This window comes from Cervus elaphus, chromosome 18 (assembly GCF_910594005.1).
Source record: "Cervus elaphus chromosome 18, mCerEla1.1, whole genome shotgun sequence".
Lineage (NCBI taxonomy): Eukaryota > Metazoa > Chordata > Mammalia > Artiodactyla > Cervidae > Cervus > Cervus elaphus.
Window position 1 is genome coordinate 18121311 of NC_057832.1, and position 126796 is coordinate 18248106.

Sequence of the window (126796 nt, forward strand, 5' to 3'; positions counted from 1 at the left end):
TCAATGTTTGGTACAATTCACTACTAAATCTGTCTGGACTTTCTTTTGCTTTTTAAGGTACAGTCTGGCCAATTTTTTAAACTGTTTCTTGGACTCAAGTTAAGCCCATTGAGGGGTTCAGAGCCTCATTCTCCTCCACCATCACGTCCGCTCTAATTCCTGACATTTATTTCCACCTTCTCTCTGTGCTGCCTCACTGTTGTTTTTGTTCTGCATTTTCTCCTTGAAGCTCTTCTCTGGTCTTTTCACTTTTCCACTAATCTCTGCTTTGCTTTCCATGGGCCCATTTCAGACAGTTCTCAAGGCTGTGTATAAATGGAAAGTTAATCAGCTGACAGTTAAGAATCATGGCTTTTTACAGGGACGCTGGTTTTCCTTTGTGAGTCTGGGGCTCCCTTCATGGGTAAGCCGACCACCAAACTGAGCACTGGATTTCTGAAAGCTGAAAGAATGATTGAGTACTGTGTCAGATGTTGTGTTAGGAACCTCGCTGAACCTTATTTTGGTTAATCCTCACAACAGCCTTTGGATAGAAGTATCTCCTTTTGATAAAGAAGGAAACGGAGGCTCAGAGCTAAGCTCTGAGAGCAGTCTGTGCTGAGCTGAGGCTGCCAGTGCTTGTCACAAAAGCATCGGGACCCTGGGAGGGTGTGTGCGCCCATGCCTACATGCACATGTGTGTAAAAGAAGTATTTCATTAAACACATTATTTTTTTTGCTGGTTTAAGCTGACAATTTTTATTTAGAATGATTTTGCTATATTTTCTATCTTTTGGCAAAAGCCCTTTGCTTCAAAATAACTGGATGGAATGTGCAAAACTTCTGTCTTCATAGTCTGTTGTTTATTACCAAGCAAAAAGTTAACTGCAGGGTTGTTTTTTACCAGTAACAGACACCAGAGGCCCTGCATGGAACCGAGGTCTGGTCACAGGTCCCTGCCCCAAAGTCTGTCCTCTCCCTAAACGACAGGTTTCTGTACTCTAATACCCTCAAAAGAGAATTAAACAGTCATAAGCTACTGTATGGGGCTTCCCTGCTGGCTCAGACGGTAAAGAATCCGCCTGCTATGCAGGATACCTGGGTTCAATCCCTGGATCAGGAAGATCCCCTGGAGAAGGGAATGGCAACCCACTCCAGTATTCCTGCCTGGAGAATCCCCATGGAGCCTGGTCGGCAACAGTCCATGGGGTCACAAAGAGCTGGACACGACTGAGCAACTAACACTAACTAAGCTACTGTATCTGGTCCTGGTGGTTTTTTCTTGAGGAGGGAAGGGTGAGGATGCGGTAGGTTTTAAAGAGAAAGGAAAGGGTGACAAAGGAAAGTTGGCAGCTTCCCCTAAAGCTAACTCTCTCTGTTCAGTGCACACACCACTCACCATCTCCCTGTGGCTGATTCAAGGGTACAGATCCACGTGCTCAACTCAGTATCTTTAAATGAAGAATTAACTGAAAACTTCAACTTGAGGTGAGCAAGTTCATGATAAGTTTATTCTGGGAAAGAAGCTAAAATACCTCTGACTTTACTTGGCTGTCTGAAAATCCTCCAGCATAAAATTATTTTATTAATGAATTAAATGCACAAAATATAAAACTACATTTTATGCTAATTACTTACATATAAATGGCAATGAAATTTATAAAATGAGAGAACTGTCTCTGTATTAAAACATTTTTGTTAAGACTACTAAATTAAGTATTTAAACATTTTTACTTAATGCAAAACAATAAATGTTCGCTATTATGAATTTCGGTTTATGCAAAAAATCTTGTCAAATATCTAAAACTAGAAAATGCTGCAATGTTTTTATATTAAATGTTTAAAACTTCAAGGTATAACAAATCAATCTTTTTCTTAATATAAACTGTATCACAATATTCTGGAATTAAATGCTGTTTTGTTTTTTTTTTTTTTAAATGCTGTTTTGTAACAGAAAAATTATTTCTACAAAAATTTCAGGACCAAAACAGTAAAAAAACTTTGGGTGAGTTTTTTCCAGTTAAGCATCTAAACCGCCGATTTCAGTAGAAGTGGGGCCCACAGAGGCTCACAGAGCAGGAGGTGACGTGATATCTGCTGCGGATGCGGAGGAAGCGGCCCTGACATCCCAGGCCAGCAAGGCGCAGCAGGGCAAAGGCCACTCGCCCGCCATCCCAGAGAGACGCAAGAAACAAAACCCAACTCCAGCACCCCCAGGCAGCAGGGAGTTCACATCTGTTCTAAGACGATCACTCTGTAAGAATCTATTAATAAGCTATAACAGGGGACTTGTGACTGTAGCCATAACATAGATCCAGGATGCCCTTCATATCCGCGTTTATTTGAGCTCCACGGGCGTTGAGTCGGGTGGAGGTGGTGCCGAACCTGCAATGTAAAACAAGGAGTTGATGAGTAAAGATAGCAAGATGGCCTGTTTCACAAATTTAAACATCTAACCTATTAATTGTATTTTTTTTCTGCAAGGTAATTTTTTTTTTAATGTGTATCTTTTTTTTTTTTTTTTGGATAGGTAACAAGTGGGTTTATTTAGAGAGAAACAGGCTCCCCAGACAGAGTGTGGGCCATCTCAGAAGGTTGAGAGGCCCATGTGTACCATTTTTAAAAGTCTTTACTAAATTTGTTACAATATTGTTTCTGTTTTATGTTTTGGTTTTTTTGGCCAGGAGGCAGGTGGCATCTTAGCTCCCTGATCAGAGATCAAACTTGCAACCCCTGCATTGGAAGGGGAAGTTGACCACTGGACTGGCAGGGAAGTCCCTAACCTATTATTTTAAATAAAAGAAATGTCTCTGTACTGATTTACTAAAGTAGTAATCCTATTTACCAGATTATAACTGTAGTCTACATAAAATTCTAGTGTACTGTCCTACCCTCAAGGCACTAATCACATCAGAAACGTCGGCTTCCAACTCGCAGGCAGCTGGTGGTCCCCCAGTCAGTCCTGCACGTGCTGAGAAGACTGCTGACCAAAAAATGCTGAGCGCATTGAGGGGTGGGGCTGGGCAGGGGGCGGCTCAGCGCTATCCGGTTGCCCCGCCCCAGCGGAGGCTGGGGGCCCACACCCCCGGCGCTGCGCCCTGCCCACCATTCCAGGGGCGACATGGTGCCACTCAGCTCAAGGCAATGGTCTGGCAATGTCAGAAACACCTGGCGGGGCTGCAAAAATTGCAGTGAGAAACAATAGTTCTGTGTCTAGTTGAAGGAAAACCCATTCAAGAAGACGTGATAAGGTCTAGGCTTGCAGCGGCTGGCTGCAGTGGAGGGCAGCTGGTGCTTTCCAATGAAAGAAAAGGAATGCTCTGGGTGGGCGATTGCTGTTTATCAAGTGAAAAGCCGGGATGGGCAGGAGGAGAACCAGGAGACCGTGGGCAGAGTGTGGCCGAGGTCAGCCGCAGCACCCGGCAGATCAGAAGTCTTGGTGAGGGAGGGTCGGCAGGCAGGGACACTCAGCGACCCAGAAAATGCGCAGAGGCCGGCTGGCTCAACTGCATGGTGCTTCTGCCAAGTTACAGGGCCTTCCTGCCTACTCGGTCTGCTACTAACTTTGAACTGTGAAAAATTTCCTCTGAGGTTCAGAGGGTCTTGCTGCAAATTCAAACACATGCATATTATATAACACGTGCAATGGTTTATTTCCCAGTAGAAAGTATATAACCTTAGACTAATGTCCAGTAACAGTTCTTTAATCAGATAAGATATTTTGGTGGTGGTGAAGTAAATTCTATCTTCTTAAGACCATGCAGAAAAACAATGCTAAACCCCTGGGAGACCCTCCGTAGGTTGACCTCGGTGCCTGCCCATCTGTATTTAAATTGGGGTCCTCGCGTGGGCTTTCACTTGTGCTCTGTTGCTAAGTCGCATCTGACTCTTTTGCGACCCCATGGACTGTAGCCTGCCAGGCTCCCCTCTCCATGGGATTCTCCAGACAAGAATACCGGAGTGGGTTGCCATTCCCTTCTCCAGGGGATCTTCCTGACCCAGAGGTTGAATCTGTGTCCCGAGTGGCAGGCGGATTCTTCACGCTGAGTCATCTTGGAAGCCCCTTTCACTTCTTTACCATTATTTAAACCCATAGCTCTCACACAGTGCCTAATAAAACGTACGTCTCTAAAGTGAACTGAAATATGCTCTATCTTGTGTGGTCTGCATAAAAGACTCATCTTATTGTAGTAATGTAAGTGGTCCTTCTTTTGCTGTCCCCAGGCTGTGTCACTAGAACGCGACTTTTTAGAGGGGTAGATGGCACCAGCTTTTCTAGTCAGGACACCAGCAGTTTGGAGAGGGATCTCACAGGCTTCTGAGATACGTCAGCTCCAGGTTCAAGAACCACGTCCATGGACTGTTCTGTGTGTCTGAGACACGTTTTATATTTGGACGAAGGTCAGTTTCTCTAAAAATACTCACTCGGAGGAGGAGACTCTGGAATAAAGAACAAGTAGATCAGTTTTTCAATTCAATAAAACAGGATAATTTTAAAAGAATTACTTTTACTAATTACTTAAAGCTTAGTAAAAGGTTGTATGACTTAAGATGTTATCACGGTGGCAGTGGAGGGAGGGTGTCATTCAGACAGTGGCTGGGGCAGCGAGGTGCCCGCTGGACGGGAAGGTGCACAGAGATCACACTTATAAAACATCACATAAAACACCTGAGATGCTTGAGCAGCACAGTTCCTTCCTCCTTAATCAGAGAACTGAAGCCTCAGGGTGAACCTAAGTTTCCTAAAGGTAAATGGTCAATAATTCCTAGAGCTACATAGTCTGGGAGATAGTGAAGGCCAGGCAAGCCTCGCCTACTGCAGTCCATGGAGTCGCAGAGTCGGACATGACTTGGCGACTGAACAACAACAGAAACTAAACATAGTACATAGACTTGAAGATGGACGCGGCCAAAAATAAGACCAACTGTCCCTGTGACTGCGATTGTTACAGAGTTTCTGGATAGCAAGTTTCAGGGAGAGGACTAAACTGTTAACATCTAAAGCGTAATGACGAAGTGTAGAAAGCGCTGACAATGGCCCAACTTGAACTGCTAGTGCTTTTCACAACCGTGGCTTTTTCCGAAGCTGCCTCAGAGAAGACCAATCATTGCGTGCGTCAGAACCTTTTGGATCCAGGAGACTAAAATCAATGTTATGTGTGTGGTACAACACAAGAAACATCGGAATTTTCAACTAAAAGAAAATGTAAAGCTACAGAAATAATGACTTTTGCTATTCATCTGAATAGAGGAAGAAAACAAAATACATATTATCCTCATGTGTGCCTGTAACCTCAATACTTCCCGTAGGTTTTTTATGTGGCTTTCAGATCTCTCATTATGATACAGCTAATGAGACAAGGGGTCTCGGTGGCCATGCTCCTCACCTGGGGCTTCCTTGGTGCCTCCGGGAGCCTCTGGGTCTGGGGGCGGCTCAGCGTCCAGTGGGGATGGAGATGAGACAGAGGATGGAGGAGTCTGCGGGGTCCTCTTGTCTGAGTCCACTTGCTGCTGTAACCACTCATCCTTATAACCATTGCTGATCAGTTTGGAAAAGTTTGTAGGTGAACTGGGTCTTTGACCAGGTCTCAAAAAGAGAAAAATTAAGTACTTAAGTACAAAGGTGAATGAAAATGCAGAAGCAAACATATTCATGTTAAGTTACATATGTTATTGTTCCTAAAGACATCATAGAGATGGTTCTCTTCTCTCCCTGCCTCTCTCCACCTCTTTCTCAATCTCTCTCCACTTTTAAGCATAAAGAAGTGACCACCAAGCATCTCCTGGACACTTATACTTAGTTCGGCTCACACTTAGCTCAGCTTCCAAAAGCCTTTCTTCAGAACAGCCAATGAGAAGAAGCTGAATTCCAGCATTCTCCAGAGAGCTTTCTCCTGAAAGCACTCTCCCCTCTGGGGAGGGATAAGTGACTCAGACTCTGCCACTTTGCAACAAATTATTATTATTTCCTTAATGAGTTCTGCCCAGTTCACATTACAGAGTATCTTCTGCTTCTTTGCACAGCTTTGCCTTCTATTTACCTCTGTGGCTGTATCTTTCACAAACCTTATTGCAACCTACGTTCAGAGAGGCAAGGAGATCAACACGGCCAAAGCAGCACGTACTCAGGTGTCAAACAGGGCATGTACATCACCTGTTCCCTCTGAGCCTTGGGTTTCTGACTTGTGAATCACCCTGTTGTTATTAGGGGTCTTCCTAATGGCTCTGAATGGCTCTCCTTGTTTGTATAGATAGAGAGATAGACATGGAAATATAGATATAGATGTATCTATATATCTATAGATATATAAATAGAAATATCTATATAGATATAGATGTATCTATATATCTATAGATATATAAATAGAAATATCTATATAGATATAGATAGATGGGGGTATGGATGGGTAGACAGGACAGAGAGATGGATGACAGATAGATAGGGGGATAGACAGAAGGATGAATGGATAGAGAGATGGACAGTTAGGCAGATGATAGAATTTTTTTGCCCTCATAGTGTGAGTGTGGTGCTCTCATGACATTTGTCACACATAATGTGACTGATTGATCGCTCCCCTTCCCCTCCGCCCACTAGGGGAGAAGCCATTTGAAGAATTAGTCGGACAATTAACGGCATTAGTTCTGGCACTAAAATGGGATTCTGGGAAAGTGAAGAGAAACAGCAGGCATCAGGGGCCCTCTCTCCAGCTGGGCAACTACCCTAACGTCACGGCACCTGATGGATGCTCCAGCGGGATGCAGAGTCGGGGGCTCACTTGGCCTGGACCCCGGGGGTCAGGCCCCAGGGACAGAAGGTGGCAGGACTGAGCAGCGCACATGTATTAGAATGAGTGGTCCCAGGTTGGTAGGGTGAGCCTGGGTGAGGGGGTTTCCGAGAAGGGGAAGGCAGGACTCGGGCTGATGGAGGACAGAACTCAGCCCGGCACTCACAGGCACATGAGACGAGAAGGGGAGAGAGGGGGCCACGGGGCCCGGGAGCGTCAGGAGGGAAGGGAAGATGGGAGAAGAGGCCAGCAGACAGGCCGGGCCACGGGAGGCTGTGCAACTGCAGAGACACCCCCGAAGCCTGCTGCTGGGAGGTGAACAGCCTTAGGCGGCATCCACCTCGGGTGTGGAGTGTGGCTGTCACCCGACCAAAGACCAGATCCACACCGAATCCAGACTGCGCTGCCCAGCCCGTGCACTTACATGGGTGGAAAGGACAGTCTGCTTCCTGCAGGATCTCTGTGGCCAAGAGGGGTCCCCACTTTGCTTGGATACTTAGACTTGATGGCTGGCAGCCTCACCTGCAGAAAAGGGAATGGCAAACCACTTCAGTGTTCTTGCCTTGAGAACCCCATGAACAGTATGAAAAGGCAAAAAGATAGGACGCTGAAAGATGAACGCCCCTGGTGGATAGGTGCCCAATATGCTATGGGGTAAGAGTGGAGAAATAACTCCTGAAAGAATGAAGAGATGGAGCCAAAGCAAAAGCAACACCCAGCTGAGGATGTGACTGGTGAATTAGAAGGTGGTTAAACAAGAGATGGCAAGAGTGAACATTGACATTTTAGCAATCAGTGAATTAAAATTGTCTGGAATGGGTGAATTTAACTCAGACGACCATTATATCTACTACTGTGGGCAAGAATCCCTTAGAAGAAGTGGAGTAGCCATCATAGTCAGAAAAGAGTCCAAAATGCAGTACTTGGGCGCATTCTCAAAAATGACAGAATGGTCTCTGTTTCTAAGGTAAACCAATATCACAGTAATCCAAGTCTATGCCCCAACCAGTAATGCTAAAGAAGCTGAAGTTGAACGGTTCTAAGAAGACCTTATAAGACATTCTAGAACTAACACCCCAAAAAAATGTCCTTTTCATCATAAGGGGACTGGAATGCAAAAGTAAGAAGTCAAAAGATACCTGGAGTAACAGGCAAATTTGGCCTTGGAGTACAGCATGAAGCAGGGCAAAGCTAACAGAGTTTTTCCAAGAGAATGCACTGGTCATAGCAAACACCCTCTTCCAACAACACAAGACATGACTCTACACATGGACGTTCACCAGATGGTCAATACCAAAATCAAATTGATTATATTCTTTGCAGCTGAAGATATACAAGCTCTATACAGTGTACAAAAACAAGACTGGGAGCTGACTGTGGCTCAGATCATGAACTCCTTATTGCCAAATTCAGACTTAAATTGAAGAAAGTAGGGAAAACCACTAGACCACTCAGGTATGACCTAAATCAAATCTTTTATGATTATACAGTGGAAGTGACAAATAGACTCAAGGGATTAGATTTGATAGGCAGACTGCCTGAAGAACTATGGACAGAGGTTTGTGACATTGTACAGGAGGCAAGAATCAAGACCATCCCCAAGAAAGAGAAATGCAAAAAGGCAAAATGGCTGTCTGAGGAGGCCTTACAAATAGCTGAGAGAAGAGAAGCTAAAGGCAAAGGAGAAAAGGAAAGATATACCCATTTGAATGCAGAGTTCCAAAGAATAGCAAGGAGAGATAAGAAAGCCTTCCTCAGTGATTCATACACACACACACACACACACAAAAAGAATAAAACAATAGAATGGGAAAGACTAGAGGATCTTTTCCAGAAAATTAGATATACCAAGGGAATATGTCATGCAAAGATGGGCACAATAAAGGACAGGAATGGTATGGACCTAACAGAAGCAGAAGATATTAAGAAGAGGTGGCAAGAGTACACAGAACTGTACAAAAAAGATCTTCACAACCCAGATAATCACGATGGTATGATCACTCATCTAGAGCCACACATCCTGGAATGTGAAGTCAAGTGGGCCTTAGGAAGCTTCACTATGAACAAAGCTAGTGGAGGTGATGGAATTCCAGCTGAGCTCTTTCAAATCCTAAAAGATGACACTGTGAAAGTGTCGCACTCGATATGCCAGCAAATTTGGACAACTCAGCAGTGGCCACAGGACTGGAAAAGGCCAGTTTTCATTCCAGTCCCAAAGAAAGACCGTGCCAAAGAATGCTCAACTACCACACAATTGCACTCATCTCACATGCCAGCAGAGTAATGCTCAAAATTCTCCAAGCCAGGCTTCAACAATATGTGAACAGTGAACTTCCAGATGTTCAAGCTGGATTTAGAAAAGGCAGAGGAACCAGAGATCAAATCGCCAACATCTGTTGGATCAAAGAAAAAGCAAAAGAGTTCCAGAAAAATATCGACTTCTGATTTATTAATTACACCAAAGCCTTTGTGTAGATCACAATAAACTGAAAAATTCTGAAAGAGATGGGAATACCAGACCACGTGATCTGCCTCTTGAAAAACCTGTATGCAGATCAAAAAGCAAGTTAGAACCAGACATGGAACAACAGCCCCGTTCCAAATTGGGAAAGGAGTACACCAAGGCTGTATATTGTCACCCTGCTTATTTACCTTATATGCAGAGTACATCAAGTGAAATGCTGGGCTGGATGAAGCACAAGCTGGAATCAATTTTGCAGGGAGAAATATCAATAACCTCAGATACACAGATGACACCACCCTTATGGCAAAAAATGAAGAGGAATGAAAGAGCCTCTTGATGAAAGTGAAAGAGGAGTGAAAACGCTGACTTAAAACTCAACATTCAGAAAACTAAGATCATGGGATCCAGTGCCATCACTCCATGGCAAATAGATGGGGAAACAGTGGAAACAGTGTCAGACTTTATTTTCTTGGGCTCCAAAATCACTGCAGATGGTGACTGCAGCCATGATGCTTGCTCCTTGGAAGGAAAGTTACGACCAACCTACACAGTATATTAAAAAGCAGAGACATTACTTTGCCAACAAAGGTCCGTCCAGTCAAAGCCACTGTTTTTCAAGTAGTCATGTATGGATGTGAGAGTTGGACTATAAAGAAAGCTGAGTGCTGAAGAATTGATGCTTTTGAACTGTGGTGTTGGAGAAGACTCGAGTCCCTTGGACTGCAAGGAGATCAAACCCGTCAGTCCTAAAGGAAATAAGTCCTGAATATTCATTTGAAGGACTGATGCTGAAGCTGAAACTCCAATACTTTGGCCACCTGATGTGAAGATGACTCATTGGAAAAGACCATGATGCTGGGAAAGATTGAAGGCAGGAGGAGAAGGGGACGACAGAAGATGAGATGGATGGATGACATCATTGATGGACATGAGTTTGAGTAAGCTCCAGGGGTTGCTGACGGACAGGGAAGCCTGGGGTGCTGCAGTCCATGGGGTCGCAAAGAGTCGGATATGACTGAGCAACTGAACTGAACTGAGCCTCACCTGTGCAGAGAGACACAGGATAGAACGGGCTTGCTCCCTACACTTTCTCAGCCCCTGCATGACTCTGTCCATGGTTTGGGGGCAATGCAGCGTTTCAGCCTTTAACAGGGCATGTGCACCGACTCTGTTTACCATCTGAAGGCTCTGGGTATTCCTGGGAGGTGTTGCCAGGAACATGTGTGTTCCTGAGAGCAGCTCATTCAGTGATTGTGCAAACGCCAAGACCCAGGTTCAGGGCTGGGATGGGGTGTCCTGAGGGCAAACAGCCAGCTAAATACAGGCAGCTGACCCTGCACATGGGGCTCAATTTTCCGAGCCCTGAAATAAACTTCCAAGGTTTCTCCTTCAACTAGACACTGGGAAGTGGGCCTCAAGGCTACTCCCTGGCGAGGCAGGGTTGGTGGGTGTGTGTGTGGATATGTGTGTGCATGTGTGTGTGTGTGAGGGTGTCAAGGCTTGCTCACCGCCGGGACACCGCTGCTAGTTTTAACACGAACATCACCAGCTCACTCACAGATCCCCACATCCCAGGAGCCACGCCAGCCATGACCAATGGCCTCTGAACTGAGACACCACCATAAAGCCACCGACCAGACACGGCCTCCATGGCTCCCCTGAAACAGAAATGCCCTGGAAGTGTGTCACCCTGGAGCCAGCACCCCTTCAAGGTCAAATACACCTGCGGGGTTTGTGCAGCAGCGAAGAACTGTCTCCTCTTCCCTTCCTGTCCACACAGAGTGTTCTGGGGAGTTTTAACTTAAACCCTCAAACAGAATGGGCTCGCTCAGAAACTGGCTAATGTCCTTCCTATCTGGGCAGATGAGAAGTGGTGGCCAACTTTCCCCGTGTCAGCTCCTTAAACAAAAGGCAGTCTCACCTCACAGGGTTGATATTCATAAGAAAAGGAAGCTCATTTATTTTGGCCTCTGGCCTTTGTATTTTCCAATACTTTGGCCATCTGATGCGAAGAGCCAACTCATTGGAAAAGACTGATGCTGGGAAAGCTTGAAGGCAGGAGGAGAAGGGGGCGACAGAGGATGAGATGGTTGGATGGCATCACTGACTCAATGGACAGGAGTTTGAGCACTCTGGGAGACGGTGAAGGACAGGGAATACTGGCGTGCTGCAGTCCATGGGGTCGCAAAGAGTGGGACATGACTGAGCGACTGAACAACAACTGGCCTTTGAAAAAATCAAACTTAAAAGGCAGATTCCGGGGCCAGTAGACACGCGCAGCTGACAAGCAACGCCATGCTGTCTATCTGGTGCTCCTGTCACCTTTTTTTTCTCCTTTTCAAGTTCCTCAGCCTCTCTTTGCCAAACCGTCTTCATGTCAAAGTCGAAGGGGCCCATTCTGGACTCGAAGTTGCCAGTGGCCTGATCGGGGTTAAACTCTTCATAAACCATGTAATCGGGTATGGACACAGCAGGGACCCTGCAGAAAAAGAGGGGAGGGCCCGCCAGCCGCTTAGGGCCACTTCCGGTCCCCCCCCCACTGACCTTCTCCAGGCCCCGCCCACCCCCAGCCCCGCCCACCCCACCCCTCATTTTCTTGGCTCCTCATTGAGCCTGGATAAAGCTCCAACTCTTAGCTGCAGGAAAGGAGGAAGGGGAGGGCCTGAGTTGAGCAGGGGAGGGAAGGGAGGGAAGAAGGGAGTGAAAAGAGTGCAGGGGAGTGGGGAAGCCTCCCGCAGGCGGGGCCCAGGAGAAGCTGGGCAGTCGGCAGAGTGCCAGGCATGGTGGGAGAGAAAAGGGCTGCAGGGGCTGCAAGGAGGCTGCGGGTGGGGCGGCCGGGAGCGAAATCTGAGGCTGGGGGTGCCGGGCTGGGCGGTGGCTGCAACGCGGGGGTCAGGATACTCACTGTCTCTGGTCTGCCGTCGGCGGCTTGCTGTGGTGGATGTACCAGTCTGGCAAGGAGTAGGCCACCGGGGAGCCCTTCGTGGTCCCGGGGGCAAAGTGCTTCAACAGATCTCAAGGCAAAAAAACGCAGCGGTGAGCATCACCGCCCCCATCCGAGCCTGAGCATTACCAGCCAGCAGGTCGCTGCTGACACGGGAACTGGGCTTCCTCCGCGGCTCTTTGACTGGGCTCGTAGGAGGGGGTTGGGGGGGACGTCGGGGTGTCCCTGGTTCTCACCTGCCAGTGCCCGTGCTGCCTGGTGCTGAGAACACCCCCACCCCTCTGCCTCCCACCTCCTCCTCCCATCCAAGCATCCTGGAGGTGGTGAGGGGGTGTCGTTGCTCCAGGACAACGACTGTGGAGACAAAACTCATCGGGCTGGGGGCCGGGGGGCAGCTTGCTGTCTCCTCTCTCAGCCCAGGAGGGTCTATTCTCTGTCCCCACTCCTTCACACCCGAGGCATTTCTAGGGTAAGCCTCCAGGTTTCTGGTGGGAAGCGGGCACCGGCCCCTCTAAATCATGGAGTAGGGGTCCTGTTAACCGGTGTCTCCTTCAGAGCCAAGTCGAGAAGCACGGAGACTCACTCCAGCTCCCGACCCACGCTCTAGCTGCCGGGTCTTCATCCCCCTCCCCCAGGCTGGAGGCTTTTCACAGTGGGGCTCGGGGAGGGGGCGGGGGTCGACAGGCCGGAGCTGGGAGTGACTGGTTTTGCCTGCTAAGCCGGGCAGTGGCCAATACTATTAGTAGACATTTTAAACTTTTCTACTTTTCGAACTTTTCATTTTTTAAATATTTCAAAAGTTCCCTCAAATGGTATGAACTCCGCTATACCCTCCACCCAGATTCCCCAAACACCATGCTTCCTTTCCCATTTGCTCCTCCCTCCCTCCCATTAGTATTGTCACTGTCTGTTGCTCTTTGGGGGAACCACGTGGGGTTTTTCCAGTGACAGTTACGACATGATCACAGCGCAGTGATCAAAATCAGGAAGTCTGTGTGATGCGATCCTTTTATCCAATTACAGATCTTATTCAGGTTTTGCCAGCTGTCCCACTGATGTTCTTTTAGCCCGTGGCTTGGAGTGAGGAGGGGACCCCGCTTCTGTGCTTTACATGCAAGGAGTCACACAGTCTGTTCTGGGCTTTGTAGAAATCACAGCCCAGATGCCACCATCTGCCATGTAGCCCAGCTTCTCCGTGATAACCTTCACGGAAGGAAGGGCGGCCAGAGAGAGAAAGGTCAGCGTTTCTCAGGGTCGCTCTCCGCAAAGGCCCGGCAGAAGGTGTTCTAGACTGAGCAGTCCTAAGCTGAGCAGCAACTGAGTTAGCACAACTGAACGAGACTTTCTCAGTGAAATCACGGATAAAGTTCAGATGTTTGTCAGCATCACCACTGACGCTCATCCCAGCGTCTGTCATGCAGAAGATACTAATATACACCTGAGGGATGAGGAGACTGAGCAACAGGAAACAAAGATGCTTCACGGGCAGGTGCAGAAGGGCTGACCCCTTCTTACCCCCCAAGAAGGGTAAGTGCAATGCAGACAGCGACTCTGCAGTTAGACAGCCAGGCTGGCGTGGGAGTCACCCCAGGGTGTTGCTCAGGAGAAATCCAAAGAAAATCCCAATCTGGTGAATGCACAGTCTAGTTGGTCTTTCCCATAAATGGCAGCACGTCCCTGAAGAGTCTGCACCCTGGGCTGTATCAGGCGACCTGGACATCCTATGACTTTGGGCAAAATTCCTACACTTGACAGTAACACGTGTCCAGATCCCAGATGGCATCTGGACATCCAGATGACAAGGTCACACCCCCCAACACACATACACACAAAAGCACTGCTCACCAGGGCGGCCACCTTGCTTGGCCAGCTTCACGTACTCCGAGTCTGTCTCCTTCACCCAGTACCTCCGCACCCCGAGCGTGTGCCCGCTGGGGGCTTCCCTCAGGTCGCTGAGGCCGGGAATCTGCGATGCTGGTGGGGCGTCCATGGCCTTCTCTGACTGCTTCACAGGAAGGTGGTAATACCAGTCTAGGCAAGAGGAGGCCCAGGGTCAGGATGTTACTCACGGAGCCCAGGCTGGCTTGGTCCCCTGCCCAGGAGACATCAAAGAGGGCGTCTCACCCTCCCCAGGACACCAGCAAAGCAGAAACTGCCCTCTTCTGAACACCTGCTACCTGACGCATCTCCCTGCCGGTCATGTAGTCAGCAGATCCTAAAGGCCGCCAGCAGCAGCCACAGTGCCCAGCAGGAGAACACCCTCGAGGAGGCCGACTGGCCTCCGCACCCAGCTGCCCCACTGTCCCAAAGCAGTGAGACCAGAGCCCTTTCCTGGGGGTCTTAGCCTCCCAGTGAGGTTTCCAAATTCCCTACATGTGTATCTCTCTTCTCCTTCAATCTTCCCTGAATTGGGACTTGACTACATTTCTGGACATGTCGGGGAGTATACATTCCTGATGGAGCAAGAAATGGCAACCCACTCCAGTATTCTCACCTGTAAATCCCATGGACCAGAGGAGTCTGGTGGGCTATACAGTCTATGGAGTCGCAAAGAGTCAGACATGACTGAGCATGCATCATGCACCCACACATTCCTAAAGGATCCAAAATCACTTAAAACATGGGCAAGTCTCTGGACTATGTGGCCAAAAGTTGCCCAAGATTTGATCAATTTAGACTTTCAAAACACTGAGATTTCATGATAAAAACTCCCACCAAAGTGGGCATAGAGGGACCTATTTCAACATAATAAAAAGCTACTATGACAAACCCACAGCCAGCATAATACTCAATGGTAAAAAGCTGAAAGCCTCCCCACTAAACTCTGGAACAAGACAGTGATGCCCATTCTTACCACCTCTATTCAACATAGTACTGGAATCCTAGGCAAAGCAGTCAAAAAATAAAAATAAATAAAAAGTATTCAAATTGGTCGGAAAGAGGTAAAAATGTTATTATACACAGGTGACATGATACTATATATAGAAAACCCTAAAGACTCCACCCAAAAACTACTAAAAATGATAAATGAATTTAACCACATAGCAGGATACAAGATTAACATACAGAAATCTGTTGCATTTCTTTGTACTAATAATGAAATATCACAAAGGTAAAGTAAAAATAAATCCCTTTTAAAATAACATCAAAAATAAATACATAAAATAAAATACCTAGGAATAAACCCATCAAGGAGGCAAAAGACACATATGCTGCTAACTGTAAGGAAAATTGAAGATGATTTAAAGAAATGGAAAGATATCCCATGCTCCTAGGTTGGAAGAATTAATACTGTTAAAAAGACCATCCTACCCAAAGCAATTTACAGCTGTAACATGATGCCTATCAAATTACCCAGGACCTTTTTCACAGAACTAGAACAAATAATCCTAAAATTTATATGAAATATTAAAAGATCCAGAATTTTCAACCAATCTTGAGGAAAAAGAAAAAGCTGGAGACATAATTCTCCCAGACTTCAGACAATACTACAAACCTCCAGTAATCAAAACAGTGTGGTACTGGCACAAAAAACAGACAAACCAATCAATGGGCTAGAATAAAGAGCCCTGAAATAAACCCACACACCTGTGGTCAACTAACTTTTGATAAAGGAGGCAAGACTATACAATGGGGAAAAGACAGCCTCTTCAGCAAGTGGTATTGGGAAAGCTGGACAGTCACATTTAAATCAATGAAGCTAGAACAGACTTTCTTACCATACACAAAAATAAACTCAGAATGGCTGAGAGAAAAATACGACATGACCCCATAAAGCTCCTAGAAGACAGCACAGGCAAAACATTCTCTGACATAAATCATAACAATGTTTTCTTAGGCCAGTTTCCAAAGGCAATAGAAATAAAAACAATAAGAAACAAAGGGGACTAATCAAACTTACAAGCTTTTGCACAGCAAAGGAAACCTAAGCAAAATGAAAAAACAAACTATGAACTGGGAGAAAATATTTGCAAACTATGTGATGGACAAAGGTTTATGTCCAAAATACACAAACAGCTCATATAATGCAATAACAACAACAAAAACCCCCCAAACAACCCAATCAAAAAATGGTCAGAAAAGCCAGATAAACATTTCTCCAAAGGAGACATACAGATGGCGAACAGGCACATGAAAATATGCTCAACATCACTAATTATTATTGTTGTTATTGTTCAGTCGCTAAGCCATGTCCGACTCTTTGCGACCCCTTGGACTGCAGCACGCCACACTCCCCAGTCCTTCACTGTCTCCCAGAGTTTGCTCAAGTTCATGTTCATTGAGTTGGTGATGCCATCCAACCACCTCATCCTCTGTCACCCCCTTCTCCTCCTGCCTTCAGTCTTTCCCAGCATCAGCGTCTTTTCCAATGAGTCAGCTCTTTGAATCAAGTAGCCAAAGTATTGAAGCTTCAGCTTCAGCATCAGTCTTTCCAATGAATATTCAGGGTTGATTTCCTTTAGGACTGACTGGTTTGACCTCCTTGCAGTCCAAGGGACTCTCAAGAGTCTCCTCCAGCACCACAGTTTGAAAACATCAATTCTTTGGTGCTCAGCCTTCTTTATGGTCCAACTCTCACATCTGTATCTGACTCCTGGAAACACCATAGCTTTGACTATTTTGGCCTTTGTCAGCAAAGTAATGTCTCTGCTTTTGAATATGCTGTCTAGGTCGGTCATAGCTTTCTTTCCAAGGACCAAGCATCTTTGAATTTCATGACTGCAGTCACCGTCCACAGTGATTTTGGAGCCCAAGAAAATAAAACCTGGCACTACTTCCACTTTTTCTCCTTCTATTTGCCATAAAGTGTTGGGACTGGATCCCATGATTTTAGTTTTTTGAATGCTGAGTTTTAAGCCATCTTTTTCACCTTCATCAAGAGGCTCTTTAGTTCCTCTTCACTTTCTGCCATGACAGTGGTGTTATCTGAGGTTACTGATATTTCTCCCGGCAATCTTGGTTCCAGTTTGAGCTTCATCCAGCCTGGCAATTTGCAACATGTACTCTGCATATAAATGAAATAAGCAGAGTGACAATATACAGCCTGACGTACTCCCTTCTCAACTTTGAACCAGTCTGCTATTCCATGTCCAGTTCTAACTGTTGCTTCTGGACCTATATACAGGTTTCTCGGGAGGCAGGTCAGGTGGTCTGGTATTCCCATCTCCATTTTCCAGTTTGTTATGATCCACACAGTCAAAAGCATTAGCGTAGTCAATGAAGCAGAAGTAGATTTTTTTTTAATTCTCTTGCTTTTTCTATGATCCAACAAATGATTTGATCTCTGGATCTTTTGCCTTTTTTAAATCCAGCTTGTACATCTGGAAATTCTCAGTTCATGTATTGCTGAAGCCTAGCTTGAAGGATTTTCAGCATAACCTTTCTAGCAGGTAAGATGAGCACAACTGTACCGCAGTTTGAACATTCTTTGGCATTGCCTTTCTTTGGGAATAGAATGAAAACTGACCTTTTTCAGTTTTGTGGCCACTGCTAAGTTTTCCAAATTTGCTGACATACTGACTGCAGCAGATAGATGCACATCAAAACTACAATGAGGTCATTGTAGTTTTGTAGAATGGTCATCATCGAAAAGTCTACAAACAAAAAATGCTGTGGGTGGGGAGGAAAGGGAACCCTCCTACACTCCTGGTGGGAACATAAACTGGCGCAGCCATTATGGAGAACACTATGGTGCTTTCTTATGAAACTAAAACAGAACTACCATACAATCCTACAATCCACTCTTGGGAATACATCTAGAAAAGAAGAAAACTCTAATTCAAAAAGTTACATGCACCCCAGTGTTCATAGCAGCACTATTTACAATAGTCAGGACGTGAAGACAACCTAAATGTCCATCAACAGATGAATTTATAAAGATGTGGTGCATATAATGGAATACTATGTAGCCATAAAAAAGCATGAACTAATGCCATTGCAGCAACATGGATGGGCCTAGAGATTATCATACTAGGTGAAGTAATCAGATGTAGAAAGACAAATACCATGTATCACTCATAAATGGAATCTTAAAAAATGATACAAATAAACTTAATTACAAAACAGAAACAGACTCACAGACATAGAACACAGACTTAATGAAGACCAAAGGGGAAAGATGAGGGGAGGCATAAATTAGAAGGTTGTGATTCACATGTACACACCGCTATATATGAAATAGAAAATCAATAAGGACCCACTGTATAGCACATGGAATTATACTCAGTATCTTGTAATAACCTATAATGGAAAGAATTTGGAAAAGAATGTGTATATATATGTGTAACTGAATAACTTTGCTGTACATCTGAAACTAACACAAACCACATTGCAAATCACCTATATACTTCAATTAAAACAAACATGCTGAGACAGAAGTAACAGCTTTGGTGAACAGGTTTGCTAATTTGACAGGAGCAGGACCGAGTGCCACCTCAGGAAGGCTGGATGGTGAACAACCTGACCTGACGCCCACCCCTGGGGGGCATCCTGGCAGGCCCTCCTGCCAGACGCTGGCCACACCCGCTCCACACATGCCCCTCAGCTTTCCTTTGGCTCGAGGCAGGAAGCAGGACATCCCTAGAGGTCAGACGGGAAAGGGGAGAAGCACCCTGAAGGGCTGCTGAACAGAGAGGCAGGGGCTTTGCCCTGGGCAACGTCGCGCTGTGGGAACCCTCTCAGGCTGCAGATTGGTTGGGGGCTGAATGTGGCTCCCGTGGAAACATCCAGTTGGGTCCCACAGAACTGAAGTGTGGTGAGTACAGATAAAGGGTGTGTCCAGTGGTTAAAAATCCGTCTGCCAATGCAGGGGTCTGGAAAGATCCCTCGTGCAATCTTGGAGCAACTAAGAGCGTGCACCACACTCCTGAGGCCACCAGCTGCGACTCCTGAAGCCTGTGTGCCCTAGAGCCTGCTCTCTGCCCGCAAGAGAAGCCACTGCAGTGAGACGCCTGCACGCCACAGCAAGGATAGCCCCGGCTCACCACAACCGGGGAAGGTCCGTGCAAGCGGCCAAGACACAATGCAGCCAAAATAAACAAACACATTTTAAACAGTGTATGAGATTTCTAGCAGATGAGAGCTGATAAACAGGAGGGTGGGGGGGCAAAGGGGGATAAGTGAAGGCCAGCTTACTCTCTCACCTCCCTCCCCACTGATCTGCTGGGCCCTACCTCCCCCAGAGAGTGGTCACGGGTGGTGAGCAGAACGGGCCTTGGCAGAGCCCTGAGGCCCCTCAATGGGCACCCAGGACAGAACCCTGCAGGTGGCTTGGCTGACCACCTGTGAGGGTCCCTGCCAGGAGCAAGAGGTGTCGGCAGAAGCCCGGGGACCTGCAGTTATCAGGCCCACTCATAATCCCACAGAGAGAAGACACTCCGGGCTGGTGGTGTTCCGGTGACACTCTGCATCTGAAACTGATGAACCCACATGTCCAAATATAAGAACAGACATCACAGCTGACTGAGAACTAGGGGACAAAACCTAGGAGGGATGTGAAATAAAAAAGACGTCACTACTGGGGCACAAGTGTTTCCAGAATTTAAGAGCTCACTGGAACCAGCTGTCTAAAACGCGTGGCAGTCAGGGTCTAACACAGGACCAGCTCCTGGCAGGTGCAATGGGTGATTTCCAGAGTCCACTTGGCTAGGCCACAGTTCCCAGACTGAGGTCTCCTGAGAAGGAAGGAATTCTGCCCCCAGATGGTCTTCCAACCCAGGGCTGTAGCATCAGCTCCTTCTTGGCCTGCTCCACAACTGTTTGAGCCAGTTCCTTAAAATAGATGTATGTCTCGGTCAATCTCTCTTTCTCTTTCTACGCACACACACACATACACACAAACACACACACAGAGGCACAGATGTTGTTGGGCTCTGGAGAATTCCGAGTGGTACAGCAGGATTACAGGAATACTGTGCTGAATAGATGGCTTAACACAAGCACACGCAGATCCCAGGGACAAGAAGTCACCTTCCTCCACAGCTAAAAGTTAGCCATGCAATCTCTACTTAGAACTACAGCTGAGTTTACTGTGTAAGAAATGAATGTTCATGGAAAAATCTTTAAAATATCTAAACAACAGTAATGAGATGAACACTATAATGAAAACATAATAGAGGGAAAAGGAGAAAAGAGAAAGAGGAAGGAAAAAAAACCCAATGGGAAAGCTTTAAAGAAGTTTGCCTGAGCTCACAGAGTTAGTTTTAGAACCAGGAGGAAGGGCTTAGGAGCATCGTATCTGATCATATTCAGCTCAAATATTTTCTTTCAGAGGGAAGGCATTCGATTCTTGCTTTATTTTTCCTCTCAGTGTTTTGATTACTAATTAATCCACAGAGAACAGAGTAGTTTCTACATCTCATTACTGGAAGCTTCGGGCAGGAACTGAGCTCTAATTTGGTTGGCCATTTATGATGGCGTGCCCTGCTCAGAGTCAGCACATGAGTCACTGTGAACCAACTGTCTCTCTCTCTCTCACACACACACACATACACGGTTGAAGGAGTGAGAATTATCTTGTCCTCAACCATGATTAGTACTTGTCTGGCACCAGATCACACACACGACCGTGTAGATTTCTTTACCGGCTCCCGTCTCCTCCTGGCTTGCTTTATCTACGAGCCCGGCTCAGAGCTGACTGTAGGTTGACTCAAGTCCTGCAGTTCTCTGGTCTTTGAGCCATGAGAGGTAACCCAAAGGCGGGATCCTGGCAACCAGCCTCAGCCTTGGAGAACAAGGCAGCTTTCTGAAACTCTAAGCCTCAGCGTTCTCATCTGCAAACCAGGCTAACAAGCCCTCAGTAGGTTGTCCTGAAGTTCAGTGTTAGCGTGACAGCGTTTAGCACACAGGGGAGGCTACGCAGTAGGGCACTGAGAGCGCAGAAAACCAGGCTGAGAGCCCACAGTGGAGACTGGGACCCAGGCCTCCTGTGCCCCCTGCCCCCCATTCCAGCACAGCCACAGCCTCATCAACAGCGGTCACAGCAGAGCTCTGGGCCAGAAGCACCGGGAGCCTGTGAAGGCCACACTCGGCTCACTGCCGGCAGTCCACGTGCCAACCCCTATCCTGCCCCTTCCAACAGAGCTTCAGGACCCTCTTCTTCTCCATCCTCTTACTCCAGCCCTTCACGAGATGGGGAAGAATAAAGCCAAAGTCAAAATCAGACCACAGCAGCTAGGTCTTCTTCTTTCCCTTCTTCCAACTTCACAATGAGAAGCCCACTGAAGTGCCAGCCTCCACCGGAGGCTTACTTCCTGTGTTCAGCTGCCTAAAGCAGGAGACACAGTTACCCTGGTTGGAGTCTAAATTAGGAGCAAGAGATAGGTGATCAAGGAAACACACAAGGATGCAGCTGAAAATGAAAGTGTCCAAGTCAACATAGGGTTCCTGTTACAGAGAAATTTTCAGAGATGCTATTGCTCCAAGAACTGAGTAGCTCTAACAGCAGTGGGTAGCCTGGCTTTCTTTTGTTGAAAATAGGGAAACAAACGAAAAAACCCCAGAAGCCAAGTTCCCCTCTACCCCTAGATCCCCACCTTACTTTTAAGCCTTACTTCCACCCTGGGCACAGGGGCAGTGTGTAGCTTTCTTTGATGGTACCCCCGTGTTAGTCCTGTCCCCTCCCCACCGCCTTCTCCACACACGCATGCAGGACACAGGTGAGCCTGTCCAGTAGCAGAGCAAAGGCAGATTTCCTCTCCTCTGGTCACTCACCGCAGGGCGCGTAGCGGCTCGCGGCCCCATGCAGCTCCTTGCTGGTATTCCTCATGCCCTGAGACACGCTGGGCCGGGGGTTCACGGGCGAGCCAGGAACCGTCGCCGGGGCTGAGCTGCAGAGGCTGGGCCCGCACCCTACTCGGTCCGTCCTCCTCCACCTGACGGGTATGCAGGAGTCTCACCATTCAGGTAGTGCGTGCACGCCCAGGCAAGGCATCAGCAGGGGCGCGTCCCGGCAAGGTATATGCATCAGGGGCACGCACGCAAAGTAGCCAGCAGAAGACAGCAGGTTCTGAAGTCCCGCCCCGGCCCGGTGCTCCTCCATTTCAGGAGACAGGGGTCCCTCCCGGTCCCGGCCCCACAGGCCGTCTGACCCCGCTCACCTGCCGACCTAGGGTCTGGGTGGGTGCCACCGGCAGCGTCCGAGACCAGTTTGTTCCGGCTGGCGGCGGAGACCAATCCCAAATCCCAGAGAGGCGCGGCACTACAGCAACCCGCGTCGCCAGGGCAACGACCTGGGCCAACCGGCGGCCGCGGAAGGAGCACAGGCAGCCAATCGGAGCAGTGTGAGGGCGGGCCAATCGGGTCAGGGGCGTGGCTTGGGCGCTTACAGTCAACTGCCCGGGGCTTGGGCGCGGTCTAGGTGGTGGCGCCGGCGAGGCAGAGCGGCTCCTGGGGCGTGCCAGCCTCGGAGTTGAGACCTCCGCCCTCCTGACGACCTGGAAGACTCAACAGCGGTTTGTGCATCTCCGGTTTATTTAATACATTGTTAAAAAGAGGACGAGTAAGTACCTGGAAAACTCAAAAGACAGCCATTTCTGCCAGTTGTGTATTAGTAGTAAAATTACTGTGCACACGTCTTTCCTCATACGTTATTTTTTCAGTATTTCTGGTTTGGAAACTTGGTTTGTAGTCCTCTTGTGATTCCACCAGCCCAGGCAGCCGTTGGAACTAAGGTTGTCTTATGCTAAAAAAGAAAAATCACGATGTCTTAACGGTGGTTATTTGGCAACTTTAAACAAGGCGCTGCTTTTGCTACTACACAAGTTAAGCTTTAGAAATCTAGCAGAAGAGAGGTGATGTAACCATTTGGTAGGGAGAAGAGAATTCTTGTGATGGGAATTTACTCTCACTGTGGGTTATCCAGCTCGCATATAATATTTTCAGGATCCTCAGCTGACCCAGTTTTGAAAGTAAGCAAGACGTCACTTTTCAATGACAAATGTTTGTCCCATTGCAGGTAGACATGTAGACACCCCCGAAGTGTAACAGGGTTTCCTGTTGCATAAGTCAAGGCATTGTTTGCCCAGGGGACTGCGGCCAAGAGAAGGTAATTTTTTCAAATAGTGTATCCTACTGATTGGCCCAATCCTGACTAAAGAATATCTTTCTCTATTTCTGAGCTTGGTTAACAAAAGAGAAGGGAACTTACTCAAGCTGACAACCCTCTTTACTAGTTGAAATCATCATTTGAGCTATAATGAAGAGTGATCATTCCTCAGAATAAAGTTCTGACTTTTGGAATGTGACTGAAATCTCAGGTATTTGCAGATGCCAAATCAAATAAGAACGTAAGTGAGTTGCTATACAAATGAAAACATGACACAAGAAAAATCTATTATAAAGATTTCTCAGTGTTTATTTCCTATACTTTAACACATATGACCTTTCTTTCATATAACAGCTTGGAGTTTTTATTTTTTTATTTTTATTTTTTCATTTATTTTTATTAGTTGGAGGCTAATTACTTCACAACATTGCAGTGGGTTTTGTCATACATTGACATGAATCAGCCATGGAGTTACATGTATTCCCCATCCCGACCCCCCTCCCACCTCCCTCTCCACCTGATTCCTCTGGGTCTTCCCAGTGCACCAGGCCCGAGCACTTGTCTCATGCATCCCACCTGGGCTGGTGATCTGTTTCACCATAGATAATATACATGCTTTTCTCTCGAAACATCGCACCCTCACCTTCTCCCACAGAGTCCAAAAGTCTGTTCTGTACATCTGTGTCTCTTTTTCTGTTTTGCATATAGGGTTATCATTACCATCTTTCTAAATTCCATATATATGTGTTAGTATGCTGTAATGTTCTTTATCTTTCTGGCTTACTTCACTCTGTATAATGGGCTCCAGTTTCATCCATCTCATTAGAACTGATTCAACAGCCTGGAGTTTTTAGAAGATCCAGCCTTTCCTCATATACAATCTAACTTCATGTACAGATTTAGTTAGCAGTTTATGGAAAGAAAATGAATTATTCAATTATTTGTAGATGTTTGTTTAAAATATATCTGTATTTTATATGTGGATAAATTCTTAGAGGTTTATATCTTATGTAGATATTGTATATGATTATATCCTGTTTTTGGGTTTTGGGGGAAGAGGAAAACGTGTATTTGAGTATAAATTCCGATTTTTTAAAGCTCTCGTACTACTATCTCTTGGTTTGCTCATGTTGTTGACTGAAGCTAATATTGCTAAACTCCTGAGATACATCTTCAGGCTCAAGCCCATCCTTTCATCTTCCAACCCAGTGGATAAATTCCTTTCCCTAAACATCACTCCCAGGAGACTCAGTCCTCCATAGTATGCAGCATATTCCTTAGACTCGGGTTTCATAAAATGGGGGGGTTTCCACATTTGGTGTTTTGTGTTTGATGATAATCTGATCATTTCAAGACAAATGCTTCCTTTTCCACACATTTCTGTATTTCAGTATTATGTAGCAGTTTGGGTTTTCAGTTCAGTTGAAAAACAAGATTACCATCTGTGGAAACAAGATTATCATCTGTGGTTGGCACAGAATGAGACAGGATTTCTTTGTGTCCTTACCAGCATCTCTTAACATTATGTGTTAAAGTGATAATGATCTTTCTCTTTGGTAGAAAAACTTCACAGTTTACAATAAATTTAAACAGATTACCTTTCTTAAGATGTAACAGTAAAATGTTTTGTAAAAGTGACAGAGTAAAAACAAAATATATGCAAGTAACAGAACAGTTTATATCATTTTTATTAAATTCCTATAATGCAACAATTTATATATAATGCTAAAGTAATTGTGTTAGTTTTGAAGAAATACAAAATAAATACTTCATATTTGAAAAATAGTAAGACCATTTATCATGTATGATTTATTATTTATAAAGCTAAGTTGTTGCAGGCTATCAGAAACCAATGTCTTTTTAATTTGTTTGGCCATGCCACTTGACTTTCGGGAGGAACTCCCTGACCAGGGATCGAACCCACAGCCTCTGCAGTGCAGCCTTAATCACTGGACCGTTAGGGAAGTCCTGGACGCCTATCTCCGTGTGCTGCCAGCCCTGCTATATGAGACAACTCCCAGTTTTTTCTGCCAGTCACAGTGGGTTTGATCACTGGGGTGGGTGGGAACCTAAGATCACAAGTGAACCAACTGAGCCTGCATGCTGCAACTGCTGACCTGTAGACCTGCATGATGTAATGAAGGTCCTGCATGCTGTGACCAAGACCAGCCAAATAGGTAAATAAATAAATTTTTTAAAAAATAAATAATTGCAAATAGGTTGGAGTCTTCTGCCAGATATAAGCTTTGGGGTTGTGGTCTCAAGTACCTCCTATTTCCAAACTTATAATGGCAGTAGATGAAATGCAAATAGAAAATAATTTACAACTCCGGAAGTCATGGGATGCCAATAAACACGGAGGATCAGAGACAAACAAGAATGAAAACAGGAAACTCTTCACTGAAAATAAGTCTGCCATGTACCACCCTAAGTCACCATGGAAACAAGCCATGGAAAGATGGTGACTCATCAGATAGTGAGTAATCTCCAGACAGGTTTTATTTTTAATTCAGTTACTTGAAAAGGGTTTTAAAATAAGTACATACTTAATGAAGTAAGTATGCACTTAAAGATATGAATGAGGGTTTCCCTGGTGGTTCAGTGGTTGGGAGACCCTACCAACGCAGGGGACACGGGTTTGACCCCTGGTCTGTGAGCATCCCATATGCAGTGAAGCAGCTAAGCTTGTGCGCCATGACTGCTGGGGTCCGTAGGCCTTGGAGCCCATCTCTGCAGCAGGAGAAGCCACTACAATGAGAGGCCCGCACGCTGCAGCTGGAGAGTGGCCACCCCCACCCCGACTCCTGGCAATGAGAGAAAGCCCACGCACAGCAACCAAGACCAGCACAGCCAAAAATAAATAAAAATTTAAAAAATAAAGACCTAAATGAAAGAATGATAAAATTTATTTTAAAAATAAATTTCCAAGCAAAAGAAACAAAGCAAAAACAGGTAAACAAGAAAAGCAGAACCCAGGAGAATGTGGGTCTTAACCACGTGGGGACAAAAGCTCAAACTCACTCATCAGAATGCAAAAAGAAACTCTCCTGAGGTACCGTTTTTAAAAAGCTATTCAATTGGCGATGATTAAAAGGTTGATAATACACCATGTTGGTGAATAGGAGGAAAATATCATAAATTCCAGTGGAAACTTAGCTGGTAGAGTCTCTGGAGAGGGCAAAGGCAACATTTATCAAAATGACAGACACAAAGAGACGTGGACCCAGCAGTTCTTCCTCTGGCTGTGCATTCTCACAGATATACTCACACACTTGGAAAACCTCAGCCTGTGGTCATTATTGCACACTGTTTTCAATATAAAAACACTCATCAGGGTAAATGGATTGGTGCACATTCATACACTGAAACCCTAGGCAGCCATGAAAAAAAGAGAAAGATCAACTCAAAGTGAGTCACAAAAACTTCCAAGGAACTTCTTTGGGGGCCCAGTGGCCAGGGCTCCATACGTCCAATGCAGGGGCCCAGGTTTGATCCTTGGTCAGAGAACTAGATTCCGCTTGCTAAAGCTAAAGATCTGTGTCTGTGCTGCAACAAAGACCTGGTACAGCCTAACAAAGCAAAACAAAACCCAAGATATATTTTTTCCTAGTATGAATTAATTTATTATGCTTGGCAGATTTTACAATATATTTTTAAAAGATTAAAAACTGTTTGAAACTTTCATAAAACATTTACTGAGAGAGAAAAGTTACTACCGTAAAATCAAAGCTATTTGATCAGCTATTTGATAGCTTTGATTATCAAATTATTTAAAATTTCTTTTTTTCATCACCACCACCACCATCTTGGTCACCAAGATATATTTTTACCTGAAAAAAGCAAGATGTGGAACATGGTTTCTAGCAAGTTACCTTTCGCTTTCAACAAAGTGAAGAGATGGATATATAAAGATAGATAGATGCACACATATATTTGTACATAAGTATATGTACATAAGTTTATGTACACAAGTACATAAATATATATATATATGTATTTGTACATATGTATCCATTTAGTCAAAGCTGTGGTTTTTTCTAGTAGTCATGTGTGGATGTGAGAGTTGGACCATAAAGAAGGCTGAGCACTGAAGAATTGATTCTTTTGAATTATGGAGCTGAAGAAGACTCTTAAGAGTCCCTTGGACTGCAAGGAGATGAAACCAGTCAATCCTAAAGAACATCAACCCTGAATAGTCACTGGAAGAACTGATGCTGAAGCTGAAGCTCCAGTACTTTGGCCACCTGATGTGAAGAGCGGACTCATTGGAAAAGACCCTGATGTGGGGAAAGATTGAGAGCAAGAGGAGAAGGAGGTAACAGAGGATGAGATGGTTGGATGGCATCATCCACTTAATGAACTTCACTCTGAGCACACTCTGGGAGATAGTGAAGGACAGGGAAGCCTGCAGTCCAAAGAGTCAGACACAACTTAATAACTAAAAAACAAAAACAACAAATCATATCTTTGAAAGAAAATAAAAGAAAATGGTACCATGGATGCAAGGAGAGTGGAGAAGTGATAGCTACCAGGCAGAAGTGGGTAAGTACTTTGCTGTGTATCATTTTGCATCTTTTGAATTTTGGATCATTACGTAAAAAATCAGAAATCTCGGGAATTCTTGGGATAGGTCTAGACTTTGCCAAGTTAAAAAGAAAATTAGCATATTATAAAAATAGCTCCTAAAATTTACCCTGAAATCAGCATAAAAAAAAGAAAGGAAAACACCAAAAACAAATTAAAGGGGCAGTTTAGCACTGTCTTACAAATGTCAACAGGTGGGCCATCGTGAGAAAAGAATGACAGTGGTAGAGAAGCAGCATTTCAAGAACTGATGGCCAAAATAAAAATCCCAGAATTGAAGAAATACACGAGCATGAAATATCTTATGCTTTTTTCCTCCAAAAAGGAGAAAAGATTAAAAACCACGATCACAATGAGCTACATTGGTGAAACTAAAGAACATCAAAGATGAAAAAAAAAAAAGAACATCAAAGATGAACAGAAAACCTTGAAAATGACCAGAGGGAAAAGAAAAACCAAGTTGCCACTCAGTCTGTCACGCAAAAAAGGAATAAGGAGAGATGAAGATTAGGCAGGATTTTTATCCCTAACAGCCAAGTCCTAGACTATGGAATAGCATCTCCAAAGGACTCAGAGGAAAATAACTGTCAGCCTGCAATTTTATGCCCCAAATAAGCATGCTCATCATTCCCAGCAGTTGCATTCCAGAGGTTCACCCAGGGAAGCCCTTGTCGTGTGCATGAGACAAAGGCAGACATTGAACTTCCACTGTGTTGCTAAAAAACAAAAAGCAACTGAACCTTACACTCATACAACACTGGGAGAGTGAACTGTGATGTGTTGCCTGCCATTCCAGTAAAGAAGGAATGCTGCCCGACCATCAGGCCATCGGTCACTGCTGACAGGACTCACAGTGGAGAAAAGCAGGATGCTAGCCCTAGAGAAGGCAATGGCACCCCACTCCAGTACTCCTGCCTGGAAAATCCCATGTACGGAGGAGCCTGGTAGGCTGCAATCCATGGGGTCGCTAAGAGTTGGGCACGACTGAGCGACTTCACTTTGACTTTTCACTTTCATGCATTGGAGAAGGCAATGGCAACCCACTCCAGTGTTCTTGCCCGGAGAATCCCAGGGACAGAGGAGCCTAGTGGGCTGACGTCTGTGGGGTCGCACAGAGTCGGACACGACTGAAGCGACTTAGCAGCAGCAGCCCTAGAGAGTTAAGGTCTATATCAAAGTCATGATTGCAATGAGCCCAGACTCTTGCATCTTCCCATTAATGGAGAAGCATTAACCCATTAATTCAGGTGTGTCATTAGCAGTCATCTTTTGATGTTCTGCTGCATGTTGGTCTGTGTGATTTTCAGCAAAATCCGCTATATATCCTAGCTTCTCCCTTAACTCTTTGGGACAGTTCCTCAGAGCTCCCTGGGAAATTTTGTCTTGGTCTAGTCCTCAGGGCATTTGTGCTCTGCCGCTTCAGTCGTGTATGATTCTTTGCAACCCTATGACCTATAGTCTGCCAGCCTCCTCTGTCCATGAGATTCTCCAGGCAAGAATCCTGGAGCAGGTTGCCACGCCCTCCTCCAGGGGATCTCCCAGACCCAGAGATCAAACCTATTTCTCCTGTGTCTCCTGCATTGCAGGCTGATTCTTTACCACTGAGCCACTGCGAAAGCCCAGCCCTCAATAAGACCACCGAAAAAAACTTAACTTTCAGATTGTGCATTTGTCTGTCATCAACAGATGATGTAGTAAAATACCATACGGCAGTTAAAATGAGTAAGCTGAAGTTAGTATTTCTCAAGACGAGTAATCTAAGAAAGCTGAGAGTGGCTTATCATTTGAATTTGCAGTGTGAAAACGTTTATGGATACATATTTACGTGGTAAAATAAAAACGTGGGAATTTTGTATATCAATTTTCATTTTTCTGTGGGAAAGAAAGGAGGCGAGTAGTGTTCTGGGATCTTCCATTTTGTTCATGATATTTAATTTTTTGAAAAAGTACTGAAGCAAGCACAGTGAAACAGATTTCTTGCGGCAGAAGCGTGGGGCCTGGGGGACCCTGGCGTTTCGCGGTGTGTCTGGGAGCCTTGTGATACACGCTCGGGCTGGGTGCTGGCTGGTGGGGGGCCGAGTGCCCCCCTGCCTGGGCATCTGGCCATTGTGATGTGTCACAGAAGGTGATGCAACAGAAGAGCCGGGGGACCTCCTCCAGGGCTAGTTCACTCACGGATTCCCCCTCGAAGGAGAAACAGCCAAGAAGTAGGAAGGCAAAACCCCAAGCCAATCCCAGACCGTTGTATATCGCCTCATGGTTTCCATCAAGTAGCGAAGAGGCCGCCAGCTACTCGGCGGGGGGGGGATGAGTGGGAGACCCAAGTCGAGGGGGAGCACCAGGCTCTTCAGGGCTCCCTCTGAGGATGCCAGTAGCAGCTCTAGCGGGAGCGTGATGCTCCCACAGCAGGAAAACCCCGACGCCAGCGGGTACGTAACTGCAGGGTGACCCCCTTAAGGTTTGATAGCGTGCATGTCATTCATCGCCTGTGCTCTGTCACCCTGGAAAATAACCTTCCTTTACAGAAAGAACCTCTGAAGATTTCTCTGGACCTCAGTACTTTCTGACCTGTTGTCTCCTCTCTGTGGTAGCGGTTGAGGTTAATCACACAAGTGGGATGGGAAGATCCCCTGGGGGAGGGCGTGACAGCCCATTCTAGTATTCTCCTGGAGAATCCCATGGACAGAGGAGCCTGGCGGGCTACAGTCCACGGGGTCACAAAGAGTCGGACGCGACTGAGTGACTAAGCACAGCATACACAGCACGTGGGGGACAAGGGTGATGAAAGAGGAGACGTTCTTGTCTAAGGAATGAGTTTCATCAGTGGTGTGAAGTTACGATCGCAGCCTGCAGCCTCATGCATCGCTCATTTGTCAGTGGCCTCCTGCTCGGTCTCTGCCAGGTGCAAGGTCCAGCACCATGCTTTACAAGTCTGTACACAGAGGGTGCTTGTTACCTCCCTGGGTGAGAGCTGATTACACGGGCTGTTAGTGGGTGCACATCTTGAGCTAATAACTGTGTCTCCTCTAATTGGAAGAAGTGGGGAGACAGGAGGAAATCCTGGACCACTTGGATGGCCCAAAAACCCAAGCTTCATCAACTGTGCCCTTGGCACTGCCTGCTGGTCAAACAAAACAGAGAGTAATGAAAACCACCCATGGATAACAGCTAAGGTTTAATGAAAAAGCTTAGTTAACCTTTGGTTAATATTCATTTAAGCCAGTCCCTTGGGAGGGTCTTCTGACCTTTGAGTAGCCCTCTTGAGACAGTAGATCCCTCATGTGACCAATGAGATGTAAAGGATGGTGGTTTCAAGGTTTCATGTCCCTTCAGAGGAGACTTTTGGGAAGGCCTTCTTTTCTGTTGCTTTTAGCCCATGTCTACGACAAACCAAGACAGTGAATTAAAAAGCAGAGATATCACTTTACCAACGAAGTCCGTATAGTCAAAGCTATGTGTTCAAGCAGTCCGAGCTGGGATTGGAAAAGGATTTCCAGACAGAGAATTGCAGAAAGGAGAGTTTATTAACAAAAGACAGAGATAGAGTGGGCACTGCAAGCACAGCGGGCCAACCTCCTGACAGACCAGGGAGAGTAGGCAGTTTTTGTGGGTTAATAGCCAATTTTTATAGCCTCAAGGCAAGGAAAATTCCTGCAGGAAGGCTAACACTAGTTGATTGGTTGGGCATCTTTGCCTAATTGGGAATCAGGAAGCTTGTTAGTGATTATCAGGGGGCTTTTGGCAACGGTTACAAAGGGGCTCAGTAAGCTTGGAGGTGACCTTGATTCTGGACTCCACTTCTGTGGTCTTGGTGCAAAGCCTCCCACTATGGCCTGGGGTACAGGACTCAACACTATGGTTTTTCCACTAGTCATGTGAGAGTTGGACCATAAAGAAGGCCAAGTGCCGAAGAATTGGGGCTTTCAAACTGTGGTGCTGGAGAAGACTCTTGAGAACCCCTTGGACTGCAAGATCAAACTAGTGAATCCTAAAGGAAATCACCCCTGAATATTCATTGGAGGGACTGATGCTGAAGCTGAAGCTCCAATACTTTACCCACCTGATGCAGGGAAACATTGAAACCTCATTGGAAAAGACCCTGATGCTGGGAAACATTGAAGACAGGAGAAGGGGACGACAGATGATGAGATGGCATCACTGACTCAATGAACATGAATTTGAGCAAGCTCCAAGAGACGGAGAAGGACAGGAAATCCTGGCATGCTGCAGTTCATGGGGTCCCAAAGAGTCAGACATGACTTAGCGACTGAACAATAACGGTAACACCTTGGACAGGCAATGGGCACTATTGCTTTTTGTAAGTGGATGAGCTACTTAAAGATTCTGTATTGGGTGGAATTAGGTGGCTCCTGCTGCAGAGGAACAAAATTTGCCCCCCCCCCCCACCATGTATCTCTTTGGCCTGAGGGTTAATTTCGGCTGATATATTTTTTCTGGGTTTTGGCCACACCTCATGGCATGCAGGGGAGAAGGAAATGGCAACCCACTCCAATATTCTTGCCTGGAGAATCCTGTGGACAGAGGATCCTTGAGGGCTGCTGTCCATGGGGTCACACAGAGTCGGACATGACTGAATCGACTCAGCATGCATGCATGCATTGGAGAAGGAAATGGCAACCCACTCCAGTGTTCTTGCCTGGAGAATCCCAGGGACAGAGGAGCCTGGTGGGCTGCCGTCTATGGGGTCTCACAGAGTCGGACACGACTAAAGCGACTTAGCAGCAGCAGCATGACATGAGGGATCTTAGTTCTCAAGGAATAGAAAGCTAGCCCGCTGCAGTGGGAGTTCAGAGTCCTAATCACTGGGACCACCCAGGAAGCCCCTAGGCTGATTATTTTGAAGAAATGGAAGATCAGGAGGTCCTCTTTTTGTCTTGGCAACCCACTCCAGTACTCTTGCCTGGAAAATCCCACGAACGGAGGAGCCTGTGAGGCTGCAGTCCATGGGGTCGCAAAGAGTCGGACACGACTGAGCGACTTCACTTTCCTTTCACTTTAGCTGCCTAAAGAACTGGGATAAAGGGATTGTCTCTGGATCTGAGTGGGGTGGGGGAACCAGCAAGGCCCAGATATCAGAGTCCACTCTGTGTCCCTCTGTCTCTGCTTTTATTTACCACGCACTTGATTTCCATCCCCACGTGACTTGCCTTCCTCCCCTTTGAAGTCCCAACCCCTACACCCTCTTCTGTCTTTAGCCGAAGATACTTGAAGTGAAGGTTTCGGAGAGTGACTTGGTTTTCCTGGCCTCTCTCACCATACCTCATAATACTTGTGTTTGGTTAAGCTGTGTCCTGTCACTTTAATTCTTAGACCAGCCAGAGGAACCAAGAAGGAGAGAGGAAAACGTTTTCCACCCAATGGTCCTGAGTTGGTCTCTGCTCCCTAGGGTGTTGAGCCACTTCCCCAGCTGCGGGGTTACAAGCCAGTTGGACAGCACAGCTCAGGAGCAGGTCACTGCGGGAGTCATCTGTCCATTTGCTCAGCAAACTCAAACAAATCGATGGAGGAAATGGTTCCTGTCACATGCGCATAATGTTAAACAGCAAAATAGAAAGAAACACACATAGGTAAACATGACTGAAGCGGCTTCCAGACCTGAGGTCACTTCTTAGCCATTCTGCATGCACATAGAGCAGGGAATTCTGCCTTCCTGTTGATGGACACTAGTTCATAAACAACAGGTCAAAACTCCAAACAAACTGATCAAGTGACTTGCTGAAACTCAGTTGTTCAGTTGCTCAGTCATGTCTGACTCTTTGCAACTGCATGGACTGCAGCACCCCATGGACTGCAGGAAGCCAGACTTCCCTGTCCTTCATCGTCTCCCGGAGCTTGCTCAAACTCATGTCCATTGAATTGGTGATGCCATCCAACCATCTCGTCCTCTGTTGTCCCCTTCTCCTGCCTTCAATCTTTCCCAGCTTCAGGGTCTTTTCCAATGAGTCATTTCTTCGAATCAGGTGGCCGAAGTATTGGAGCTTCAGCTTGGCCCAGCTTTGTCATAGGCAAGCTCAAGGCCATTATCACAAGACTATGAGTGTGAGTCTCCAAAAGACTGACCCCTGTTTGTGTGGCCTTGTGGAGCCTGAGGGCTGGTTGCGTGTCGGGCATCTAGCTCCTTCAGTGATGACAGCTGGGCATGGTCTGGGTACCTGGCCCTAAGGGTATCACCAGCTGAGATCTGCCTCCTCAGCCTGTTCTGGGCACTGGCCAGCGGTCCCAGACTGGGTGCTGGATGATAGCTCCCGGGCAGGGTGACCAGCCTGCACAGGAACCCCATCCCCTTGTTAGCCAGGGCCTAGACCTCAGAGTACAAAAGTCAAGCCTTGGGACCTTAAATAAATAACATGAGGGGTGACATCGTTTTGCTTATAGATTTGTTAAAAGCCACAAGGAGGCTGGGAGACAATTTAATGCCTCCCCTTCCCTTTTTTGTCCATGACCTTTAAGAGTATTACACCTTTATATAAAAAGTTGCAGGACAGAGAATAACGTTTGTTTTGATGGAGGTTTAAAGGGACTTGTGACCTGACTATTCTGACCCTTGTGGAGAGCTGCACAAAGGACCCAACACCAAGAAGTTTGCAACAGCTCTCCATGCCCCTCCTCCCCTTCCCCATGAAGAGGCTTTGCTGAAAGCCTTAGAAAAGCTCAGTTTTTTAAAGGCGCGAGCCACCTGTCTCCTTGCATGACGCTGCAATAAAACTTTCTCTGCCCCAAACTCCACATTTCTGTATTGTCTGGCCTCACTGTGTGACCAGCACAGTCGGTGACAGCTTCACCCCCTTTTCTGAGCTGTGACCCAGTGCTTCTCCTGCTACATCAGGGTGCCTTCTGTAATTAATGAGTGATTCATTGTCACCTGGTTTTTGTATATTTTAAATAGAAATTTCAATTAGCCATCTTAGAGGACTTTGTCCCAAAGCTCCTAGCCTTCTGTTGCAGTGAGGTTAATCTATTTTAGCCATTTTCTTTTTTTTTTTTTTTTTCCTTCTTTTAAAAAAAATCTTTAAAGTTGGATGTGGAAAGGTCACTGAGATCACTTTGTAAAGTCTTTGGAAAGATCTGCTGAGACCGGATATGCACAAACCCAGCCATTTCTGTCTTGGTGAAACAGAGCAGGACCCCGTGGTACCTGTCCCAACACCCCTTGTCCTCCGCCTGCCTTTTGTCTGTGGGAAACTTTAGTCAAAGAATAAGTTTAATCAGGGAAATGAGAAATACGGAAACAAAGGAAAATGAAGGAGACCGAATAATAATAATGTAGTCATCAAGCATAGTCAAGGACCTTTCTGTTCCTTCTTTAGTTCCTAATATTCTGAGCCATATCCTGTGAGCTGTCTGATAGATAATGAAACCTCAGATAGAAGAAGTTAACTGCATAATGACCAGACTGACTTTCCAAGGTGAACCCACAACTTAAACTGCCCAAATTCTGAGAACTGACCTCAAAGACATGGGGGAAAATGGACCCTGAAACTGAAGATTAACTGTACCTAAAACAGCCAAGATGATGCTGGTCAGACCACCCATCACCAAGTGGAGACAGCTGTCGGAGCTGACTGCTCCTGTCTATAAACCACTTGTCCCGCTGGTTGCCAGTGGGAGGGTGGGGATGGCCTTTGGATCCACTGAGCTGTGCGATGATCTGTGCTTTTTTCTTTATGTGTGTTGTATTTCAATAAAAAGTGAGGGAAAGGGTTAGGATTGCTTTAGAGAATTTTATCAGATAGCTGTTCATTGTCATAGCTCTTTGGACTTCCCAGCTGGCTCAGCGGTAAAGAATCAGCCTGCCAAAGCAGGAGACGCCGGTTCGGTCCCTAGGTGGGGGAGATCTCCTGGAGTAGGAAATGGCAACCCATTTTAGTATTCTTGCCTGGAGAATTCCATAGACAGAGGAGCCTGGTGGGCTACAGTCCAGACTCTGATTTTTTCTTTTCTTCTGGGCTGATGATACTTTGCAGACCTCTAGGATAACCTCTTTTGCTTTCTTCTTCATAAACATTTATAGGCATAAAAACATGCAGCAACAGGGCAGTAATGTGTGTGAAAGAGGGGTGTGTATGGTGTATGTATGTGTGAATACGTATATACACCACTCTGAATGCTCTTTCCCCTCAGTTTCACGGATAGTGGATTAGGAATTAAATGAACTCACATGCTCAGCCTAGTCATGTCTGTCGACTTGGCTGTAGAGGTTAAAGTTCAAATTAAAGGTTAAGAGTGGTGTATTGCTAAATTCTTTTTGCTGTTACTTTTCTTCTTTTTAGGTTACCTCGATCATGGAAGACTGTCATGGGTATGGTGTTTATACTGACTTTACTTCTCCTGGGTGAGTCTTACTCAGTAGTGATCCTTGAAGCCATTTCACAGGGTATGTGTATGATGAGAGAGATGGCAGGGGAATGACTCGAATTTGCAATAAGTGGCCCAGAAACCTGGAAGTGACTGCATGCTCTTAACCATTCCTTTTTCCCCCCTCCCCGTCAGTATTTGTTTATTCATTTGTTAGGCTGCATCAGACCTTAGTTGCAGCACAAGGAGTCTTTGTGGCATCATGTAGGGTCTTCCCTTGTGGCTTGTGGGCTCAGTAGTTGCAGCACTCAGGTTCTCTTGTAAAAGTAATATGGGTTTCTTTGTTGAAAATTTAGTGAGAACTTAATTTCTCTTAGAGTTGTTACCAGGTCTAAGCTCGTTCTGTCTGACACAGGACAGGTCAATAAATCAGGAGGCAAGGTGTCGAGGCAAGAAATAGAGGCTTTATTCAGAAAGCTGGGCATCCGAGAAGATGGTGGATGAGAGTCCTGGAGTACTATATTATGGGGTCTGGATGCCAGTTTCTTTTACAGAACAGAGAGGGGGAGGAGGAAAGGAAGTAAAGTAAAAAGACCATGAAGCGAAAGCGTAAGTCACTCAGTCAGTCAGTCCTGTGATGCCGGAGTAGTAGTGTGGTAGTGGTGTTCGACTCTTAGAGACCCCATGGACTGTAGCCCACCAGGCTCCTCTGTCCATGGGATTCTCCAGGCAAGAGTACTGCAGTGGGCTGCCATTCCTTCTTTCTCCAGGGGATCTTCCCAACCCAGGTCTCCTGCATTGCACTCTACTCCAGCACTCTTGCCTGGAGAATCCCATGGACAGAGGAGCCTGGCGGGCCACAGTCCATGGGGTCTCAGTCCAACACAGCTGAGCGACCAACACTACCACTGCTCCTCCTCCTCCTGCATCGCAGGCAAAGGTCTGAGCCACCTGGGAAATCAAAAGACCACGAGTGTTGCAAAATATCTCCTGGTCTGGCCATCCTCAGGGAAGGGATGCATTCATTTCTTTTTCCTGCTGTCATTCACAAGTGGCAGGGTCAGAGTGTCTCCCAGTGAGCTGAACAAAGGCAGGTTAGTTTAACATTCTTGCAGAAGGGAAGGGTTCCCCAAGGCAAGCCATTATGTATAGATAGTATCTTTTTAACAGACAAAAGCCATGGGAAGCAATGATTAAAGTAAAAGAAACAGATCAAATATGGAGTCAGATTTTTTTCTTCCCTGTTACAGAATCACGGTTCAAAGTCAGAGAAGTTGCTTTGAAATTACGAATCCTTTATATTTGTATTGCAAACACATACAGTTGATCTTTTCTAAATCTGGGTGACTCATCTTGAAGGATTTTGACAATCAGAGACTGACCATCACGGGGTTCTTGAAGAAATGATAGAACACATGGTTTGCCATTTTCTGGCTGTAAATATCACGCACCATGAATCCTAGTACAATGGAAAATTGTTCTGTGGTATGTGGACACCTTGAATTTCAGGGTATCCAGGGAAGTCAGAGTTTCACCCAGTTATTGCCACAAAATGCCGTTTTACACAGCAACGGGGGCTGTTCAGTTGGGCTTGCGCGTGGATGCCTGGACTGAGGGCTCTCTGAAGCCTGTACCAGCCTTCCTTCAGCTGCACCTTAGGGCCCTGAGCACCATCCCATCTCTGCAGACCTCTAAACTTCATCTCGAAGATTCCGGTTCTACTGAGAGCTACACGCTGTCTGGCTCTGCTGCTTCCAGCTGTCTGGTCTTCACCTCTGCTGATCTCAGCTTGAGAGTTTCAGCAGCTCTCCCCCGACCCCTTGCTCCTGACTCATGAGCCCTGTGCCCTTGAGATTTCCCACAGCACTACCCCAACCCTGTGTCAGTGATCCGTGCCTGCTCTTCTGAGGCTCCACCTCCCTGCCCGTGTCAGGAACACGCCGTGTGAACAGAACTGTTTGTGCTCAGAATTTTCCTTGTTTTGGAAACGAATGCCCTATATTCCTTAGACATTTTTTAATGTTTTTTTTTAATGTGGACCATTTTTAAAATCTTTATTGAATTTGTTACAATATTGCTTCTGTTTTACTTTCTTTTTTCTTTTTTTTTTTTTGGTTGAGAGGCATTGGGATCTTATTTTCCAACCAGGGACTGAACCTGCAATCCCTTCGTTGGAAGGGGATGTTTTAACCACTGGACTGCCAGCGAAGTCTCTCCTTTGACATCTTTTAAGAACGAAATATATACATTTTCTTAGTGCGTGCAAACTGCTTCTTTGTCTTTCCCCACTGTAAGGTTACCCATTTGCCCACAAAAGTGCCAGATCCTTTTTAGCCACCACTGATGTGTTAATGATTTCAATGGAATTAAACTGAACTTGGATCCATTTTTATTTGCTAGGGTGAAATCCACATAATATAAAACTAACCGTGTTGCCGTGAACAACTCAGTGGCATTTAGTGCTTCGCAGTGTTGTGCAACTACTACTTCTATTTCCAAAATATTTTCACCAACCTCAAAAGAAACCCCACACCCCTCAGTCACTCCCCAGCCCCCCTCCCCTCACCTCCTGGCAACAACCGCCAATATGCTTTCCAAGGACACACATGTTCTGAAAGTGTCATGTAAATGGAATCATACAATGTATGGCCATTTTTGTCGGGCTTCTTTCACTAAGCTCATGTGTTTTTTTGTTTGTTTGTTTTTTAATTTAGAATTTTTATTTATCAAAAGGTAACATTAAGGAAAAATGCAAGCCACCGAATGTAAAACAGATATTTTCCATACTTCTATCAAACAAAAATTGATATTCTAAGTGTGCAAATAACTTCTATAAAATCAGTATAAAAAACCGTCACTCAGTCCTGTCCAACTTTTGCGATTTCATGGACTGTAGCCCACCAGACTCCTCTGCCAAGGGATTCTCCAGGCAAGAATATTGGAGTGGGTAGTCATTTCCTTCTTCAGGGGATCTTCCAGATCCAGGGATTGAACTTGAGCCACCAGGGAAGTCCATAAATCAATATGAACAACAACAATTCAATATATATATATATTTTAAAATATGGAACGCTTCACGAATTTGTGTGTCATCCTTCCTTGCACAGGGGCCATGCTAATCTTCTCTGTATCATTCCAATTTTAGTATATGTGCTGCCGAAGCGAGCACCAATTCAATATTTTAAATGGGCAAACCACCTGAACTGGCATTTCACAAAAGAAAGATAACATGAAAATATGCTTGTTATTTATCAAGAAAATGCAAATTAACACTAGTAGACCCATTGTAGTATGGTGGAAATTCTAAAAGTCTGAATATACTAAATGTTGAGAAGTAGGTGAAACAAATGTTACTTTCATAAGCTCGTGTTTTTGAGGCTCATCCCTGTTGTAGACGAATCACTCCTTTTTGCAGCTGAATAATATTGCAGCGTGTGGATAGACCGCAGTTTGTTTACCCATTCAGCTATGGATGAACATCCACCGTGTCCACCCTCTGGGTATTGTGGGTAGTGCTGCTATGAACATGTGTGTACACGTGTTTGTTTGAATACCTGTTTTCAATTCTATGGGTGATACACCTGCTGGTAAGTTGCTAGGGAGGAGCTGCCCCTGTTTTCCAGAGAAGCTGCCCCGCGTCACTTTCCCGCTAGTAGTGTGTGAGGGTCCCAGTTTTCCCACGTCCTCACCGACACTTGCTATTCTTTTACGACTGCAGCCATCCTGGTGACGTGAAGTGCTGGCTCACTGTGACTTTGATTTGTATTTCCCTAATGCCTGCTATCTAGAGAAGGACGTAGCAACCCACTCCAGTATTCTTGCCAGGGAAATTCTGTGGACAGAGGAGCCTGGCGGGCTACAGTCTGTGGGGTTGCAAGAGTCGGACGTGAGTTAGTGACTAACTCACCACCACCACCAGTGAATGATATCAACTAATATTGAGCAACTTTTTATGTACTTGTTTGCCATTTATACCTCTTCTTTTTTTTTTTTTTTAATACCTCTTCTTTGGAGAAAATTTCTTCTAGTTCTTTGCCCATTTAATTGGGTTTTTGTCTTTTTGTTGTTGACTTGTAAGAGTTTTTAAAAAAATATATTCTGGATACTAGACTCTTCTCAGATATATAATATTTTCTTTCATTCAATAGATTGTCCTTTCACATTTTAAGTAATGTCCTTTGATGCATAAGAGGTTTTAATTTTAGTGATGTCATGTCTAAGAATTCATTACTAAATTCTAGGTCATGACAGCTTACCTCTGTGTTTTTTCTGAGAACTTTATGATTTTCACTCTTATGTTTAGCTAATTGATCCATTTTGAGTTATTTTTTATATATAATATGAATTTTTCAATTTCATATTCATTTTTTAGCAAATGAGTTAAAAGTGAACCAGATTCATTTTCTAGCAAATGGATATCTTGTTGTCTCAGCATCATTTGTTGAAAAGATATTTTTCCCCATTGAATGGTCTTGTTACCCTTGTCAAAAAATGCAATCAACCGTAGATGTATAGGCCTAGCTCTGGATTTGCAATTCTCCTCTTTCTCATCACACTTGATAATCTCAATTGTTCTATTTTTGAGTTCACTTTTCCCGCTAAGATCTGCTGTTGAGCCCATTCAGTGAATTTTTTCATTTCAGCTATTATACTTTACATCTCCAGAATTTGTACTTGTTTCCTTTTATAATTTTTCAGTTGATATTCTCATTTCACTCATACTTCATTTCTTTGGTTTTCTTTAGTTCTTTGTCTATGGTTTCCTTTAGTTTTTGAGCCTATTTAAGACAGCTGATTTGTCAGGTTTTTCTCCAGTCAGTTCAGAGTTTGAACTTGCTCAGAGATGTCAGTCAATTTTTTTTCCCTTTAATGAGCTGTACTTTCCTGTTCCTTTGTATGCATTGTAATTTTGTGTTGCAAACCAGACATTTCAGTTTTATAACACAGTAACCCTGGGAACTGGCTTCTCCCCTTTTCCAAAGGTGGCTTTGTTGCTTGTTGAGGGCTGTAGTCGTTTGTTTCGTGATGGTCACTTTTCCGATATCACAATGGTCAACCAGTGACCTGACAGGTTTCCTAGAATCAAAAATAAGCAGGAGAGAGCAAGGATGTGAGAACTGCTGTCCCAGTGTGGGCTGTTTGACTCTAAGCTGGGACTCTATTTCAGGGCCAGCCTGGGCCACCCACAGCTCTGCCATAATCTTCACCTCCTGTTTGCATGCAGCCCACAGACCCACCCAAGGTGCAAGCCTGGGGTCTTCTGGGACCTTCCTTGAGCACGCGTCCAGTCCTGGACACTCACACTGCCCTCCCCTTTCCCTTCCAAGCCCTTGCTCCCACGTGAGCCTTCATCCTCTGCCTTCTGTCTCCCATGATGTTGGATCTGTCTGCCACTGTCTCCATTCACAGTCCCTTGCCCAGATGGCCATGACCAGTTTGTCTTTAATTCTTTGAACAGTCATTATACCCTCCCAGAAAATTTTTCCAGTGCATGGGAGTGGATAGAAGCAAAGATTGGCCTCTGCAGTAGACAGTCAGGGCAATACCAGGCAGATGAACGCGTAAAGTCAGAGTAGCTGAAGATCAAGGTCTGTGTTAGATCCCTGGCACAAGCAAGCTGAGCCAGCAATATTGGCTGGCACCACATAGCCACCGCCACCATTCTGGGAGATGGTATGCAAGTGAGTGATAATGCCACACTGCTCTCTTGCCAAAAATAACCTGCCCTTTCCTTTAGTCCTCTGGTTGATGCAAGCTTGTGATTAGATTTTGGAAGTCCAATAAAGTTGATCTTGTTAGTCTTTGCCAGCTGATGATTGTTTCAATGGAGGAACAATTTTTTGAGCACCTTTTGCTGCCATTGAAAATTATTGTCACTCAAGAACCTGATATAGGACTTCCCTGATGGTCCAGTGATAAACAATCTGCCTGCCAATGCAGGGGACGTGGGTTTGATCCCTAGGCCGGGAAGATCCCACATGCTGAGGAGCAACTAAGCCTGTGAGCCTCAGCTGCTGAAGCGCATGCACCGTGAGCCTGTGCCCTACAACAGCAGAATCCACTGCAGTGAGAAGCCCGATCGCTGCAGCTGGAGAGGAGCCCCTCAGTCTCACCTAGAGAAAACCCCACACAGCACTGAAGACCCCGCACAATGAGAAATTTGAAAAAAAAAAAAGTAACTTGCTATAGCTTCCCTGCTTAGAGGCATTTCTATTAATATATGTTGTCAACAAAAATTCAATTAATAATCACGAAGAAAAAAGAGGAATTTTATTCAAGCTAAACTGAGGATTATATCCCACGAGACAGACTCTCAGGAGCTCTGAGAACTGTTCCATGTGTTAGAAGTTGAAGGCACAGTCATATACATTTTTGAGACAAAGGCTCATGTCGAAATGACATACTGATATTTATATAAAGTTCATCCCCATCTTTGAGGAGCTCTGGTTAATGTGTAATATGCATGCACACCACACATCAAGGAGGGGGGAGGAGGCCCAAATGGACACAGAGAAAGAACTTTTTTCTTGTGCTGTCTAAAAATATAAATTGTTTCATCAATGTAAAATATAAGTATTTCCAGATAAACTCTTTAATCAAAGTTGATCTTTTCTTTAACAGGATTTATAAATCACATGAAGCTTAAAGAGAAAGAATTTCCTCAGAAATTCAGTCAAATTTATGCTCTAATTGCAGAATATGGTTCACGGCTTTACAATTACCAGGTGATGTTACCTTAAATCATTTTGTCTGTTACTCATTTAAAATCTAATGTGCTACAAAGAGAGTCCAACTAGACATGTGTTATATTGGTTTTGCATGTGAATATCTAATAGAACATCTAATAGGTATTCAAACTGGATTTAGAAAAGGCAGAGGAATGAGAGATCAAATTGCCAACGTCCACTGGATCATCAAAAAAGCAAGAGAGTTCCAGAAAAACATCTACTTCTGCTTTATTGACTATGCCAAAGCCTTTGGGTGGATCACAGCAAACTGGAAAATTCTTCAATTGATGGGAATACCAGACCACCTGACCTGCCTCCTGAGAAACCTGTATGCAGGTCAAAAAGCAACAGTTAGAAATGGACATGGAATTACAGACTGGTTCCAAATCAGGAAACAAGTACATCAAGGCTGTATATTGTCACCCTGCTTATTTAACTTATATGCAGAGTACATCGTGAGAAACGCTGGGCTGGATGAAGCACAAGCTGAAATCAAGATTGCCGGGAGAAATATCAATAACCTTAGATACTCAGATGACATCACCCTTATGGCAGAAAGCGAAGATGAACTAAAGAGCCTCCTGAGAAAGTGAAAGAGGAGAGTGAAAAGGTTGGCTTAAAGCTTAACATTCAGAAAACTAAGATCATGGCATCCAGTCCCATCACTTCATGGCAAATAGATGGGGAAACGATGGAAACAGTGAGAGACTATTTTGGGGGGCTCCAAAATCACTGCAGATGGTGACTGCAGCCATGAAATTAAAAGATGCTTGCTCCTTGGAAGAAAAGTTATGATCAACCTAGACAGCATATTAAAAAGCAGAGACATTGCTTTGCCAACAAAGTTCCATCTAGTCAATGCTATGGTTTTTCCCGTAGTCATGTATGGATGTGAGAGGTGGGCTATAAAGAAAGCTGAGCGCCGAAGAATTGATGCTTTTGAACTGTGGTGTTGGAGAAGACTCCTTAGAGTCCCTTGGACTGCAAGGAGATCCAACCAGTCCATCCTAAAGGAAATCAGTCCTGAATATTCATTGGAAGGACTGATACTGAAGCTGAAACTCCAATACTTTGGCCACCTGATGAGAAGAACTGACTCATTTGAAAAGACCCTGATGCTGGGAAAGATTGAAGGCAGTGTGAGAAGGGGACGACAGAGGATGAGATTGTTGGATGGTATCACCAACTTGATGGACATGAGTTTGAGCAAGCTCCGGGAGTTGGCGATGGACAGGGAGGCCTGGTGTGCTGCAGTTCATGGGGCTGCAAAGAGTCGGACATGACTGAGCGACTGAACTGACTGAGTTGTCAAAAATCCACCTGCCAATGCAGGAGGTATAAGAGATGCCGGTTTGATCCCTGGGTTGGGATGTCCCCTGGAGGAGGACATGGCAACCCACTCCAGTATTCTTGCTTGGAGAATCCCATGAACAGAGGAGCCTGGCGGGCTATAGTCCACAGGGTCTCAAGGAGCCAGACAGAACTGAAGTGACTTAGCACACATGGGTATGTATAACTGATTCACTTTGCTGTACTCCAGAAACTGACACAGCATTGTAAATCATCTGTACTCCAATAATTTTTTTAAAAAAAGAAATAATGTTGGGACCAGAGATCTATTAAGTGGTTTTATAACCAAGAGATCCTAAAATCTCTCCACAGTCTTCAATCCCTGCAGACTCTTGCCATGGACTGTATGTTTCTGATTCATCAAATTTTTCTGCTTCCCAGTTTCTCCCTTTTGCGATGGGAATGTCTATGGTATGCTGGTCCCACTACTGTATTTTGCAAGTACACAATTTGTTTGATTTCACAGCATCTTAGCTGGAGGGGAGGTTGTTTTGGATGGATGGTGCCTGGGGTCTCATCCGTATCTGACTTGGATGATATTTAGTTGAGGCATTGAACTTTAGACATAAGTTGATGCTGGAGTGAATGACGGCTTGGGGGTCTGTTGGGATAAAAGGATGTATTTTGCATGCAAGAACATTAATTTGGGGGACCAGAGTTAGAATGTCATAGACTGCTGTGTCCCGTCCAAAATTCATATGTTGAAACCTAATCACAAGTATTGGGGCTTCCTTTTGGGCTCAGTGGTAAAGAGTTCACCTGCCAGTGAGGGAGACTCATATTTGGTCTCTGGGTCAGGAAGGTCCCCTGAAAAGGAAGTGGCAACCCACTCTAGTCTCTTATTCTTGCCTGGCGAATTTCATGGACAGAGGAGCCTGGCGGGCTACAGTCCGTGGGGGTCTAAGAAGAGCTGGACATGACTTAGCAGCTAAACAACAACAACAAACCCCAGGTATTAGGAGGTGGGTCCTTCGGGAAGTGATTAGGTCATGAGGGTGGAGCCCCCTGGCTGGGATTAGTGCTATTAAGAAAGAGACCCAGGACTTCCCTGGTGGTCTGGTGGTTAAAAATCCACCTGCCAACGCAGGGGACAGGGGTTTGATCCCTGGTCTGGGAGGATTCCACACACCAAGGAACAGCTAAGCCCATGCCCCACAACTACTGAAGCCTGAGCCCAGAGCCTGTGCTCCGTAACAAGAGAAGCCGGCGCAGTAAGCCCACACACCACCATGCAGAGTAGCTCCCATTTGCTGCAACTAGGGAAGACTGTGCACAGTAATGAAGACCCAGTGCCATCAAAATTAATGAGTGAAAGAATAAATAAATAAAACTTAAAAGACAGACAGCAGCAAGCTTAATGATCTAACCACAGGTGCAATCTGCAGTCATTGTATTAGGTTAGCCAAAAAGTTCCTTTGAATTTTTAGGTAAGAATAAAAGACACATTTTTCATTTTCACCAAGAACTTTATTGAAATGTATTCATCGTTTTGTTGCACCATCTTTTGCCATTTTTCAGGCAGCTTCATAATTCCATCTTCCCAAAATGTTTTATCTTTTTGAGCAAAGAACTGTTCCATATACCTTTTACCATTTTACAGGGAATTGAAACTTTTTCCCTTAAGAGAATTTTATAAAGACTGAAATAAATGGAAATCCAAAGATGCAATGTTTGGTGAACAGAGCAGATGGATCAGAACTTCCCGGCCAAGCTGCAACAGTTTTTGCCTGGTTATCAAAGAAACATGCAGTCTTGCATTGTCATGATGGAAGATTATGCACTTTCTGTTGACTAATTCTGGACACTGTTTATTGAGTACTAACTTCAGCTGGTCTAATTGAGGGCAGTACATATTCATTTGGTGTGGCTGGTGGCGCTTCATTTCACTTGCCCCACAGTCTCTTCAGCTTTTCATTGCTCATCACAATTTGTTTTAAAAACAGACCATTTTCATTATGTTTCAGTAGAGAATCACAGGTGGAACTATGGTCAAGAAGGCTTTTTTTGCTTAAATTGTGTGGAACCCAAACATCAAAGAGATTAATGTAACCAAGCTGATGTAAATGATTTTCAACACTTGATTCTGATATTTTGAGTATGGTGGCTGTCTCCCATGTGGTATAACTTTGAGTGATCTCACTTCATGTCTCGATTTGATTCCTGTCAACTGGTCTACCCCGAATGTGGAGCATCGTTCAGCCAGAAATCTCCAGCACAAAATTTCACAAACCACTTTTGACATGTTCGATCACTCACAGCAGCTTCTGTGCAAATCTTTGTTTCTTTTTCAGTTGCATTTTTATCTTTAATGATATATTAAATATGCCAAAAATGGTATATGCATATAATGCCAAACATAATATGCCAGAAATGTTCCTTTTTTCTTCTGTCTTCAGTATTAAAATGGCTACACAAAAATTCACCAATTTGATAAGTTTTTTAAAAAATGCACACTGGTATGTCAGCAGTCACAATACAATCTAACAAAATTGTTTCAAATGAAGTTAAAGACAACTAAGCACTACTAGAGCCATTTTACAGGAAAAGAACTGAACAAACTTTTGGCCAATCCAAGAGCTTCCAGGATTCACCTGAAAGTTACAGGGTTTAAAATTAGATAACTTGCATGCATGCTAAGTTGTTCAGTCGTGTCTAACTCTGCGACGTAAGGACTGTAGCCTGCCAGGGTTCTCTGCCCATGGGATTCTCCCAGGAAGAATATTAGAGTGGGTTGCCATGTCCTCCTCCATGGGATCTTCCTGATCAAGGGATCCAATCTGCTTCTCTTCTGCCTTCTGCATCCGCAGGTGGATTCACTGGGTGGTGGATTCTTTACCACTAGCGCCACCTGGGAAGCCCTAACTTGTGACAGTTCAGTTCAGTTCAGTCGCTCAGTCGTGTCTGACTCTTTGCGACCCCATGAATCGCAGCATGCCAGGCCATCCTGTCCATCACCAACTCCCAGAGTTTACCCAAACCCATGCCCTTCGAGTCGGTGATGCCATCCAGCCATCTCATCCTCTGTTGCCCCCTTCTCCTGCTGCCCCCAATCCCTCCCAGCATCAGGGTCTTTTCCAATGAGTCAACTCTTCACATGAGGTGGCCAAAGTATTGGAGTTTCAGCTTCAGCATCAGTCCTTCCAGTGAACACCCAGGACTGATCTCCTTTAGGATGGACTGGTTGGATCTCCTTGCAGTCCAAGGGACTCTCAAGACTCTTCTCCAACACCACAGTTCAAAAGCATCAATTTTTCGGCGCTCAGCTTTCTTCACAGTCCAACTCTCACATCCATACATGACCATTGGAAAAACCATAGCCTTGACCAGACGGACCTTTGTTGGCAAAGCAATGTCTCTGCTTTTTAATATGCTGTCTAGTTTGGTCATAACTCTCCTTCCAAGGAGTAAGCGTCTTTTAATTTCATGACTGCAGTCACCATCTACAGTGATTTTGGAGCCCCCAAAAATAAAGTCTGACACTGTTTCCACTGTCTCCCCATCTATTTCCCATGAGGTGATGGGACTAGATGCCATGATCTTAGTTTTCTGAATGTTAAGCTTTAAGCCAACTTTTTCACTCTCTTCCTTCACTTTCATCAAGAGGCTTTTTAGTTCCTCTTCACTCTCTGCCATAAGGGTGGTGTCATCTGCATATCTGAGGTTATTGATACTTCTCCCGGCAATCTTGATTCCAGTTTGTGCTTCTTCCAGCCCAGCGTTTCTCATGATGTACTCTGCATACAAGTTAAATAAGCAGGGTGACAATATACAGCCTTGATGTACTCCTTTTCCTATTTGGAACCAGTCTGTTTTTCCATGTCCAGTTCTAACTGGTTGCTTCCTGACCTGCATACAGGTTTCACAAAAGGCAGGTCAGGTGGTCTGGTATGCCCATCTCTTTCAGAATTTTCCACAGTTTATTGTGATCCACACAGTCAAAGGCTTTGGTGTAGTCAATAAAGCAGAAATAGATGTTTTTCTGGAACTCCCTTGCTTTTTCGATGATCCAGCGGATATTGGCAATTTGATCTCTGGTTCTTCGGCCTTTTCTAAAACCAGCTTGAACATCTGGAAGTTCACAGTTCACGTATTGCTGAAGCCTGGCTTGGAGAATTTTGAGCATTACTTTACTAGCGTGTGAGATGAGTGCAATTGTGCAGTAGTTCGAGCATTCTTTGGCATTGCCTTTCTTAGGGATTGGAATGAAAACTGACCTTTTTCAGTCCTGTGGCCACTGCTGAGTTTTCTAAATTTGCTGGCATATTGAGTGCAGCACTTCAACAGCATCATCTTTCAGGATTTGAAATAGCTCAACTGGAATTCCATCACCTACACTAGCTTAGTTCGTAGTGATGCTTCCTAAGGCCCACTTGACTTCACATTCCAGGATGTCTGGCTCTAGTTGAGTGATCACACCATTGTGATTATCTGGGTCATGAAGATCTTTGTTGTACAGTTCTTCTGTGTATTCTTGCCACCTCTTCTTAATATCTTCTGCTTCTGTTAGGTCCATACCATTTCTATCCTTTATTGAACCCATCTTTGCATGAAATGTTCCCTTGATATCTCTAGTTTTCTTGAAGAGATCTCTAGTCTTTCCCATTCTGTTGTTTTCCTCTATTTCTTTGCATTGATCACTGAGGATGGCTTTCTTACATTTCTTTTCCATGGGGATGGTCTTGATGATCCCTGTCTCCTGTACAGTGTTATGAACCTCCGTCCATAGTTCATCAGGCTCTCTGTCTATCAGATCTAGTCCTTTGAATCTATTTCTCACTTCCACTGTATAGTCATAATGGATTCGATTTAGGTCATACCTGAATGGTCTAGTGGTTTTCCCTACCTTCTTCAGTTTAAGTCTGAATTTGGCAATAAGGAGTTCATGATCTGAGCCACAGTCAGCCCCTGGTCTTATTTTTGCTGACTGTATAGAGCTTCTCCATCTTTGGCTGCAAAGAATATAATCAATCTGATTTCGGTGTTGACCATCTGGTGATGTCCATGTGTAGAGTCTTCTCTTGTGTTGTTGGAAGAGGGTGTTTGCTATGACCAGTGCATTCTCTTGGCAAAACTCTATTAGCCTTTGTCCTGCTTCATTCCGTACTCCAAGGCCAACAGTTTTGTTTAAAAAAACGAAAGAAGAAAAGTACTGGCCACGTGAGACATTTGTGAACTCTTGCATCCAATCTGCCCCAGCTTGAAGTATCGGAGCCACATCCTAAGGCATAAAGCTTTGGATCTCAGTCATCCTTACCCGAAAAAACAGAAGAACGCTTACCTTGGCAGCACATATACAAAAACTGGAACAATGCAGAGATCAGCACAGCCCCCACACAAGGACGACTTGTGAAGGCTTCCATATTTGTTAAAATTTTTATTTTTAATTGATAAGTCTTCCATGTTTTTAAGGGTAAAACAATGAGGCAACAAGAAGCAGCAAGGCTGTGGCTCTGCCCACAGCTGTTTCTTTGCTTTCCCTCCTTCACCCTGCCATTTCTCAGGAGGCTGCCAATTCTATACCCATTCAACTGACTGCACATGCCGACTGGTCCTCCTTTAATGGGCATGTTTAAGGTTGGGCAGCAGGTGCTTTGTTGGAGTTGCTGCAAAGTCTTAATGAAGGCTTTGGACGGCTGTCCTAACCTTCCATGGGGCTCTGCCCACCTGCCAGGAAGGAAGCCCTGGGACCAGCACGTTCTTATCACAGGAGCCTCATGGAAGGGATGGATTACCAGCCACATGCAAAGCAGCCTCTGCCACCTCTGTGCGATTTTCTTTTTTTCCCTGTGGACTGCTGTCAATGGTTGTCTTCCCCATTCCATCCCACCCACACCCAATCCCGTTGTTACAGTGTCAGGAACAAATGTAGGGCCGCAGCTGAGAACTCCAGGAGTTGAAGTCACACCCATCTTTCACACGTTTTCGTCCTTCTCCAGTCCTTGTTTTCTGTTCACTTTCATTGCCTCACTTTTCTGTTCAGTGACTTTTTATACTATGTTTGTTCCTAAAGTGGAAGCCACCTGAAGTCCTTTTGGGAATGAGGCAAATGCTTTTAAAAATAAGGAAAACGAAAAAAAAAAAAATTAGGAAAACGTTAGCTTTCAAAGAACTCTCAAATTCATTTATCAGCAAATTAGTGAAGGCCTACTTTCTCTATGTTCTTTTAAGGGTAAAACAGAAAAAAGTAACAGAAATGCAAAACACTGCCCCTAGCGAGAGGAAACCTATTCAAACAGCAACAGAAACACTGGAAATAAGAATTTCTCCCTACCAAAAATAAGCTCCCAACTCCACATCTCTGTACAAAGAAAAATATTGAGGAGAGCCTGTGATAAATTAAATTGCTCACTAATGAGAACCTACTGTATAGAACAGAGAAGTTACTCAATTCTCTGTGGGGACTTAAATGGGAAGGAAATCTAAAAAGGAGATACTTGTATACAGGTAGCTGATTCACTTTGCTGTGTTAGCAGAAACTAACACAACATCATAAAGCAACGATACACCAATAAAAATGTTAAAAATGAAATTAAAATGCTCAGCAGAAAAAGAAAAGGGAGGTAATTGTTTTCTGCGTGGGGCACAGTGGCGCGGGTAAGATGTCCCTCGTGCTTTGAACCATTTTGGCAGCAAACTGATGGGAAGCCAGCGTCTTTGAAACATGAAAGCAGACTCGTCGGCTGAGAGGATGGACCTTATTTGTCAGATAACACATGGATGGTCCCTGCGGTGAAAGTGACCCCCAAGGAGCTATTTCACAGCCCAACCCCCAGAACCTGCCCACGGGACCTTTATTTGGAGAAAGAGTCTCTGCGGATGTCACTGGGGATCCTGAGATGAAGTCATCCCGCAATTCCCAGACAGGCTGTCACCACACTGACATGTGTCTTCACGAGAGACTCACGGAGGAGAAGCACACGGGAAGAAGGGCCTGTGGGGATGAGGCAGAGGCCTGGGTGACGTGGAGCTGGTGGGGGGACCTGGGGTGGGGCAGGGCGAGGCAGCCTGAGCGGACCCTCGGTCCGCTGTCCCTGTGTGGCCTCCTCCACCGAGGCCGTGCACATCCTCGGCATCAGTAGCATCGTCAGCCTGGCTGGGCACCACCTGTTCAAACACAAGGTGGTCCTTCTGAGACCCCCTATCGGCGTTAGAGAAGCGTCTGTGGTCCTCCTGATGTCATGGCTAATGGACTCCAGCAGTCAGCTTCCTCATGTAGAAAGGGGATGCTCCTCACTGTTTACAGGGACAAGCCTCAAGGCTGGATGCTTCTGCGTCTCCTTTAAATACAACTCTTTGCAGGAAAATGCAGCTGTCTTAGAGACTGTGGGTCCTACTGGCCAGGTGTGTCTATCAAGGGTAGTCGTGTGATTTCCTTCCCCTCTACAAATAGGAAAAATAACTCCACCTAAGTAGGCAGGATTTGGACTGATTTGGCTTTGCTTTGTCTTATTTTTCAGGCCAGGCTTCGAATGCCAAAAGAGCAACTGGAACTTTTAAAGTGAGTGAGATGTTCTCGTGTGTGTGACTTTTTAGTGTCTGTCCAAACACTGAAATGCTTTCGTAAAATTATAAAACTAATTTCTACTTCTGTGGATCCTTCTTGAAGGGAACATACACTGGGAGGTGCTTTCGGTATTATTATTTTTTTTAATGGGATAAAATTAGAAAAATAGACCAGGGTTTAAATACCTGGAATGGAGAATTATGAAGCCATTAAAATAATTTAAAAATATTAGTGGGACACAAAATTATTTTGTTATTTAGTACAACTTTTTTGCCTGGGATAAAAACTTTTAGAAAACCTATTAACAGTTTCTATTTCTTCAGCAGTTTTGCATTTTTCAAATTGTGAACATAGATTGATTCATAAGTTTTTGGGGTTTTTTTTGTATTTTTTAGTCACTAAGTCATGTCTGACTGTTTGCAACCCCATGGACTGTAGCCCACCAGGCTCCTCTGTCCATGGGATTTCCCAGGCAAAAATGCTAGAACGAGTTGTCTCTTCCTTCTCCCGGGGATCTTCCCGACCTAAGGATTGAACCTGCATCCCCTGCATTGCAGGCAGATTCTTTACCACTGAGCCATGAGGGAAGCCCATGTCATAAACAGGGGAAAGAAGTGGCTTCCCTGCTAAAGGGAAGGCCAGCGGTAAAGAATCTGCCTGCTAATGCAGGAGACACAGGTTCAATCCCTGGATGGAGAAGATCCCCTGGAGGAGGAAAGGACAACCCTGTAGCGTTCTTGCCTGGAAACTCGCATGGACAGAAGAGCCTGGCGGCTACAGTCCATGGTCACAAACAGTCAGACACAACTTAGTGACCACACACACACTCACTCACTAAATATTAATAGTGTTATGCCCGATGTCCGAATCCCCGAGCGGGAAGAGAGAAGGCTTCCAAAACAATGCAACTCGCAGGAAGGGAAGTTTATTACTGACTCAAGCCAGGACTCTCCGCCCGCAACCAACGCAGTGGTGCGACTCAGAGAGCCCCGAGCCCAAGCTGTTACACAAATCTATGGGGTGAGAAGCGGATTGGTTACACGTTTGCAAAGCAATTTCATTGGTCAATACTTTCGCGCGCGGGACTTTCCTGGGGGTTTCCGCCCCGTTCCTAATTTCCTAATTGGCAACCAGCGGTCAGTATTAAGTCAAAGCTAATTAGTCCTAATTGGCTAATTGGTTGTATCCAGGTGGCCTGATAATCTTACCAAGTAGGAAGACCTACTCCTAGTCTAAGCTGTGTTACTTCTGCTCGCCTCACAAATAGTACTTACATTTTTTCAACATAAAGAAACACCCATCGGTTTGACATTTTCTTATTCTCTCTACCAGTAACTTTCAGACTGTACAAGCAGCAGAGCCGATTCTTGGGAAGTAAAATCTTGCACCCTTGAGCTGGTGGAAGGCAGTTGCCCCACCCCCACCTCTCTCCCCTAAGCCCCCACCCCTGGCCCCCTGAATCTTTCAGTCACTCGTCTCTAAAGGCTGGTCCACAGAATTTCAGGGCTTGGTTGGGATCCCCCTGCTCCGTACCCAACTCAAAGTGCAAGGTGTCCTGACCGTGAGGCGGCGGGAGGGGGATTTAGGGCACTGTGAAGTTGCCCAGCCCAAGTCAGCGTGGCCTCGATCCCCGCAGGAGGACTGGGATGAGTGAAGTCCTCTGAGCCCGCTTCCCTGCACAGAGCGCAGCCCAAGCCTGTGATGCCCTCAGGAGTGCTTCCTGGAATGTCTTTGCTCCTCATACACAGCACAGTGCAGTTCTCTAGAAAAGGGGGTATCGCCTGGACACCCCTCACTCAGGGTTCTCTCTTCTGCAATGTAAAGCACCGCTTGGTTTTGCTGGCCCTGAAGCCCAGCATGGGGCTGGCGAGGCATCCACTGCTTCCTCCTTTCACTGTGAAGGTCTCCATTCACAGGAAGGAGAGCCAGACTTTGGAAAACAACTTCCGGGAAATTCTCTTTTTAATTGAACAAATAGATGTTCTGAAGGCATTGCTTAGAGACACACGCGATGGTCTGCACAATCACAGCTGGAATGCCAACGGAGACCCCGCTGAAGGCTGGAACCACACCGAGATCATCGACGAGGTAAGTGAGCCTGGGACGGAGGCAGGGGCTTGTCCACTTTCAGAAAGTGGACAACTTATGTGATGGGGAAACGTAATGATGACTGGGATGTGTGGTCTGTCTTCTTCTTGAAAATTCCTTTTCTACATTAGCTTGTAAAGGGAAGTGTTAGTTGTTCAGTCACGTTCAGACCCCTTGGACTGCAACCCGCCAGACTCCTCTGTCCTCAGAATTTTCCAGGCAAGAATACTGGAGTGGCTAGCCATTCCCTTCGACACAGGATCCTCCCGACCCAGGGATCGAACCTGGGTCTCCTACACTGCAGGCAAACTCTTTACCATCTGAGCCACCAGGGAAGCCCCTACTTCACTTTTACTAAAGCTCACCCCTTGGAAGCACATTTTCTTTTTTATTTTATTTTTTTATTAGTTGGAGGCTAATTACTTCACAACATTTCAGTGGGTTTTGTCATACATTGATATGAATCAGCCATGGAGTTACACGTATTCCCCATCCCGATCCCCCCTCCCACCTCCCTCTCCACCCGATTCCTCTGGGTCTTCCCAGTGCACCAGGCCCGAGCACTTGTCTCATGCATCCCACCTGGGCTGGTGATCTGTTTCCCTATAGATAATATACATGCTGTTCTTTCGAAACATCCCACCCTCACCTTCTCCCACAGAGTTCAAAAGTCTGTTCTGTACTTCTGTGTCTCTTTTTCTGTTTTGCATATAGGGTTATCATTACCATCTTTCTAAATTCCATATATATGTGTTAGTATGCTGTAATGTTCTTTATCTTTCTGGCTTACTTCACTCTGTATAACAGGCTCCAGTTTCATCCATCTCATTAGAACTGATTCAAATGAATTCTTTTTAATGGCTGAGTAATATTCCATGGTGTATATGTACCACAGCTTCCTTATCCATTCATCTGCTGATGGGCATCTAGGTTGCTTCCATGTCCTGGCTATTATAAACAGTGCTGCGATGAACATTTCGGGGAAGCACACTTTTTCATAATTGCTGTGTCACAGGGAAAATTTTGTATTGCAGTAAGACAGACTTCCATCCAAATAAGTAATTGACTCTATTTAAGTTTGCAGTAAAAAAAAAAAAAAAAAAAGACTGCTCATTCACAAATGGCAGTCTCTGAAAGTTTATACACAAATACTTAAATAGTAAAATATTTTTATTCAGGGACCTAACGCTAGTGTATCTGCCCTGATGAGCACCAGATCAGGCAACATGATGATGAAGACCAAGAGCCTGGTTTTACTTCTCCTTCTGTTAGCACTGGCTTCGTTTCTTTTTCCTGAGATTCTGTTTTTGGAAACACACATACTGCTGACTCTGACCACCACTGCCTCCAAGCCCCCATCCTCACAGCCCTGGGACAAAGCGCTTTGTCATTTAGAACTCAAACTGTTACATTCTCTCAGGATGCTTGCTTTCTTAGACTCAGAACATCCTTATAACCCAATATTGATTTAAAAGATGAATAATTTCCAATGCAAGCAATTGGGTGCTCTGTGTAAACTGCCTTGATTCCCAAACCCCTACAGAGCGTTCCAGTCTTTATTACTAAGCAGGACACTGAAAGGGGGCCCCCGCGGGTCGCGCACACAACCTCACTGGGCTGTTCCACTGTGTGAGCATTTCGGGGTGCTCGTCAAGGGCATGACATCCAGCTGTCCTCCACGGCCTTGGCGAATGGCCCAACATCTCTCAGCTCCCTGTGAAACACGATCCCACGGATCTGCGGAGGTGATAGGAAGAACCTGTGTGTGTTTGGCAGATTAGCAAACGTAGGTCCCAATCAATATAGTCAATTGTCAGGACTCAAGAAGTTGATGGAGATTGTTAACAGGAAACTCTTTTTACAATTTGTACAGGAAATGTCCAACTTGGTGAATTACATTCTGAAAAAGCTGAGAGAAGATCAAGTCCAGATGGCTGATTATGCCCTTAAGTCAGCAGGTGAGTAAAGAAATGTTAAGCTCGGTGTAAAAAGTCAGGACTTCAGAACAATCTCTGTTCACTAGTGTCTGTGAAGAGGAACACAGAGAAAGCCTGCCTGCCAGCAGGCTTGGGTATGCATCACAAACTTTGTTGCATTTTGTCTTCTACATACAAAAATGACTACTCATGACTAGTCTCAATGCACCATTAGTGATTAAGTGATAGTGTCTCAAGATTGTCTGTAATGTCCTTTAAAAAAATTTTTTTTTTTCTTTTATTTTGGTCTGCACTGGGTCTTTGGTCTGCACTGGGTCTTTGCTGCTGGGCCAACTTTTCTCTAGCTGCGGTGGGCGGGGACTGCTCTGTGCGTGCGTGGGCTTCTCCTTCCGTCGGTGTCTCTTGTCAAGGAGCACAGACTCCAGACTGCGGGCACTTCGGGAATTGCAGCACGTGGGCTCAAAAGCTGTGCACGGGCTTAGTTGCTCTGTGACTTGCGAACCTGGACCCCCGGCCTTAGGAGTGCAGAGTCTTAGCCTCTGGACTGCCAGGGAAGTCCCCGATGGGGTTGTAATACATGTAGATGTGACAACTCTTGAGGGAGGGTCAATGGGTGAGGTTAAAGTGACCTCTGTGGTTATAAAATTTTGAATTTTACACAAACTGGTAAGATATTAAGTGTAAATTGACTTTGAAAAGTTAGTTAGTTATGTGTATTAATATTGCCAGAGCAATCACTAAAAAGAACACAAAGTGTGTATAGAGGGAACTTACCTCAACATAATAAAGGCATATATGACAAGCCCACAGCTAACATCAGACCCAGTGTGAAAAGCTGAACGCTTTTCCTCTAAGATCGGGGTCTGGACAAGGATGCCCACTCTCACCACTTTTGTTCAGCGTCGTATTGGAAATCCCAGCCATAGCAGTCAGAGAGGAAAAGAAGTAAAAGGCATCCAAATGGGAGAAAAAGAAGTAAAACTATCACATTTGCAGATGACATGATACCATATGTAACCATAAAGACTCTGCCAAATAATTATTATTTATATAGAGATCTACATACAGATTTACATAGCAAATCATCAAAACTCTATTAGAACTAAAAAGTGAAATTAGTAAATTCAACTGTATATATTTCATTTTTAAATGCTCATGATCAGAAATTGGAAAAAGAAAATTTAAAAGCAGTCCTATTCACAATGACAGTGAAAGACATGAAATTCTTGGGTATAAATTTAATGAAATTTTCATTGGATCTATGTGCTAAAAACTGGACAGATGAACAAACAAAACCCACAAATGGAAGAAATAACAGAAGACCTAAATGCTGGACAGATCTTCCATGTTTGTGGATTAAAAGTTTCAATATTTTTAAGATGGAAATTCTAACTAGTTTGTTGATTTGATACAGTCCCAATCAAAATCCCAGCACAATTGTTTGTAGAAATCTATGAACTCTTTCTAAAACAGCTGAAGCAGTTTTGAAACAAGAACAAATTTGGAGGACTTACTGATGTTAAGCTACAATATTATAAAACTACAGTAATGAGAGTGTGAAATCAATGGAACGTAATAGAAAGCCTGGAAATAATGCCACACTAATTAACTTTTGACAGTGGGGAAAAAGCAAGTTGATGGTGCTCAAAGAGTTGGACATACAGTTCCAAAAGGAAAAGAATGGATAATTTGGGCTTCATCCAAATTTAAAGCTTCTGCTTGGCAAGAAGACATTGAAAAGAATGAAAAGACAAGTCATGGGCTGGGAGACAGTATTACAAACCACACAGTTGACAAAGGACTTTTATCCAGAATTTATAAACACTCTCAAACTTCACTATTGCAAATCCTGCCTTCTCAGAAAAAGCACTGGCGATTTGATATTCACTCATATTTATGTTTTTTTAATGCTGTATTTTGATACCCAGATGGAATTTAAGGAAGTGATTTGCATTTTATTTCTTATGTATAAAACACCTTTTACTTCTAAAATGAAGTAATTTGAAGAGATAATATTTAATGAGTATATTTTATATTTCTTTGATTAAAATTAAAGCTCAATGAATCTAAAGAAAGGCTATTATAAACACAACTTGTTAGTATATTTACAACACTGTTGGTTTTTCTGCTTTTGTTTTTGAATGAATCGGGCTTATTTATCACACAAGGTGTTAAAATGTGGGGATCCATATGTTTCTTTAGGTAATAAACACAATCCACCTAATAGTTCCATGTCTAAATCAATGGCTCCAGATTTCATTTTTTTTATCATAATGTCAGTTCCAGAAATTTTGTGAAACCACAGAAAAAACATGATTTTCTCAAAGTGACAAGATTTCAGTGGTAATGAAAGCTGAAAATCATACTTTTACCACCAATTTCCTGGTATGAGTTTTACCTCTTTGTAAGTTGCCCAGTAATAGTTTTCCAACAACATTAAAATCTAAATGGTGCTTTGAATTGTGTGATTTTTTTTAATTTAAAAAATTATTTTATCATATCAGGAGCCTCTGTTGTTGAAGCTGGGACCTCAGAAAGTTACAAAAATAATAAAGCAAAACTGTACTGGCATGGGATTGGCTTCTTAAATTATGAAATGCCTCCAGACATCATTCTCCAGGTAAAAGTTAGATTAAAAATAACCTGTTTATATTTTAGGATCTTGTTCCTATTATTTATCATGAAAATATTAATGTCTGAAAGAGATGCAGCTCTGAACTTGTCAGAGAACCTGAAGCCATCTCCTTGCATTTTTATAGTCATCAAAATACATTATTTCTTATTTTATGGGCAGAAAACTATGATTAGCTAATTGATTACTATTTTAAGATCCGTGAACTAGACTATGTACTTCTCAAATAGGACATACCTATTCCATATCTTCTCTTAAAGCTGATTCTGTAGTCTTCCTTTTCCACCAAGAACTTCAGTCACTTGGAAAATATTTGTTGAAGGTGCATGACCCCTGAGTGCAAGTACTGTGCTGTGTACTATTCAGGTCAACACATTTTTATAAAGTCCAATTTTAACAGTAGAAATTTCCAAGTAAGATTTTCATTAACATTTCAGTTCAGTTCAAAAGGCACTTGATTCCAACTGACAGTAGAGCTCTTAACTGTAATTACACACCTGGATTTATTCCTCATTTAGAAATACCTTTGGGGCGAACCTATAACTCTCAGTCCAGAGTACAGTCTAGATCTAGACAATGGTGGACATCATGTTTCTTCCTTAGCACCAGTGCCAGCATTGCTGTCACCACCATTATCATCTCTATCATCTCTATTATCATCATCACCACCATTACAACCACCATCACCACCATCGCCACCATCATCACCAACCACCACCATCATCATCACCTGTCACCACCACCATCACCACTACTATCACCACCACCATCACCAACCACCACCACCATCATCATCACCCATCACCACCACTGCCACTATCACCACCATCACCATCACTATCATCACCATCACCACTACTAATATCAGCACTATCACCTACCATCACCACCATCACCACCACCATCATCACCATCACCCATCGCCACCACCATCACCATCACTAGCACCACTATCACCTAAACATCACCACCACCATCACCATCACTATTACCATCACCACTACTATTATCACCACTGTCACCTACCATCACCATCAGTATCACCTACCATCACCACCATCACCAGCACTGGCACCACTATCACCACCATCACCATCACTATCGCCACCATCACCACTACTATTATCACCACTATCACTTACCATCACCACCAGCACCACCACCACCACCATCATCACCAACCACCATCATCATCATCACCCATCACCACCACCATCATCATCACCCATCACCACCACTGCCACTATCACCACCATCACCACCACCATCATCACAACCACCACCATCATCATCATCACCCATCGCCACCACCATCACCATCACTAGCACCACTATCACCTAAACATCACCACCACCATCACCATCACTATTACCATCACCACTACTATTATCACCACTATCACCTACCATCACCACTACCACCATCACCATCAGTATCACCTACCATCACCACCATCACCAGCACTGGCACCACTATCACCTAAACATCACCACCACCATCACTATTACCATCACCACTACTATTATCACCACTATCACTTACCATCACCACCAGCACCACCACCACCACCATCATCACCAACCACTATCATCATCATCACCCATCACCACCACCATCATCATCACCCATCACCACCACTGCCACTATCACCACCATCACCACCACCATCATCACAACCACCACCATCATCATCATCACCCATCACCACCACCACCACCATCACATTAACCATCATCACCATCACCTGCCATCATCGTCACCACAATAATTGCCACCACCCTCTTCATTACCACCACCAGCACTATCTTCACCAGTGCTATCACCATTCATAGCAACCAGCTGCATCTAGCAGCTTACAGTCTTAATTAGAGCAACAGAAGAAAACATCCGCATGAAATAAAGGTTCTGATTGACCTCAGCACACCTGTGGGAGTCTGGAAGCTTTCCGGTTTGGTACATCTCACACCGTGCCTTCATATTATAGGCATAAGCGAGATCTGTAGTCCGCAGTGACTAGCTGGCCAACCTTGTAGGAGTGGGTTTATATAAGCATGTCAGGGACTGACGCAGCGCTTCCTTTCCAGCCGGATGTCCACCCTGGGAAGTGCTGGGCCTTTCCAGGTTCCCAGGGTCATGCCCTGATCAAGCTCGCCAGGAAGATCATGCCAACTGCTGTTACCATGGAGCACATCTCAGAGAAGGTGTCCCCCTCAGGAAACACCTCCAGCGCACCCAAGGAGTTTTCTGTCTATGTGAGAAACTGTCTAAATCTTCCTTCAGAAGGGGTTACAGGAGGTGATCAGCTAGGAATTGGGAGCCAGGGTCTCATCTGAACTGTGCAGCTAAACATTTCTATCACTGTGTTTTACTTCCAGTATCTCAGCTTTGTCATCTACAAAGTGAGAGGGTTGGACCAGATGATTACTGCTACTTAATGCTATTTTTAAAAACTTTATCCAAGTTATACGTGTGCAATTCCCCTCGATGATAATGAAACATGATTTTCCCTTGTCCCACTTCTCCCACCAATCTTTACTCCCTGGAAGCTTTCACTCGCCAGAGTTTGAGCTGCTCATGTGGTTACTGCCTTCGTATTTGCTTTTACTGTCATTCCTTGATTTGTCAGTTTTGATTGTTACTATTGACTTCCTTGAATGGAAAATGGAGATTAGTTCTCTTCCATGCCTCTCTCAATTCTCCCAAAATGTTTATGTCTTAACTTAAAAAAAAAAAAAAGCAGGTTTACTGAGATATAATTCACACATCAGCAATTCAGTCAGGTAAAGTGTACACTTAGTAACTCTTGGTATATGCACAGAGTTGTATAACCATGGTCATGATCAATTTTAGAGTATTTTTACTGTTCTCCAGAGAAACCCTGCACCCCTTAGCTGTCGCTTCTCACCCCCACCTCACTGCCCCAGCCACTGACAACCACTTATCTATTTTGTGTCCATAGATTTGCCTCTTTCAGGTGCTGCTGTTGTCATTTAGTCACTAAGTCATGTCCGACCCTTTGGACGACAGCCTGCCAGGCTTCTCTGTCCATGGGATTCTCCAGGCAAGAATACTGCTCCAATACGGGTTGCCATTTCCTTCTCCAGGGGATCTTCCCAATCCAGGGATAGATCCCCTGTCTTCTGCTTAGCAGGCAGATTCTTTACCACTGAGCCACCTGGGAAGCCCTATTTTGGATAGTTCCTATAAAATGGAATCATATTATATGTGAATGGTTTTTGTGAATGGCTTGTTTCACTCAGCATAATGTTTTCAAAGTCTATGTGTGCTAGAATGTATCAATATTTCATTTTTAATTGCTGAATAATATTTTATTATATGGATAGACCCCTTTTTATTTATTCAATCAGCAGTTGCTGGACATCTGAGTGGATCCCACTCTTGACTGTTATGAATAATGAACAATGCTGCTGTGAGGCGCTGTGTACAAGGTTTTCTGGGGACCTTGGTTTTCATTTCTCTTGGGTTTGTGCCTCGGAGCAGTTTCTAGATCACGTGACAAATCTGTGTTTCATGTGTGAGACACTGCCAGATGGTATACCTCAGCTTCAATACACATCCAATGTGTTCATTGTGACTCTGAATGGTATTGTTCTTAGCTGAGTCATACAATGCCCTTGAATACATTTCTTTTTTAAAACCTTTTTATTCTGTATTGGGGTATAGCCTATTAATAATGTGATAGTTCCAAGTGAGCAGCCAAGGGACTCAGCCATACATATACACGTATCCATTCTCCCTAAACTCCCCTCCCAACCAGGCTGCCACATAACATTGAGCAGAGTCCTATGTGCTCTACAGTGGATCCTTGTTGGTTATCCACTTCAAATATATCAGTGTGTACGTATGCATCCCAAACTCCATAACTGTCCCTTCCCCACATCCTTCCCAGGGATCGAACCCATGTCCCCTGCATTGCAACGCAGACTCTTCACCACTAGACCACCAGGGACGTTCCTTTATTTTTTAGAGATATCCCTCGGGAGCACTCTGCTCACATTTCTTCGAAACTGGTGCCTGGTCAGGCTTGATGCACAATATTGTTATCAGGGGATTTCAGCTCCACTCTCTGAGGATTTGACTTGTTTTAAATCTATTGTTTTAAAAATGTTTTTAATCTTATGTTTCTTCTTTGATTTTCTGTTTTACCGTTTGGAATATCTAATCATAAACCTAATGCTGAATTTTTAAATTCTGCTGTCATGAATATTCTAAGATTTTTTTTTTTTTTGCAAATGTTCCCTTTTCTAGAATCTAAATATCTTCCTTCATGGTTGCAATACCTTCCCCCGAATGTCAGAAGATATGAGCAGATGTAGTTTTGTTCCATGCTTTCAGCCTCCTTCACATACCCCCAAGTACCTCCCTTGATGTTTATAATGTGGGCTTCATCTTCCTTGCTAAGTGCTTTTCTCGTGTGTTTGGTGATGCTTGTCTGTCTCACTTAAGAGCTGAACAGTCAAAAGCTGGCTTTTTCTGCACACATTACGGGCAAGTTGACAGCAAGCGTCACAGCTAGATGGTCTGGTTGGAGACCCCAGAGTGTGGTTTCTAGAAGGGTGACCCCAGGAATCCTAAAGCCTTGTGCCCAGAGGTTTTCAGCTCAGCCCACACCCTGGGTCATGATGGGCTCTGCCTTCCCCTTATTTCTGCAGGATGCTCTTGAGGCCAGTTGTCCTGGAGGTGGGAAGAAAAGGCAATTCTTTTCTGGACCAGGACAGGAGTGCTGGCTGGGCTCTAACTGCTCCTTAAAAGGACCCTCAGAGGAACGTCCTGGTAGTACAGCGGGTGGGAGTCTGCCTGCCAATGCAGGGGATGCGGGTTCAATCCCTGGTCTGGGAAGATTCCACTTGCCGAGGGCAGCTAGAGCCGGCGCACCACAGCTAATGACGCCTGTGTGCCTGGAGCCTGCGCCCTGCAGCAGGAGACGCCGCCGCCGTGAGAAGCCCGTGCGCAGAGACTGGAGGGTCGCTCCCGCTCACCGCAACTAGAGAAAGCTCGCACACAGCGGAGACCCGGTGCGATGAAAACTTAATCAATTTTAAAAAGATCGTCAGCCCACCCTCAGATGCGGGGACTCCCAGCTTCACGCTTGGCCTGCACACCGTGGTCCCACCTCTAGCCCTTTCTGGCCTTTCTGGCAGAGCCAGCTCCCGCACGCTGCTGGTTGCCCCTGCAGCCCGAGGAACCCGAGCTTCCTCCAGGCCAGTGCACCGACCACCATTCGGCCGCCTCCAGATGCTTTTCTCTTCGGGTCTGCTCCCGTGTTTTCCTCAGAGGTTTATGCCTCACTCCATCCGCTCGGGGTTCCGCTCTGAAGGGGGCTCAGAGTTAAACACGGTGCTTAGCCTGCTTCTCACTTTCACACATTGGAGAAGGAAATGGCAACCCGCTCCAGTGTTCTTCCCTGGAGAATCCCAGGGACGGGGGGGGGGGGGGGGGGGGGGGGGGAGCCTGGTGGGCTGCCCTCTATGGGGTCACACGGAGTCGGACACAACTGAAGCGACTTAGCAGCAGCAGCAGCAGCCTGCCTTGTGTGTCTTTTGAACACCTTTAGATGCTGTGGGTCTAGGGTTACAAACAGACTGCTGTCCTTTCAGCGTCTACAGACACTTGTAGTGGCATTATACTCGATTAGAGCAGATCCAACCCTGTCTCAGAAAAGTGCACACAATTGCTCATTAGAGAGGAATTATGAGTGAATCCTTCAGGCAAGAATCCTTTAAGAAATAGACCATATTTAAAAAGTGGAAAAAAAATCCTTTTAGTAAGACAAAATACTTCTCATTGTTTTTCTCAATATTAGCACATTTATGAACCAAGTGAAATTAAAACAGGATCATAAAGAAGGTTTGAAATAAAACTAGCATGCCTCTCTGAACAGGCTAAAGGAACTATATGAGATGATATATATATATATATATAAAATATGAAATATGTATGTTTATATATGTCAATATATAGATGAAAAGTATATGTAACAGGACATTATTTAATCATGATGTATCCAATTCTTTTATTTATTTATTTTTGGCTGCGCTGGGCCTTCCCTGCTGCGCGTGGGCTTTCTCTAGTTGCAATAAGCAGGAGCTACGCTCTGTTGCAGACAGTGGGCTCTGGGCTCACGGGCTTCAGTAGCTGTGCACATAGGCTTAGAGCTGCGGCTCGCAAGCTCTGGGGCGAGGGCTCAGTAGTTGTGGCCCACAGGCTTCGTTGCCCTGTGGCGTGTGGGGTCTTCTCAGATCAGGAATCAAGCCCACATCCCCTGCATTGGCAGGCAGATTCTTCACCACTGGATAACCAGGGAAGTCCCAATTCTTCTACAAAATGACTCATAGTTTAAATATGATGATTTTCATTACAAAATGACTGAACTCATGAAACTTTATTTTTTGTTGTGGTGCTATGATTCAAAGAATCTAACCATAAATTTTAGATTTACAAGATAAATTAATTTCCACCAGTGTGCCCTCTCTCCTCAAAAATCTTCAGTTTTAAAGTGGAGAAAAGGAAGGCCAAAAGCCCAAGGGAAATTGCATACACATATCAACAAAAGCTTACTTTTTGGATGGAGCTACTTGTGTGATCAAAGTTCAGCAAATTGGTGAAGTTTAATGCATTGCGGGTCGATGTGGGGGCTCCTTTTTTGGTTTATTTTACCCAAAGCACAGTAAATACAGTTCGGAGGTCAGAGTCAGTGCTGACACGTGCTGTTGTCTGTCTCTGCATCCTGTCTGTCTGTCTCTCTGCCTTAGTCCGTTCAGCCCTCTGGTTAGGCTGGTTCTTGCTGCACAGTCCTCCCCCCACACATACCCAGTACCAACATGCAGGGCAGCAGGGTGTCCCTGGTGGACACCCAGAGATGTCTGGGGAATTGTTTCTCAAACAGACAACTGACTCCGTTTATTTTAACCAAACACACGTTCATCACAATCTCCGTGTCTGTTGCTTTCTTTACAGGGCATCTTGAAACAATGTGAAGGAGAAGAAATTTTTCTGGGTCAGTTTGTATATAACAAAACAGGGACTACCGTCCAAACATTTGCACTCCAGGTAATGAGAACCTTGGGAGAAGGTGCGGTATCCGTGGCTCCATCCCCAGGAGGGATGTGTGGGGTTGCTTCATGTAAAGTGGTGTGTGAGAATAATTGTGACAAAAATGTGAGATAAGCAAGCCTTGTCTGAATTCTTGATCATAAGTTTTAATGAAAAAAAATAGGCAAATATAACACAAAAGTTGTTTCCAAGACAATTTTTTTATTATTTGCTATTACTTTTATATATATACACACACACACTCTTCCTCAGTCCTTATTTATCAGATTCCCTTGATAATATTTAATCTGACAGTCACTATCTTCCTCCTTGGGTAGAGGGAGTGGGGATGATGGTACAAAATGAGATGACTGGAGGCAGAGAGGAATTCAGAGAAAATAAATATTTCATACCAGATAACAACTTCTTAGCCTAACTCAAAGGGGAAAGAATACCAGTTGGTAACTTAAAAATCCCTAAAAGTCATTAGGCATAAGAAATGTATTTCATTAGTTCTCATTAGTCACAGGAACTAATGAAAAGATGTCGAAGGCATCTCAAGCCATGTAAACACAAGTGTGTTGCACTTCTTGGCCAGTGGTGAGAAAATCTAAGCTGAAAACAATTTATGAACTGTTTGCCCTTACCATTCAGAAATGAATGCCCTTACAGAGTTTCACATTCAACTGTATATCCACATCTCTCCCTGCCTCCTCCCTGGGGCAGCCAGTCAGGACCATCATGGAGGCAGGAGAAGACAGTCAGCGGTCCCTGGTGTCTAGACCACCATGCTATCTGCCTTCCCTGTGTCTGCCTTTTTATCAGCTCTTTCCTGATGGTAGACCAGGATGTCATCCATTGGTGCTTGAAAGTACTTGAGTTAAGAAGGAAAGAAAGTGTTCTAATTTTTTTTTATTATATGAGCATTACTTGAGATCCTTTGACATAGTTCATTTGATAAGACATTAATTTTAATCTTTTCTATTTTTTCAGCATGAAGTTCCTGAATTCTTATTATGTGTGAAACTTAAAATTCTCAGCAACTGGGGACACCCAAACTATACTTGTTTATATAGATTCAGAGTTCATGGCACCCCAAGAGATGACAGCTAGAAGAACTGGTGCAGAAGGCCATGATCACAAGTCCAAAATATTCAAGTACTCCAATTCCCTTTGATTGTATCACATCCATAGGAATAAAAAATCAGAAGTGGGAGAGAAACCTTAAAGTGGTTCTTACCTGCAGTAAAAAGTGAATGAATTTTACTATTAAAAATATGAAAATAAATTCAATCTCTGCATTAGTGTGGCTTCTGAGGATGAATCATACTGTTGAAGCACTGAAAAATGAGTTCACATTAAGAAGACAGTAATTCTCAGCACTCTTTCTCATAATAGCATATTTGCTTTCATTTATTAATTCATCCATACCAGGCATGGATATCTGCTGTTACCACTATTATTTAACACTGATCTGGACATACTCTGTAATTAGAGAGGCTAAATAAATTAGAGGTAAAATTTAGGAAGGCCAACCATAATTCATTTGCAGATGACTTGATGAACTCCTTCAAAAGCAATAAAATAAAAAATAAATAAATAAATAAAAGGAAAAAAAAGCAATAAAATCAATGAAAAAAATACATTATAAACAGATGGATACAAAATTATCATATATAAATCAAAATCATAAATATAAACCACAACCAGTAAGAGGATATAATTCACAAAAGCCTCAATGGAAATTTTTAAAAAATCAAATGAAAGAATTAAACTGTGTGAAGAGCCAATAAAACAGCAGTGGATAATGAAAAGACCTAAAAAAATGGAAAGACATAGCCTGTCTATGGATACAAAAACTTCACTGTCAAGAACTCGATTCTGTCTAAACTGATCCACAAATTCAGTTAAATTTTAATTACAACCCAGAAAAAAAAAATTATGGTATTTTGGCCACATGTGAGGGCTTGTAGACTGCCTCAAACAGTGGCAGGATTTCAGAGGCCTGTTTAATATCTTTATTAGGTGAGAAGCCACCTTTCTTTCCATGTTGCCCGGTGAACATGCCCCACGGAGAATGCATAGTGGGAGCCCATGTGTATATCAGCCAGGAGGTGGGCTCTTGTCACCGCAGTGATTTCTGCCTTCTGAGCTCCCTGGGGGCAGGGCTTTTGCTTTGATAATCCCTTTAAGTGTTACCACTGCATACCCAGGATCTTCCCTGGTAGCTCAGCTGGTGAAGAATACGCCTGCAATGCAGGAGATCACAGTTCGATTCCTGGGTTGGGAAGATCCCCTGGAGGAGGACGTGAGTTTGAATTAACACCCTAAAGCTTATACCCTATCTCTCATGTACATAGAGTTTGAGATGCTTTTTAAAGTCTGGGAGTGCAAAGCTGGGGCTGAGACTGACTTTAACGTTTTTATTGTTTCACAGACCGTTTGGCACTCTTTAGCCTGAAACAGGGGTTCAAGATCACATCCCTTCAGTGCCCCCATAGCGGTGCTGCACTATGAACCCATAGTTTGGAATCTAAATCCAACAGAACCCTGCCATTTCCAGAAACCCTCTCAGTTGTCTGTGGGTCTTAGGTGCTCCCAATTCTGCAATTGCTTGCTTCCTGTGAGGCCAAAGACCCTCCCTGTCCTTGAGAGACAGCAAAGCCTAGATACTTGCTCTTTGCATATCTGGGCCTTTTTCTGGGAGGCCTTATATCCACAACTAGCCAAATAGTTCAGGGTCCTGATGGTATTTGGTACACACTTGTCACTTGTAGGACTCCCTGTGAGCAAGTCAGACACATGTTGGAGTAAGAGTCCTTCATCCAATCTTAAATTTCTAAAGTCTCTAGCCAGCATCTCCCCAAACAAGTAGGGGAATTCTTAAATCCTGGAGGCAGGACTGTCCAACAATACTGTTGGACTACCTGTGTTTCTGGGTCCTGCTATTCAAAAGTAAAATAGATGGCTGTGATTTTTCTGTAATTGGAATGTAGAAGAAAGCATCTTTTAAGTCCAGGACTGAGAACCAGCCATATTCTCCTGGAATAGTTGTAAGCAGGATATATAGCTCGTTCGATAAAGAATCTATCTGCAATGCAGGAGATCTGGGTTCGATTCCTGGGTCGGGAAGACCCCCTGGAGAAGAAAATGGCAACCCACTCCAGTATTCTTGCCTGGAGAATCCCCTGGACAGAGGAGCCTAGCAGGCTACTGTCCATGGGGTCGCAAGAGTCAGACACGACCTAGTGACTCGACCACCATGGATTAGGTCCCACAGGGTATAAGACTTCATTAACAGCCCTCAAATCTTGGACAGACTGATACTCTGTTGAGTCTGGCTTCTTGACCAGGAGGATTAGGGTTGTTATATGCAGACCTGCAAGGTTTAATTAGCCCTATTTTCACAAACTTTTCCAGAGTTGGCTGTATTCCCTTTTGGGCTTCTTGTCTCAGAGGATATTGTCTTAGATTAGGTGTCCCAGCATCCCTTTTTAATGGGATTTGTATTGGTCTTGCTTTTTTGGCCTTCCCCAGAGTGCTATCAGTAGGTGAAGAATCTGCCTGCAGTGAAGGAGACAAAGGAGATGCAGGTTCAGTCTATGAGTTGGGAAGATCTCCTGGAGAAAAAAATGGCAACCCACTCCAGTATTCTTGCCTGAAAATCCCATGGAGAGAGGAGCCTGGCAGGCTATAGTCTAAAAGGGTCGCAAAGACTCAGAAATGACTGAGAGACTTAAGCACAGACAGAGTGCTATCAGCCCACACTTCTGGCCTTACCTTTTCATAGACCTCGGTGGGGAAGAACTCTGTCTCCTTCTCTGGGGTTTTCATGAGCATCATTTGTAGGCTCAGTACATGCTCCAGTGGGACCCTGGTGTCAAGCTGTTCTTGGTGGAAAAAGTTACTTGAGCATTTAATTTACAAAGGAGATCTTGTCCCCAAGGCAGGGCTAGAACGCTCTGACGTATAAGAAGTTGTGTTTCAGGCTGAGATCCTCTAATTGGCATTATAGAGGTTGTTAAAGTGAATGGTTTAGTACTTGTCCAGAACTCCATGACTGGGATACACTGGGATGTTTTCTGTGCCACCGTGGTGTTCACTGCAGGATATGTGGCACCGTATCTGTTAGAAAGTCCATCACTTTGTTCCCCACTGGCAAAGTCACCCAGGGCTCCTGTGGGGAAATTAGCATCAGTTGCATCAAGTCTAAGGGAGCGCCTGGGACTTTTCGTTCATTATCAGAGTATTCCCCTCTTTCTACCATGAGAGGCTCCTGCCCTCCTGATATACTTGAGTTTAGGGCAGTCATTTTTCCAATGCCCACCCTCCTTGCAGGAAGCACACTGCTCCTCCCCCAGTGGTGGTGGCGAGCCTCCTTTGAGGTTATTCGGCTTCTGGGAATCTAATACTGCTGCCAGAAGAGCTGCCTTCTGGTTTTCGTCTTTCTTGCTCCTGCTGTTGTTCCCTGTTGTTGAATACTTTAAAAGCAACATCTGCTAATTGAGAGGGGCTCATTCTAAATACATCATCTAATTTTTGTGATTTTCTTCTTATATCTGAGGCACTTTGCCCAATAAAGGTCATATTAACCATACTTACATTCTCAGGGGCCTCAGGGTCTGTATCCAAACCATGAACCTCTTGATATGATGCAATGAGAAGGTCAGATCATTGCTTTTGTGGTAGTTCCACTAAAAACATCGCTTGAGACTCATCTTGAACAAACGTGTAGCTTATCAGTTGTGCTTTTGTTTTTTGCTTCCTTCTCTACCTCTCCTGATCTTACACTTACACAGTAGTGCCTGTAAGTTTGATAAATCCTTTCTGGAAATTCTGATGGATCCTCATTTGGTTTTTGGTTTACCTCCTGGATTTTGTTTAAGCTCCTTTGTCCAGGTATCCCCCTTTGAAGACCCACTAAGATGCATCTCCTTGCCGTGTTCTAAAAGAGGCATGCCTCCATTATTAGGATCCCAGTAAGGTTCCGCAATAGGGACTGCCAGATTTTGCTTCTGGAGTTCCATTTGGATCCACTAGATGGTGCTGGTGCACTTTCTCTCCAGCCTTGTCATTGCCCATCCTTTCATTCCTGCTGCTGCTGCTGCTAAGTCACATTAGTCGTGTCCAACTCTGTGTGACCCCATAGACGGCAGCCCACCAGGCTCCCATCCCTGGGATTCTCCAGGCAAGAATACTGGAGTGGGCTGCCATTTCCTTCTCCACCTTTCATCCCTAGCAAGCATTATATTTGTAAAGGGGTCAATGTCTGCCCAAGTGGAATCAGTTCAGTTCAGTTCAGTCACTCAGTCGTGTCCGACTCTTTGAGACCCCATGGACCACAGCTCGCCAGCCTCCCTGTCCATCACCAACTCCCAGGGTTTACTCAAACTCATGCCCATTGAGTCAGTGATGCCATCCAACCATCTTATCCTCTGTCGTCCCTTTCTACTCCTGCCCTCAATCTTTCCCAGCATCAGGGTCTTTTCAAATGAGTCAGCTCTTCGCATCAGGTGGCCAAAGTATTGGAGTTTCAGCTTCAGCATCAGTCTTTCTAATGAATATTCAGGACTGATTTCCTTTAGGACTGACTGGTTTGATCTCCTTGCAGTCCAAGGGACTCTCAAGAGTCTTCTCCAACACCACAGTTCAAAAACATCATTTCTTCAATGCTCAGCTTTCTTTATAGTCCACTCTCACATCCATACATGACTACTGGAAAAACCATAGCCTTGACTAGATGGACATTGGTGGCAAAGTAACGTCTCTGCTTTTTAATATGCTGCCTAGGTTGGTTATAACTTTTCTTCCAAGGAATAAGCATCTTAATTTCATGGCTGCAGTCACCATCTGCAGTGATTTTGGAGCCCAAAATAATAAGTCTCTCACTGTTTCCACTATTTCCCCATTTGTTTGCCATGAAGTGGTGGGACTGGATGCCATGATCTTAGTTTTCTGAATGTTGAGCTTTAAGCCAACTTCTTCACTCTCCTCTTTCACTTCTTCAAGAGGCTCTTTAGTTCTTCTTCACTCTCTGCTATAAGGGTGGTGTCATCTGTGTATCTGAGGTTATTGATATTTCTTCTGGCAATCTTGATTCCAGCTTGCGCTTCATCCAGCCCAGCGTTTCTCATGATGTACTCTGCATATAAGTTAAATAAGCAGGGTGACAATATACAGCCTTGACATACTCCTTTTCCTATTTGGAACCAGTCTGTTGTTCCATGTCCAGTTCTAACCGTTGCTTCCTGACCTGCATACAGGTTTCTCAGGAGGCAGGTCAGGTGGTCTAGTGTTTCCAGGTGGGACGGTGGCTGGTACATACGCAGGTGAAGAGTCCAGTCGCACGGAGTGGGTCTCCTTGGCGAGCAGGGTCATGGTTCCCCTGGGTTTCCTTTCAGACGGTTGCACCACAAGGTGGCAGTCCTCTGATTTCCTCTTCCTCCTGATGGAAGCGCATAAATGCTTCTGCACACGAAATCTTATTTCTTTCCCCTGCTCTTTTGCAAAACACTTTGAGCTGCGAGACCGTATAATAACTGAATGAGCCATTCAGGGGCCATCACTCCTCTGATCCTAATATACTGTGTACGAATTCCTTTATAATAGTATACCTGTTTTTCTTAGTCATAGGCTCATGGATCTGTCTGGCTCATTTATCTAATATACACCCCAAAAGGCCCTCTTTCAGGACAGATGGATTATTTACTACTTTTATGTTTGATAGCACCAAGCAGATCCAACATGGAATCAGGTCTTCTATGTAACAGGAGGATCAATAAAAAAGATTGGCCACTAAATGATCACTGACTTTAGGTATTGGTTCTCAAGGTTTCAGTTAATACTATTCTGTCTGCATTTATATATTTTTAACATTTTCAATTTTAGAAAGATTTTAAAAGATTAAAACACATATACATAGAAAGCCAAAGGGATGTGTTTTCAACCAAACTGATTCTAAAATTTCAATGGAAATATAAACTTAGGGGGAAGCTGGAGAGGGTGTCCCCAGAGAATGAGACAGTTAGATATCAATAGCATCACTGATTCCATGGACATGAATTTGAGCAAACTCTAGGAGATAGTGGAGGACAGAGGAGCCTGGCATGCTGCAGTCCATGGGGTCACGAACAGTTGGGCAGACTTAATGACTGAACAACAACAAAAATAAACCTTGAAAATCAACAAAGGGAAACAGTTGTATGACTATTATACTATGATTTACAGTGAGAAATATACATTTGGTTTTCTTCCCAGTTTATGGACTTCCCCTGTGGCTCAGCTGGTAAAGAATTCACCTGCAAAGCAGGAGACCTGGATTCGATTCCTGGGTTGGGAAGATCCTCTGGAGAAGGGAAAGGCTCCCCCGATCCAGGATTCTGGCCTAGAGAATTCCATGGACTGTATAGTCCATGGGGTTGCAAAGAGTCAGACAAGATTGAGTGACTTTCACTTTCACTTCACTATGGTGCAGAGCTCCAAAAATCCTTGGAATTTCCAGAGCCATAAGAGTGATCAAGGTGTCTTTTACTGTGTCAATGAAGTAACTTTGGAAAGGATGGGGGATGGTTGCCAGGAGAAGCAACCACTGATTAGAGGATTGGAACTTTCAATCTCAGCCCCCAGTGTCTGATGACTGGAGAGGAGATGGAGGCTGAATCGAATGCCAATGGCCAGTGATTGAATCAAACCGATCAGATTTATGTAAAGGCACCTTCATAAAAATCCAAAAGGTTGAGGTTTGGAGAGCTTCTACATTGATGAACCTTTGGAGATTGGGGAACACTGGCCAGTTCTGAGGGATAATGGAAGCGCTGAGCCCCTTCATCACACCTCACTCTATTCATCTCTTACATTTGGCTGTTTCTGAGTTACTTCCTTCTGTAGTAAGTAAGTAAAATGTTTCTCTTGAGTTCTGTGAGCAGCTCTGGCAAAATATTCAAATCCAAAGAGGGGATCATGGCACCCCAATTTACAGCCCGTTGATCAGAAGGATAGGATTGTGACTGCTACTGCCGCTGCTGCTAAGTCACTTCAGTCGTGTCCGACTCTGTGCGACCCCATAGATGGCAGCCCACCAGGCTCCCCAGTCCCTGAGATTCTCCAGGCAAGAACACTGGAGTGGGTTGCCATTTCCTTCTCCAATGCATGAAAGTGAAAAGTGAAAGTGAAGTCGCTCAGTCGTGTCCGACTCTTCGCGACCCCATGGACTGCAGCCTACCAGGCTCCTCCGTCCATGGGATTTTCCAGGCAAAAGTACTGGAGTGGGGTGCCATTGCCTTCTCCGAGGATTGTGACTGGGGGGAGCTAAATGAGGGGGTAATCTTGTGGGGCCTGTGGGATCTCCGTGTCAGACTTGATTCATAGGACACCCAGCTGGTGTTGGAGTATTTCTTCTGGTGGGAGGAAATAAACCCACACATTGGACTGGTTTCCCAGAGTTGTTAGTGACATAGATATAAAGTTTAAGTTGTGTGGTCCTGGAACACTGACAGATCAATGGAACAAACAAAAAATTCTATTTTTGATATTTAGAAATAGATTAATATCTACATCAAAACATAGCATTTACATGATAAATGTGGCATTTTAAAAAGGAGAGGGGAAAACAAATGGCTTGGAACAATTACCTTGTCATTAAGAAAAGAACATTCCGTTCATACTTCTCAGTTGGTGACAGGAAAGAAAGAAAATGAAAGTGTAGTCACTCAGTCATGTCTGATTCTTCTTGATCGTATGGACTGTAGCCCTCTATGCTTCTCTGTCCATGGGATTTCCCAGGCAACAATACTGGAATGGGTTGCCATTTCCTTCTCCAGGGGATCCAGGGATCGAACTCAGTTTTCCCAAATTGCAGGCAGACCCTTTACCGTCTGAGCCACCAGAGAAATCCAGTTGGTAACATGTTGAATTCCTAACATGGTAAAAGATTCATAGGTGTAACAGAATCAAAACATACTACAAAATGATAACAGGAAAACTTGGAATGACTCTTGTATGACATTGGATAGAGGAAGATCTTTCTAGATATATTCAGACTTCAGAAGTCACAAAAGGGGCGGGCGGGGAGTCCTAATACATCCAAATGAAACACAGCAGGCACCCACAAGGCTTCCCTGGTGGCTTAGTGGTGGAGAGTCTGCCTGCCGAGACAGGAGATGGGGGGTTGATCCCTTGGTCGGGAAGGTCCCCTGGAGAAGGATATGTCAACCCACTCTAATATTCTTGCCTGGGCAATCCCATGAGCAGAAGAGCCTGGGGGGCTACAGTTCATGGGGTTGCAAAGAATCAGACACAACTTAGCAACCAAAAAACAATAGGCACCCAACAAACACTAAACTTCAGTCTTCCTGGGTGGAGGAGCTCCTTCCTCAGAGCCCTAACCCCCAGCACTGTACCTAACACTTCTAATGGGCCCCACAGATGTTAATGTTCTAAAAAATTATGAAATTTATTGATGTATTTTTCCTTTAACATCTAAAAGATGAAGAAGAATTTCTGAAGAGTTGTTTAAGCAAAACGCATCGTTAAAGTAGTAAAAAAGTAAAGAGGCAGAAGATATTAAGAAGAGGTGGCAAGAATACACAGAAGAACTATACAGAAAAGATCTTCATGGCCCATATAACCATGATGGTTTAATCATTCACCTAGAACCAGACATCCTGGAATGCGAAGTCAAGTGGGCCTTAGGAAGCATCACTATGAACAAAACTAGTGGAGGTGATGGAATTCTAGTTCAGCTATTTCAAATCCTGAAAGGTGATGCTATGAAAGTGCTGTACTCAATATGTTAGCAAATTTGGACAACTTAGCAGTGGCCACAGGACTGGAAAAGTCAGTTTTCATTCCAATCCCAAAGAAAGGCAATGCCAAAGAGTGCTCAAACTACTGCAAAATTGCACTCATCTCACAGGCTAGCAAAGTAATGCTCAAAATTCTCCAAGTCAGGCTTCAACAGTACATGAACCATGAACTTCCAGATGTTCAAGCTGAATTTAAAAAAGGCAGAGGAACCAGAGATTAAATTGCTAACATCCATTGAATCATCAAAAAAGCGAATGAGTTCCAGAAAAAACATCTACTTCTGTTTTATTGACTATGCCAAAGCCTTTGACTGTGTGGATCATAACAGACTGTGGAAAATTCTGAAAGAGATGGGAATACCAGACCACCTTATCTGCCTCCTGAGAAATCTGTGTGCAGGTCAAGAAGCAACAGTTAGAACTGGACATGGAACAACAGACTGGTTCCAAATTGGGAAAGGAGTCCATCAAGGCTGTATATTGTCACCCTGCTTATTTAACTTATATGCAGAGTACATCATGAGAAATGCTGGACTAGATGAAGCACAAGCTGGAATCAAGATTGCCAGGAGAAATATCAATAGCCTCAGATATGCAGATGACACCAACCTTATGGCGGAAAGCAAAGAACTAAAGAGGCTCTTGATGAAAGTGAAAGAGGAGAGTGAAAAAGCTGGCTTAAAACTCAACATTCAGAAAACAAAGACCGTGGCATCTGGTCCCATCACTTCATGGCAAATAGATGGGGAAACAGTGACAGACTTTATTTTTTGGGGCTCCAAAATCACTGCAGATGGTGACTGCAGCCATGAAATTAAAAGATATTTGTTCCTTGGAAGAAAAGCTATGACCAACCTAGACAGCATATTGAAAAGCAGAGACATTACCTTGCCAACGAAGGTCCATCTAATCAAAGCTATGGTTTCTCCAGTAGTCATGTATGGATATGAAAGTTGGACCATAAAGAAAGCTGAGTGCCAAAGAATTGATGCCTTTGAACTGTGGTGTTGGAGAAGACTCTTGAGAGTCCCTTGGACAGCAAGGAGATCAAACCAGTCAGTCCTAAAGGAAATCAGTCCTGAATATTCATTGGAAGGACTGATGCTGAAAGCCCAATACTTTGGCCACCTGATGTGACTGACTCATTGGAAAAGACCCTGGTGCTGGGAAAGATTGAAGGCAGGAGGAGAAGGGGACGACAGAGGATGAGTTGTTTGGATGGTATCACCAACTCGATGGACTTGAGGTTGAGCAAGCTCTGGTAGTTGGTGATGGACAGGGAAGCCTGGTATGCTGCAGTCCATGGGGTCGCAAAGAGTCAGACACGATTGAGTGACTGAACTGAACTGAACTGAAAGTAGTATAATTCTCAAAAGACATTCACTCATGCCACCTCCACAGTACGCTTTCCCTCATTTAACAGTTTTCTCATGCAATAGGAAAAAATAAAGACAAATGCTGCCCATCAGGATTGCCACAGTACCTCTGAGCTATGCCAGTCTTTCCCCTTGGGTAATTTTTCCGACATTAACTGGTAACTACAGGACTGCAAATAGCCTTCCTCGGGGGACTGGGGACTGAAGTGGGGAAGCAAGCGCCTGACAGACACTGGCAGACACAGCTTTGGGTAAGAGCTAATAAATACATGGGCTTCCCTGGCAGCTCAGATGGTAAAGAATCCACCTTCAATGCCGGAGACCCAGGTTTGATCCCTGAGTTGGGAAGATCCCTTGGAGAAGGGAATGACAACCCACTCCAGTATTCTTCCCTGGAGAATCCCATGGACAGAGGAGTCTGGTGGGCTCAACTCCAGGGTCGCAGAGTTGGATGCCACTGAGCACAAAGCATGCACAGTAAATAGTTATCTAGGAGAGTTTACCATCTGTGCAGTTATGAAAAGATTAGTTCCTTACTTCCAACTCCACACCCTGTCTGATGTTTTGTATGCTTCACTCTAATTGCATTTCCGATGAGGGCATTTCCTTGCACAATAAACAAACATAATGAATAGCGTTCACGCTGCTTCCCAGCTCATTTAATCATCTACACTAGAAGACTATGTATTAGATAGGCCAGCAAGAATGTGAATATGTTGTAGGAAAAGGGGGCCCCTTCCAGGGCCTGAGAGTGGGTTCTTGTCTAACACTCAGAAATGAACTGTCTGAGGAGACGCATTGCTGACAAAGCAAGAGATTTTATTGGAAAGGGGTGCCAGGGCGGAGGGTGGCAGGGGAAGGGAGCCCAGAGGAGCTGCTCTGCCACAAGGCTCCCAGCCTCGGGTGTTACAGTGGGCGATGGGCCTAGTTTCTGGGCTGTCTCTGGCCAATGATTCTGACTCAGGGTCCTCCCTGTGCTACACGCATTGTTCAGCCAAGACGGATTTCAGCAAGGAGGATTCTGAGAGGTGGTAGGACACGTGGCATCTCCTTTCATCCTTTCCCGACTTCTTCTGGTTGATGGTGGCTTGTTAGTTCTGTTTTCCTTACCAGGACCTCCTGTCATAAAATAACTTATGCAAATATTCACTGTAGTGCCTGGCCAGACTGGGCGGTTTTAGTCAGTGTGTTTGCCCTAACACTGGGGCATGTAAGTATCTCATCTTTTCTGTCCCAAAGGCAAGCTAACCATAGACCTGAACTTGACTAATAAGTCTGGAAATAGAGTTGTCTTCCCTTCTGTTTGTAGCTTTAAAAAAATTGTTAGCAGCTACATATACATCCCAGCTAGAGTCTGCTAACCAGATTTAGCTAATCACCAACGATTGGGGACAAAATATAAAATGATTTTGTACACAATTACCTGATTCAATTCCATTTTATACATTAGAGAACTGAAGTTCAGAGCAAAGAATCCTGTGTCATATTGTTTTCGCCCGTCTGCTCTTACCAGAGTTGGCCTGCAGCCCAGAGACTTTCTGTGCCCAGAGTTTCTTTACTATCTAATGCTGCCCTCTTTCTCACTGCTACATCTCTTGGCCTGGCTTTGGGATCAGATTGCTTCTGGCTTTAAAGTATCTTGCATTTTCTGAAGCAGTCTGGCAGATGAGAAAGTGGTAACAGCGCACAGAGAGTAGCTTTTTCCATAACTAATAAATAGTCCTGTTGTTACTAAAGAGGCAGAAAAATGTCAGATGGTAATAGCAAATATGTACAGTCCTTATTGTGTGCTAGACACTATTGCAAATTTTTCTGTGTATAGCAACTCATTTAATCTTCACTGTAGTTTTTATATAAATATATTATCATTAGAGATGAGATCCTGAGGTACAAACAGGTTCCTTACTTTGCCCAAGGTCATACAGGGGCAAAGTGGGATAGGAATGGATGCCATCCTTTACTTTCATTTACAACTATGATGCTTTTCCTCAAACTTTTTATTTTGAAAATTTTCAAAAGTACAGAGAATTTTAATAGTACAGTGAACACCTGCATACTTAACTCTCTCTAGGTTTAACAGTTACCAACATTTGCCACACTTACTCTATCTGCATTTATGTGTGTGATCATGACACTTCAGCATCTGCCCTGGGCAGGTCACCCCCAAATATGCCTCAATGGCATACCCCATTGTTTTGAAGTAAAGTTACTTGAGAAACAGCAGGTGGGAAAAAAAATGATATACTTGGGATGGACATGTACACACTGCTATAATGAAAATGAATAAACAAGGACCTACTCTATACTACATGGAACTCTGCTTAATGTTATGTGGCAGCCTGGATGGGAGGGGAGTTTGGGGGCTATACGCCAAAACAAAATAAAAAGTTTGAAAGCAAATAAAGAACACTCTGACCACCCCCACTCCCCCCGCCCCTCACTGAAAGTGGTAAATAAATCACTTAGTGGGAAATATTTATTTGGGTACCCAACTTAAAATTATTTTTAGCTCTGTTTCCTCTACCTGTTTTGTAGACCTATAACCCAAATCTGAACGGAGGTTAAGGTGTTAAAGGAATGGGGGAGGTGGGAAGCAGAGCAGAAAGGCGGGAGGTGGTCGCAGGATATTGCCTGGGACTGCCGCCTCAGTGGATTTTGGGAATTGTAGTCCTCCAGTCGTCCAGGGCATTCCGGTTTAGGGAACCTGACTACGAGTCCCAGAAGCCTTCGGAGCGGCTCTCTGGGAACGCACTTCCGGGGACGCCGAGAGGGAGACGCTCCGAGAGGCTCCTCAGTGTGGGCGAGGGAAAATGCCCTGGATGTGAGAAACAGGTAGGTGTGGGCAAGAATGTCTGGTTTCTGGGTCTTTTGCATAAGTAGTTGAGGATTTTGTGTAAGGTTGCTTCAACGAGGAGAGTCACTCAGCATTGGAAAGTGCTGACCACCTTTGTGGACGTGAACGCTGAATGAGGAGGTGTTTGACGAAGCTCTCAAAATTAGTTTGGACCCAGTACTATGACAATGTCGAGGTGTCTGGCCAGGGCTAGGGGCTTGGCTGGCCAGGTGTGTGCTGTGGAGGTGCTGGTTGCTATTTTTGAATCACTAGCTCATGCTGGTTGTGTAATGATGACCTGCTCTCTGTTCAAACCCACTTAGTGGTGCGGGGATGAGCTTGTTCTGAGAGCGTTCATAGTCACTGTTGCGGTCTCTTTCCATTGGCTCTAACCAGGAATGCTCTCTGTCTTTTTTATTTTTAACCTCCTTTGTCTTTCTACAAGCTCCGATGCGCCTGAGGACACAGCTCAAAGGGAGTGCAGAGAGGGTCAGGGGGAGGCGAGCTTCTCTGGAAGCCTGCTTTGCTTTTCTCTGAAGCCCAAGTTCTATGTTACAGGCTTTGCAAGGGGCCAGTCGTGAGGTTACAAGGCCAGACTTGGTGACCTGACTTTAAAAGGATAGCTCAGAGATCCTATTGTGTGTTTTATATTGTGAAAACTTAACTTTGAAGTAAGTAAGCAACTGTGACTGAAACCAACCAGACATATATTTAGAAAAGAAAAAGAAAGTCTGGTTGAAACCCCTTTCCTGCAGACTGTTGGGAACATCATTCTACTTTGTGATCGTTGTAGGGCTAGCAGTATATATGTATATAGACACGCCTTAAACCAGGAAGCTCTTAGGCGTTACAAGTTTTCCTTCTCACCCTTCTATTTGAGGTAAATAGGTAAATAGTGTTTGAAGAGGAAGTTGTTGATGCTTAAGAAAGATATATGAAAACATGTAAATGGTAGGTTAAGCTGTTGGTGGAACTATAAACTGAAAAGAAATTCTAGTTGCAAGTTTTAGGGGGCATGGTACAAAGCAACTTTGATTAGTTTTGTTGTCAGTATCCTTTTAAAAGGAGTAAAACTGAGGAAGAAACCTCAGGAATGTGTTTTATGCCAAGACACTAATTAGATAGTGTTTCATCAGACCTCCTTCTTCTTTCACTGTAGTTATGAAAAAATTTCCAAAACAGTGATTTTCATCCTTATTTTTCCTATCTTCTTAAGTCACAAAATGAGAGTTAATTTTTTCTTCTGTAGCTCACAAATAGATATTGTGTGAATTTAAGAATAAACTACCTTTTTTTTTTTTTAAAACTTACTGCCCACCTTTTTTGGCTTAAGATTTCTTTGATTTTAGATGGTTGGTAATTATTTTTCCTAATTCCATATGAATTAAAATTGAGTTTTTAAAGAAGTACATATTAATTTGGAGTATTTTTCCTGTTTCTTTAGGTCCAGGTCATCTTGGCTGTGTTCAGATGTGCATATATTTCTTCTAAGTTGAGTAAAGTTGTTTTGGAACCTTCAAGTACCTCAAAGAGTAAGTACATCCCTTGATTTTATTTCTTCCTTTTACTTCCATATATATGACACTTTTTTATTTTAACAAAATAAAGCTATAGGACAGACTTCCATTCCAGGTGCTATGTTGATGATCTACAGTTTCTAAGAAAACCCTTCTAAGGGAGACGGTACCTTCTGAGGTAGAAGGGACTGCTAGTGTTACTACTGAGGATTAATGTAGCTGCTCTTACAGATGTGTTCTCAGGTAGCTATTCCTTAGAATTGTCCCTGAAAAAAATACAGTAATGGATCTGGGAATTCTTAAAGCTCTTAGCCACTATTTCTGCTCCAGACTTCTTTGAACTTCATTCAAAACCACAGGAAAGATGTTCTTTTGAAAAATATTTTTATTTGAAACATCTTTGATAACCTTTAATTGTGTACCATCTCCTCTGCAAGTCATTGTGGAGCAGTCAGATGTGCAGTGGGTGTTTCAGACAGAGGCCTCATCTGATTGGTCAGTAGCTGTTCTCAAAGAGAATGCTCTCAAGTAAAGCTACCAATAATCGTCAGACTTAAATTTCTCACCCTATTCTGTTTTACCAAGGGTTTTACTGTTTATGATCTCACAACTGTCTTGGGGGGCATTTGAGAAATTTGAGATGCAGAGGGCATAGGTGACTTGCCCAGTTTGCAAATGGTGGTTTGTGACTGGTGTTTGAGTCTTGGGTCGCCTGGGCTACAATACCACGCTGCCTCCCAGATGGAAACAGCAAGCCCACACATCTGTATATACAACTCAGCTCAGGGCTTGTCGCCCAGCTAGTGTTCGTGTGTGCTCCTCAGGTTGTTCAAGCGTATTCTTAGCCTTGCACATCTGCTGCAGTCGCTAAAAGGGGGCTTTCATATGGCAAAAAGATGTTTGTTTCTTTTCCTCATTGGGAGAAATATTTTAAAAAGGAAATAGAAATACAAGTATTAAAAAATTGTTTAACTTTGATAAGCAAACATTAATTTGATATATGAACCAGTCTTAATGGCAAGAGGCACATCCTATATGTAACATACCTATTAAGTTGAAAACACGAGAATCAACTGTCATAATTGATTGCCTTACCATGGTGGGAATTAACCAGTGTCACTAAACTTATATTTGTGTTTCTAGAAGCAGAGGCTGCATATAAATAACCTGGGAATGGCCTCATCTTTCTTGGGAACTTTCTGGGGAAAGAAAATGACCTTCATTTTTGAAAATGAGAGAGACTTTGACCAGTAAAGAGTGGAAAGCAGGGGCACATTCTAGAAGCAGTTTGGAGGCTTCAGAACACAGAGTATGCATGAATGTAATGAATGGAACTAATCCTGGAGCAAATTTATAACTGTCTGTGTCCTCACCATACTCATATGAACCTTCCATTTGTTTTTTTGTTCATTCATTAAACAAATTGAATGCCTTCTATGTGCCAGTGTTGGACACAGTGAATAAAACAGAAGGCTCTCTGTCCTCCTGGAATTTACAGTCTGGTGAGAAGGATAAACACTGAACAGAGAATATAAGCAAATTCACTGCTATCAAAGAAAAAATACAAAGGTGCAACCAGAGCGTGTAACTAGGGACGGGGAAAGGGGAAGGGTCAGAGAGGAGAGGGGAGGTTTAGGTCCAGCCTCCCTGGAAACTAGAAAGATAAGTACATGTCAGCTAAGCAAAGAATAGGATGGGATTAAGAAAGTTCTAGGAGGGAAAACAGCATGAGAAAAAGCCCACATTGAAAAACAAAATTTGAAAAGTTAAAAAGAAAAGCATTATGGCTACGTAGACTAATATGTAAGGTAGGAAACTGAGTCAATAAGGGGGCTAAGAATCTGGCAGGAGCCAGATGGTGGGAAGTAAACCTTTGGAAATTGTCGGAAAGATTTGAAACTTTGGAAACTTTATTCTGAGGAAACTATTAATAGAAAGCTATTGAATGCTAAGAAATGCAGTGAAATGATCAGATTTGCATTTTAAAAAATGATGCATGGTTTAAAATTAAGTGGTAGAGCTCCAAGAGTCGGCATATCTTTCAGTTTTAAATCACTGAACATATTCCTTCTCTCACTGTCCCTATAAGATGTTACTTCATACCTCTAGTAGGATATACTACTTTCTATCAAATAACACATAGGTAGAGTTAAGAGCAGGGTATAAAATGTAAAGCCACCAGAGAAGGTTACAAAAAGTGAGGACATTAATTCCAGCACCGAAATTGAAATTCAGTTAAATTGAGGTTCATAATATTTCTCTTCTGAAAAATGCCATGGTATACTTGTTCAGTTCAGTTCAGTCACTCAGTCCTGTCTGACACTTTGTGACCCGGTGGACTGCAGCACGCCAGGCCTCCCTGTCCATCACCAACTCCCAGAGTTTACGCAAACTCATGTCCATTGAGTTGGTGATCCCATCCAAACATCTCATCCTCTGTCGTCCCTTTCTCCTCCTGCCCTCAATCTTTCCCAGCATCAGGGTCTTTTCAAATGAGTCAGCTCTTCGTATCAGGTGGCCAAAGTATTGGAGTTTCAGCTTCCGCATCAGTCCTTCCAGTGAACACCCAGGACTGATCTCCTTTAGGACTGACTGGTTGGATCTCCTTGCAGTCCAAGGGACTCTCAAGAGTCTTCTCCAACACCACAGTTCAAAAGCATCAATTCTTTGGCACTCGGCTTTCTTTATAGTCCAACTCTCACATCCATACACGACTACTGGAAAAACCATAGCCTTGACCAGACGGACCTTTGTTGGCAAAGTAATGTCTCTGCTTTTTAATATGTTGTCTAGGTTGGTCATAACTTTCCTTCCAAGGAGTAACTGTCTTTAATTTCATGGCTGCAGTCACCATCTGCAGTTATTTTGGAGCCCCCAAAAATAAAGTCAGCCACTGTTTTCACTGTTTCCCCATCTATTTGCCATGAAGTGATGGGACCAGATGCCATGATCTTAGTTTTCTGAATGTTGAGCTTTAAGCCAGCTTTTTCACTCTCCTCTTTCACTTTCATCAAGAGGCTCCTTAGTTCTTCTTCACTTTCTGCCATAAGGGTGGTATCATCTGCATATCTGAGATTACTGATATTTCTTCCTGCAATCTGGATTCCAGCTTGTACTTCTTCCAACCCAGTGTTTCTCATGATGTACTCTGCATATAAGTTAAATAAGCAGGGTGACAATATACAGCCTTGACGTACTCCTTTTCCTATTTGGAACCAGTCTGTTGTTCCATGTCCAGTTCTGACTGTTGCTTCCTGACCTGCATACAGATTTCTCAAGAGGCAGGTCAGGTGGTCTGGTATTCCCATATCTTTCAGAATTTTCCACAGTTTATTGTGATCCACACAGTCAAAGGCTTTGGCATAGTCAATGAATCAGAATTAGATGTTTTTCTGGAACTCTCTTGCTTTTTTGATGATCCAACAGATGTTGGCAATTTCATCTCTGGTTCCTCTGCCTTTTCTAAATCGAGCTTGAGCATCTGGAAGTTCACAGTTCATGTATTGCTGAAGCCTGGCTTGGAGAATTTTGAGCCTTTGCTAGCCTGTGAGATGAGTGCAATTGTGCGGTAGTTTGAACATTCTTTGGCATTGCCTTTCTTTGGGATTGGGATGAAAACTGACCTTTTCCAGTCCTGTGGCCACTGCTGAGTTTTCTAAATTTGCTGGCATATTGAGTGCAGCACTTTCATAGTATCATCTTTCAGGATTGAAATAGGTCAACTGGAATTCCATCACCTCCACTAGCTCTGTTGATAGTGATGCTTCCTGAGGCCCACTTGACTTCACATTCCAGGATGTCTGGCTCTAGGTGAGTGATCACACCATCGTGATTATCTGGGTCATGAAGATCTTTTTTGTACAGTTCTTCTGTGTATTCTTGCCACCTCTTCTTAATATCTTCTGCTTCTGTTAGGTCCATACCATTTCTATCCTGTATGGAACCCATCTTTGCATGAAATGTTCCTTTGATATCTCTAATTTTGTTGAAGAGATCTCTAGTCTTTCCCATTCCATTGTTTTCCTCTATTCTTTGCACTGATCACTGAGAAAGGCTTTCTTATCTCTCCTTGCTATTCTTTGGAACTCTGCATTCAAATGGGTATATCTTTCCTTTTCTCCTTTGCTTTTCGCTTCTCTTCTTTTCACAGCTATTTGTAAGGCCTCCTCAGACAACCATTTTGCTTTTTTACATTTCTTGGGGATGGTCTTGATCCCTGCCTCCTGTACAGTGTCACTAACCTCCGTTCATAGTTCATCAGGCACTCTGTCTATCAGAACTGGTCCCTTAAATCAATTTCTCACTTCCACTGTATAATCATAAAGGTCATATCTGAGTGATCTAGTGGTTTTCCCTACTTTCTTCAATTTAAGTCTGAATTTGGTAATAAGGAGTTCATGATCTGAGCCACAGTCAGCTCCTGGTCTTGTTTTTGCTGACTGTATAGAGCTTCTCCATCTTTGGCTGCAAAGAATATAATCAATCTGATTTCGGGGTTTACCATCTGGTGATGTCCATGTGAAGAGTCTTCTCTTGTGTTGTTGGAAGAGGGTGTTTGCTATGACCTGTGTGTTCTCTTGGCAAAACTCTATTAGCCTTTGTCCTGCTTTATTCTGTACTCCAAGGCCTGTTACTCCAGGTGCTTCTTGACTTCCCCTATAATGAAAAGGACATCTTTTTTGGGTGTTAGTTCTAAAAGGTCTTGTAAGTCTTCATAGACCCGTCCAACTTCAGCTGCTTCAGTGTTACTGGTCGGGACATAGACTTGGATTACCGAGATATTGAATTATTTGCCTTAGAAGTGAACAGAGATCATTTTGTTGTTTTTGAGATTGCATCCAAGTACTGCATTTTGGACTCTTTTGTTGACTATGATGGCTACTCCATTTCTTCTAAGGGATCCTTGCCCACGGTAGTAGATATAATGGTCATCTGAGTTAAATTCACCCATTCCAGTCCATCTTAGTTCGCTGATTCCTAGAATGTCAGTGTTCACTCTTGCCATCTCCTATTTGACCACTTCCAATTTGCCTTGATTCATGGACCTAACATTCCAGGTTCCTAGGCACTATTGCTCTTTACAGCATCGGTCCTTGCTTCTGTCACCAGTCACATCCACAACTGGTGGTGTTTTTGCTTTGCCTCTGTCTCTTCATTCTCTCTGGAGTTATTTCTCCACTGATCTCCAGTAGCATATTGGGCACCTACCGACCTGGGGAGTTCATCTTTCAGTGTCCTATCTTTTTGCCTTTTCATGCTGTTCATGGGGTTCTCAAGGCAAGAATACTGAAGTGGTTTGCCATTCCCTTCTCCAGTGGACCACATTCTGTCAGACCTCTCCACCATGACCCGTCCTTCTTGGGTGGCTCCAGACGGCATGGCTTAGTTTCATTGAGTTAGACAAGCTGTGGTCCATGTGATTAGATTGGTTAGTTTTCTCTGATTGTGGTTTCAGTCTGTCTACCCTCTGATGCCCTCTCTTAGCACCTACCATCTTACTGGGGTTTCTCTTACCTTGGACATGGGGTATCTCTTCATGGCTGCTCCAGCAAAGCGCAGCCGCTGCTCTTTAGCTTGGATGTGGGGTATCTCCTCATGGCCGCCACTCTTGACCTTGGATGTGGGGTATCTCCTCTCGGCCGCTTGCCGCTCCAGGTATACTTGTTGGCTCTCTAAAAATAGGACTTTTAGTTAGTTTCTGGGATCTGAGGCAAGTATGCTTGAGCAGAAGCAAATTCAGGGGACTGATACAATACCGGGATTGATTTGATGCAGGATAAATTTGAACACACTTTAAATTGAAATAGATATTAAGTATTGATCCAGCTCTGTTTATTAGTGCCACTTGATAGTCTGTAGGCTAAGAACTTCGGAAATTTATTTATTAGTAATAAAATTGATTTTGATCTTGTTTCTCATTCCATTTGTAGGAGTCAGGGGTATAGGGGAGCTTGAATGAAGAAAACTCAATTATACTGATACTCCAAGCATTTGTCCCCTGCCTCTGAAAGCAGGAAGGAATTGTGATTGGGTTAGGACTTAGCAGTGGTGATCTGAAGGTGTTCTGAAGCTCTGAAAGGAATTGAGGGAAAACTTTTTTTTTTTAACATCTTCACAGTGTTGATTAAATCGTCTTTCTTTTCATTGCTCAGTTTTTCTCTCACCCTGAATTATTCATTTTTATGAACTGGTATATCTTATTGAGTCACTTTGGTTGATACCTAACAATGATCACTTGATACGTAGTAATCAGACACCTGTTTCATTATCAGCACTTTGAGTTTTGATAAAACAGCATATTCTTTCCCTCAGTCTGATGGTTAACATATTGGGGCAAAGTCCAGATAGATCTTTATGGTCTGGGTGTGCCTCTAGGACCTAACATAGTGTTTTGCATGTGCTGAATAGTAAATCCCTGCCGAATGAATGATTGTGTAGTAATGGCTACTTCCTTGTCCAGTTCTATACCATTAAGAGCCTACCTTTTTAAGCTACTGTGGTCTTGGATCAGAGCCTAGTATTTATTTATTCAGATATTCCTAAAATGACTTGTGTGCCAGGCACTGTGCAAGTTGCTGTCAGTGTACTGGGGAGAAGGTAAATGAGCCGAAACCAACAGAAAGCTGGATTCTAGAGACTGACAAGACTAGTGGCATTTTCCAGTGTAAACATCCTCAAACCTGCACCAGAGTTTCCATCGTCGGACTCAGGTGGTTGGTTGGTTGCTAAAATCAGGCATTTAAAATTTGCAGGAAAAAAAATAAATTATGACCATAATTCCTCTAAGTATTTTCACCTATAACATTTTTTTTTTTAAAACAATTACTACTTTTGGTAATATTGACAGAAGACAACATGATAAACAAATAGTAAACTAAGAACAGGAAAACTTACAACTAGTTATTCTTAACTTGAGGACTTTAAAAAATAGTCACTTTTATATTTTACAATATAAAAATCACTTAAACTGATTTTTATATTGTACACTTATGTGTGTATGTATAAGTATTGTACACATACATGTTTTCTGCTACTAAAGTTATTCCCAGTTTCTGTCATTGGACTAAATATATTGTAAATTAAAGCAGTCTGTTCTGTTGCCTTGCAGGAGACATGATAGAAGGTAGAAAAAATACATTTGAGTGGTGTTTGGAGAGAGAATTTCAAACTCCTGAAGAAATAAAGCTGAATAACATACTGGTTTTTATAATATGTCATGTACAGATAAAGAGCCCAGCCTTTTAATTTGAGATGAAGGGTCTTGCTAGCGTTAGTAGAGACAGGTTGTCGTTTCAGAAACCTTTGCATTCATCTTATGAGCAGTGATAGTAGTCTAACCAATGGTAGTATGTCAGTATTATAACCAATAACCAATAGTTGAGTCTGAAAAGCATGCCAGTCATCGTGAATCAGTGAGGAAGTGGTGAAGCAGAATAACGTCAGGGGCCTTTTTTCTGTCTTTTTGGTTTGACTGACTCATTGGAGAGGAGTCTAGCCCAGTACATAGGGATGAGCTGTCTGCTGCTGCTTATTTAACGTTTATGCCACAGATGTTCTTTGAATGGCTCCATGATGGCAAGCACTGAGCTGATCACCAAGTGCTTAGAATAGTTGACACTCACATCGCACTTCCAAGGCGCCAGATAACACTTTTAAGCACTTGGTGTCGTATTCATTCATTGACTACTTAGAAAACCTGTGGGTTAGGCACTGTTACTCTCCGCATTTTGCAGATGAGCAAAATGAGGCGCACAGTAGTGTTGCTGATCCCAAGTCACTTGGGTCACTTGGCTAGTAACTGAGGAAGCAGGGATTTGAATTCACGCTGTCTAGCTCAGCGTGTGCCTTCAGCTGCCCTGCTGCCCTCTTCCCCACACCTTTGCCTGTTCTGCTAGTCTCCTTTCACATCTGCGTGAGCATCGGAGGCTGGATTTGTGTTTGGAGTTGATGGTTTGCGCATGGTCCTGTGACCCTGCACATTTGAGTGTCTGACACATCCAAGTGCCTGATATGCGGGTGTTGAATGAGTGATTTTTGAAAACTGAGAGAATTTCAGATGTTATGTTAAGCGAATTTGGAATTATGTTGGTTGTTCCTCTGATTCACTGGGTAGAAAAATGCTCATGTGTGAAGACTTGGGTTGCTATATGACCAGTCGGTGGTAAGCAGCGGTGTGTGTGTATACCAGTGCTCTGCGGTCATGAGCACATGCGCTCATTCCCGTTCCTACTGCACGTGGAGACACGGGACAGAATCCCCGTTTGATTCCACGTCCCTGGTTGTGTTTCCAGGCAGCCCACCCTTCCTGCTCTGCTCTCCCGGGGTCCCCTCATGATCTGTCCTCTTCTGTGTCCCCCAGTCTGACTGGCGGTACTGCACACGCCTGCCTGCCTGCCATGGGCTGTCGGGATGTCCACGCGGCCACCGTCCTCTCCTTCCTGTGTGGAATCGCCTCGGTAGCAGGCCTCTTTGCGGGCACGCTGCTTCCCAACTGGAGGAAGTTACGACTGATCACGTTCAACAGAAACGAGAAGAACCTGACCGTCTACACAGGCCTGTGGGTGAAGTGCGCCCGCTACGACGGGGGCCATGACTGCCTGATGTACGACGCTACCTGGTACTCCTCCGTGGACCAGCTGGACCTGCGGGTCCTCCAGTTTGCGCTGCCCCTCAGCATCCTGATCGCGATGGGCGCCCTGCTGCTCTGCCTGATCGGGATGTGTAACACGGCCTTCAGGTCCTCCGTGCCCAACGTCAAGCTGGCTAAGTGCCTGGTCAATAGTGCGGGCTGCCATCTGGTGGCCGGGCTGCTGTTTTTCCTGGCAGGCACTGTGAGCCTCTCCCCGTCCATCTGGGTCATCTTTTACAACATCCACCTGAACAGGAAGTTCGAGCCAGTCTTTGCATTTGACTATGCTGTGTATGTCACTGTGGCTAGTGCTGGGGGCTTGTTTATGACAGCCCTGCTACTATTTATTTGGTACTGTGCTTGTAAGTCCTTGCCTTCTCCTTTCTGGCAGCCACTGTACTCCCATCCTCCCGGTATGCATACATACTCACAGCCCTATTCCGCCCGTTCCCGCCTCTCTGCCATTGAAATCGACATTCCAGTTGTTTCCCACACCACCTAATGGAGAAATCGTTGTTAAAGAAAACGTGTAGCCTCGCGTTTCCCTCGTGAAGGAGCTGTTTTGGACCTATATCCATTTTCCTCTGTTCCTGATCAGTCAATGAAGCCAAATCTATATGTCTTGGTAGGATGAAGTGCTGCTAGTTTTTATGAAAAGTACAATATTTTAAATGTGAATCATTCCTTTTATCTTGCTTCTTGTGCTGAAAGCATTTTTAACCTTCATATTGATATCTGATCAGTTATTTAGGTAGAAAGGACCTGTGTCTCAATTGAGGTGATTTAGAGCCACATAGTAAAAAATGATTATTAAGAGGAGCTGTTGTATGCGATCCTTAGAAATATTTCAGAATGTCAGAATGTGTATTGCCCTTTTTCTATAATTCCTTAAATTGGTGGGAAGAAAGGGACAATTTCAAATTAAGCTTTTTTTTTTTTTTCAGGTAAGGGTAATGGTTTATCAGTAGCCAGTCTACCAGCTTAAGCTGTAACTTTTCTTACTTCTTTCTCGGGGCTAATTGTATTGAATAGAGTTTGGTATTTTGAAGATGACTTTCTTTTGTGAGTTCTTATCTTCTACCTCATGCCTATATTTAAAAATAAAATGTATTTTAAGTGATGTCAGAGAGAATAAGCCTAACCTTGAAAATATCTGTTAGTATGGATAACATTTAACCTAATTAAAAAGCTAATGGTTCTATAAGTTGTATTATTAGATTTAAACTGTGCCAGGTGACAGATCGGTGCTTCCTTTGAGGCAAAAAAACTTTTCTTCCAGATATCATCAACCAGGTGGCACTCAGGCCCACATGGAATCTCTTAGTGACCAAGAGAAAGGAATAAAAAGGCCCGAGTGGTTAGTTCTCCTTCAGATAGTAGCAGGGGACAAGCGTCTGTTCTTCGGTGACAACAGCAGAGACTCATCAGGGTGACTACCTTTTGGGTGATGGGTGGGGTGAGGCATGGCCTCCCCATGACCATGTTCACTCTTGATTCAGTTCCCGCCCCCATCACCGATTATTTCTATGAGCGTGTATCTTTGCCCAGCACATTACTAGGTGCTGTAGAGGATACATGGAAAGTATGAGATCTCGTCCCATCTACTAAGAAATTTTACTTCAAGATAGAAGATCAAATGGTTAACTGACCTCCGTGGCAGCTGGTCTTCACTTCTTAGTCACTGTTCCTGGAGTACATTTCACCCAAAGACATGGCTTTCTGGCAGACAGGCTTATTGTAAATACCAGAAATATTTGGAACCAGAAATTCAGTTTGTTGGATCCTTTAGAGCACCTACCTTAGCCTTGATGCTGTGATAACAGGGTATCAGATTCATGAGAATTGGATGGGCCACAGTGGTAAAAAAACAAACCCACCAGTTGTTCCCTTTTCACCTCTAAAAATATGATGACATGTCAAAGAGGGAGAGGTATTTAAAATCTCTCTTCTAATGGGATAATGTTTAGAGGAAACCACGTTAGCACCGAGATGAATGCTTAGAGATTCAGGGATATTGGGTCTTCACCCTTAGGAATTTGAGCTGCTTACTTATTTGATGTAATTTGCTCCGCATCAGTACTGTGTTCATGGGGGATTTGTTCTATCACCCATTACAAATTTCACATACAACTAGTTGCATGATCGACATGTTACTGTGCCTCTTTTGCAAATCTGAATATGCTTCTGGTACTTCTGTGTATAAAGCAGTACTTTCGTTGCTAATTCCAAACACTGGTTTATGTAAATAGCAGTAAATCCAGTTGTATAATTTTTAAATGCCTTCAGTTGAAAGCATGCAAAACTCTGGTTTTTAAGTGATAGCTTCTGATTTCCTTCAGTTCTTTTTACTCTTCTTGGATGTAGCTGAGTTTTGATCATTCCAAGACAACAGCAGGTAGAATTTTGAGGTTAATATTCATTTCCCCCTTTACTAACTAATTAATGTCCCTATTCTCACTGACTTTGTCCAGAAGTGTCAAGAATCCCACCATTCTTTCTATAAACAATGTTAAAAGCAGACCCAGCCTTTAATATTCTAGACAGTTTTTAGTCCATGGGACCATATATATAAAATGTTGAACTTTTACTACAAGCATTTTTGGATTCTTTTCATAAACTGTAGCCTCAAATTAGTGTTTATTATGGATTCATTTGGCAAAAGAAACAGCTGTTTTCCTTGTTGTCATTAATATTTCAGATTTGCTATCAGAAACTATTCTTATTCTTCAAAGCCATCAAAGGAATCCATATATTTATAATTTTTTAAAATAACTTTTGAGCATTCATCAGGCTGTCATTGTGATGGGATATCTTTCTTTTGTTGTTACAAGTCTCTTCATGTTAAAGGCCTTTTACAGAAGATTGGGAAACAGTTTGGAAAACCTTAAATGTAGTATGATACACCAGTTTTGGTTTATCCAACCATGGGAGGAAAAAATGCCTGAGTTTACTTTACTTGTAAATAAATATACACTATAATAGATAGTATGTTTGCTGTAAACTGCTGTGTAAAACTTCGATAAAACTGCACTGTACTTCTTGATGTTTATTAAAAGATGTATTTTTACAAGTTTCTGTTTCTGTCCTCATTTTCATCAGTGGTTTAAGGTGAAATATTTTGAGAAATGTTTCTCAAATATGTGCAAATTGTAAAAGACACAGTCCCTTTTTAAGCCCTGTAGAATAGCAATTGTAATCAGAAAACTTGGCATTATTATTTCAGAAGCATCAAGACCCTTCATTTCTAAGAGAGGTCTTAGGAGTTCACTGGACTATTTCAACATTCCCCAGAAAAACAACAGATAAAGTCAAATGGTCCAGACTTGCCTCGTCAGTGGACTTTTCCAGTCATCTGTGCTCTTGGAGATTGAGAGTTCTCAAACGGTTAAGTGGGAGAACACTTCTTCATTCTTCAGAACTCAAGGTTACCAGGAAAAGTGGTCCTAATAGGTAAGTCACCTCAGAATTTCCAGGACCTGGAATGAGCATTTAGTTTTTGGCCTCCCAGTGTTAGTGTTCACAAGCACGCCTCACTGAACCCATGGCTCTAATGAGTCATTCGATGCCAGAGCTGTATGTTGCCCTAGAAGTGTGAAGCCATTTCAGGCTGGCCGTCCCCATAGCTGATTATACTTACACTACAATCTGGAGTCTGCCCCCAAGTTGCACAAACTCCCTGAGGGTGGCTGAAATGCTGGAGAAACTCCTCATGCTAACCAAATTCACAAGAGTGATTTACTAACCAGAAGTGAAAAATATAGATGGCTTGCAATCACTATCCAAGACCAATTTTTAAAAATATACCCTACACAGAGCTCTTTGGAGAAAAAAACTGATTCCAGTCCAGGGGTAGGAAAAGTGCAAGATGAGCCCAGCACATCGTCTTCTGCAAAAAAATGCTCGAAGAAGGATGGGGACTTAGCAAATTACACAGGAACTGGTTTAAAGAGGTTCCTGCTGGTTGAATCTGGGACAATCTAAGCATCAAAATAACATGGAATCTATTGAATAAAGCAAAAATCCGTGCATCCCTACTGATAGAAATGGGAAGAAAGAAAAGTTGCTTTTTCCAGTAAAATACCAAATGATCAGTATAGAAAAATAGATGGAGTTGGGAAAACATCAATGGAATTAAAACTGATTGGTGAAAGTTTGACAAAAACAGGATATTTACATAGTCTCAAAATACTGCTCTACAAATAACTTACTAATTTCAGAGGGGAAAATAGTAACAATGGATCAACTTGGCAGTTGCAACTTTAACCAAGTGAATAAATTTATCAACAATGTTAAACCAACACCATGCACCTCTTGATATGATGCAATGAGAAGGTCAGATCATTGCTTTTGTGTTAGTTCCACTAAGAACGTTGCTTAAGACTTATCTTGTGGAAACATGTAGCTTGTCAGCTCTGCTGTTGCGCTTTGCTTCCTTCTCTACCTCTCCTGATCTCACAGCTCTTCAATTTTATAAAAAAGCATAAAAACTTACAGTCAAAATGATCTCTAAAATATTTCATGTTTAGGAGAGAATTTGAAGAGCTTGCGTCAGTTTCTCTGGAAAAAATAAAAAGGAAAAGTCCTTGCAGAAGATATATAAATCAAAGTGACAGAACCATAGGACTCAAGGGATCTGAATTAGCTGTCCCATTTCATTGATTAGCAGTAACTTCAATCCTGAAGCATACTGTCAGGTTAGCCTAAGGGCTGTCTCCTTTCCTTCCCCTCGCCCACACTGGAGACCCTTTCTAGGAGAAAGTCATCCTCCCTGACCCAGCTGGGTGTCTCACCACCCTCTAGCCAGGAAGTTTCTGTGTCAGTGCCATAGCGTGCCAGAGCCCTTTAAAACCTCGTGGTAGGACTGTGGAACTCTGCGGGAAAAAGCACAACTGTGGCCTGCCTAGTATTCATATACAAATCTGCTATTAACAGGGAATTTACGTTTTTTCACTTTGTTTGGAAATGTGCCAGCTTTCCACACTGTTGTGTAAAACAAATGCTTCAGCAGATTTTGATGAAGACAATGAGATGGTGGATGAGGAAAGAAATTTTTTCTTATTTTCACACTGTGAAAAACCCAATGTGACTGGGTCCTATTCGTAATAATGTAGTAATCATGGTTTTGAGTGGTCCTTGTTCACTTAAATCCTCTATTAAAAAAATATATATGTAGATTCATGTCTCCAGGGTTATGCTTTATAGAAAAAGGTAACTTTCTCATCAAGAGAAGAAGTGAAGTGAAGTCACTCAGTCGTGTCTGACTCTTTGTGGCCCCATGGACTGTAGCCTACCAGGCTCCTCTGTCCATGGGATTTTCCAGGCAAGAATACTGGAGTGGGTTGCCATTTCCTTCTCCAGGAGATCTTCCCGACCCAGGGACTGAGCCCGGGTCTCCCAGATTGTAGGCAGATGCTCTACCGTCTGAGCCACCACTGTAACTGCATTATATATCTCGTGGCCTTGCTCCATAATTCACTCTTAATAGTTTGAAAGGGTGTGTGTGCTGTGCTTAGTCGCTCAGGCGTGTCTGACTCTTTGCAACCACACGGACTGTAGCCCGCCAGGCTCAATCTGTCCATGGGGATTCTCCGGGCAAGAATACTGGAGTGGGCTACCATTTTCTCCTCTAGGGGATCTTCCCAACCCAGGGATAGGGATTGAACCCAGGTCTCCTGCATTGCATGCGGATTCTTTCCCATCTGAACCACCAGGGAAGACCATGAATACTGGAGTGGGTAGACTATCCCTTCTGCAGGGGATCTTCCTGACCCCAGAATTGAATTGGGGTCTCCTGCATTGCAGGCAGATTCTTTACCAGCCGAGCTACCAGTAAATGAATACAGATAATTCACTTAAATTTAAAAATACTTTCTGCCCCTATGCCTATATCCTTTTTCTTGTCCTTACTCTTAGGCTAATTCTGTGGTCTGGATAGTCCAGGTTGGGAGTTGAGTACCAGGATGTTTCTGCAGAGAGTGAGGACCCTGGCTCCTGACTGATCCCCTCTGGAGTGAGCAGGTGCCTAAGAAGTCTGTCTTCCCCCATGCTGGCCATGTGAGTGAGGACTTTGGGTCATGTTCTGACCTGCTAATCTGCTCCTGGCTGCTTCTGCTTAAAGAGCTTGAAGGTAGCAGTGCATGCAGGAGCCTGGTGGTACTAGCCAGTTGTACACATCTCTTCCCAGCTCCTTGTCCAGTGAGATCATGTTTGTAGTTTGAAATTGGCTATGGTGAAAGTATTGATGCCACAGAAATGAGCAAATACTACAGAGTTTTTTCTTTTCCCTTTTTTCTTTCCTCCCCTCCCTCCCTCCTTCCCTTCCTTCCTTCTTTCTTTCCTTCTTCTCGTTCCCCACCCTCCTCATGTGTTTAAACACTAAATCAGCACATACCATTGCTCAGGTGAGATTAATGTGCTGAGCTTCAAATTAGTTAATGAAGGAGCTGGGAATTATAACAAGTGTAAAACTTTATCTGTGATAAAGGGACTCTCTGAAACAGACTTTCAATGGGCCCATCTCCAGTATTGCTCTTTCTCCCAACCCAACAACAACCCATCCTGTATACTGACAACAGAAGGAAGCTAATAAAATCCAAATATGACCTTGTCTCTCCTCAACTTTATTCAGCAGTTAGTTACCTCTCAGAACAGAATCTCAATTCTTGCTCTGAGTCTGAGTAGTAGGTCTTGTGCAGCAGTAAGCAGAGGAGTGCATCAAAGAACCTGGAGCCAGGAAAAGCACACTGCCTGGCCTCGCACAGCCACAGATTATCTAGAGAGATTTCTTTTTTCATTGTGCCCATCATTGGTCAGACTTTTAGCAATTATTGACACTGACAGTATCTTACAAGTTAATGTGTAAACGGAATATAAATGGTATGATGGTCACATACCAATCCAAATTGGTCACAAGAGAGAGAGGCCCTCACTCTCTCGGATCATTCCCTCTGGGGTGAAGCCAACTGCCATGTTGTAAGGACGTACACAGCCCTATAGTTAATTTAGGAAGAACTGAAGCTCCCTATGAATTTTTCAACCATGTAGGAAAGCCACGTTGGAAACGAGGGGTTTTTGTTTCCTATATAATGGAAAAAGTGGCATGATGAATGTGATAGCTAGCCTTTAAGATGGCCTGCAGTGATCCTTGCCTCCTGGGATTTATATCCTTATGCAATCGTATTCCCATACTAAATACATTAGAGTCCAAGCTCTCTCTGCTCACAGCATGACAGGCCAATAAACTTGGAGATGAGGTGTTGAAACAAGGAATACGACTTCATTAGGAAAACCAACTGACAGAGAAGATGGCAGACTAATATCTCAAAACAACCATCTTATCTGGATCTAAATGCTAGGAGGTGAGGAAGTAAAGTAAAAAGGCCATTTATCTTGCAACACAGGAGGGGATGTGTTCATTTCTTTCCTGCCACCATTCACAGGTGGGCTGGTTCAAGTTATCTCTGTGAGCTGAACAAAGGCATTTGTAGTCAGGCAGAGGGGCAGGGGTCCCCAGAGTAAGCCATTACATATGATTATAATAATAAAGTAACGAAAAGCAAATCAAAGAAACAGATCCAACTAGGAGTCACAACTGGCTCTTCCCTGCAGCAGGGCTGACGTGTTACCTATAAGATTTTGCAGAAATGATAGCTTGTGACTTCTGAGGTTATAGGTCATAAAAGATGTAGCTTCTGCCTCTCTCTCTTGGATCACTTCCGCTGGGGCGAAACCAGCTTCCATGTTGTAAGGACATACACAGCCCCTACAGTTAATTTAGGAAGAACTGAGGCCCCTACCAATTTGCCAGCCATGTTGGAAACATATCAGATTACTGCCACCTTGGCCAACATCTCAATTGCAACCCGACTGCAAGTCCCAAGCCAGACTCTCCTAGCTAAGCTGCTTAAAGTTCCTGACCCACACACCCTGTGTGAAATAGTGCTTGCTGTTGTTTCTAGATGCTGTTTGGAGCTGTCAACTTAAAAACTGATCACAACCTAAAAGTTGAGAGTTGTGCTTTATTCAGTGGGAATTTTCAGGACTTCAAGCCCGGGAGGCAGCATCTCAAGTAACCCAGAGAGAACTGCTCCAAGGAGGCATGGGGAGGAGGCAGGTTATATAGAAGTTTGCAACGAAGGGCAGGTAGTCTGAACATCACAGTATCTTGTGTATTAAGAAAACCAGACATCTCAGGTTAAGGAATTTAGTGCTCTTCTATATATGGGAAGATTCAAGAGTCTGAGCTCACTGGCATCATTCCTTTGATGTGCACCTCAGCTATCTGGGGCCAGTATCCTGCTTTTTTCACATCCATAGTTCTCACTGATCACTGTAGGGAGTGGCTGCAACCTGGTGGCTGCCAATGATACAGGCTTCATTCCGCCTCCTGAGAGCCTCTAGAGCTCAGGAATTCACGTTTGGAGAGCCAGAATCACTGACGACGGTGACATCCCTGTTTACTGATATGGCAGGAAATACTCCATTTTTCAGGAACAGTTTGTTACATGGCAGTAGATGACTGATACAAACAGCATAAAGCAAACACGGGGCAACCTGGAGGAACATTTGTCTTTATGCTCTGAAGAGGTATTGTGAGCTTCCCTGGCTCCATGTCAGAAAAAAATCTCTCTCATGATCCCAGACTCCCTTGGAAAATGCTGAATATTTATTGCCAAAATGTGGTAAAACAGTCTACTCTGGGTGGGAGGTGAGAAATATCTGGGTTTAGGTTGGGAGCAGAGTCCTCTCTAATTCTGGTTAGCTTATAAATGACTGCCTCTGTTACCAGGGAGATAAACGGAAGAATACACACTCGTGGGGTTTGGAATAGATGTTAAATCATGCATTTACAGTCAAACTACTAGGATATATGAGAAGTGGAATATTTCCTGCCCTGTCAGTAAACAAAGGAGGTCACAGTCATCAGCAACTGCAGCCAGCACAGTGGAGAGCTGGTGAGCCCTGAGAGGACTCAGGAAGGAAGGAATACCTGCCCTCCATCATAGCAGCCATCAGACTGAAGTCATCTCCTGCGGTGAGCCCTGAGGAAGCTCCGGATGTGGAACCGAGGGATACAGGCCCCAGACGGCTGAGGTGCCTACCAAAGGAATGGCTTCAGTGAGCCTGGCCCTTGCATCTACCCATACACCCACCTGCTGCAAACCACCACCATGGCTCACTGGTGGTCAGTAGCTTGTCAGTGGTCTCCAGGGTTCTACGCTCTTCCTGTATCGTTAATTCTCCACCAGCAGTCAGTGGTGGGGGTGGTTTCGTTGCTAAGCTGTGTCTGACTCTGTGCAACCCAGTGGACTGTAGACCACCAGGCTCCTCTGTCCATGGCATTTCCCAGACAAGAATACTGGAATGGGTTGCTATTTCCTTCTCCAGGGGATCTTCCTGACCCATGGATAGAACCCTGTTCTGCATTGCAGGCAGATTGTTTACTGACTGAGCTACCAGGTAGCCCTCTCATACATAGAAAAGCGCTAAATTACTTAACTTGGGTTGTCTGGTTTTCTCTAATTAGCAATAATCTGTTGATGTTCAGCTTACTGAACTTTTTCTGCAAAACTTCTATATAATCTGGCTCCTCCCCTCGCCTCTTGTGAAGAGTTCTCTCAGGGTCACTTGAGATACTGTCTCCTGGGTTTGAAGTCTTAAAAATCAACCACCGAATAAAATATAACTCTCAACTTTTAGGCTGTGAATTTTTTTAAGTCCACACATACATAGTGGTTGGGGCTTCCCAGGTCACGCTAGTAGTAAAGAACCCACCTACCAATACTGGAGAAGTAAGAGACTCAGGTCCTATCTTTCAGGAAGATCCCCTGGAGAAGGATATGGCAGCCCGCTCCAGTATTCTTCCCTGGAGAATCCCATGGACAGAGGAGGCTGGTGGGCTGCAGTCCATGGGGTTGCAAAGATAGAGACGTGACTGAAACGACTTAGCATGCACACATACACAGTGGTTATATTGTTCTATGGTTATCAGGCACAAATAAACCATACCTTAAAAAATGTATCATTTGTTTTTATCTAGTGGTCAATTATTTCTGGGGTCAGCCTCTCAGGAAGAAAAATAAAACTGATAGTTTCCTAGGTAGAGGAGGAAAGAGCTGATTCTGAGATTCACTAGGCAGTTGAGTTGACAAGCAAAACCTCCCTTTGGTAGAGCAAACAGCAAGATGAAATCCTGTGGCAGAGACTTCCCTGGCAGTCCAGTGGTTAAGACTCCGCACTTCCAATGCACGGGGTGGGGGCTTGATCCCTGGCTGGGGAACTAAGATCCATATGCCGTTCAGCCAGAAGAAAAAATAAAAAACTTGATGGCAGCAATGGTGAGACCAGCATTAGGAGCAGGAAGCTGAATCGTATTGGTATTTCAGTACAGCAGGGTTAATCTGATTGCTTTCCTAATGCTTGGCCTGGAAAGGGCACAAGCTAGGTAGCTTAGGACTCCCAGAGCGGGGCGGCCGAAGGACACTGAGTTCCTCGGTTGGGGAATAAGAGACTGAAAGAAAATGTGACCTGGGAGGTGGTAGGGGTGGGGGAGAATGGCTCAGCCCCGGAATGGAAAAGCATCGAAAGCCAACTGTCCCTACCCTTCTTAGACTGCTGCTCTCTCCACCAGCCGGTACCACTTTGTCAGGCACAGAGGTAGAAAAAGCCATGAATGCTAACGTGGAGTTAGGCAGTGTTTGTGTGTGTGTTCAGTGGCTCAGTCGTGTCTGACTCTTTGAACCCTGTGCACTGTAGCCCACCAGGCTCCTCTGTCCATGGAATTCTCCAGGCAAGAATGCTGGGGTGAGTTGCCGTTTCCTACTTCAGGGGCTCTTCCAGACCCAGGAATCAAATCCCATCTCTTACGTCTCCTGCACTGGCAGGCAGATTCCTTACTACTGGGAAGCCTGGAGTTAGGGAGAGACTGATAAATTTCCCCTAAGGCAGAACCACAACTCCAGTGGAATTAGCTTTGACAGGGAGCAGAGCAAGAATTAAGGAAGACCTAACACCCTGTGGAAAGTGAGAATTATCTATAGTTCAACTCAATTCTTGCTTTTAGAAACGGTACCATGAAAGGATGATGAATAGAAATTCAGTTTAGGCAAAGGACAGAAGTATGATTGTTAAGGAAGTAAAGGAATCAAAATTTAGGGTGCTCCAATGAGGAAAATGGCAAAGAAAAAAGAAAATCATCTTACCCTGATGTTTTACTTAGGAACCCTGCGATTGACAGTCGCCCTTCAAGGGAGTGGCAGCCTTTTTTCCTGTGTTTATGTATTTGTTTTTGTTTCTACAGATGCCTCTGGATGTTTTGTTAGAAGTAAAGTCACTCTCCCTGCTAAGAGAAATTAGCAATTCTTTCCCCGTGGCATGAGCACAAGTTGTACCATGGACACATAAGAAGCACGCCCCTGTCCCCCCAGACCCAGCTGGATCTGTGCTTTTGGAAGGGACTGCGTCATGAGAGCAGGACTGCCGTTATGGGACCCGTGCAGTCACATGGGGTCCTGGGCTCAGAAGGGCTCTGCCCTTGGTTTAATATTCTGGGTGCCGTCTTGAAATTCTTCCTTTCTGTATTCTTTTTTGGCTGTGCTGGCTCTTCACTGCTGCGCGGGCTTCCCTCCAGTTGTGGGAAGCAGGGGATACTCTGCAGCCACAGCGTTCTTGCTTCTCATGCCATGGCTTCTCTTGTTGCGGATCACGGGCTCTAGGATGTGCAGGCTTCCGTAGCTGCAGCTCAGGGGTTCACTTGGGCTGAGTTGCCCCACGGCATGTGGAATTTCTCCAGACCAGGGATGGAACCCATATCCCCTGCATTGCTAAGGCAGGTTCTTAACCCCTGGGCCACCAGGGAAACCCTGCCTTGAAATTCTTGATTTGTTTCAGTGGGAGGCAGCAGAGGAGCCTGGGTGTGGAGTCAAGAGCACTGAGATCTCTGTAGTCCGGGCCTCCTCTCACTAAGTAGGTAACCTGGACAGGTGTCTGAGAGTCCCAGCTCCTGTATCTCAGTTTCTACATCTGCACATTGACACAAGTATTAACCACTTTACTAGTAGTCATTCAATCATGTCCTGCTCTTTGCAACCCCATGGACTATAGCCCACCAGGCTCCTCTGTTCATGGAATTCTCCAGAAGAATACTGGAGTCGGTAGCCATTCCCTTCTCCAGGGAATCTTCCTGACCCAGGGCTCAAACCCTGGTCTCCTGCATTGCAGACAGAGTCTTTATTGTCCTAACCCGCCAGAGAAGGACTGTAGCCACCACACTTCTTTTCAAAGATGGTTGTGAGGGTGTAATGGACTTTTCTTAAGTTCTGTTTGTGTAAGTCATGTCCAGCTAATCCAACCATCTCATCCTCTGCTGGCCCTCTCTTCTTTTGCTTTCAATCTTTCCCAGCATCAGGGTCTTTTCCAGTGAGTTGGCTCTTCGCATGAGGTGGCCAAAGTATTGGAGTTTCAGCTTCAACATCAGTCCTTCCAATGAACACCCAGGACTGATCTCCTTTAGGATGGACTGGTTGGATCTCCATGTTGTCCAAGGGACTCAAGACAAAAGAGTCTTCTCGAACACCACAATTTGAAAGCATCCATTCCTCGGCACTCAGCCTTCTTTATGGTCCAACTCTCACATCTGTCTGTACATGACTACTGGAAAAACCATAACTTTGACTATATGGGTCTTTGTTGACAAAGTTAATGTCTCTGTTTTTTAATATGCTGTCTAGGTTTGCCATAGCTTTCCTTCCAAGGAGCAAGCGTCTTTTAATTTCATAGTTGCAGTCAGTGTCTTCAGTAACTTTGGAGCCCAAGAAAATCTGTCACTACTTCCACTTTTCCCCCTTCTATTTGCCATGAAGTGATGGGACCAGATACCACAGTCCTAGTTTTATGAATGTTGAGTTTTAAGCCAGCTCTTTTCACTCTCCTCTTTTACCCTCATTAAGAGGCTCTTTAGTTCCTCTTCACTTACTGCCATTAGAGTGGCCATTAGAGTGGTATCATCTGCATATCTGAGGTGGTTGATATTTGTCTTGGTAATCTTGTTTCAAGCTTTTTCCAGATTCATCCAGCCCAGCATTTCACATGGTGTACTCTGCACAGAAAAATAAACAGGGTGACAATATACAGCCTTGACCTACTCCTTTCCCAATTTTGAACCCGTCTCTTGTTCCATATCTGATTCTGACTGTTGCTTCCTGACCCATATACAGGTTTCTCAGGAAGGTAAGGTAGTCTGGTATTCCGATCTCTTTAAGAACTGTCCACAGTTTGTTGTGATCCACACAATCAAAGATATTAGTGTAGTCGGTAAAGCAGATGTTTTTCTGGAATTCCCTTGCTTTTTCTATGACCCAACGAATGTTGTCAATTTGATCTCTGGTTCCTCTACCTTTTCTAAACCCAGGTAGTACATCTGGAAGTTCTCAGTTCATGTACTGTTGAGGCCTGACTTGAAGGATTTTGATCATAGCTTTGCTAGCATGTAAAATGAGTGCAGTTGTACAGTAGTTTGAACATTCTTTGCATTGTCCTTCTTTGGGATTGGAATGAAAATTGACCTTTCCCAGTCCTGTGGCCATCACTGAGTTTTCCAGGTTTGCTGACATATTAAGTGCAGAACTTTAACGGCATCATCTTTTAGAATTTTAAATAGCTCAGCTGGAATTCCATGACCTCCACTAGCTTTGTTCGTAGTAACGCTTCCTAAAGCCCACTTGACTCCACACTCTAGGATGTCTGGCTCTAGATGAGTGGCCACACCTAATATTGGAGCTGAGAATGAAGAAGGTGATGCAAGGTAGCATGTTATATATCAGAATCTTCCTTTATAGATGCTTGTCCAGAAAGAAACAATAGTGCGCTCCATGATGATATTTGAATTTAGATGATGAATATCGTGCATGTTCAGTCACTTCAGTCATGTCCAACTCTTTGTGACCCCACCAGGGGCCACATAGCCCATAGCCCACCAGGCCCCTCTGTCCATGGGAGTTTCCCAGCAAGAATGCTGGCGTGGGTAGTCATTTCCTACTCCAGGGGCTCTTCCTGACCCAGAGATTGAACCTGTGTCTTCTGCATTGCAGGTGAATTCTTTACCGTGAGCCATGAGGGAAGCCCAGATGAGTATGACCCTATTCAAAATGCATTACAAGGACTTCCCCGCTGGTCCAATGGTTAAGAATCCACCTTTTAGGGAACAGGGGTTTGATCCCTGGTCTGGGAAGATTCCACTTGCCACTGGGTAATGAAGCCCGTGTGCACAACTACTGACCCCGTGTGCCTAGAGCCTGTGCTCTGCAAGAGGAGAAGCCAGCACAGTGAGAAGCCTGCGCACCACAAGCAGGGAACAGCCCCCTCACCACAGCCAGAGAAAGCCCGCACGCGGCAATGAAGACCCAGTGCAGCCATAAATAAGCAAACAGAAATTTAAAAATAACCTCAAAACAAGAAAGCCCAAAATGCATTACAAGTTTAAAGAAATACAGCATCACTCTTAAGCTTTTTCTCGTTAAACTAGCCTTCTTAAATAAGACAAAGTAATTGAGCCAAGAGTTATGAGACCCACCTCTCTCCTTTTACTATGATTTTTAGGGAGGAATACAGGAATGAGAAACAAATTAACTCGGGGAAGGGCCCAGTGGGAAGTTGATGCTGCTATCATGGACAGGAGTTTGAGTGGGTGGAGGAGACACCATAAAGGATTCAGTCGTTGGTGCTCGTTACACAACATTTGGAAGGTATTTCACACCACTGTACACTTATACATGATTTAGAGAATAAATTTTATGTTATGTGTATTTTATCTCAATAAAACATTTTCTAAGAAAAGATAAGCAAGAGGTGGGCTGGGCTTGGCTGGCTTGGATTTTGTGGATCACTGCCCTGCGGGATCATCATGGGTGCATCCATGCTTAGAAGAACCCTGGTCTACAAAACTGTGTGTTTGCACAGTTCTCCAATAATATGGCATAAGGTAAATTGGGGGGAGAAAAGACCCAGCCCTTAACCAGTTTAGAGCTACCACACTGTTCTTCCGTCACGTTAGAATAAAGATGTAACTCTTACCATTTAGTTTAAGGATAAGAAAAAATGGACGATGGCATGGTGCAGGAAAAGGTATTACTATTTATTCAGTTACAAACCATGGAGAAGGAAATGGCAACCCACTCCAGTATTCTTACCTGGAGAAGTCCATGGACAGAGGAGTCTGGCAGTCTACAGTTCATGGGTCACAGAGTTGGACACAACTGAACAATTGACATCATAAACCATGTCCATTTGAAAAAGACATGAATGAGCTAGAGCTGTGAGGCCAGGAGAGGGGGTTAGGGGACTGGGTACTGATGTCATCTCTAGCTTTAAAAAATTTTGTCCACAAGCAATAGGCAGACTTATTTTCCTCTTTTTGAAATGCCTAAGGTTAAAGATATTTAATTCAGTTCAACCTATAGGTTGGATGGAGAAAATTTAATAATAGGCTGATAGTATTTGTTCTATCAATCCAAAAAAGTCATTCTATAGGAGAAAATCAAAGAAAGTATGAAAATCTGCTTTGAAAATTGTAGACAGTACTACGGACTAAAGGTATTAATACGGAGTTGACTAATATCTAACACTAAATATGCTTATATATATGACTTTGTTAATATAATTCATTACAAATGAAAAACTTTCAAAAAGCAACTGAATCTTCAGGTTTGATATTCCATGTTTTGCTTTGCCAAAGTGAGACCTTCTCAGTCCTTTCATTACTGATTGTTATTTTATATCTGATATAAAACTAATGAGCAGCTATTTGTAAAAGTTATCACCTAACACTATTGATTTGCTTTCCTATTCAGTTTGCACCTCCTGCTTCTGTCTTTGATGAAGAAATTCTTATTTTAAAGCCAAACATTTATTTAGCCCTATGTCTATGTGCAGTTGCTTTTATTTGGAACTTCTTAATCGAAAACTAAATATGGGTTTGGTTTCAATATTTGCTTTGACTATTATTTTATGAGTATAGAAACAAATAAATGATATATGTTTCCTAATATATTTTGTGCATATTTACTTTAGATTAACATCAAATATGCAGCTTGATATGAGGGAAATAGGGGTGACATTAGGAAATTGTTGTGACAATACAGATTTTGATAAACCAAATGTTATCTAGGGTCTTAGGTTCCCCAGAATATTCACATTTCTCAGAAGTAAGATCTCACTGAATTGTGTCATATCTAGCTTAAAGGACAATCTAGACATGCAAAACCCAGCCCAAGCCACTGCTTTCTAGCATGCTGTCTCCCCGCCCCCATCTCTTTTCCTAGGCTCTCACTGTATGTTTCTTTCCCAGTGGGCTTTGTTCTTGTTTAAAGCTCAATAAATCTTTAAAACTATTCAGTAATAGTGCTCAATGGGTCACCTCATTCAGAGATATTTTACACTTAACACTTCTAAAGATTGGAAACTCTTAAACTCCTCAACATTAATCTTCCATGGTGAAATTTTAGGAATTATATATGTTTGTGGGGAGATTCTTTGAAGCCAGAGTTCCTCCTGGAAGCTCCCAAATCACACCACAAAAGCCTACTCCATTTTAGTGCATTTTAGAATAAAGTTTTATAAAAGCATATAAAAACTCACTGAGACTTCTTTGTGATAAAAATTTTTTTAATTTTTAAAATTTTTTTATTTTTAATTGAAGGATAATTACAATATTGTGTTGGTTTCTGCCATACATCATCATGGACCAGTCGTAGTTATGTATGCATATGTCCCCTCCCTCTAGAGCATCCCTCTCACCTCCCTCCCCATCCCACCCCTCTAGATTGCCACAGAGACCTGGTTTGAGTTCCTTGATATGAAAAAAACATTTTTTAAAAAGATAATTTAAAGATCACTTTGTGAAATACTGTTTTACAAAGTACTTTGTGATGTAAATTTTCCTTGTTGAAGAGTTGGGTGGCATGGATAAGCACCAATTATTTTAAAGTGAAAGCCTATATAGGGGCTTCCCAGGTGGCTGAGTGGTAAAGAATCCACCTGCTAATGCAGGAAGCACAGGAGACGTGGGTTCCATCCCCCAGTTGGGAAGATTCCCCTGGAGGAGGAAATGGCAACCTACTCCAATATTCTTGCCTAGAAAATTACATGGACAGTCCATGTGTTGCAGAGTCTGACATGACTGAGCACGCACACACGAAAGACTATATATGCAAAGTTCTTTATTGCCTTCAAATTTGATTGACTTTGGCTATAGCTTTATTTTTGTGAAACAATTGTGACATCTAGTGGTTATTCTAAGTAATTCTAAGGAATGGTTTCATGTGTTTTCATTAAATTCATTCAAATATGAGAACTTGCTCTATAAGCAACACTATAACAAATATCCTTATATGCACCCTTTTACATACTTAGTTATATGAAATAAGACCAAGGAGCAAAGCTCGTGGTGGTGGTGGTTTAGTCGCTAAGTCGTGTCTGACTCTTGTGATCCCAGGGACTGTAGCCTGCCAGGCTTCCCTGTCCGTGGGATTCTCCAAGCAAGAATACTGGAGTGGGTTGCCATTTCCTTCTCCAGAGGATCTTCCTGACCCAGAAATCAAACCTGGGTCTCCTGCATTGCAGGCAGATTCTTTACCAACTGAGCTATGAGGGAAGCCTAGTGGAGGTGACAAAATTCCAGTTGAGTTATTTAAAATCCTAAAAGATGGAGCTGTTAAAGTGCTACACTCAATATGTCAGCAAATTTGGAAAACTCAGCAGTGGACACAGGACTGGAAAAGGTCAGTTTTCATTACAATCCTAAAGAAGGGCAATGCCAAAGAATGTTTAAACTACCAGACAATTGTGATCACTTCACATGCTAACTGAGTTATGCTCAAGATCCTTCAAGCTAAGCTTTGACAGTACGTGAACTGAGAACTTCAGATATACAGGCTGGGTTAAGGAAAAGCAGAGGAACCAGAGATCAAATTGCCAACATTCATTAGATCATGGAGAAAGCAAAGGAATTCCAGGAAAACATCTACTTGTGCTTCATTGACTATGCTAAAAACTTTGACTGTGTGGATCACAACAAACTGTGGAAAATCACTAAAGCAATGGGAATACCAGACCACCTTACTTGTCTCCTGAGAAACCTGTGCATGGATCAAAAAGCAACAGTTGGAATCTTATGTGGAACAGACTAATTCCAAATAGGGAAAGGAGTACGTCAAGGCTGTATATTGTCACTCTGCTTATTTAACTTATATACAGAGTACATCATGCAAAATGCCAGGCTGGATGACTCACAAACTGTAATCAAGATTGCCAGGAGAAATATCAATAACCTCAGATACACAGATGATACCACTCTAAGGTCAGAAAGTAAAGAGCCTACTGATGAGGGTGAAAGAGGAGACAGAAAAAGCTGGCTTAAAACTCAGCATTCTTAAAACTAAAGTCATGGCATCTGGTTCAATCACTTCATGGCAAATAGGAGAAAAAGCAGAAGCAGTGACAGATTTTATTCTCTTGGGCTCCAGAATCACCAAGGATGCTGACTGCAGCCATGAAATTGAAAGATGCTTGCTCCTTGGAAGAAAAGCTATAACAACTAGACAATACATTTAAAACCAGAGACATCACTTTGCCGACAAAGGTCCATATAGTCAAAGTTACGGTTTTTCCAGTAGTCACCTATGGACGTGAGAGTTGGACCATAAAGAAGGCTGAGTACCAAAGAGTAGATGCTTTCGAACTGTGGTGTTGCAGAAGACTCTGAAGAGTCCTTTGAACTGCAAGGCGATCAAACCAGTCAATCTTGAAATCAACCCTGAATATTCATTGCAAAAATTGTTGCTGAAGCTGAAGCTCCAATACTTTGGCCACCTGATGCGAGGAGCCGACTCATTGGAAAAGACCCTGATGCTGGGAGGGATTGAAGGCAAAAGGGGAAGGGGGTGGCGACAGAGGATGAGATGGTTAGATAGTATGACTGACTCAATGGACATGAATTTGAGCAAACTCTGGGAGATAGTGAAGGACAGGGAAGCCTGGTATGCTGCAGTCCATGGGGTCACAAAGAGTTGGACATCACTTACAGACAAATTACAACAACAAAATTGAGGAGTGGAATTCCTGAGTGAAAAGATGCATTTAGAATGTTGGTATTGTCAATTCACCCTCCAAAGAAGAGTGCACCAATTTATACTTCTGCAACTGCAAGTATAGAGTTAATCACATCTAACCAACAATGACTGTTACCAAATGCATTCATCTTGGTTTGATTTTCGTTTCTTTATGAACAGGTATTTCACCTTTTTATGGCTGTTTTTCCTTTCTTTCTTTTGCTTTTGTTTGGCCACTTGTTTTTCTTTATCCCTGAAGTGCCAACACACTGAGGAAATTAATGATTTATCTATAATTTGCACTGAAAATATCTTTCTCAGTTTGTCATTTATTATTTATACCTAGTGATTTTTTTTTTGTTTCACTTTGCAAAGGTTTGAGATTTATGTAGTCAGGGATATCAGATTTTTCCTTTATAATTTTTATTTTATGTCATATTTCAAAAGGCTGTCTCCCAAGGGATAAAAATTAAAAGTTGTATATCTTTATTTATGTAACATAATCATGTAAGTCATTTATAGTCTTTTAGTATTTTTTTTTTTTTTTGCATTTACTCTTTTATCTTTTTGGTATTTTAGTAAAATAGGTAGCTTGGTTTTCCCCTAACAGTGTAAAGGAGGTTGGTAAATGGAATTATAGCTCTTAAGAAGATTGAGGTAGATATCCATACTGATGAGAAAAGATGTCAAAAATATTACATATTTTTGGGTAGAATAATATCGATAATATGATTCCTTTTATGTAGAAAAATTATTTCCCTGCAAAGGCACAGAAAATACCTGAAAGGATGTACACACATGTACACATACATGCGCATGTTAAACTATTACAGTGGACACTTCTAGGGAGTGCCTGCTAGATATTGGTGAGATAAGTGGGATTTTACTTTTGTCTCCATACAGTTTTCTACTATTTGAATATATTACCAGGAATATGTATTATGTATGTTACAAAAATCATTTTAAAGTAATAGTTAATAATATGGGAAGATATTTAGGGTCTGTAGTTAACTGAAAAAGCAAGTTATAAACAATAAGTAAAATATGATCTCATTTTAGAAAACAGAAGACTGTCTGTGTAAAGAGAAAAGACTGCATGGATATACACCAAAATGTTAACAATGATCTCAGAGTTGAAGGATTTGGGTCATGTTCATTGTTTTCTTTTGTACTAATCTCTATTTCCCAAATACTTTACAGTGGACACACATTTCATTGTGATTATAAAAAGTATATATATACACACGTGTATATATACTAGAATTGATTAATTCTTGTAAGATACATTAACTGTAGTTTCACGTAGCTTATGGCTTACTTGGGCTTCCCAAGTGGCGATAGTGGTAAAGAGCCCGCCTGCCAGTGCAGGAGATGCAAGAGACGCAGGTTCGATCCCTGAGTCAGGGAGATCCCCTGGGGAAGGGAATGGCAACCCACTCCAGTGTTCTTGCCTGGAGAATTCCATGGACGGAGGAGCTTGGCAGGCTACAGTCCACGGGGTCACAAAACGTCTGACACAACTGAGTGAGCACACACACAGCACATGGATTACTTCCCTAAAGCCCTAGCACTGTCCACTCTTTCTTCCCCACTCTAGTAACCTATTTTATCAGTAAGAAGTTTGATTTGACATTTGATTAGACATTTCTGATAAAATAAGATGATATGCTCTTTAATACTTTTAAAGGGAGAAATTTCTGGTTCATGGAGCCAGAAGATAATTGAATACAAAAATATCTGACATGAAGTTTATTTCTTCCACCAAATTTCAGTCATGCAAGACTGCTTAATCCTAGGGTTTTTCCTCCACAGTTGACTGATTTCATCTATATTTTATGTGGAGTAAGTAGCAAATACTTTTGACGTTCTTAGAATTCTTTTAAAATTATTTATATAATTTTACTCAGTCTCGTTCCAGAAAGGATTTAAAGTCCTTAGTAAAAAAATACACAAGGTTTAAAAATAAGTAAAGTGTAGCCAGAGAAAGGAAAGTGTAAAATAACTGGGTGGAGAAATCAAGATAAAGAAAACAGGACAGAAGGAGAGAGAAAATGAAATCGCAAGATGAAATCTATCCCTTAAGAGCCATTTTTCTTTTGAGGGTGATCTGACTCTTCTAAATAGCTCCCTCACCCTAAAAGAAAGAGGTCAGAGTTGGGGAGGCTCAAACTGTTCTGAGATTGAGGCCAAAGGGAAATGAGTCAGTGCATGAGGCTGATATAGGACAGTGACAGTGGCCAGAGCTTCTACTCAGGCTTCCTGCGGGTCAGAAACCAGGCTAAGCTCTGTAACTCTGTTTTTTTTTTTTTTTTTAATTGATGTGTGGGTTTGTGCCATACGTCAACACGAACCAGCCACAGGTAAACACAAGTCCCCTCCCTCTTGAACCCCCTTCTCGTCTCCCACCCCATTCCACCCCTCTAGGTTATCACGGAGCACCAGCTGACCCCCTGTGCTACGCAGTGACTTCCCATTAGCTTTCTCTTTTGCACATGGTAATGTGTATATTTCAACGCTACTCTCTCGGTCTGTCCCTCAGGGGTGTATGCCCAGTAGTGGGGTTGCTGGGTCGTGGGCAGTTTTATTCCTGGTTTTTAAAGAAATGTCTGTACTGTTCTCCATAGTGGCTCTATCAGTTTACATTCCCACCAACAGTGCAAGAGGGTTCCTTTTTCTCCACACCCTTTCCAGCATTTATTGTTTGTAGATTTTTTAACGATGGTCATTCTCACTGCCGTGAGGTGATACCTCTCTGTAGTTTTGGTTTACATTTCTCTAATAGTAAGCAGTGTTGAGAATTTTTTTCATGTGCTTATTAGCCATCTGGATGTCATCTTTGGAGAAATGTCTGTTTAGGTCTTCTGCCCATTTTTTGATTGGGTGGTTTGTTTTTCTAATGTTGAGCTGCATGAGCTGCTTGTAGATTTTGGAGATTAATCTTTTGTCAGTTGCTTAATTTGCAGTTATTTTCTCTGATTCTGAGGGTTGTCTTTTCATCTTGTTTATGGTTTTCTTAGCTGTGCAAAAGCTTTTAAGTTTAATTAGGTCCCACTTGTTTATTTTTGTTTTTATTTCCATTACTCTAGGCAGTGGGTCATAGAAGATCTTGTAATTTATGATAAAAGTGTTCTGCCTACAGAATAGAAAGCCCAGAGATAAATCCACGAACCTATGGACACCTTATCTTTGACAAAGGAGGCAAGGATATACAATGGAAAAAAGACAACCTCTTTAACAAGTGGTGCTGGGAAAACTGGTCAACCACTTGTAAAAGAATGAAACTAGAACACTTTCTAACACCATACACAAAAATAAACTCAAAATGGATTAAAGATCTAAATGTAAGACCAGAAACTATAAAACTCCTAGAGGAGAACATAGGCAAAACACTCTCCGACATAAATCACAGCAAGATCCTCTATGACCCACCTCCCAGAATATTGGAAATAAAAGCAAAACTAAACAAATGGGACCTAATGAAACTTAAAAGCTTTTGCACTACAAAGGAAACTATAAGTAAGGTGAAAAGACAGCCGTCAGATTGGGAGAAAATAATAGCAAATGAAGAAACAGACAAAGGATTAATCTCAAAAATATACAAGCAACTCCTGCAGCTCAATTCCAGAAAAATAAATGACCCAATCCAAAAATGGGCCAAAGAACTAAACAGACATTTCTCCAAAGAAGACATACAGATGGCTAACAAACACATGAAAAGATGCTCAACATCACTCATTATTAGAGAAATGCAAATCAAAACCACAATGAGGTACCATTACACGCCAGTCAGGATGGCTGCTATCCAAAAGTCTACAAGCAATAAATGCTGGAGAGGGTGTGGAGAAAAGGGAACCCTCTTACACTGTTGGTGGGAATGCAAACTAGTACAGCCACTATGGAAAACAGTGTGGAGATTTCTTAAAAAACTGGAAATAGAACTGTCGTATGACCCAGCAATCCCACTTCTGGGCATACACACTGAGGAAACCAGATCTGAAAGAGACACGTGCACCCCAATGTTCATCGCAGCACTGTTTATAATAGCCAGGACATGGAAGCAACCTAGATGCCCATCAGCAGATGAATGGATAAGGAAGCTGTGGTACATATACACCATGGAATATTACTCAGCCATTAAAAAGAATTCATTTGAACCAGTCCTAATGAGATGGATGAAGCTGGAGCCCATTATACAGAGTGAAGTAAGCCAGAAAGATAAAGAACATTACAGCATACTAACACATATATATGGAATTTAGAAAGGTGATAACGATAACCCTATATGCAAAACAGAAAAAGAGTCACAGAAATACAGAACAGACTTTTGAACTTTGTGGGAGAAGGTGAGGGTGGGATATTTCAAAAGAACAGCATGTATATTATCTATGGTGAAACAGATCACCAGCCCAGGTGGGATGCATGTGACAAGTGCTTGGGCCTGTTGCACTGGGAAGACCCAGAGGAATCGGGTGGAGAGGGAGGTGGGAGGGGGGATCGGGATTGGGAATACATGTAAATCCATGGCTGATTCATATCAATGTATGACAAAACCCACTGGAAAAAAAAAATAATAATAATTAAAAAAAAAAAAAAGTGTTCTGCCTATGTTTTTTTTTTTCCCCTAAGAGTTCTATAGTTTGTGGTCTTACATTTAGGTCTTTAATCCATTTCGAGTTTTATCTTTGTATATGGTGTTAGGAAGTGTTCTAATTTGATTCTTTTACACATAACTGTCCCATTTTCCCAGCACCACTTATTGAAGAGGCTATCTTTTTCTCCATTGTGTAGTCTTGCCTCTTTTGTCAAAGGTAAGATGCCCATAGGTGTGTGGGTTTATCTCTGGGCTTTCTATCTTGTTCCATTGGCCTGTATTTCTGTTTTTGTGCCAGTACCATACTGTCTTGATGACTGTAGCTTTGTAGTATTGTCTGAAGTCAGGAAGGTTGATTCCTCTAGCTCCATCCTGCAAGTCATGGTTTTGCTTCATCTTTACAATAAAACCATTCTTGGTGGGAGACAATTTTTTTCCTATTTACCATGTTTCTTCTCCACTCCCCAGGTCACTTTGGGAGTGACTTGTTGGGCTGCGTAATCTTCTCCTATGTAACTCCTTCCTCTTCAGGATGAACTTGGCAGAGTTGATGGTTTAGAGAAGGGAACGCAGCTGCAGCTTATTCCCTGGGGGGCTGTGCCCCAGCCTAGGGGACTCTCGGTCCCTCTGTACACACTCAGAACCCTGCCTCTGTACTTCTGGGGTTCTGATGTGTTCCCAATTCAGCCTTATTCGTAATGTACCTGACACTACAGAATTCCTTATCTGAAGTTCCTGGGACCTGGTCGGTTTCAAATTTGAGAAATTTTCAGACTTCAGAAAGGTTATATGTCTTACAGGTTCTGGGACAACTCCCCATTGTCAAACACATGGTTATTTCTACAATAAAAGGTATGAATGTTCATGCAAAGTTAAGACTATGTCTTATTAAGTCAGATTAGATTTTGCTGTCAAATGAGTTCGAAGATGTTGGATTTTGCTACCAAATGATTTACAAAAACTCTTTTGGGTTTTGAACCTTTTTGGATTTCGAATTGTAGATAAAGGATTGTTTGGCTGTATTTTGATCTCCAACTGTGTCTACTTTCTCAGTTGGTTCCTGCTTTGGAGAATAGAGAAATGTAGAGGTAGATAAGGGCTTCCCAGGTACCATTAGTGATAAAGAACCCACCTGCCAATGCAGGAAACATAAGAGACACAGGTTCAACCCCTGGGTTGGGAAGATCCCCTGGAGGAGGGCATGGCAAACCACTCCTGTTTTCTTGCCTGAAGAGTCCCATAGGTAGAGGAAACTGGCAGGCTATGGTCCATAGGATCGCAGAGAGTCAGATATGACTGAACCCTTCACTGGCCTTATAACTTTGTATTTATACTTTTATATTCTTTCTCTTAAAGAGATCCCTAAAAAATACAAGCTTCAGACCCCATGAAACCTAGGGCCACCCCTGGGGAGAGTTACGATTGCCTTCTCTAAAACCCAATAGCCTGCAGTTAGGTACCATCATCATCCCCATTTTACTTAGGAAGGGACCGAGGGAAAGAGGTTAACAAGTTGGCATCAATCACAAGTGGCAGAGTCTGCAGTCAAACCCAGTCAGTGGAGCTAATGAGTCTGTGCTTTTAGCCACTGACTTTCTACATCTGTGGATAAAAATAAAGAATAGTTGACTGTCTCTTTCAGTTAAGGTAAATCCTGGAGGCTCGCCCTCACCCCACAAAAATAACCTAAGGCATCTTAATTTCTACCAAACTCAGTCTGATAAGAGAAGAAGGAAACTCTTCAAATAATGTCCTCTAGTAACGTAGCGGGGGAAAGCACTAAAATTAACATCTCTGTACATGTTCTTCTAAAGAGAATCCTTGGGATTAAATTCTGTTCATGCATGATCATTCCCCTGATATTGTGCCTTTGATATTAGGTAGAGTTTATTCTTTTTCCCCCCAAAGTGATTGTCTTTGCACTCCCCTGACATCTTAACTACACTTGGCTTTTTATAATGTTCAGCCTGAAAATCAGTGAAAACCATGTACATGGGATCCTCTATCATTTCTACAACCGTAAACAGTGTCACATTTGCATCACTCCATTTACTCTGCACAACAAGTCTGTGAGAAGGGAAATGGGATACCCACATGTTACAAATGAAGAGACCGAGGACGGGAGAAAGGCGCTTCTCCAAAGTCACCAAGTAGCGGGTCAGCTGGCCCCAGACTCAGGGCACTTTCCTCCCGAGTCCAGAGCCACAAAAACCACGTCTGTTTCGTAAGAGCTGGAGGGATAATTTTCTCTATTAGGGGAACTGTAGGAGGTTGTTTTTCTAAAGCATCAACTCTGGTCATGTAGGTTCCAACTTATTGCATGTTTCATCTCTGGCTAACTTGCTGGCGAAGTGCCTAAGAAAAACAGAACTGTTCATTCATTCAGACTGATTCTTACTGCACACTCAGATTCTCCACTTGGTATAAGAGAACAATAAAAAAAATTTTTTGTGTGCCATTCCTTACAATTACAATAGCATTTAAAAGCATTTTTATGAAATATAAGTAGTTATCATGGCTGATTCATGTCAATGTATGACAAAAACCACTACAATATTGTAAAGTAATTAGCCTCCAACTAATAAAAATAATTGGAAAAAATAAATAAATAAAATAAAAATGAGCAGGAAAAAAAAGAAAATAATGATGATCCCTTGAAGAAAACAATGATATTCACCACAGAGCTACAACACACATGATCATTTTACCATGTGTTTGCTTCAGATTTTTTCTTAAGTAATAAAGTCCCAGTGAATGTTTCTCCAATTCCATTCTTGACTTGCACCTCCCAGAAGTAACCAGCAACCTAAAATTTTTATATTAATCCATAAATGTTTATATAGTACTTTAGCATGTAAATTTTTAACATCAGTTTTGTACTTATATAAAAAGATAAAATTTATCAAATTTATATGACTATCTATCTTGTGTCTACCATGCTGCACTTTGTTTTTTATATTCAATGTTGTTTTGGAAACTATGTTGATATTTAAAGCTAATAGATTTATATATTTAGCTTTTATGATATTGTATATGGGCCCTTTGTTTCAATTACATTTTCCAACTGGTTTTGACTAGCGTATGAGAACACTATCGATTTGAAATCAAGGCAACTTTTTGAACTCATTAATTCTCATAACTTATAGATTCTCTTGGATCTTCCATGTGAGTAATCATCTGAAAATAAGAAGAGGCAAGCATTTTTAGAAGGATCATATTTCTTAGTGTGACCTGCTGTTATACAGAAAAGCAAGCTCCTAAGGTTATCTGATTTCTGAAATAAAATCAGTATCCAGTATCTACAAGCATATGTTCCAGTGATATTCAGGATATCCCAAATGTTTCTAGAAGTATATTAAGGGTGTCCCTGGTGGCTCAGATGGGAAAGAATCCGCCTGCAATGCAGGAGACCTGGGTTCAATCCCTGGGTTGGGAAGATCCCCTGGAGGAGGACATGGCAACCCACTCCAGTATTCTTGGCTGGAGAATCCCCATGGACAGAATATCCTGGGGATTACCGTCCATGGGGTCACAAAGAGTCAGACACAACTGAATGACTAAACAGGGTACACACATATGAATAGTTATAACCATGTTCTTTTCTTGCTCTGTTGCCCAAAGACTGTTCCTTGGTATGACTTCAAATGGAGCAGCACAAAACCAAAGAATTGGAAGCAAATGGGTGATACTCAGAAGAGCATAGTATCCCACTTAATATCTGTGATTTAAAAAAAAATTTTTATTTGACTGTGCTGGGTCTTAGCTATGATACTCAAGATCTTTGATCTTTGTTGTGGCATGTAAGACCTTTTAAGTGAGACATATAGGATCTTGTTCCCTGACCAGGGATGGAACCTGGGCCCCCTGCATTGGGACTTTGGAGTCGTGGCCACTGGACCACCAGGGAAATCCAATACCTGTGATTTTTTAAAGAACAGAAGTCTTCGTGGAGAAAAGTCTTTAGATTTATGTAGCTTCTAATCACATTTCTCTGTAAATAGAATGACACAAAGCTGTTTTCTCTTTGTTGATCGGTAAAAACAAGCTGGAGGAGAGATGTAAAGTCAGCATCATCCATTCCCTTTGAGAAGTAACATAATGTCATATAATGAAAGTCAAGGTCAAAGACCCATTATTTTTGTGGCCATTTATTCTGACCACCTGTCAGTGCTAGGGAAAATGATCAGTAGTCTTAATAAAGCAAGAGTCTCCTGGGAGAACATAGTCTGGTTTCCATGTGAACTTGAAGCCACGGATTTACTGTATGTCCGTTCTTATTATTTTCAACTGACATTGTTAAGGGATATTTCCCCCAAATTCTGCTCAATAGAAAACATTATTGGACCTCCCTGGTGGTCCAGTGGTTAAGAATCTGCCTGCCAATGCAGAGGACGTGGATTCGACCCCTGGGCCGGGAAGATTGCACATGCAGAGGGTCAGCTAAGCCTGTGCATCACAACAAGAGAAGCCACCATAATGAGAGGCACATGCACCAAAACTAGAGAAAGCTCATGTGCACCAACAAAGAGGAGCCAAAAATAAAGAAATAAATAAAATTTTAGAAGAAGATAAAAACATGACATTATCAAATAAACTCTGTGTGTCAATTAGAATTCTTTGGATGCAAGCAATAGAACTTACTTTGCCTTTGTAGATTGGTGCAATTATCCTTGATTTTATTCCATGGTGCTTGCCAGATCACATAGCTTTGAATTCCAATCTATGAGCGTGAAAATGTGTGTGCACGCATTGAATGAGAGAATGACGAGGGTCTAATATTTACTGAATGTTGCACATCAGATATTTTGCTAGGTTTATTATTATTATTATTATTATTTTTGGTAACAAACAAAAGCTAAGAATTTTCTGAAAAAGATTTTCAAAGCAAGATGCAAACATATCTCTCAGAACTGCAAACACTCTGCTGAAAGAAGGGGCAATTCAGCCATCCTCCTGAGAAATTTGAGCCTCATTTAAGACTGAAGCGAGGATTTAGATTTAATTTTCCTGCTAGGAATAGGTAAATTCTCTGCCAAAGACATGACCTTCAGTCCCCCCCGCCCCCCGCACCAAAAATGTCTTTCAGAGCCTGCAAAACAAATTCAACTCACATGAGAATGTAAATCAAGTTAGGATATGAGATCACACATGCTGCTTCCAGGCTCCACAGACGTTTGACTGCAGAGTTTAGGTTGCAACAAGCTTCGAGGTATCTGAGAAAACCTTTCATTTCAGGGCCTAAGATGATTAGCTGATTAAAATTGCTCTTTAATAATTAACATGCCATCTGTATAAGGCAGAGTGTGACCTTTCACCCAAGGTCTCTCAGACTGTTCTAGAATTTCTGCAGTTGGCACATATGGTATCAGAAATCCATTGCTGGTCTTCCTTTGAAATTTTAGAGCAGCAGACTTAAAGCAGCTGTTCTCCTGCTGCCAGGTTTCATTGAAATGTGGGTTTTAAAAGCCCGTGGCTTGTCATTTTGAGTTAGCTTACCTTAATCACAAAGTTCACCATAATATAATTCGACTGATGCCTGAAACTCAGTATCACGGAACATTTGATGAATAATGCACTTAACCACAATGACCAACCAGAATGTACATTTTCTATTGAAATGTCCTTTTCATGTTATACGTGCCCTCAGAAATGCCCAACAAATCATAAACATTCCTTTTCTCCTGTAACAACAAAATACCAAGAAAACAATCCCCACTATGCTTTCTTTCCACTGGTTCAGAATGTAAAAAGAATGTGAAGTCTAGAGAAATATCTACTGTATTACCGAAGTATTGCTGAAAAACTGGTGCAACCTTGTCATTAAGCCAACAGCAGTGATTAGACAGTAAGTGATGAGTACACTTGCATGCTTGCCTTAAACGTCATCTCACACAACTTTCAAAGCTCAGTGACCCACAGGTAAAAAAAGAATATCAGTCACCAAAACACAATTTCTCTATATTTTGTGGGAAAGGGGCATCGGCACCAACTTTAACAGTACTCACTAATTAATCCAGTAGTATCCTGGGGACTTTTCGTCTACTTGCCTTCGATAAGCAGTTTAGTTATTAAGGTTCAGCTGTCAGACAACATTTGAATGCTTTAAATTTTCACTTTAGTGCTTCTTTTGGGGATAAACTCAATTTTTCACTTCCATTAATAACCTGTATTGGAAAAGAATCTGAAAAAGAAGATGTATGTATATGTATAGCTGAATCACTTTGCTGTACATCTGAAACTAACACAGCATTATAAATCCACTATTCTCCAGTATAAAATTAAAAGATTAAGTTCAAAATAAGAAATAAAACTGTGGACTTTCAAAGCCAAAACCAAAGATAAATGAGCTAGTCTTATTTTTTTTAAATAAGGGAAAATTAATTTTTAAAAGGCAAATTGTGAAAAATAAATGAATAAATAAATCAAAGGCAAATTGTGGTCCAAATTCTTAGATTCTGCTGTTTGTTTCTCCTGTCCACATGTAGCCAGCAATCAGGAGAAATTATCCTGTTTGTCTTATTGATGTCTTTATTATACTTGGGAGCCAGATGAAATTCATTGGTCATTAAAATATAACACAAAATAGTGTACATTTTCTCTTATTCTCCCAGCAAAATTTTAAGCCATGGGGACAAACAATAAGTATTCATTCATTTAGCTATTAAAAAATTATTTATTTATTAATTCTTCCTATAGTGGGTACTGGCGTACTTAACACCATGAATGAGGCATGTAAGAACTGAGTCGAGTTAGTACAGGGAGCCAAACACATAAAATGAATATTCATAATACAACGTGACTTTATATACAAATACATATTTGTGTGTAAGTGTATATCAGAGGAGAGGGCTATTTGTTTTGTGAAGTAGAGGTATGGATTATTTACCAGCTAAGCTTTCAGACCCTTTCTCCACCCTCCTCTGCCCTGCCCTGACGTCCATAAATTGCATTATTACCTCCGTTTCTTTGCCTCTTTGGCTTTGGGAGGCTTGTTGTTCAGTCACAGAGTCATGTCCTACTCTTTGCTACCCCATGGACTACAGCATGACAGGCTTTCCTGTCCTTCACCATCTCCTGGAGTTTGCTCAAACTCACGTCCATTGAGTCGGTGATGCCATCCAACCATCTCATCCTCTGTCGTCCCCTTCTCCTCTTGCCCCCAATCCCTCCCAGCATCAGGGTCTTTTCCAGTGAGTCAGTTCTTCACATGAGGTGGCCAAAGTATTGGAGTTTCAGCTTCAACATCAGTCCTTCCAATGAACACCCAGGACTGACCTCCTTTAGGATGGACTGGTTGGATCTCTTTGCAGTCCAAGGGACTCTCAAGAGTCTTCTCCAACACCACAGTCCAAAAGCATCCATTCTTTGGTGCTCAGCTTTCTTTATAGTCCAACTCTCACCCATACATGACTACTGGAAAAACCTTAGCCTTGACTAGATGGACCTTTGTTGGCAAAGTAATGTCTCTGCTTTTTAATATGCTGTCTAGGTTGGTCATAACTTACCTTCCAAGGAGTAAGCGTCTTTTAATTTCATCTGCAGTGACCATCTGCAGTTATTTTGGAGCCCAGAAAAATAAAGTCAGCCACTCTTTCCACTGTTTCCCCACCTATTTGCCATGAAGTGATGGGACCAGATGCCAAGATCTTAGTTTTCTGAATGTTGAGCTTTAAGCCAGCTTTTTCACTCTCCTCTTTCACTTTCATCAAGAGGCTCTTTAATTCTTCTTCACTTTCTGCCATAAGTGTGGTGTCATCTGCATATCTGAGGTTATTGATACTTCTCCCAGCAAGCTTGATTCCAGCTAGTGATACGTAAGATATATATACACAAATTTGGTCTTCATCCCATTTCTGGCACAGAGCTCCTAAAACTCTTGGAATTTCTTACAGCCATTATTTTGTGATAAGTTTCAGTGGAGTACAGCCTGTAAAATTATTGACTCACTATGCGGCACTCCTGAAACTAGTATACTATTATAAATCAACTATACTTCAATCAAACAATCCCTTGGGATTTCTAAGTAAGGACCATGATGGCTGTGTGCGTGCATGCTCAGTCACTGCAGTTGTGTCCGCTCTTTGCGACCCTATGGACTGTAACCTGCCAGGCTACTCTGTCCAGGGGATTCTCCAGGCAAGAATACTGGAGAGGGTTCCTCACTGCTGAGCCACCAGGAAAGCCCCAGGACCATGATAAAGGTGCCTTTTTTAATGTAAATGAGGTGACTTTTGGAGCCTCACCTAAGTAAGGGAGCTGATTGCCAATCATCCCCTCTTCCCTCCTTTTGCACCCCCCACAACCCCCTCCACTCAAGAGAGGCTGGAGTTTGAATCAGTTGCCTGTGGCCAGGGACTTAATCAAACACATCTATGTAATGAAGCCTCCATGAAAACCACAGAGGAGTGGGCATGAAGAGCTTCCCAGCTGGTGACACAGGGAAATGGGAGAGTGGTGGGGCTGGCGAGCACGTGGAAGCCCCTCACCCTTTCCCTGTACCTTGTCTAACGTATCTCTTCCATCTGGCTGCCCCGGAGTTGTGTCCCTGTATAATAAACTGATGATTTTGTAAGTACGATGTTTCTCTGTGTTCTGTGACCCACTCTAGTAAATTAATTGAACCAGAGCAGGATGTTGTGGGAACCTCGAAAGCACAGGTGATAACATGAACTTTCTGACTGGTGTCTAAAGTGTATTGGGGTAGGGGTGCAGTCTTGTGTGACTGAACCCTTCCCTGAAGAATCTGAGGCCATCTCTAGGTAGACAGCATTGGAATTTAGTTGAATTGTAGGACACCCAGCTGTCGTCCAGAGCACTGTGGGGGAAATATCCCCCAACATGTTGAAATTGGTGCCCAAAGCCTAAAAGAGTTGTTTTTTTTTCCCTATTTTTTAAAATGTTTTACAAACAATTCTCTCCACCCAGTAAACACAAAAGCAGGGAATATACTGAAAAACTATTTTCACAGGCACACATTTGCTTTTGATAAAGGCAAGAACAAAGATGAGCTGGAAAACATGCAAACTAGAGAGAAAACAAAGTTTGCATGTGCACAAGGAATGAATTTTTTTGACAGGGATAATTCTAAAGGACAAAGAGTGGAAGTGCTATGTCTGACTGTTAGGGACAGAATATGCCCCTCGAATTCATATGTCTGTGGAATTTCTCAGGCAAGAATACCGGAGCGGGTTGCCATGCCCTCTTCTGGGGATCTTCCTGACCCAGGGATTGAACCTGCATTGGCAGGTGGATTCTCTACCACTGAGCCACCAGGGAAGCCCATGTACGCCAAGAGGAAAGGCCACATGAGCGCACAGCATGAGGGCCTCAGGAGAAACGAACGCTGCTGGCACCTGGAACTTGGACTTCCAGCCTCCAGGACTGTGAGAAATTAACTACGTAAGCCACCAGTCTGGGATATTGTCATGGCAGCCCAAGCAGACTTATGCACTGTTGCTGCTGCTAAGTCGCTTCAGTCGTGTCCAACTCTGTGCGACCCCATAGACGACAGTCCACCAGGCTCCCCTGTACCTGGGGTTCTCCAGGCAGGAACACTGGAGTGGGTTGCCATTCCCTTCTCCAATGCATGAAAGTGAAAAGTGAATGTGAAGTTGCTCAGTTGTGTCCGACTCTTAGCAACCCCATGGACTGCAGCCTACCAGGCTCCTCTGTCCATGGGATTTTCCAGGCAAGAGCACTGGAGTGGGGTTCCATTGCCTTCTCCAGACTTATGCACTAACCAATGGAAAATAATCCACAAGAGACTAGGACAAGTGACTAAAGCAATTAAAAAATGTTTGTGTATGTGGCTAAAGGGCTGTAATTGATATCAAATGACTGTTCGCCTCTGGAAAGGGCTAGGCATTTGTTCCAAAATTAAAAGTGAGGAATGACTCTGAAGCTTCCCTCTTAGGTGACTGGATGGATATTGGTGCTGTGAATCTAACTGTGGGAAGACAGGAGGAAGAACAAATCTGATGGGAAAAATGCGACTGACCTTGGGCATACTGGGTTTGAGGCATCTGAAGGATATTCAGGTAGAGATTTCTTGGAATATAAGACCAGAGCTATGGTGATGAATGCTTTGGGATATAGATTCAATTTGAAAAATTGAGCATGTACTATGTGGTAGGCATTCTTCTAATGTTTGCGTTGTATCGGTAAACAGAAGAGACGAAAATCCTCTCTCTGTGGAGTTTATATTTCCAGTGGACAGGAAAAAGGAAAAAAGCAATAACGTAAGAAGTAAATTTTATAGTATTTTAGAAGTGAATACAAAGCCTAAAGACAACAGAGCATGCTAAGGGGATTGGGAGGACCGTTATAAGGGGGTGTGGCTTGCAATATTCTCCAAGGGGATTCAGCTGAGGCCTCACTGAGAAGATGCTGTTTAAGCAGAGACTTGAAGGAGCTGAGGGAGTTAACCAAGGGGCTATCTAAAGGAAGTGCGTTCTAGGCAGAGGAAACATCCATTGTAAAGCCCTGTGGTGACAGCAAACTGAGTATATTCGAGAAACAGCAGAGATGCCAGCATGGCAGTTGCCCAATCACACGAGGAGACAAAGAGAGTAGATGATGCCAGAGAGGCCAGGTAGGGAAGTGTCAGATCACACAGTCATCAGCTTTTTGTAAGGAGCTTGAGTATTACTCTCAGATGGAAGTTTCCAAGTAGACATGTTACCTGGTCTGACTCTTAACCGAGTTACTAGCTGCTGTGTTACCGATGGGCTGGGAGAGTAGGGCAGGACAAGGTTGTGAGCAAAAAATAACAGAAGAGGAGGGAGAGGTTTATGCATTTGAAGACAAGAGGTGATCTGCTAATGAATTTGGGTGCAGAGTTTCAGAAAATAAAACAACAAGGTTGTTTAAGGTTTGGGGACTGAAAAATTAGAAGGATAGGAACATGGGTGGAAGATCATGAATTTTGACTGTATAGAGATAAGATGTTGTTTGAAGCTGTTGAATAGGCATTTTGATATATTTGTCTGGAGTTTAGGAGAGAAGTCCAAGTTGAAAATAGAAATTTAGGAGTCAGCAGCATATTGGATGATATTTGCCATGATATTTAAAACCGTATCACTAGACGAATAAATGTATTTAGAAAAGAAAACGAAGGATTCACTCTAGACTACTCAAATATGAACAGGTCTTGGAGAAAAGTAGCATCAAAAAAAAAAAAAAAACTAAGCAGGAATAACCTGAGGGGTATAACATTCAAGAGAGCTTGGTGACCTAGAAACAAAGCATGAGGGGGTATCAAGGAAGATGGTGTGAGCAGCAATGCCAATCGTTGGCCATAAGTCAAGGAAAAGGAAGGTTGAGCTTTGATCATTGGATTTAGTACATGGAGATCATTAGTGTCCTTGACAAGAAGTGCTTTGGTGGAGTTGGGGTTGGGGAGTATGATTAGAGAGGGTTTAAGAGACAATTTGGACTCTTTTAGGAAAAGACCCTGATCCCGGGAACGATTGAAGGCAGAAGGAGAAGAGGGTGACAGAGGATGAGATGGTGGAATGGCATCACCGATTCAATGGACCTGAACTTGGGCAAACTCCAGGAGATGGTGAGGGACAGGGAGGCCTGGCGTGCTGCAGTCCAGGGGGTTGCAAACATGAGTTGGTGACTGAACAACGACAACAAGAGACAATAATGGATGAAAATTGAAATCACTTAGTATAGGCTCCTCCTGAGAAATGAGGTGATACCCAATAAAAGAAGTAGAGTTAGGACAAAGTTTGTATGTGATTTTAAAGACAGAATCAATAAGAGCATGTTGTATACTATTGAGAATGAACCAACAGAGACTGAAAAACAAATAATGCAGAAGAAGAACAAGAGGAGAGTTGATCAGTTTCAGTTTAGTTGCTCAGTCGTGTCCGACTCTCTGTGACCCCGTGAACCGCAGCACACCAGGCCTGCCTGTCCATCACCGGCTCCCAGAGTTCACCTAAACCCATGTCCATTGAGTCGGTGATGCCATCCAGCCATCTCATCCTCTGTCATCCTCTTCTCCTCCTGCCCTCAGTCTCTCCCAGCATCAGAGTCTTTTCCATTGAGTCAGCTCTTCATATCAGGTGGCCAGAATATTGGAGTTTCAGCTTCAGCATCAGTCCTTCCAATGAATATTCAGGATGGAGCAAGGCTATTGGAGAGACATGGAGGGTGAGATCTAGTGCCCATGGAGCAGCTTTGCCTTTGAACAGGAGCACGAAAAATTTCTCTGTGGTTACGAACAGGAAAGCAGAGAATGTGAGTGCAGATGCTGGGCGAAGTTGGAAGTGAAATCTAGGTAAATTTCCTTTGGACTGGTTCATTTTCTCTGGTGTAGTAAACAAGGCCATCAGTTACAAGTGGTTTGGGAGGGTGATGAGTAAGTGGCAATTGTTATGTCGGAGTATATGAGGCTGGTTTCAGGTCAGCCAGAGTTGGGGCAACCTCTCTGGGCATGATGGTACTTGTGATGAGGTGATAAAACCTAACTCGTGTAGTGCCAAGAGACTGAGGTCAGTCCAAGAGTTGCAGGCGTGGTGGGTGATCACATCACATTCTCATCCCTCTGCCTGAAGTGGAATGTTGCAGTTTTCTGAATAGATTCAGGGACTGAGAGCTGCTGAGGTCCACATCAGGACCAGGGAAGGCATTAAGTAGGCACAGGAGAGAGATGCCGTGGGAGAGTATCCTGACCAGGCTCTACAGTTCTGCTCTAGAAATTAGGGTTCTCCTGTGACAATCACAATGCTCTGTTCTGAATGTGGGACTATATAGAAGTGGTACCTTATCTTTTATGTATTTGGATAGATAATTTTGCTTATTTGGATAGGTAATTTTTAATGTGTATGTACATATGCAAATGAGTATATGCATACATAAGTATGGAAATATATATGTAGATAGAACAAGAGAGCAAGCCTCATTTATGAACAAAAGGAGCTTCATACATGGGATCTGTCGAGTTACAGATTCCCTTTCCTCATTACAGATATTCACATCAACTCCAGGAAGGAGAACAGGGACTTTGCTTAAGAACAGTGTCACAAATCTGTAATCACCGCTTTTCCTTCCTAGGAGTAGTCTTGATATGTTACTGTTGAGAAATGCTCAAAAAGACAGAAAACATAACTCAAATTGGCTTAAGCAAAAGGAGACTTATTGAGTCAGATGATCGAACAATTTGATTCCAGGCACTGTCTGATTCAGTGTCCAAAAGGATCGGCCGGGACTTACTTCTTCTTATGAAATGACTATTGTTTTTCTTTCTGTCCTTACCTTGTCAGTTTATGAGTACTTTTCATATTATATTAACAGCTCTATCTGTCCTCTGCATTACAAAGAGGTGAGGAAAAGAGACTCCGTGCCTTGTCCCTTTCACTGTCTTTATTGTCAGTACTGAATCCATTGTCCTCAGTGTGAAGTCTAGATCAATGTGTCAAGGCCATGGGACAGCTCCATCATTCAGCTTTAAAAAATAGAACAAGATAGAGACTTCCTGGTGGGCCAGCAGTTAAGACTTCACATTCCAAAGCAGGGGTTTCGGG

General features: G+C 43.4%; 3 protein-coding genes and 1 non-coding gene across 7 annotated transcripts; 2 read left to right on the forward strand and 2 right to left on the reverse strand.

The window, feature by feature from the left end:
• Positions 1-709: 709 nt before the first annotated feature.
• Positions 710-22398, reverse strand: C18H7orf57 (chromosome 18 C7orf57 homolog). 2 transcript variants are annotated; one of them, XM_043872538.1, is made up of 9 exons: positions 22270-22398; positions 21884-22044; positions 14018-14203; positions 12134-12242; positions 11551-11707; positions 7189-7286; positions 5367-5566; positions 4405-4419; positions 710-2364 (listed from the first exon to the last, which is right to left on the reverse strand). In XM_043872538.1, the coding sequence occupies exons 2-9, from the start codon at positions 21936-21938 to the stop codon at positions 2318-2320; spliced, it is 867 nt and encodes a 288-aa protein (XP_043728473.1). In that variant the 5' UTR covers positions 21939-22044; positions 22270-22398; the 3' UTR covers positions 710-2317. The 2 variants fall into 2 exon arrangements, with proteins under 2 accessions (XP_043728473.1, XP_043728472.1); XM_043872537.1 differs by lacking the exon at positions 22270-22398 and having other exon boundaries at positions 21884-22262.
• A 127-nt stretch (positions 22399-22525) lies between these two features.
• Positions 22526-66697, forward strand: SUN3 (Sad1 and UNC84 domain containing 3). 3 transcript variants are annotated; one of them, XM_043873373.1, is made up of 10 exons: positions 22526-22670; positions 36092-36153; positions 42738-42841; positions 51652-51692; positions 53615-53786; positions 55660-55744; positions 58228-58343; positions 60441-60608; positions 65335-65427; positions 66403-66697. In XM_043873373.1, the coding sequence occupies exons 2-10, from the start codon at positions 36117-36119 to the stop codon at positions 66520-66522; spliced, it is 936 nt and encodes a 311-aa protein (XP_043729308.1). In that variant the 5' UTR covers positions 22526-22670; positions 36092-36116; the 3' UTR covers positions 66523-66697. The 3 variants fall into 3 exon arrangements, with proteins under 3 accessions (XP_043729308.1, XP_043729310.1, XP_043729311.1); XM_043873376.1 differs by lacking the exon at positions 22526-22670 and adding an exon at positions 29849-30229; XM_043873375.1 differs by lacking the exon at positions 36092-36153.
• On the reverse strand, positions 39175-39285 carry LOC122674956. Its single transcript, XR_006335117.1, has one exon. It is a non-coding gene; the product is annotated as a U6 spliceosomal RNA (small nuclear RNA).
• Positions 66698-79322: 12625 nt separating the features above from the next.
• On the forward strand, positions 79323-92637 carry CLDN12 (claudin 12). The gene is made up of 3 exons (XM_043872981.1): positions 79323-79420; positions 80866-80953; positions 89298-92637. The coding sequence occupies exon 3, from the start codon at positions 89335-89337 to the stop codon at positions 90067-90069; it is 735 nt and encodes a 244-aa protein (XP_043728916.1). The 5' UTR covers positions 79323-79420; positions 80866-80953; positions 89298-89334; the 3' UTR covers positions 90070-92637.
• The last annotated feature ends 34159 nt before the right edge of the window (positions 92638-126796 follow it).

What these genes read in the sequence shown, in the direction of transcription:
- C18H7orf57 (XM_043872538.1), bottom strand. Translation starts at nt 21,938, where the DNA reads ATGAGGAATACCAGCAAGGAGCTGCATGGGGCCGCGAGCCGCTACGCG. An exon ending in GAGCCGCTACGCGCCCTGCG is followed by an intron (nt 14,204 to 21,883) that starts GTGAGTGACCAG and finishes CCTCTTGCCTAG; the next exon opens with ACTGGTATTACCACCTTCCT. An exon ending in CAAGCAAGGTGGCCGCCCTG is followed by an intron (nt 12,243 to 14,017) that starts GTGAGCAGTGCT and finishes TTTTGCCTTGAG; the next exon opens with ATCTGTTGAAGCACTTTGCC.
- SUN3 (XM_043873376.1), top strand. Translation starts at nt 30,108, where the DNA reads ATGAGTGGGAGACCCAAGTCGAGGGGGAGCACCAGGCTCTTCAGGGCT. An exon ending in ACTGACTTTACTTCTCCTGG is followed by an intron (nt 36,154 to 42,737) that starts GTGAGTCTTACT and finishes TTTCTTTAACAG; the next exon opens with GATTTATAAATCACATGAAG. An exon ending in CTCCAGACATCATTCTCCAG is followed by an intron (nt 58,344 to 60,440) that starts GTAAAAGTTAGA and finishes CTTCCTTTCCAG; the next exon opens with CCGGATGTCCACCCTGGGAA.
- CLDN12 (XM_043872981.1), top strand. Translation starts at nt 89,335, where the DNA reads ATGGGCTGTCGGGATGTCCACGCGGCCACCGTCCTCTCCTTCCTGTGT.